This window comes from Muntiacus reevesi, chromosome 5 (genome assembly GCF_963930625.1).
Source record: "Muntiacus reevesi chromosome 5, mMunRee1.1, whole genome shotgun sequence".
NCBI lineage: Eukaryota > Metazoa > Chordata > Mammalia > Artiodactyla > Cervidae > Muntiacus > Muntiacus reevesi.
The window spans coordinates 97144684-97263569 of record NC_089253.1 but is presented as its reverse complement, the minus strand read 5'-3'; the positions used below and the strand labels follow the sequence as shown (position 1 = coordinate 97263569).

Sequence of the window (118886 nt, the reverse complement as noted above, 5' to 3'; positions counted from 1 at the left end):
CCTCCTCAGAGAAGCAACTGGGCCCTGCAGAAAAGGGAGGGTCTCTGCGGGGGCTGTGGCTCTGGTTGCTAGAGGGCAAGGTGAGGCCCCTAGGACTGGCCCTTTCTGAGGACCCCCAGATTGCAGCTCAACTCCTAGATTAGAGGAGGGTTTGAGCCATCGCTGGACCCCAGGGCAAGGTGCGGAGTGGAGAACTGGGCAGTTCTGGACCTTCTGCCACTACTCACTTTAAAGACCTGAACAGTCAGGTCTGTACCAGGTTGGCACCACCCCAATTCTGGTAAAAGCCCAAGAAAAAAATGATATATCTCCTAAAATGATGCTTGTCCAACCAGGTCCTCTCTATTGGCCCTTCTGGAAGCTGACCAGCACGCAGGCACCAGGGGGCAGCTGTCTGTGCAAAGGGAACTGCCACCTGCAGCAGCAGGAAACCAGAGGGAGGGTCGTGTGTGACAAGAGGCAAGAGTGACATCGGGGGTGGGGACCTGCGTCGCCTCCTGGTCCCCAAGGCTCCGGAAGGCTCCTCCTACGCGGCCGCAAACTGCGGAGTTTCTGTGACCTGGCACTGCGGGGGAGATCTCTATCTGCCAGCTGTATTTTCCAATACTTTTTGAGCAGCTCATCACATTTTTCATCACTTGTCTCAGCTCACACAAGTGATGCTCACTCAAGGGGCAGAGGGTCCCACATGGGGTCCAGGTGTTAATCAGGAGGGCTGAGGGGGGGGATGGGGAGCCAGGTAGGGGCCCTGGAGCAGGGAGGGCCCAGTGTGGGCATATCAGGGGGGTGTGTCTGTGGGCCCAGGGGGTAGCTCAGCAGGGTTTAGGAGGCTTGGCAGCAGAGACAGGAGTGGAGAGTGTGCTTAGCGGCAGCATCAAAGCAAACTAAAAGTGATCAACCTCCGTCCGTCCATCTGTCAGCTGTTCAGAGGTGGAGCTGCCAGGCAAGGGGTCAGGTGGGGGGCTTATGGCTGAGGGAGCAGCTGGGAGGTTTGGGGAGGAAGCCCTTTCCCATGACCTTCGACTTTCCAGGCCCTAAGACTCTGGGCTCTCCCCTAGACCCCTCTGGCTTGTTCCGTAGCCTCTCTGCACAGCCTCTGCGCTCCCCAGGGACCACAGGCCCCTGACCGGTGGTGCCAATTTGTTGCCCATTCCAAGGGCACAGGGTGTGTGTGTTCACTGCTGCATCCTGAGAGCCTTCCAAGAACACATGATGGTCTCATTGTCCCTTTCCCCAGGAGGCCACCAGGGGTCAGAGGTTTGAGGAGAGATGGATGGGCCTCCGGGGCAGCTCTGGGGAGAAAGCCAACCCAAGAAACTAGGGGTAGAGGGCAGGACGGCAGCCTGACACATGTGGCAGGAGGATCTTCAACTGCTATAGGGCCCTCTTGGTGCAGCGATGCCTGGGTCCTGGCCACCCGGCAGAGAAAGGTGTGACAGCAAGCCAGGCGCTCATTTTCCAAGTGCACCAGGTGAGGCCTAGGGCTCTTGCCCAGATTTTCTCTGCTCCTCCACCCCCCCAACAGCAGCTAAGTAGTCTTTTATTTCGGTTCATGGTAGCTCTGCAATCTGTCTGAACACCCGGGGTGCAAATGTCTATGGGCTGTGGAGAGTTTCCACACTGACCTGGGATCCCTGAGCTGTTTAACCTGCACACCTCAAGTGAGCACTTGGCCACTCGCCCCAAGTCCACACCTCTGCCCAAGCCAGGGCCGTCCCCAGTGCTGACCAGCAGGACTGTCTGACCATGCAGGTTTTACAGCCCATTCTGCTGTCCATGGACACCGGGAACCTTTTCACATAATGGTGCCTGTTCTGTTCCCACCCAGGGTGGATGAAGGATCAGCCCTGTCAGAAGACTCCAGTTTCCCCAAGGGCATGGAGCTGGTCTCAGGGGGACTCAGGGGCCCTGCAGGCATCATGGGGATTGTAGGATCACCATACACTTGGGTCTAGCAGGGCATGGGGTTTGAGAAGAAACAGACACTTGTGCCCTCTCCTGAGAGGAGCCCAGCAACCCGAGGGGTGGCCCTAGATGACCTTTGGGGCCAGGGCCTCGAGGTTCCCATCAGTACTCAGCCCCTGCCAGCCCCTCCCAAGTGGCGCAGGGAAGGTCACCGGGTTAGGGTCTCACGTGGCTGACAGATGCAGCACTGACTCCCCAGGGCAGTTATTTTGGCTCCCCCACCCCCTACAGGTGCTGGGATGTGCCCAGGGAACAGGACAGCGGCCCTGGGATCTGGGAGGGATCCAGGGGAGCACCTGCCCACCCCCCAGCCCCAGGCAGCCCAGTCAGAGGCCCACATCTGCCAACGTCGTTTATTGGGGGCCCACCCTGGGCGGGGAGTATGCACAGCATACGTAGCAGAGCCCAGGGCCAGCCCAGGAGCACCTAAAACGGCACAGGGCAGGGGTCAGGGCGCCACGTGCAGGGGTGACACGGGGGGCAGCCTGCACCTGGGGGCCCCCACTGCCCCTCTGGGGCCCCAGCCTAGGGAGGGGTCACCGGCTCCCACCCCAGCAAACATTGCTCAGATCTTGGCCAGGCTGGAGTTGGCATCAGTGTGCTCCTCTTGGATAGGGGTCCGGAAGCTGTTTCCCCCTAGGGAAGAGGTACGGGCAAGAGGTGGGAGGTGGGCAGGGGTCCCGCACCTTGGGAGACTGTCTGGTCTGGGGCCCACCACAAGCACTTACCTGGGGGCTTGGGGGTGTTGGTCAGCAGCCTCCAGGCCCTGTGGTGGAGGAGCAGGGCCAGTGTGGCAGCCACAGGGGCAAGGAGGCCCAGGCCCAAGCCGAGGCCCAGGACAGCAGACAGCTCAGGGGCTGCAAGGAGGCAGGGCCTGCTGGGTGGGGTCCGCCAGGGGAAGGGACCCACCATAGGGAGGGCCCCACCAAGCCCAGAGGGAGTCTCTACTCCCATCCTCCCCACCCATCCCATTCCCCTTTTGGGTTGCGGGGAGGGCCCTGCTGGGGCAAGACCAGGTCCCCTTACCCTTGGGGGTCTCTGTGTGGGGCATGGATGGCCCCTGTGAGGCCTTAGACCAGGAGGTGGTGGGCTTGGCAGTAGTGGACTGGACTGGGGGGCCCTGGGTCTCCCACGGTGGTGTGGCCGGGGGGCTCCTGTCCTCACAGATGGCGTCCGAGCTGCTATTGGCCGCCCGCAGTGTTCGCTTTCCTAACAGGGTGCAACTGAGGGGGCCAAGGGTGTTGATCAGGCCAGAGTCCCCCTCCTCCTCCCCCGTCAGTGGGATGGGCCCAGAACTGGGGCAGTACCAGGGAGATGTGGGAAGCAATAGCGGTCCACACTGGTCACTCAGGCAGCATTAGAGTCCAGGCCAAAGGCGGCAAGGAGAGGGGCCATGGACTCTGCTGGGGCCTCCTGCGCTTACCCTGCTCCCACCTGCACCTTCCTCTCCCAAACCCCTGCCTACTCTTCCTGCTTGCACCAGCTCAGCCCAACCAGGACAGGAACCTCTCCAATGTGAGTGAGTGAGGCTCTCACACTCCCAGGGCCTGGGCTGGGGTCTCACAGGCTCCCTACTCTGACCCAGCAGGAAGGCCAGTGGGAGGCTGGGCCAGGGCTGAGCAGGGGTTGTGGTGGGGGCAGGGACATCACAGGGTGGGGCGGGGCAAGGGCCACGGGGAGTCAGGCCCAAGAGCTCCCAGCCAGCAGCTTCCTACTCCCAGACCTGACCCAGCTCCCAGACCCCAGGCCACCCAAGCCCTCTGACCACAGGGACACTCACTTGGTCCAGGGCTGGCAGGCCTGGTCATTGCCCGGGGAGAAGTGTCCTGGTGGGCACGGAGCACAGTCTGCAACAGAGTCAGCAGGCTCTGCCCATCTGCCACCCCTGGGATGCCCAGAGGCTCACTCCCCAGGGTCTCCGAGAGCCCCTCCCCACCTGCATGCCACCCGTGGGTCCTGACCTCGAAGACCCCCACCCCCATCTTGGTGTGATCTGCTGGGGAAGAGGCATTCAGCTGAGGCTGGGGTGGGGGCTCTGGGAGGAGCAGTGACAGCGTGTGAGGGACATGCTCCTTCCACATGGCTCCCAAGGCCCCCCTCACCAACTCCACGCTTGTAGCCGTAGCTGTCCTGGGGCTGGCTGCCTGGCCTGCAGCCACAGACCGTGTCTCTGGTTGGTGTGCATCTCTGCTTGGGTTCACTCCCGCTTCCTGGGGGTTGGGTGGGGTGGGTCCAGTCAGTGGGGAGGCCAGAGCTGCAGAGCAGGCTGAGGATGGGGCCAAGGGTCCACAGCCACCTTCCTGACCAGCAGCCCCTCACGGCTGGGCAGCTTCTGGTTCTCTCTCACCGCGCACGTCACATCCCTCCTGGTCACACGGTCCCAGGGGTCACCCGCGGCAGCTCTGACCACCCTTCCAACACCCCTCCAGTCTGCTCAGGACCCTCCGCAGCCCTTGACTCTGGGTCTCACCCCACCCCCACTCAGAGCCACGTGGCCCTGGTCCCCTAGGAAGGGGAGGTGCCCTGTGGGTTGTTTCAGCTGGCTGTGGGGCCCCGGGGGCAGGGCAGGCCCCAGCCATGGTCGAGTCTTGACGTGGGTGCTGGGCACCCGTGGTGCTCACTCTGGCTGCACTGGGTGCAGGGCTTGCAGGGCTCGTAGTTGATGGCCTCGTTGTAGTAGCCGGGCTTACACGGGCGGCACACTGTGTCCCGGTCATGGGTACAGCGGCTTTCCATCCCAAAACCTGCTGAGGGAGGCCGGGGTCAGAGCCCTGCACGGCCCAGCGATCCCCCAGGAGCCCCACCCGGCTTCTGGCTGGCCCGTCATCCCAGGTGCGGCTCCAGATCACCCACTAACCCAACTACACTTGCCTCACGACACCTGCAGCGCGTGACCCCATCTGCAGGTTCCCGCCACCCCATCCGTGTCCTCCGATCCTGTCTCCTGGTCCTAGGTCCTGGTAGGCACCTCTCCCCCACTCCATGTTCAGGCCACTCACCTGGCTGGCACTCTTTGCAGCACCTGTTGCCACTGGGGTAGGTGTCCCCAGGACAGCGGGGCTGGGCCGCAGCACCCAGCATGAGCCCGAGGAGCAGGAGGGCTGAACCCGGCGCCCTGGGCGGCTGGGTCCCCACGCACATTCTCGTCTCCTCTCAGCTCCTCTCAGCTCCGAGGCTCTGGGAGTCTGGGGTTTTTCCTTGCAGGAAGTGGCTATAAGGGCTGCGGGGGAGGGGTGGGGAGGGCGAGGAGGGGACTAGGAGGGCCCCAGGAAGCGCTGGAAGGCAGCTAGTCTGGGAAGCCCACTCCCAGCCTTCTTTTCTGGCCCTGGGGCCCAGGGGCCCCGACCCCGCAACAATACCCACAGGCCTCAGCTCAGCCCAGCCAGCAGCTGTGGTGTGTAGACCCAGGCCCCGAGGGGGACCTGCTGCTCCCCCAGCCCTGCCAGGGCCAGGCCAGTTCTCCAGTCCAGCTGGTCTGCACCCACCACAGGACACTCTCACTCCTGTCTCACGGTAAAGTGGAGCCGGAGCCCTTTCGGCCAGGCATCTTGGCTGCCCCCCTGCCCTGCCTGGCCTAGCCAAGCTGCCCGGACCAGAATGGTCTTGGGATGCCTTCACCTGGCTTGCTGCTTCTAGACTCCCACTCTCTCTGCAGGGCCGAAACCTCAGGAGAAATGGGGGTGTGGGGGCGCGCAGCCGCACTGATGCCAATCCTCACCCTCCGCTTCGCCAAAGGGTGCCCAGAGTCCGTGGGTGAGCCAGGGCAGCACATGGGGTCAGGCATCAACTATGGGGGAGGGGAGGTGGTACTGGGGGCTCTGGAGCATGGTCACTGGCCCAAGGGTCCAAAAGTAGCCCAAACCAATGCCAGCAGTTCTGATGGACCGGGCCCCTCCTGACCAGTACCCACAGTGAGCGCCAACATGGGCATGGGTGTGCAGGCGTGTGCAGGTGTGAGAGAGCAGCTGCATGTCCCTGAGCACAGCAGGCGTCAGGGGCTGAATTCACAGGCCACAACCCGCACGTGGAAGCCCGACCCTCATGAGGCTTATACTGGAAGAAGGGGTCTCTTGGGGGGCAAGGATGGCGTGGTGGGGTCACAGGTGGGCCTGATCCGGTGTGGCTTGTGTCCATGTAAGAGGAGATCAGAGCACAGACATGCACAAAGGACGACCACATGAGGACACAGAGAACACAGCTGGCTACACGGCAACACCGGCCATGCCCACACCTGGGTCTCCGACGTCCAGCCTCCAGGACTGGAAGAGGATAAGCCGCCCACGCAGACCCAACACATGCTGCTGGTCAAGCACTGCCGGGTGTCCTGGGCGTGATGTGTGCCTGGGAGTGTGTGTCAATCACATGTGTGGCACGCACGTGTGATGCTAGCCCCACGTGCCCGAACGTGTGTGTGCTGCCCCCGTGAGCCCCTGGGCTTGTGTCTGGAAGGGGTGGCCCATGAGGACAGACCCTCTGCTCTGCCCCCTGGCTGGACAAGTGCTGCCTCTCCCAACACTCTGGAGGCCATGCCAGGCTCTCCCTGACCCCACAGCCACCCGGGTTCGGGGGGGCCAGGAAAGACAAGCCCTGGGGCCCTCGGGACAGCAGGACGGCCAGTATGCCGTCACTGTGGGGCGTGAGCGGAGATGAGCACAGACACGCATGCACACATGTGCACATGCTTCCTCCCACACAGAGCTCTCATCCTGGCGCCCCATGGTAGAGGCCGTTCTTGTCTTCGGTGCCTTTATAATGTGAACCAAGAGACAGGATTCTCTGCTTAATGGTTAACCTGAAGCTTCAGGCGGGGAGCCTCCCGCAGGGGCTGGAAATCCCCCTCCTCCTGGTGGTGACGGGCACAGGTAAGAAGTTCCCTCCCCACCTGCAGGAAATTCCACCAGCCGGCTCTGCCCGCAGGGGCCACCGCAGGTCGCTGGCCCAGCCTCCAGAGAGGGAGGGTCCACAGGGGAGGGGCAGAGCACCCAGGCAGCCTGCTATACACGCGTGTGCGTGCAAGTATTGTACCCCTCTCCCACTGAAGGTGAGAAAAACATTTTTAAGACAAACTATAGCTTCTGAGATGGCAATAACTCAGGGCCTGGCAGCACCCTACTCCTTACAGGACCACCCTGCCCTCTGCCCAAGGTCCTGACACCTGCCGCACACGGGGTCCACATGTGGCCGCCCGTGGACCTAGCTGATTGACATCTCTGTCCCAGCTAAGTTACACCTGCTGGCGGCTGCCCGCCTACACGCTCAGCCCCAGCCACCGCCACGGGCCCCGCACTCTGTCTCAGTTCTGAAAACATTCTTTCCTCTTGTTTGTCTGGAAACCAGCTCTGCCGCCGCGCCCTGCTCCTCTGGGGCAGCCCCTCCCCACACTGCTCGGAAGCAGGTCACATGGGCAGCTCAGGCTGGCCCAAATGCCCACCTGGCTGGAGCCCCCACCCCAGCCGAGGCCCACGCACACCATCTGGCCAGGTGAGCCATCCACTGAGGCCCCATGGGCTCAGGCCTCCGACGGTGCCCGGCAGGGGCCAGCTGGGAGCTTGGTGGTTGACCCTCCCTCAGTCATCTGACCCCCAGTGTGTCATCTCCTCCACCCCACACGGCAGCCACGCACCAGGCATGGCAGAACCTGGGAAGGAGCCAGTAGAGGACCTGTTGCCTCATCTCCCCCACTGCAGGCTCCCAACTCCCCAGCCTCACCACAGCCCCCTGAGCTGTTCCTCCCCATCCCCCGCAGTAAGCCCCAGGCCAGGACTCCTGTGCTTTCCAAACTCTGTGAGTGCCCCTAGTTCTCCACCCCCATCCCTGGGAGCTCTCATCCTCAGAGCCCCCCTCCATCCTGAAGTCCCATTTCCTCCTGGTCCCTCCCAGGTGGCCTCGCCCAGGCCTGGACTCTTGCTCCTGACTTTAAATTGGCAGCTGAGGCCCCACCAGATCACAGGTGAACGTCAACGCTAGGAAGCCCCGGGTTTTAACCAAACCGCCCACCGCAAAGCTTCAAGGGGAAGCCGCCTGGCCACAAACGTCCGAAGTAATCATCTACGTGGTTTTTTTTCCCATCAAAAAAATGAAGCTGAGAGAAAAAGGCAACTATATTTTGAAGTAAATTAATGTGATTCCTGTCACCAATATTCATGCTCCTCAGAGACTGAAGGCCATGGGCGGGCGGCTCTCACAGCTCTACCCAGCACCCCGCCCCACCCTGGCCACTGGCTGCCGGTTTCCAGCAAAGCTTCACCTTTCAGTTTTCGAGGGAACAGCAGGAGCTTCGTCGTTTCCCACGGTGGGGGAGCCCGCCGCCCTGATGTGGTCAGTGCCTCCGGCAGCAGGGCTCTGAGTTCTCAGAAGCGAGATGCAGCGATTACACTGGAATCAGAGTGCGGGCAGCCCGCGAGGTGCTGCGGGGGGTGGGGAGGGGGGCAGGGGATGCGGCGGTGGCTCAGAACTCCTCGTGCACGCTGCGGGCGTAGTCCACCAGCTTGCTGCCCGTGAAGAACTCACTGTACTTCAGCACCTCCTCGGGCTCCAGGTAGTGATTCTGGTTCTCGTCAGCGATAGCGATCATCTGCTTGGCCTCATTGAGGGCGCTGAACTCGTTCATGGGGTCCATGTAGTCCTGCAAGGGCAGCAGCTCAGCCCTGATGCACTCCGAACCCTCCCCGGGCCAGGGGCATCTCCTTATGTTCAGGCTGCACCCAGCTCCGCAGCCAAGACCCCCCTGAGGACACCCTGCACTCATGGGGCACCTGCGCCTCGGCTACAGCAGGCAGAGCCTGGCCTGAAACACCCATCGGCTGGTAGGACAGAAGCTGTGGAGCAAGGAGGTGGGCCTGTTCTGGAAGGCGGGCACCAGGCTGGAAGAGGCTCAGGGCCAGGCAGCCTCCACCTGTGTGGGCACCTCCCTGCCCATATCAGGGTGTCCAGCCACAGAAAGGCAGGGGGAAGGGAGGCCCTGGAGTGGGGCACATGCACACCAACTGCCAGGATGGCAGTGCTGACAGGCAGGGGTTCCCAAACCAGACATCCTGCCAGCTATGAGCAGGGGTCAGGGGATTCTGGAATAAAATGCAATGACTCATCCAGCCATGGGAGCAAACAAGCCCATGCAGCACCTACACACGACATCAGGGAAGACACTGACGGGCAGGCAATGGATCCAGCCTGTGCACAGCTCTCCTGCACCAGAGCCTGGCCAGACTGCCCACGGGGGACAGCACACCCGGGCCCAAGAAGGGAAGCCCGTGACATCAGCTGCATAGCCCAGCTCAGAGGCTCCAGTTCCCCTGAACAGCGCCCAGCTGCAGCCAGACCAACTCTGCCTCCCAGCACAAGATGGCCCCGCACCCACCTCCAACTCCGCCATGGTCACGATCCCATCGTGGTTGGCGTCGATCAGCTCCTCAAACTCTCTCTTCCTATCCCGCACCCAGCCGTCGTCAACATCCTGGCCCTGCTGGTTCTCCACGGTGCCCACAGGCAGAGAGATGAACTCAGACAGCGAGAGCTTCTTGTCACCGTCCTGGTCTGCGGGACAGGAGGGCAGATGTCAGACTCCAGTGGGCACAGGACCACCAAGGCCACTCAGGAGAAACTCAACTAATGGGGCTTTGCCACCAGGTTTTCAGTTTGTGTGGTTTCAGTGTGACCGAGAACAGCGACCACACAGTCCCCCAGGCCACCCAGTTTAGGACCGGCCCAGGCTGACCTCCGCGGCCAGGCCTCACCCAGGTCCCGGATAATCTCCTTGACCATGAACTGCAGCATGCCACGGCTGTGCTCGGGGTGCAGGAACGATAGGAACTCGCTCTCTGTCAGCAGCAGGTCCGGGGGCGGGTTGTCCGCCTGATACCAGCGGTCTTTGAGGTTCTCCAGGACTTCCTGTGCTGAGAGAGGTGTGTCCGTAAGGACCCAGGCACACAGGACCACTGTGGACATCTGCAAAGTTCTGAGATGCACAGCCCAAGAGAAGGGACCTGGCCCTCAGTGGGGAACTCAGCCCCCAGAGAACAGATGCCCAGGCCCCCAAGACACAGACACAAACTCTCAACTAAACAGGCCCCCCAACCCAGACATAGACCCCTTCAGACACAGACCCCACCCCCCCAATGCAGCCCCACCCCTACTCGCTCCTAGGCAATGGAAAAAGTGCAGCCGGCAGGGCGCCAGCTCTACAGGAACAAAGGCACAGCATGATTCCCTTCCGTTTCCTCCCGTTCACTGGGTAGTGCTCTGAAGGATAACCCAGTCTCCAGAGATAAGTCATGTGTCCCCCAAGCGACACTCACTCCCCCTGCCATGAGAAGGCCCAATGCAGGGAGTGGGGACCCTGGGGGCCAGTGGTCGGCAATGACCTACGTGTCCAGCGGGGGAGAGGAAAAGCAAGCGCAGCACACCCAAAGCCTGCAAACGAGACCTGATTTGAAAAGAAGGTCTTTGCCGATATAATTGGTGAAAGGTCTTAAGGTGAGACCACTGGGCTTCAGGTGGGCCCTCAGCTCAGGTGTCCTCGTGCAGGAGGAGAGACTGGAGAGCAGTGGCCACGAGCAGGGACCTGGCAGCACCAGCTGGAGGCCTGGAAGGAGCCCGTCTGGGTGCACTGGGTGCCCATCTGGGACAGTGGCCTTGGGGACCCACAGGGGCTCACCACTCAGCCCTCCCCCAATGCATTCTAGGGCCTCCGGGTACCCCGACACTGCTCTTCACTTCTGATCCCCAGATCTGCGCACCCCCAGCCCAGACGCACGAGCACAGGGGAGTCAGTTGAGGGCTGTACAGACAGAGACTCCACAACCTCTAGATCCAGGAAGGACACATCCCGACCCACACACACCTCAGGGAAAGGGTGTTGAGGACAACCAGGCAGAGATAACTGCCAGCTGCCCGAGAAACCAGCGCCAAATCTCCAATGCTAGCAGGAGGACCAGGCCCCCAGCCACCTCTAAATGACACCTTCAGGGGACTGTCTGAACCACAAGACAAACAATGAAAACACAAAATGGAGACATATAAAAATGGCCAATAGCCATTTTAGGAGGAAAATAAGGTTTAAAAACAACAGCAGAACCAAAATCCTGGGTGACATCACCTGCACAGGAAGGGGGCATCTATTCCACCCAGGAACAGATTGAAACGCTCTCAACTTGTACTCTGTTAAGTTAAACGGGTGTCATCCATATGAGCAGGAAAAAGTGAAGCTATAAGATACAAACCCCTGCCCACAACAAGCAGCCCTCATGGGCACACCTGCAAAGCCGGGCACCCCCTTCACACCTGTCAGGCAGCCATGTGGGGTCATGTGACTGCTGAGAAAAGGAAAGTGGGGCATCTAAACCCCACATCAGCAGAGGGAAAGATGAAAGGGAAAAAAAAAAAAAACAGTAATGAGCTTATCTCATGGATTACAAAGACAGACTGGCTCACAAAATAAAGCTAAACTTCATGTAGCCCACGAAAAAAGGAAATGCTTTGGAAAGACCAAGCCTCAAGGGCAGTTCACAGGTGAATTCTACACAACATGTGAGGAGGAGGCCACATCAATCTCCACAACCTCTTCCAAAAGAGAGCACAGGGAACACTTCTTGACTCACTCTATGAGGTCCTAACAGCAAACATAGAAAGCACACAACAAGAAAAGAGATCTGCAGACCAGTGCCTCACATGAATACAAATGCAAAACACTCAACAAAATATTAGCAAATCCAACCCAACAACGTACACAAAGATTACAGTCCAAGTCGGATTTATCCCAGAAAGGCAAGGTTGGTTCAACATCTGAAACTCAACTGATATTCACATCAACATACTAATGAAGAAAAATCACATGATCCTACCAATAGATGCCAGCAAATTTGGAAAACTCACAGTGCCCACAGGACTGGAAAAGGTCAGTTTTCATTCCAATCCCAATGAAGGGCAATGCCAAAGAATGTTCAAACTACCGCACAATTACACTCATTTCACAGGCTAGCAAGGTAATGCTCGAAATCCTTCAAGCTAGGCTTCAACAGTATGTGAACCAAGAACTTCCAGGTGTACAAGCTAAATTTTAAAAAGGCAGAAGAACCAGAGATCAAATTGCCAATAGCCACTGGATCATAGAAAAAGCAAAAGAATTCCAGAGAAATATCTACGTCTGCTTCATTGACTACACCAAAGCCTTTGACTATGTGGATCACAATAAACTGGAAAATTCTTATAAAGATGGAAATACCAGACCACCTTACCTGACTGTTGAGAAAACTGGACACATGTCAAGAAGCAACAGTTAGAACCAGACATGGAACAACAGACTGGTTCCAAATTGGGAAAGGAGTACATCAAGGCTGTATATTGTCACCCTGTCACCCTGTTTATTTAACTATGCAAGATACATCATGAGAAATGCTGGGCTGGATGAATCAAAAGCTGGAATCAAGATTGCCAAAAGAAATATCAACAACCTCCAATATGCAGATGATACCACTCTAAGGGCAGAAAGTAAAAAGGAACTGAAGAGCCTCTTGATGAGAGTGAAAGAGGAGAGTGAAAAAGCTGGCTTAAAACTCAACATTCAAAAAACTAAGATCCTGGCATCCAGTCCCATCACTTCATGACAAATAGCTGGGGAAAAAGTGGAAACAGCGGCAGATTTTGTTTTCCTGGACTTCAAAATCATTGTGGACAGTGACTGTAGCCACAAAATTAAAAGACGCTTGCTCCTTGGAAAAAACTATGACAAACCTAGACAGCATATTAAAAAGCAGAAACATTACTTTGCCAACAAAGGTCCATCTAATCAAAGCTAGTCATGTATGGATGTGAGAGTTGGACCATGAAGAAGGCTGACCGCCAAAGAATTGATGCTTTTGAATTATGATGTTGGAGAAGACTCTGGACAGTCCCTTGGACAGCAAGCAGATCAAACCAGTTAATCCTAAAGGAAATCAACCCTAAAAATTCATTGGAAGGACTGATGCTGAAACTCCAATACTTTGACCACTTGATGCAAAGAGCTGAAACATTGGGAAAGACCCTGATGCTGGGAAAGACTGAGGGCAAGAGAAGGAGGGTGACAGAGGATGAGTTGGTTGGATGGCATCATGGGCTCTATGGACATGAGTTTAAGCCAGCTCTGGGAGATAGTGAAGCACAGGGAAGCCTGGTGTGCACCAATCTATGGGGTCGCAAAGAGTCAGCCATGACTTAGCAACTGAACAACAATGACAATGCAAAAAGCATCTGACAAAATCCATTCATGAACACTCTCAGTAGACTAGGAACAGAGAGGACTCATCACCTTCATAAAGAACATCCACAAAAAATCTACAGCTAACATCATACTAATAATTAATGGTGAGAAACTCAAAGCTTTCCCACTAAAATCAGATTTAAGGTAAGGATGCTCCTTTTCACCACTGCTTTTCAACATTGTATTGGAAGTCCTGATGCATTAGGACAAGAAAAGGAATAAAAGGGACAATGATTGGCAAAGAGGAAATACCCCATCTTTGTTCAACAATGTCACAACTGCCTGTGTAGAAAACCCAAAAGAATAGACAAGAAACTCCTGGAACCACTGAGCAAGTGCAGCAAGGCTGCCGGATGGAAGGCAGACATACAAAAGCCAGTCACCTTCCTGCACACCAACAAGAATAAGTGAAACTGGGAATTAGAAACTAAAGAGGAACTTCTCTGGTTCAGTGGCTACGGCTCTGTGCTCCCAATGCAGGGGGCCTGGGATTGATCTCTGGTGGGATCAAATCCCAGATGCTACAACAAAAGACCTTGCAAGTCACAGCAAAGATCAAACATCCCCATGTGCTGCAACCAATACCTGGCACAGCCAAATAAGTATTTTAAAATATTAACAATAAACCTAAAAAAAAAAAAACAAGTGCAAACAGAAAGAAGGCATGGATCGCACACTCAGTGGCAAAGAAGGGAGTCCAGTCCTAGAAACACCAACCCTGACAAAGAACAGTGGTGCCCACAGTGCATCTACAAGTACACAACACAGCAGCAGCGACCCTCACAAAGCAGAGGCAGGCAGGGCCACAGACACCGCAGGAGGCCATGATACACTCAACCCCGATGGCCAGGTGGATGCAAGACAAACAGGGAGCATCACAGGTATGGGGACACGCAGAGAAAGTCCATCAAGAGAAGACAACACACTGGATGACAACGGCGGCGATGACATGCCGAGCAAAAGACTGAACAGAGACCACAGGTGGCATGCTGCGCTCTGACAGTGCCCATCGAGACGAACCCGACACCTGGCTGCGAACAAACCCCCAGGGAGGGATGGGAGGGCGCAGAGCTGAAGATAGTAACCACTAATTGTGGTAAGAATTTTTCAGTGATGCTTTAGAACTCAGCTAGCAAGTATCAAATTTTGTATCAGTGAGACAGGTTTTTAGAGGAACTTCTCTCAAAAGCTAAGGGGAGAGTTACATCTGTCGCCACACTCGGTACCACAGTCACCAGGCACTGTGGGCAAGCACCCCCACAACCTCACTGACTCTCAGGGTCAGACCTCGTCCAGGGTTGAGGACCAGTCCCGGCCGAGACCTGCTTCCCAGTGCCCTGGTACCTTCTGCCACCTCCTCCCCAGAGCTCAAGCCACTAGGGACTGCCGTCTGCCCCTGGGCCTCCCCCGCACCATGGCTGAGGGTCCTGGAGGCTCTGCCTAAAGATCCTGCAGGAACACGGGCTGTGGCCATGTCTCACCCACGCCCCTCCCGGCACCTGCACCCTCTCGGCGCCACACTGGCCATGGGAGCCAAGCACTCACTCTCCTCATCGATGTTCAGGTCCCACTTATTCTTTATCTTTTCAGCAACTTCTCTCTCATTGTGGCCTTTGGTCGCCAAAAACTTCACTTTGTACTCATCCCAAGATACGTGGCCTGAAAGAGCAGACCAAACTGTTAGGAACTTTAACAAGGAACCTTTTTTAAAAAGAGAATTTTAGTTATTTTAAGCCATCAGTCAAAAATCGTTGTGCCACGGGCAGCTACAGAGGCAGAAGCAGCAAAGCACCAGCTTCAAGTTTCATCCCTGAGCCCAGCCACAGGGTCTGTCTGAGCCCAGCCGTGGGGTCCTCATCTGCACAGCCAGTGGGCCCCCCTCCTCTCCCTCCCTTGTCCTAGAGCCCCACTCCTGCCCATGAGCTGTCCTCTGCTGGCAGCCTCAGGCCCCTCAGGGTCAGGCTGTGGGCTGGCCATACCGTCACCATCGGGGTCCACGGCTCGGAAGTGCGCCCTGCTCTCGGCAACAGCCTCCTGGAAGTGCTCAGCCGTCTTCTGCATGATCCAATTCTGCATCTCCTTGGCGCTGATCCTCCTGTCGGTGTTCAAATCCACCCTGCGGGCCCATAGGCTGTATCAGACAAGGCCTCCAGGACCCCAATAGACAGACAGAACGACGGCCAGAGGGGCTCCACAGGAAGTATGAAACCACCACAAACGGTAAAACACTCCAACCAACAGGGACATAGGAAAAGTTGAGTAGATATGGGGGAATCAGGGAGCACACTGGGCAGTGTGCCTGATCCTACACCATCAGTCTTGGGACCACCTTGCTACAGGATGGGGAGAATCATCAACCCAGTTCTTTGGACCACACACTTGGGATGCAAGCCCGATGAGCCCCAGTAACAGGACTGGATTTCAGACACCAGAGGAAAGTCAACTTGACACACAGATACAGCCAGCGAGACAAAGAAACAGCTGTAGATGCAGGTGTGTCGAAAGGTGTGCAGATGTGAGTGTGTACATGGCTAGTGCACACCCATGGACACGGGTCAGAACGCACAAGCATGTGTGAGTTGGTGCACACAATGTACACACAGGTAAGTATGCACAGATATGTTATCAAGTCCATGGAGAGGACTGCAAGCAATGACACCCCAGCAGCAATGCCCACACCCACTGCCTGGTTCCTTATCTCTAAATCCCACTCTCCAATGAAATAAACTAGCACTCCTTGGAGAACTGTGGCAGGAACATTACATAAGAAAGTGAAGCTGGAGTGCCTGACAGTGCAAGAAAGGGAGAAAGTGCTCAAAACAAGGAGCTGGGGGTTGATGATCTCCTGATGGCCAAGGCTGGAACGGATGAGCAGCGAAGGCTGGAACAGGGGAGTAGCAAGACAAACAGCACGGAGCTGGGTCCCCTCTAGGGTGCAGAAACACACCCACAAGTCCGTCGTCCTCACGGAATTCCAGACTACACGGTGGGTCTTCCCTGAGCTTAGCTCCCACCCCCAGCAGGGTGGGCTGCCTCTCCCTGAGTGGCTGCCAAAGAGATCAGAGAACAGGACAAGGAGCAACCCTCCTTGGCAGATACCATCTGAGCCAGGTGAGCAGGCCTACAGCCCCCGTGATGTCGTGCAAACGTCACGTGCCCTGATGTGATGTGACAAGAGGGCCACCTCACTTCTGGGGTCTTCTTTCCACAACCCCTGTCCAACCAGGAGAAAACACAGCAGACAAACCCCTAACAGGGACATGCTACAAACACCTGAGGAGTCCTCCTCATAGCTGTCAAGGCCACGAAAAGGTAGGATCCTGAATGGGATCCAGGGCAGAAAGAGGACCCTGGGGCAGCATGTGACCTGAAGTCTGGAGTGCCGGGAACAGCAACAGAACGCTGTCGTGTTTTAATTTCCACAAATGTGCCTCGGTTTGCAACTTTTCTGTAAATCTAAAACTGCTCCCAAAATAAAAACCTTGCGTAAGAAGTGCTGTGGCAACGTTACTTCTGCTTGCTCAAAACTAGGTCCTGAGGCTTCTTGTTTGCTCTGGTCCGGGCGGGGACAGGCAAGGAGACAGCAGTTGGCATGTGGCAAAAACACGGGGCCCCACGTGGGAGAGACGGGTGTGTGGGGAGTCTGAACAAGAAGGTAAATGCAGGCTATACACCCCCAGCCCCACGACAACCCCACCAGACACAGGATGTATAACAAAAATGTACAGTGTGGACAGACAGGGCTAGAGCACATCTGGTCAGCCCCAGGATGCCCGGTCCTTTGGAGGCCAGTTTCTGCATTTCCCCGCGACTTGGGGGGGGTTCCCCATGACCTGAACCCCTTGCCCTTGGGTGGGCACAGGGCACAGCTCAGGGCTGCACATCCATGGTTCAAATGCTGCCAACTTCCCAAGAGCACGTGTCAAGGCTCCACCTCCACAACACGACACCAAGCAGGGACTCGGTACAAAACCAGGGCGGGACCGACAGAGGGGCTGAGGCCAGCCACTCCCATGCCCCCCGCAGCCCCCACTGACACCTACTTGGAGAAGATGACCATCAGCTTCCTCCGGCTCTTCCGAGGCTCTGCGTCCTCCTCAAAGTCATCCATGTCCTTGCCCAGGAAGACCTCCTGGTGGAAATCTTTGTTGAGGTGCCCATCCATCTCCAGCTTCACCCCGTTCAGGTGGTCCGGGGGCAGGATCTCATTTTCCTCCCTATTACCTGCTCTCTCTCGAGCAGACGAGTGGTTGGCAGGCCGGGCAGATGCATCCATCAGAAGAACAATGCCCAGGAGCCAGAGGCAGCAAGGAGCCAGGCCACAGAGGGGAGCCTGCCTGGAGGCCATGGCCGCCGGGGTCTGCGCTGCAGGACAGGCTGCAAGTGTGGCCAGGAGCTGTGGAGAGAGAGGGGAGTGGGTAAAGAAGCGGGGAGATGGCGACCACAGCCACCCACCACATCAAGGACTGCAGAAGGCCTTGCGGCTCATCCAATACAGCTGCCCGCGGCCAACAGCTTGAGGCAGCCAGGCCCTGACTAGCCCTTAAAAGTTTACAAGAGGATCCAAAGCCATCAGCCGATGGAGCCCCAGCAAATGCTTAGCTAAAGAGATGCTTACTTGGTAACACGAAATACAAGTCCTCAGTTTCCAGGGCCCGTGCTGGACGTCCTGTTTTCGTTTTCTCCAGTTCTTACTCCCTCCCCAAGGTACACCCTGCATCGCTAGCCCTCTCCCCCTTCAGGCCCACAGCCCAGTGCCCAGCATAGTCAGTCTCAACTTGCTGGCAAAGAAGCTGACCCCAGAGTCACAACTCACACTCCAGATGCCAGCTCAGCACTCAAGCCCTGGGACCAGAACTAAGGCACCAGAGCTCCTCAGCCTCAGGCTCCTGCCCAAAGGCTCTGTGACACCTGGGGCCAACAGAGCCCAAACCACCAAGTAGGGAGCCACCCCTCCCACTCGCCATCTCCATGACTCTTGTGTACACACATGTTCACACGTAAACACAGCATGTGCATGCACGTGAGGCGTGCACATGTGCACTTTGTGCACATATACACGTGCACACATATACGTACCTACACACATAAACCCACATGTGCTCACGTGCACACATAATACACTTGCTCCAGGGTCCCTCCCACCACAGGACTCCTCAGGACCTTCGTGCGCCTCAACGTGTTCCTCTTGGAGCCTGTCCACCAAGCAAACACCTCCTGACCCTTCCAGGTGCCTCAGAGGCCCCCTCCAGCAGGCTTGAGAGGGAGCAGTAGAGGGAAGCTCCTCAAGCCAGGGTGCCGTTGGCAGCCAAGCTGAGGCACAAAGGGTTCCTGAACCACGGTGCCCATCACCAGACCAAGGAGACCCCTGTACTGGCCGCAGCATGACGGAGGCCAGGGCCATGGACTCTCCCTGGCCGGCAGACACTTGCTTCTCTGATGCCTCTTTTCTGTTCTACATGCTCCTGGCTGACATCTCCCCTGGCAGGGGGACACCTCTGCACGTCACTCTGACAAGGACAGAGAGTAAAGAAACAAAGCAAGTAATTAAATAGTTAACCCCACTAAGGTATCATAAGTAAAGGAAAAAGTATGGGAGACCCCTGTAAGTTAATGATCACTTAAGAGAACAGGTCTGCCTAACCACAAAACCAAGCAGTCTCGCTTAGCAACAAAACCATGCAACAGAAGCACAAGACATGCCCCAAAGCAATAAAACAATGGTGGAAAAAGACCTACATCCTGCTTGCAAAGTCAGGAAGTTAATGATTCCTAGGACAAGCTCCTCCTCTGGGCTCACTAAAAACAAAAATATAAGGAAAAGGTCACATTATACTGAAACCTGAGATGATTTACCATACTTAAGTTACCACCTTTTTACTCAGTCCCACTGCACCAGGACAGCCCCAGTATGACCACATGGGGACAAGGCAACATGACCACAAGGGACAGGGCAGCTTGACCACGAGGGGATAGGACAGTTTGATCACGCGGGGACAGGACAGCGTAACCACACAGGGACAAGACAGTTTGACCAGGTAGGAACAAGAAGGTCCCCGCCCAACATGGAGGAGGAGTTGATGATGGAGGAGAGGCGTCTACTCAAGAACGAGGAAGAAGATGGTCTTCTCTCCCTCCCCACTGTCCTTTGGCTATAAAAACGTAGTAGCTTAATTCTCAGGGCAGAGTCACCTTGCCTACCTGCTTGTATCTCTCATAAACGTCTTATACTATAAACTCTTTCCTCACCTGTCACCCTGGGGATCACTGAATTCTTTCTGCGCCAGACAAAAGAACTTCCACTTACTAAAGACGCATCTGTCGGTTTCATGTTCTCTGGGCCCAGATACTACCTGGACCCCTGGACGAGATCCTGCTCTCCTGGCTCAGCTAGCTCATTCCTTAGAGGGGAAACTGTCTCATGGATGGGCAGCCTTACGGCATCTTTCCATGTTTGAGAGCACCTGTACCCTCCTCACCGGAACCCACCTGCTGTCACTCTGTGCTGCCACCGTCCCCCCCTCAACCACGCCTGCTGGAACTCCAGTTTGTCCCCCTCTGAGAGCACTGTCCACGCAGCAGGCCTTTCCACTCCACCACCATGTGTACGTTTCCGGAGTTCCGAGCAAAGCAAGACAACTTCCTCCTGACCTAAACACCACCCTCGTGACTCATGGCCATAAACACACAGGTGTACTGAACTTCACTTCTGGAAAGAACGGTCAATGCCAGACTCTGCTTGTCTTGATGGTCGTACAGGGGGTGTTATTTACTTGATATTGTGCACAGAGTAAATGACCAGGTAGGTATCAGATTAGGTAGACTTCCTCTCCTTGGGTCACAACACCTTGTTTCTGCACCTTGTTGAGCACAGGAGTCAGTCACTCACTTCTCTCCCGTCCCAGGTGAAGGGATTTCAGAGCAGGGGCTGCCCTACAGACTGGTGGACCCTCCCTGGGCTCCTGAACACCCCTGGGGGCCCACTCTGTGAAACAGATAAGGCCACCGTCGTTAAAAAGCAAACGGTTTTTCAATTGATCAGTCCCCGGCTTCAGGAGTCGCACACGGCGTTGGCAACGACAGGCCCATGCCGAGCCGGGTGTCCCGGGCCTCACGCGGATCGCATGCTCCCCACCCCCAGCACGGCGGGGCCGCGACCCCTGACCCCGCTCCACCGACCCCCGACCCAGGCATCCGAGGGGCCCGGTCGGCGGTAGTTGCGGGCCGTCCGAGGCCCAGTCGGCTTGCGTGCCCCCTTCCCGCCGCCCCGGGGCCGGGCGGGAGCTGTCACGTCCCGCGGCCCTCACTCACCGGCCTCCCTCCCCTCACCCAGGATCCGCGAGCGCGGCCTGAGCGCCCGCTACGGCTCCAAAGGGCCTCTGCTTAGGCCGCAGCCATCTTTCTTCCGGGAAGAGGCGGGTCGGGTGGGGGGCGGTGCGAGCGGCGCGACTTCCCCACGCCGACGCCGGCGCAGCCATCTTTTCCCCGGGCGGAAGCGGCCTTACAGCTCTCCGGAGTGGCCAATGAGAACAGCGCGGGGATCCACGTAGCCCGGCGGCGCGGCGCGGCCCCGGCCCTTCCCACGCGCGACCTCGGTCCGCGGCGCTCCCCGCGCAATGAAGCTGCTGCGGCGCGCGTGGCGGCACCGGACGGCGCTGGGCCTGGGCGGCCTGGCACTGGGCGGTGTCGCACTGCTCTACCTGGCGCGGTGCGCCGCGCCTCCAGACCCCGCGCTCGCCGGCCCCGCCGCACCGGCGCCCGTCGGCCCGGCGCGCGCCGCCGCCTTCCTGGCCGTGCTGGTGGCCAGCGCGCCGCGGGCGGCCGAGCGGCGCAGCGTGGTCCGCAGCACGTGGCTGGCGGCGCGGCGCGGCGGCCCCGGGGACGTGTGGGCGCGTTTCGCCGTGGGCACCAGCGGGCTGGGCGACGAGGAACGGCGCGCCCTGGAGCGGGAGCAGGCTCAGCATGGCGACCTGCTGCTGCTGCCCGGGGTGCGTGACGCGTACGAGAACCTAACGGCCAAGGTGCTGGCCATGCTGGCCTGGCTAGACGAGCACGTGGCCTTCGAATTCGTGCTCAAGGCGGACGACGACTCGTTCGCGCGCCTGGACGCAGTACTGGCCGAACTGCGCGCCCGCGACCCTGCCCGCCGCCGCCGCCTCTACTGGGGCTTCTTCTCGGGCCGTGGCCGTGTCCGGCCCGGGGGCCGCTGGCGTGAGGCCGCCTGGCAGCTGTGTGACTACTACCTACCCTACGCGCTTGGCGGCGGCTACGTGCTCTCTGCCGACCTGGTGCGCTACCTGCGCCTCAGCCGCGAGTACCTGCGTGCCTGGCACAGCGAGGACGTGTCGTTGGGCGCCTGGCTGGCGCCAGTGGACGTGCAGCGAGAGCACGACCCGCGCTTTGACACCGAGTACAAGTCCCGCGGCTGCAATAACCAGTACCTGGTGACGCACAAGCAGAGCCTGGAGGACATGCTGGAGAAACACCGGACGCTGACGCACGAGGGCCGCCTGTGCAAGCGCGAGGTGCAGCTGCGGCTGTCCTACGTCTATGACTGGTCGGCACCGCCCTCGCAGTGCTGTCAGAGGAAAGAGGGCATCCCCTGACGGCCGAGCTGGCCCACGCGCCCACAGGATGCCAGGGTCTCGACCCCGCGAGAGGCGGTGCTGGAAGGCCTCCCATCGGCCTTCCGCTGGCAAAGCTGACAGCTTCTGCATGGTCCTTAGCATGAGGCTGGCTCTCGAGAGGACCCGGTTTACCTGGTGACAGCAGGCTCCGAGAAGATGCCTAGCAGCGGTGGATAACTCCTAAGCCCAGGAACCAGTCCATGCCTACCCGAGGGCATCTTGTTCTGTGTCTGGAACCAGCATCGTGTCCAGGCAGCCCCATGGGGCATGGGGCCTGTTCAGTTACCTTCCTCTCCCAGGCTGGTGCCAAGGAGCCAGAGGGTGGAGCTGGCAGGACTTGCAGCACCTGACTCCAAAGAAAAATTCCCAACCCCATCGGGGCTGTGGACAGTGTTATGTCCTGCAGCCACTGTACTGACCGTGCACCTACACCAAGGGCCATGACCGCATAAACTGGGCCCTGGCACTTGGAGACTAGAGGTGTGATGCAACCCAACAGTTTTTATCGAAGTTACTTCACCTTGTGCAGTTAGGTCATCGCTTGCATCTCCTACTGGTATCGTTTGTCACGTGTCATCTAGTATTTAAGTCCGTTGCGTGTGAATCAGCTTTCATGGTATTTTGGTCTGTGTCTGGAGTGAATTCGTGGTACATGTAATTCAGAGCTTGCCTGTAATTTATTTATAAGTTTTGTAACTTTTGAATAGTTTTAAGTTGGGAGTGTATGGGTGTCTGTATGTTTTAAGTTATTTAAGAGAAGACTTTTCTATCAAAACTTGGAATTTATGGATTAATCTATTTTTCCAGCTTGTGTTGTAGACCCATTGCTGCTTGAGTGTTGAAACATGGAAGAATTCAAAAGTATCTATCTCTCTTCCATTTTCATGGAAGGTGACCCCACTTCCTCTCTCTAAAAACACTTCCCTTTCAGCCTTCCTCATGGCCACACAGGGCAGGTGTTTCTGGAAGCACTGACAAGCTTTCCCAAAGTCTGTCTTGACACAGCCCTGCTGGGCTACATCCCCTTGGGGGCAGCGGATGTTCACAGCACTTTTGCACATACCCGAAGGTTGTTTTCCAGTTGATCAGTTGTATCTAACTTTGTGACCCCATGGACTGCTGCACACCAGGCTTCCATGTACGTCACCAACTCCCAAAGCTTGCTCAAACTCATGTCCATCAAGTCAGCGATACCATCCAACCATCTCATCCTCTGTCATCCCCCTCTCCCGCCTTCAGTCTTTCCCAGCATCAGGGTCTTTTCCAATGAGTCAGCTCTGTTCCTTGTTAAACATGGAGAATGAGCTCTATAGTCATGGCTGAAGTCAAATAAAGTGGCAACGGAGGCCCCTCCCCAGCTGGCTGGATTCTGCATTTTCTGTCTGTTAACCGGGCCCTGCTGCCCCCTGCCTGCAGCCTGCTCTGGGGCACTGGGAACCGGACGGAGGGAACACGCCTTTGACCCGCCCCTTGGCTGCCATTCTCAGGCTGTGGATTTTAAGAACGGGTGTCTTGGCCCAGGCAACTCACACAGTGGGTGGCTGTCTCATGGCTCTGAAGGCTGGGGTTCTGCAATCGGGTGCCGGCATGGTCGGGTTCTGGTGACGCTTTCTTGCTGCTGTGCAGATGGCCACTTTTCCACTGCACTGTGGTGGAGGAGCCAGAGTGAGCTCTCTACTATCACCCCATCTCGGGGCCCTGCCTCACCCTGAGCCAGGGGGTCGGGGCCTGCATCTGGTCTGGGGGCACAGTCAGCCTTTAGCAGCAGGTTTGGTTATTCTCATCTAAAGGTAGAAGAGTATCCAAAACTCAGGGTCTCGGGCCAGAAGGAAGGGTGGTCTGCTGGTTGGTGACCTGAATGCGCTTCTCCTGCCTTCAAGACCCCAGGGGCCCCACTCGCTGACCCGGCTCTGGTTTCCAGGTGTGGGCTTTGCTCCAGAACTGACCATGTGGCTAGACAAAGATTCAGGAGAAGATCTAGGTTTTGGGGACACCAGGGTGAGCAGGATGGGGCCCTGCCCCCTGCCAGGTGGGCGCTGGGGGATACTGACCACAGCAGGATGCCGTTCCTACTGACCGTATGGGATGATGGTCCTGGGATGTCTTGTCTCCACCTCAGGATCATTGGAGGAGTTGGGGGACACACATATCTTTTTCTCAGGACAGGAGGACTCATGGAAGCCCACATGGCCAGCTCAGAGCCTCTGAACTCTCAGATCCCTGCCCAGCACCAATGTTTAAGTGCATGCATGCTCAGTTGTATCCAACTCTTTGCGACTCCATGGACTAGCCCACCAGGCTCCTTTGTCCATCAGATTCTCCAGGCAAGAATACTGGAGTGAGTAGCCATTTCCTCCTCCAGAAGATCTTCCCGACCCAGGGATCAAACGTGTCTCCCGAATCTCCTGCATTGCAGGCAGAGTCTTTGCCGCTTGAACAAGACTGCTTAGTAAAAAGTCTACAACTCCTGGCACCTGTGTTGGGGGCAGGGCACTTGTGAGCTTTAATATTTAGTTGAACCTCGTGAAAGTACCAGTATGTAGCCAGTTTGACCTTCAAAAGTACAAACTTTGTATTCATCCTAGAACATTAAATTTCAGAACACACTCTGGGCTGATGGTGATTCTCCACACTGTGGCTGATGAGATGTCAGCATGTTGGAGCTGAAGGCCAGGACCCCTTCCTGGACCCCATGGACAGGCTACATGTGAACATCACAGAGCCCAGCCTGTCACAGACCTGGAGGAGTCTCCTGTCCTCTGCCTCTCCGCTCCTGTCCGCTGTCTGATCTGCAGATTCTCCCGGCTAAAGGAGCCAAGCCCTCACCCTCTGTACCCTTGCCTGTGGACTGACCACAGTGCCCCTCCCAGGCAGTCCTCCTGGTCTGCACCTCCCACCTGCTGAGGCACTTGCCATGAAGTCCATGCTGTCTAGGCGTGTGTGCTCTGTGGACCTGGGGCCAGGCCAGGTTCAGAAGACAGCAGACCTTCAGGGAGTGAGAAGTCAGACCACCAAACTGGTTTCTACAGGGGAATTTAGGATACAGAACACCTCAAGTGGTGCACAGCACACAGAGCCAAAACTCAAAGCTTAATTTAAAAATATATACAATGTCACTAATTAATAAAATAGAGTAACATGGGACCTGAGAGTCTGGAGGAGGCCATGTGCCCCAGGATGGTCCAGATCCAGTGAGTAGTCCTGGGGCACCCAACTGCTGGGTCACCACACAGCCTTGACTGGAACCCTCCATCCACCTCACCCCTCTAGATGCCCCCAAAGCCTGAGTTCACCTGATGTGACTGAGCAAGACCAGGGATATAGTGGGCCAGGAGTTCACCCAGGACACAGCTGCCAGGAGAGACCCTATGGCAGAAAGGGGGTGAGGCTCCCCTCAAGTGAGGCTGGAGGTGTGCCCACCCTCCGCATTTGCCTTCCCAGCTTCCAGGCCCTGCAGTGCAGGCCCGTATGCAGCTTAGAGCTGGAGGAGCCGGCCACCCAGCTGCCCTCTTGTCCCTGTGCGCTTGGCCAGCCCCTGACTCATCCCAGTGTTGCTGGATATACCAGGAGTAGACAGTAAGTTCTGGCCTTGGGAACGTCCCCCAGCCTCATGTGCACATGATGAAAATAGATTCAAAGATCCCTGGTGTTTCAAGAGCTGCAACCCTGGAAGTCTGTGCCCCCTTGCTGGAAGCCTGGAAGGGAGATGTGGGGAGGGGGTGATACAGCTGACCCCAAGATGCTGACATCGTCATGTGGAGTGGGGGTCCTTCCCTGACTTCACCACCTTCAACCAGCCACTGAGCTGTGGGGCTGCTGGGGACCTGTCCGGGATGTGGGACCAGCCAAGCCAGCACTTGGAGTAGTAGGAGCCAGCGCTGGGACTTCCCTGGTAGTCCAGTGTTTTAAGACCACTTCCACTGCAGGGGGCACGGTTTCCATCACCTTAAGTAGGGAAACTTAAGATCCTGCATGCTGTGCTGTGCACCCAAGTGGAAAAAAAATTTTGTAATAGGAGAAGCCAGCAGGGCAGCTGGGGACCCACAGCCGCTGCCCCGCAGCCTGAGCTGGCACATTATGGGCTGTGTTTAGCCCTGCTGCCTGTCCCTTGGCAACCCCACACTCAGGCCCCTTTCCTGGGCTCCTGGCTGCAGCCTCCTCCGTCCTCCACACCAGGCTCACTCCTGCCCCAGACCCCCACCAGCCCTGGTTTACTTGAAGGTCACTTCCTCATCCTCGTTTGGGGTTGGGGTGGGGATTGCTGTCCAGATCACCCACAACTGCTCTCACTGGTCTCAAGCCTTCCTCGGCCATCCTGGGAGTGAGCTGTCCTGGGAGTGAGCCATCCTGGGAACCTGGAGCTCTTCACCTGCTGCCTGCTGGGCCCTACTGTTCAAAAGACACCAGTAGAGAGGCAGAGCTGGTGCTGCTGGGCACGCTGGGTCCTTGGGAGGGGCCTGGGCGGCTGCCCTGGCCTCCCCAGTGGTCTTCCTAGGATGTGTCCTACCCCCTCAGACCTTCTCCACCCATCCGCTTCAGTGTGTGGTGGGCCACGGGGGCTGGGGGGGGGGGGGGTGCGATCCCACGCTTGGCTGCGCTGCATCCACAGAAGATGGGTTCAAGTCCCAGCCCAAGGACCTGGGAGTGGCCTGAGTGGGAAGTAGGGTCTTTGCAGGTGTAACCAAGGTGAGGACGGCAGGGGGCCTACTGCAGAATGACTGTCCTCATAGGAAGAGGAAGCAGAGGCTAGGGAGGAGAAGGCAGAGTCCAAGAAGGCTGCCAGGAGCTCCACCCCCAGTCTGCTGAGCCGTGGATTTCATCAGTGCACTCCAGGGCAGACACCTCAGACCGCTCAGCTGCTGGCCGGGCCCAATCTCACCACCTCTCAGGGCTCAGCACAGACCCAGCTGTCTGGGGGCAGGCTTCCAATGTCCAGGCTTCAGGGTGGGAGCACGTGGCCTACGGCGACCACACTGGGGTCCCCACGGACTATGCCTCCTCTGCCTGGTCCCACGTTCCCTGCATCCCTTGGCCCCCCGCCCAGTATCTGCAGGTCTCACAGGGGCAGCCAACCCTCGTCTCAGGCCCCTGCCCCCAGCACACATTCACGTCGTGAGACCACTGACTCTTGCCCATCCAGGGCCCAGGGAGCCCTCCGCAGCTGCTGAGAACAGGCCTAAAGCACGGCAGGTGCCCAGTCCCCCACGGGCCGTCCAGCATCAGAGAACCCAGAGTCAAGATCGCGTCCAGCTGCTGCCTGATGCTTGCACTCTGGTCCAGGGTCATGGCGAGGGGTGTGGGCTGGTTTCCCTCCCTAGAAACACACTCTGGGCTGAGCTGACATTTCTCTCCCACTCTGAGTCTAGGAAGCAGGTGAAAAGCCACCATCCACCCAGCCTCCTAGGCCTGGGTCTCCCCTGGGGTTCACTATCCCCATAGCCCTGGGACCTGGAAGACCGATCACCTATCACCTGGCCTCTGTGGGCACCCACCAAGGCCAGCCCGGGCCCCCGAGACCGCACCCTTTGTTCTGCTCCCACAGAAAGTGTGCATCAACCTCCCTCCACGCCCCCCCAGCTCTCCCTGTCCCCTCCCCACACTGGCCCCCAGCACCCTCCTCCATCTGTGGATGGCAGTACTGGCTCCCAGCCCTCCACTCCCCACCGGCCCAGACCTTCCCACCCTTCCAGAGCTGTACCCCCAGCAGGGGAGGCACTACTCACCACTGCCACACTGCAGCCAGGAGACCCCTCCTCAGCCCTGACACTGGCCACCTCCCCAGGGTCCCCAGGTTCCCTCCTCTGCCGGGGTTCCCTGGAACCTTCCCCACCCTTCCTGATGACCCTGAGCCTCCCCAGTCATGCAGCCCACCAGAAGGGTGATGGGAAGAGAACAGGAGGCGAGGGGGAGACTGCCAGCCTCAGGCCCCTGCTCAGGCCACGGTGACTAGTGAGACCCTCCTCGTGGCCTTGTGGCCATCCTGTGAATCGTGGCTGCGGCACCGGCTCTGCCCAGCGCCCAGTTCTGGCAGGAATCAGCCAACATCTGAATCTTCACTGATGCCCCTCCCAGCTGCTGGGGCACCCGAACAGGACTCAGGGAATGAGTGAAATCAGGAAAGGTAAGCAGTTCCTGTGAGGCTGGGGCAAGGACCCCAAGGACCCTCCAACCTGGGCTAGGACCCGATCCCCCTCTGGATGTCAGCCTTAGTCACCCAGGTCGGAAGACTGCACACAGGTACACCCCCCCCAGTCCAAGCACTGGCAGGCATGCCCGGGTCCACTGAGCCCCACCTGACTGACGACATCTGCCCTCGCTGCCCCCAGGAGAGCCAGCCTTGGCTGGGGGGAGGGGAGGGACCCTCCTCACCACACCGTGCCCTGGGCTCACAGCTGGTGCCCCATCGCCCCTGACCCCAGGTCCCGGCACTTCCCCTGCCCACAGCCCCTGGGGCCGGCAGTGTCCACCAGACAGGGCTCTGCTGGCCGCGGTGCTGGGCAATGCTCAAGGCTGGGGAAGAACCCGGAGCCATGGCGGCCGTGGGGGCCTAGACGGGGGTGACTCTGTCCCTTAAACACTGAACCTCCATGGCCCTGCCCACAGGACGGGCTCCAGGGCAGGTCTCGGTCCAGCGCCCACCTCCCACTGACCCCGGGTCTGACCCGGTCTGGTGACCCGAGAAGAAAGAAACCTGAGCTCTGCCCCTCCCTCCAGTGGCGCCTGAGGGTCTCAGCAGCCCAGTCCCCAAGGGGCTCCTGCACCCCTGCCTCCATTGCCCATGTGGTGCCTGCAGAGTCCCAGGCAGATCCCAGTCTGCCCCTCTGGCCCCAGAGGAGGGACAGGGCAGCCTCCAGAGTGAAGGCCAGGCTGATTCCGCTGCAGGGCCTGGAGCAGGGCGGCTTCACTTCAGGTAACACCCCTTCCTGTTCAGTTCTGATCTCACACACCCAGGCCGCTGGAAGGGTGTGGGCACAGGTGGCCATCTAGGCTGGCCTGGCCACCACCCCAGGTGTGTGTGACACGCCGGCTGTTGCAACACCAATGTTATCACACCAGAGGAGTCTGTGAGTCACTGCCCTAGAGCAGGTTGCATCCAAATCCTCCAGAACAAAGGTCTTTTGTCCCTGTGCCCCCACCCTCCCATCCCCCTACACACCGTGGGCGCCGTCAGACGTACCCTCAGATGCCCCCGTTCTCCCAACCGCCCCACCCTGTGGCACCATCTGACCCACCCTCAGATGCCCCCAGCCCCCAGCCCCCTGACACCATGGGCGCTATCCGACACACCCTCAGATGCACCGAGGGGCGGGCATGCTGATAGAGGTAGTGGTCATAGACATGGACACGGGTCAAGGGGGAGGGTGTGCCCAGTAGCCAGCCAGGTGGGTTCCCCAGCCTGACTTGACCCAGCTCCAGGGGCTGAACTGGGGGAGATCCCAGGCTGCTGGAGGCCTCAGCTCCTGTATCAGCTCCTGGATCAGTCAGGTCGAGATTGAGCACCTCCAGGACCTGGGGCAGGGTTGGGCGGCCTGAACGTGGAGCCCAGAGGGCACGTGGCCAAGCCTAGTCAGTGAACACAGCCCCCCAGCACCACTGAGTGAGAGCCCCTGGGCACAGCCAGGTCCCAGGTCAGACCACCGAGTGCCAGCTGGGGGCCTCAGACAAGATAAGGCTCCCTGTGGCCCCTGAGGAGCTTCTGCCCCAGGTTGGGGGTCTGGAACCCTTCTCCCTTCACCCAGAATCCCTGTTCGTCAGGGAGTCCAGGTTCCAGGGAACTGATCCCTCCCCACCAGGATCAGTGATGGTGTGGTCACCAGCCCAAGTGTCCAGAGCAACAGCCGCCAGAGCTGGACAATGCCAGTAGTTCTCCCAGTGCCAGGGACCCCAACTGCACTGACCTGAGCCCAGGGACTGCCTGGCCATGGGCGCAGGCCACTGGCGCCTGGACACCAACTCTGCATTCACCCCTGGGGGCCCAGTGATTCCAGCTCAGGAAAGCCTAAGCCCCAGGGCAGAGATGGAGGACACACAGAGGCCCCCAGACACACCACATAGACACCGGGGACTTTGGTGGGGTTCCACCTGGACCACAGAGTCACCATCACGATCAGCACTGGGACATTTGGGGTCCACCTGGGAGGACGAGGAACACACAGGCCAGGAGGAGGTTCAGGGCCCCCCAGAGGACACATCCACCCAGGCCCCAAGAAACCCCCCCACACCCCACACCCCCACACCCTCAGGGCACTCTGGATCCTTGGCTGGGGTCACAGGAGTCAGCAGTCTAGTCTGGCTGAGGATGGGAGCCCTGGTAGGGAGAGGCAGTCCAAGAGGCCCTTGGAACAGGCCCCCCTCCCAGCCCAGGCCCAAACTGAGGGGAGGATGTCATACCCAAGGTGGGCCCTGACCACAAAGAGCCCCTAAGGACCGTGTGTCCTGGCTGTACCCTAAGGGCCACACCCTCCCTGGAGCCCCTGCCCCCTGCCCAGGCAGTTGGGCAGCTCTTAGACAGGCCTCACCCCTACCCTGGCCCATCTGTAGCCCCCAGAGGGGACCATGAGGGTGGGGCCTGCCCACTCCTGTCCTCCCCATTTCCTGCCACAGCTATTCCCAGGTCCCAAGAGAACTTGCCACTTTCCTAAGCCAGAGGCCCATTTCCTGTCTGCACTCCAACCAGATAACAGCAGAGGGTGCTGGGAGCAGGTTCTGACCCAACTGGGAGACACGCCGGCCCCAGAACCTCAGGGACAGGCTCAGCCTCAGGGCCAGGAGGGATGGTCAAGGGAAGCTGGCTACAGCCCCAGGCCCAGGGCTCAGGGAGTGCCCTCCATCCCAGGAGCCCTGCCATGGTCAGTCCCCAGCTCTGGCTGCAGGCAGATCAACGGAGATTGAGGGCAGTGAGCCCTAGAAAAGCCAGGAAGGTCAGCCCAGCACCTACTGTGGCTCCAGAGCAGGGCTCGATCAGGGCTCAAGCTGAGGCTGCCCAGTGCAGTGCTGGCCTTCCCAAAGTCCAGCCTGGAAATCAGAGTCTGGGCCAGAAACAAGCCCTGTCCCCAGACCCCCCCCACCCCAGACCCCAGTGAGCCCCCTACCCTGAGCAGCAACAGCTCCTGCAACCCACCTGAGGAGCCCCTGCTCAGGCCGTGTGGCTGTGACCCAAAGGGCCCAGGGCCCAGGGTCCTGCAAACCCCTTCAAGGCTAGGAGGCTTAGCAAACACCCCAGTTTGGGTCTGGCTCCAGGAGATGGCAGAGCTGAGAGAAGATGATGCAGCTGGGTCCAGGGTGGAGTCTCATGGGGGCTTTACCCTGCACTGGCCCCTTATCTACACTAGGGGGTCAGCCTACGTCCTTAAGGGCCAGTGTGGGCCTGAACCCCCCGCCACCACACTCAGGCGCCTAGACCCGCCTACAACAGCCACTGCTGCCCACATCAGCCCCCATTTATTTGCTCCTGCACCCCCAGCGCCATGCTGGGGGCTCAGTTGGAGACCGCACATTCCGGGGGAATTACAGCTAAATGGTTAATGACCTCCCATTAGGGGCAGAAGCCGGGAGGAAGAGGAGACAGACCAGGAGGCGATGAAGTCGGGCGCCGGCCCTGGCCACCTGCCCAAGGGAGCCCAGGCAGCTGGCTTGTCTATCCTGTCCGTCTCTCTTCTCTTCATCTCCTGTCTCCCACCTGTCACCTCAGCGGGCCCTGTCATCACAACTCCACAACAGGACCAAGTGAGGAGGCAATCCCTGCCCCCTCTCAGGCCAGGTTGGGTGAGGGATCTGAGAGGCCTCCTAAGCCAGAGGCCCATCTTCTGTCTGCACTCCAACCAGATAATAGCAGAGGGTGCAGGCTGTGAGCCGACTGGCAGACACACCGGCCCCAGAACCTTAGGGACATTCTCAGCCTCAGGGTCAGGCGGGATGGTCAAGGGCAGCTTGGTGCCAAAGGACTGTCAGCAGAGCCCTGGGAACAGGGAGGAGTCTGGCTATGCGTCCTGCCAGGCACAGCCTCAGTATACCCCGTACACAGGCAGCAACACTGACCGGTATCTGCAGCCAAGCCGGACTCCAGACGGATGGCAGCCCCAGGAAGCCTGGGCTCTGGGACCCACACAGGCCCTCAGTGATGTGGAGCAGCAGCCCTGGCCTCCCCCGTTCTCCTCCCCCGCCCAGCAGAGAGACCCCAGCTTGGTACTCACACATCCCCCTTGCAGGGGTGGATACACTCCTCTAAGATCATGCCGCCGTGAGGCTGAGAACCACCCCCAGACCCCTGGCTCCTGTTGCCACTGGGTGGGAAGCGGGGGGACGGGTCAGAGGCCAAGCCTGCGGCTGCAGGGACTGGCGCCTGCCCGGCACCAGAGCTTTCCTGCCTCATTACCCAGCGGGCTGCAAGAGAGTTGGGGGAGCAGCTGGTAACCTGCCCGCTATCCCCCCACACCCCACCCCTGCCCCTGAGCCCCTGCTTTTCCCTGAAGCCTTGGAAGTGGGTCTCTGGGCCCCGCTACTGCAGAGCTGAGCGCCCCCTCACCCCCCCTCCAGGCTTATACAGAGGGGTCACGTGGGACCGCCCGCTGGGCGCCCAGGGGCCAAGCAGAGATGGTATCTCAGCAGGTCTGCAGAGGCCTGAACCATGACCCACCACAATTTACATTCTTCAGTCTGAGTTTGCTGGGGCCACGAGGGGTGGGAGCCAGACCTCAGGGTGGCAGCTGCCAAGAAGGTAGTGAGAAGTCAGCTCCCTTAGGGAATGAGGGGATTTGAGGACCCTGGGGTTCATACAGGGGGCTGGCGGCCCTGTTCACCCACAGGCCCAGGCACCCTGGGGCACCCTGCCTCGCCCTGCATGCCCTGACATGTACCATCCTGTACCCCAACCTCGAGTCCTCCACGGCCCTGCGAATGTCTTCAGACTGCTGCCCGTTGAGGTGGGACCGGCCCGAGCTGGCTGAGGGGCAGCCCCAGGTCATGGGCAGGGCCAAGTGGCGGCTTGAATGGACAGCTGTCCTTGTCCTCAGAGTAAACATGGCCCTTAATAGAAGCAGGGGCTGTGGGGGCCACACCCATGCTGCCAGGGTGATTAGCTGGAGCTTCCACCTCCCTGGCCAAACCCATACCCATACCCATGGCCACTCTGCCTCCCCTCCCCTGTCCCTTCCCCGTGATGACCCAGTGACCAGGCGATGGTAGGGGCTGGGGGACCTTTATTTATTGCTATGATCACAGGTCTACCAGCGGGCAGAGGGGTGGGGGAGGCAGGGTGACTTTTTTGAGGACTTGTCCATCCCTCACGGGCCCACGAGCAGGCCAGAGAAGCTGGAGCTGCTCTGCACAGTGAGAGCTGCCCCAGAGCCATTGTCCACGAAGACGGATGTGTACTGTCCAGCCTGCAGACACCCACAGTGGACGTCAGCACCCACGGGGCCCAGCCGCTCTGCAGTCGACACCCAGCCCCACCAGGTGGCCCCTCCCCAGGCCTTGCAGTGCCCAGGCTGAGGCTTAGAGGTCCAGGACCACCCCTGTGGTCCTCTGACCCCCACCCCAGTGGCCCCCCTCACCTGCAACTGCAACAGCCCCTGCACATGCATCGTGAAGACACTGCCACTGTTCTCCAGGCCGGAGATGGCCTCCAGGGACCTAAACGTGGGGTCCGGGGATAAGGGGGCCAGGGCACAGTGGCCGTGGGGGGAACACCCGTCAGTGCCCAGAGACCTGCGTGTTTCCGCCTCAGGGCTCACCACAGTACTCTGTGTTCGGGGCAGCCCCCTTCTGTGGGCAAGGCAGTAGGCGGTCCCCTGCCCCTCAGGACACCCCAGGACCCCCGGGGGGCCCACTCACGTGTGGCGATGGCACAGGGACTCAATGCAGACCAGCACCCGCACTATGTCCCGGGCCCTCGGCCGGACCCTGCCCTGCAACTCCTTGGGATCTGGGGAGACAGGCCGGGTCTGCAGTGCCCGCAGGGAGGACGGAGCAGAGGGGCAGGGGGCTGGGGGCCTTCAGGGCAGACTATGGGCTGGGGAGGGTGGGCATGAGGGCTCTCCAGTCCCCAGTGGGTGCAGGGTTGAGGCAGGAGGTGTCTCTGCAATGGGACTGAGGCCTGAGGTCTGTGACATTGGGGCCCACCTGGAGGGCCAGCCCCACCACCACCACCCACACCCTGGCCAGATCCTCTCACCCACATGCAGGCTGGCGGAAAACTGGAAGATGGCGGTCACCGGGGCTGTGAACCGACCAGAGGCCAGGCTCAGGCCAGACCCCCGCAGGAAGGCACCCTGGGCAGCAGGCTGGAGTGGGACAGCAGGGGGACGCAGCTGCAGTCTGGAGCCTCACCTCCCACACCCAGCCTGGGGCAGGGGGGTGTCTGCAATCAACAGCCCTCAGCTCAAGCAGACCCCAGGTGGGCAGGACAGAAGGGTGACCCATGCATCTGTCCCCACCAAGACTCTGGGCACCAAGAAGCCCCACAAAGGAAGGCATCTCTGTCCCGGCTTCCTTGTACCCTACCCTGAGCCTCGACGCTCTGTGTGGAGGCCCAGGGTTGCCCCAGGGCCGCTGTGGCCTGCTCTCCTGTGGGGCCCGCCCGCCACTCCCACTCACGGCCTGGAAGCCCTGCAGTTCCACCAGTGTCTTCTTGTCCACCAGCAGCGGGCCCCTCAGTCGACAGTGGAAAGCCTCGGCCACCAGCTGCCTGCCTATCCCCTCAGGCAGCACAGGGCCCAGCAGCCTCAAGGACCGATGCTCGGTGGCCTCTGTGGGGACAACGGTGCAGGTGTGGCTCGCATCAGCATGGAGTTCTCTCCCACACCCAGGAGGAGAGGGGGTGGAGGGGGCCTACCCTTTAGCATGTCCTGGAACTCCCGCAGTGCAGACTCCTGGGGGGCCTCCACACCTGGGTGGCCGGGGGGGCCAGAGAGGCCTCGCTGGGGGAGGCAGGAGAAAATGAGGCTCCTGAGGGGGCACTCACAGCCACCCCGACCTGGGCTCGGATCCTGGGGCTCACCGATTTCTTGTCCTGGCCTCGGCACCGCTTCTTTGAGGGCCCATGATCAGGGCGCCGGACAAAGTTCAGCCACGTCACATGGGCATCTGTGAACTCAGGCCCTGAGGCCTCGGGCAGCTGAAGGGTCAGAGGACAAGGCTGTACACTGACCACCAGGCCCTGCTGGGTCCTGCCCCACTACCCCCGGAGAACAACAGAAATCTTAGAGCCCAGGCTGCTGGGGTGGGACTCAGTGCAGACACAGGAAATAGGGCAACAGGGCACCGCAGGGCTCCCCTGGGGCTCAGGCCAGGGACCCGTGTCCAGAAGCCTCTGGTCTGCTGCCGTGTTGGGACCCGCATGGCCCCTCCCGCTGCTTTCTGTTCCCAGGCAGACAGGTACAGCCGTGTGCACATGGAGCCAGCCCTGCCTGTCCCGACAGAGGTAGCCCTGTCCTGTCCTGGCTGAGGCAGGCAATGGTGGACAGGAGTGTTTTCCAGAGTTGTGCAAGGTTGCGGAGAGTGGGCATAGGTCCTGCTCTGTGCTGGGCGCTGGGTGTGCAAGCTGGTGGCCCAGGATCAGACGCTCCAGACATCTCTCATACCACCCCATTTCTGCACCAGGGCAGTCAGAGGGATGGGAGCACACCCAGCCCCAAGGTCAGGGCTGAGTGAGGGGGTGCGAGCTGGGGGTTGGTCCCTCTCTGTATCCAAGTCTCACACGGGAGGTCCACAAAGTGACCAGGAGCGCAGCAGACACTGGCCTGGAGGGAGAGAGCTACTGCCACGAGGCCAGTGGAGCCCCGGCCACTCCTGGAGAGCCAACTGTCCAGGCAGACAGGCCAAGGGGTCCTGACCAGGTCTGGGGGGCTGGGAGGGCCAGGGTTCCTCCCTTCTGAAGTCCGCCTGTTCCTCCAGTCACCACAGACCTGAGCCATGGTGTGGGGTCCGGGGGGCAGGGGGAGCAGGAGCCCACTCTCAGCAGGAAGAGCGGGTGTCTGGACGCCTGCAGAGGGCTATCCTGGGGTAGGGGTGGCATGGTCAGGGACGGCCCTTGTCTGCCCCCAGACTGCCTTGCCATGGCTCTGGAGGGGCAGCCCAGGCAGGTGGGGCCAGGCAGAGCAGGAACTGGCCCCCAGGATCCTCCCCCAAGCAGCTTTCCCAGAGCTTGCTGGCAGCCCACTCCCCTGGCAACAGGGCCAGAGGACTCGTTCTCCTCAGCCTGCCCAGCTGGAATATGGGGCCTCAGGCTCCAATGGGGCGCGTAGGCCGAGAGCAGCTGGGTTGGCCGCCATAGAGACGCCGGTGGGAGGCAAAGGCCAGGATCAAAGGCTCGAGGGCTGGCAGGGGGCCTGGCCCAGCAACCGCTGCTTCACTCCAAATCCAGCAGCCACCAGGCCCTTGCTGACAGGGTCAGCTCCTAGACCCCCTTAGGGAGCCCCAGCCCAAGAGGGTGGAAACCACAGGCTGAAGCAGGTGCGAGGTGCTCTCTTAGAGGGGACGCCAAGGGGGTAGGCTGGAGCTAAGGCCCTCCCAGGACCCGGCCTCCCTTCCCATGCCAGAGGCCATAAGGGGTGCTGGCTACTCAGCAGTGGGTCAGGGCAGGGCTAGCCTTGGCCACCCCGGAAGCCAGAGTTGGAGCACCAGATTCCAGCAGGGGGTCTGAGCCAGCTGCCCAAAGCACCTCCTGTTTGCAGTCTCACCTCAGGGCAGGAGGTTACTCAGGGCATGACAGTCCTTAGGCTTCAGTGGATTCAATGTAGCCCCCACAGAAGCCCCTCCACTCCCCACTCCCTCCCCAGGCCCAGAGAGGGTCCCCTGATCCACACTGTTACGGTTCCTGCCCGAAGTCCCACCCCACTCTGACAGGGGAGGCGGGCTGAAGGATGGCCCACGTGGGCCCGTAACAGATCATGCATACCTTAGCGAAGCCCAGTAGCCCCTCGCTGCCCAGTGTGCTGGCGTTGGGGGCTATGGGGCGCTGGCTGGACTGCCGAGGCCTCTTGGGCTCCCGCCGGGCCCCGTTGCCCCCGAGGAACGTGAGCTGTGGCCAGAGGAGGACTGTGGCGGCCACCCAGGCCCAGCGCATGTTGGCTGCTAGCTGCCGGATCCAGAGCCCGCAGCGGCTCAATGCTGTTGAGTCCAGGCAACCAGAGACACTCAGAGTCTGGGCGTGGGGGCGCAGCCCCGAGGGACGCCTGACCGCCACTGGTGCATGTCTGCACAGGATGAGCTGGGCTAGTGAGGGACGCACCCCCGATCCTGCAGACTCCCTTGTGAGCAGTGCCCTCACCGCCCGCGCTCCCCTCCTCCCCAAGGCTGGCGGGCTCCAAGGGGGCGGGCTCACAAGGGAAGAACCTCAGCCTCCCAGGCTTCGGGGGCCTGCCAGGGGGCGTGGATGGGGGCGGAACCCCACCAACAGACCACCCTCCTCCCACACAGCTGCTGCCCAAGGGGAGAGGTTGTGCACTCCCCACCCCAGTCCCTTCAGGGTGGGGCCCAGCGACCCCAGGCGGGGACACACTCTGTCGGGGTTCATAGCCTCTTCCTATGACCTCACAGCCTGTCCCTCTGGCCCTGCTGCCCCAGGCCATGACCCTGCTCCTGTGAGGGCTCCCAGCTGGTCCCAGCCTAGGTAACCCTGGGGGTTCCTCCACCAGGGGCCAGTGGGGCTAGCAGGGAAGAGGTCAGTTAACCTCTAATCAAAGGCATGGCACACAGCTGCCCCTCCTCTTCTTGTGGTGCAGTCCCAACTCTCACTGAGGGGTTGTCTTCACCCAGCTGTGCCCCTTGGGCCCTCCAGTCCCCAGGCCTGTCCCCCCACAGGAGGTCAGCGGAAAGCTGAGCCCCCAGTGGTCATGCCCTGCCAGATGATCCACTCTGGGCAATGGACAGCAAGTGACAGTGGATAGGTCCCCAGGAAGAGCTGGGGCCTTTCCTTACCTTCCTACAAGCTGCAGGCAGCATGAAGCTGTGGCCAAGTGTGTTGACAGGCCCTGGTGGGGGCCCAACACCTAAGAGAGGACCATCCCCCTTCACCAGCTGCCCCTCGGCTAGTGCTACCTGGGGCTAAGGGTGGTCAGAGCTGTGGCTGACCTGCTGCTTGCAACTCAGATGTGAAAAAGGTGGGGTTCCCTGTCCCAGGGGCAGCACGGAAGACCGCTCCAGACCACCACCCGCCCCGCACTGGCAGAAGTCCAGCACGAACAATGTGGGCAGGAGACAGCCAGCCCTGGGCCATGTGCAGGGTTGGCAGCTTCAGGCAGAAACACCTCAGAGACAAGCTGGGTGGTGACAATGTGAGGAGTGTCCGCCCAAGGACACCTGTTCCACTCCTTATTCAGGTAGATGTGGTCACCTCCCAGGACAACAGCAGCCAGTCTCAGTGAATCCTGAGCTCGCCATTAGAGCCTCAGCTCTCTCAAGTGTCCAGCTGGTGAGCCCGGTCTCAAGGAGGTCACACCACAGAAACCCCTCTGCACCTGCCCAGTTAAAGCCTCCACATGACCCTGGCCAACGCCCAGCAGGAAGGGACTGCCAGACAGACTCCTCCCCTCCAGGCTGAGCACCTGCGTCCTGCTGGCCCAGAACATGTGGACACACCAGCTGTGCCAGCCTCCAGCAGTCCCCACGGGCCCCAGCCCCCCGACTGACTGAGGTCAGAACCAGAGGGAGCCTGCTCTTGAGTTGTCCACGCCTCCTGGCCATAGCCACCAACTGCCCCCTGGAAGAGGCTCACGTCAGCTGACCTTGACCCAACAGTGAACACCCCAACTCCACATGGGAGGACAGGACCTTGGGAGTCCCCATTACAGCCCCCATCAGACTGCCCAAGGGAAGTGTCCCAGCCTCTCAAACCAACGAGAGGACAAAGTCATCGTTTATTTGGGGTCACATCAGACAGCAAGCCGCCATGGGCACCGGGGAGTCTCTGTACAGCATGGACCTGCTCCCACCGCCGGCTGAGAGTTTTTGAAAGTTAAGATTTCACACACGGGAAAAATGCATCTGCTCAATGTTGTGCCTCCTGAGTCCTTCAGGAGGGACACCTGGAAGGGGTAAAGACCTCCACAGAGATGCCCTCGGGCTGGCAGTGGATGGAGGGAGGCCCAGCAGAGCCACACACACCACCGGCTGGGCCCTGCAGCAAGCATAGGCAACAGGTCCACTGTTGGTCACAGGACGCCCAGCTCCTCAGCACACACAGCAGCTCTGGCCCCACAGGCCACCTCAGCACTGGGTGGAGATGGATTTGTGGTTCACAGACACCAAGAGCACAGAATTTAGGAACAAAGACAAAATGATTTTTTTTCACAGGAGTGGGTCAAATACACAGAAGTGGTAAATCAAAGAACAATTTTAAGTTGATCAAAAAACAAAGAACACCGAAGATGCATCAGTGGCCAGCTGCACGCAGTGAAGTCACCACCTGCTGCCCCCAGGCACAGCATCTTCCAAACACTAACTTTGCAGGTGACATCATTAAGCAGAGACATAGAGGAGGAAGATGTTGGTGATTTAGGGAGTCATAGATCCTAAGTCTGAGAGGGTGCTCACCAGCCTTGCCCCTGAACCCAGCCATCCATCCCTCTTTCCCAGGCAGCCAGCCTCTAGGCACCAGACACGGATCTGCTGTGAAAGGAACTTGGGAGCCTGTCTCCAGGGCAAACAAAGTTCTGGACCACAAATGCAGAGCCTGTGGAGCAGGTGGGACCCAGGGACGGGCTGAGGGTCTCCTCCTGCCACCAGCGCAGCACGTGGAAAGCTGCAGGTGTGAAGGGAAGAGGGCAGTGTGACCAGCTGGGCAACACACACAGCTCAGCCTCAGTGAGAAAGCAGATTTTCAACTTCAGCACAACAGCCCGTGTGCTTCCCCAAGAGAAACCTGCTCATTTCTAGTGAACACAAGCATGTCTTAAACACTAAGGCCAGAGAGAGGCCACACCCCCTGACCCACCCTTGGTCACCTGCCAGGCCCCAGCCCTGCCTCCCGGGTCAGAGTTCTGCACTAAGAACGCACGCAGAGTGTTGGATAGGCATCGAGTTTTATATTTTTAAGTGACCAAATCTAATAAAATGAAAAACAGGTTACTAAAACAGGTCCAAAAGACAATACGGGAGATAAGCTATAAAACCAAAGCGTGAGGCCTCCTCGTGGATATGGAGCCCCACAGCCCCTGTTGGATGCCATGGCGAGCATGGGGGCTGGGGATCTCACGTTTCCTCCAAATCCAAACTACACGCTTTGGTTCTTGTTTTCCTTTTAAAGGTTTTTAAAAAGCTAACCCCAGGAGTCAGCCAGGCCCGCCCCGTGCTCAGCGGCACGTCCAGCTAGCCCGCGTCGAGCTCGGGCCCAGCGTCCTGCATGTCCGACCCCTCTGCTGGTCATGGTGGCGGCTCACTCCTGCGCTATGCTCCTCAGCACGTACTTGACCGTGTAGGCGAAGGCTGCAAACCCAACTATAACAAACAAGTTCGCCAGGGCCCCGCCCAGGAGTCCATGGTGCCGGTTGGCCTGCTGGAGCCCCGCCAGGTGCGGCCCGGCCCCCGGCGCGTGCCCATTGAGGAGCGGGAGCCCGTGCTGGCCGTGGTGTGTCTCCCCGTCTGGAACCACGTCCGGTAAGGGGAGGGCCTGGGGTCTGCTACTGAGTTCGTCTTGTGCTTTCTGTTTTTGCTTAATTTCCTAAGAGAAAAACAGCAAGAAACAAGGGTTGGTTTAAACAAGCCAGTTCCTTCAGTGCCTAGGACCAGACTGTGGTATACAACGGAGACCCCACAGGGTCAGTGGTCTCCAGCTGCACCCATTTCATCCTGACAACTGCCCTAGAAGGCTGAGCTGCTGCTAATCCTAACAGACTCAAGGGCCTATGGGAACAGCCAGAATCACCATGCCTGTGCCTCAGGAACTGGGACTGAGCCAGGTCCGAGCTGCTCTGACCCACCAGGGCCCCAGCGTCCATGCAGCCCAGCCTCCCCTGCTCACAGTCACATTCTCTGCTCTGGCACCAAGACCAGGGAGTACGCCCGCCCCTCACTCTTGGCCACCTGTGACCTCAGCAGGCCCACCACCCTTTCCCTGACCTGCCCCTATCTCCGACTCACCCTTCAGCCCCAAGGTGCCCCAAGGAGAGGGGCAGGTCTGCAGCACCTGCCTGCTTGCACCTCAGGTCCCCTCTCCATGTTTGTAGCACAAGAACACACAGGAATACATTCTCTTGGAAAAAATAGAATCAAAGTGTTCCTGACTTGGGAAAGCAAACCCAATGGCAAACTCACTTTCTTACCTCCACAACTTCAGGAAATAATTCACAAAACACTTTGTCTTTTAAATTAAACACTAAACTTTGTGCAGCCAGTTGTCTTTTCTAGGAAGAAAAAGAAGGAAAATGTCAGCCTGATGGCTAATTTCAGTTCCTTCATGTTCCAGAAGCAGACTAAGGGACAGCTGAGCGACTAGTGTCTTCATGTTGTGGAAAGCAGTCCACAGCGTGCTCCTCAAGAGAGACTGACATGGAGTCTCCCAAGGTCATTTTTACCTTTCTGTATCATCAACTGATCTTAGACTTGATGCCAACTAATAACGGAGGAGTCCCTGTTCTAACTGGGCTGAGGAGACCAAGCGTCCTCCCTTACCCCCCCGCCAAGCTCACCGTGAAGTCCGATGTCTCGATGCTGCCCAGGGTGGGGCCCTTCTCCACCATAAAGCTCAGGAGCCCCGTCAGGATGGTGGAGACGGACCAGGCCGGGTTCCATGTGTCTGGGTGGAAATCCGTGATAGAAAGACACAGCCTGAAAAAGGGACCCAGTCAACAGGGCACAGGTTCCTCAGGACCCCAGTCCAGCATCCAAATGCACAGGGACGTCTTACCTTGTATTGCACTTAAATCTTCCATTGGGAGTTATCATATAAATACTAGGAGGTTTAAAAGGAAATTCTCTGGGAAAAATTAGTTTTCCGTGATAATAGCCACCTGCAACAGAAGAGAGAAGCAGCCCTGTCATTGCCACAGCAGAGGCAGCCCTCACAGTCCTCAGTCTCCTGCCCACAGGCCCTGGAACACACATGTCGTGCTGGCCATCTCAATGCGGCTCACGACTACCGACCCAGAGAGGCCTTACCACCCACCTCACCCCAAGCCGACCGCAAGCCCCTCTTCCCCCATTGCACACCTCTCTTCCCGAGAGCAGAACATTACGAGAGAATCTGCACAGGCTCCTCACTGGCCCTACCCCATATTCTGGTCCCCTCATTCCTGCACCTCGTCTCCCATTCTCCACCAAACCACACCCAGCAACAGGTGAAAAGCCATCATTCCCCCCCCCACCACAAAATGAGTAAACAACAAAACGCTGACCCCTCCCCTTCCCTAAGCCCTGTGAGCTGCTCCCTCCCCTGGAGAGCCTCGGGCCCACCCAAGGGCAAGGCAGAAGAACGTCACTTGACAGGACTTTCAGCGACATGCACCTGTCTGTGCAAGTGTGTGCATGCACAATAAGGCTTGAGGGAGCTGCCATCTTCCCACTGGGGCTCCTTGCTGGCCCCCAGCCCCACAGGTCTCTGCCCAACTCTCTGACTGCCTGGGGCACTCTCCCATGTTGAAGGAGTGATGGAGGCAGAAGAGTGATGGTGGTGGAGGGGTGATGAGCAAGTGCCACCTGAGGCCAGGTTTGCATGTAGACAGGCCAGCCAGCGAGGGATTAACTCTAGAGACAACGCTGGAGCACACCCGCACCACGAGCACTGAGAAAAGCCAAACTGGAAAAAGCGCAGATGGAAACAGGCATTCAGCTCAGAGGAGCAGGAGCACCCACGCACATTAGTGGAGACCACTAAGTGGGCGCCTGGGCGCCCCTCCCAACCTGCCTGGCCAATCCAGAGAGGCCATTCAGCAGCACCTGCAGCCGCTGGTCCCCAGCAAGAAGGCCTCCGCACGCAGTTACACACACTGAGGGGCTGGGGCAGAGCCACGAGCAGGGCCTGCAATTCTCCCAGCACCCAGATGCCCACCACAGAGCATCTATCGCAGGCCTGGGAGGTGGTACATCTGAGGGTATGAGAGGCCGGGGCCGGAGGTGGGGGTGGGGGCAGCGGGAGGGAGGCGTCTCTCCTCTGGCTTCATTCTAAGGGTCCTGGCCAAGCCCTAGGACAGACACCACTGACAGTGCCTGGCTCCAGAGGAGAGAGGCCTAGGAGAGGCACACCAGGGGCCACAGCAGTGCTGCCCCTGACCCACTGTCGGGGAGCTGAACCCGCACCTCCCTCCAGGGCCAGCACACCATCCAGTCAACATGATACCACCACGAGTCTCAGAACCAGGCACAGTGACTACTTCCACTTTATGATTTAAAAAAACCATTTTAGCTTCTCTGAGTCCCCCACCTTTCCATGTAAGTTTTAGAACCAATTTTTAGAATAAGCCTGTGTGCGTCTACAGAACACTCTCCTAGGGATTTAAAGGAATAAAACCTCTAAACACAAATCAACACTTGTGTGTCAGGAAGCCCACTTGAACTGTGAGCCTTGCAGGTCTGGAGCAGCACTGACAGAGCTCAGAGCAAAGACGGGGTCAGCGGGCAGCTGACATGGGACCAGTCAGATGTGGACATGGGAGAGGGGCTAAGGAGACTGGGAGGGAAGGGTCAGAACACTCAAAAGTCAGAGGAGCAAACGAGGAGGGAGGCAGAGTCTACACTTCAGAATCCACACAGGCCCAGACACTGAGGCCCGAGAGCCGTCCATCACGTGCGGCAGCTGAGGGTCCCTTGGAGACCCTGATGGAGCACAGTCATTGGAGGATGGCACTGTGGACAGCAGGGCCCTGAGCTGAGGAGGGGGACAGGCACCAGGAGGGACACGACAAGTGCTAAGGGGAAGGGGGAGGGTAGTGGCAAAGTGGGCAGCAGAAAAAGCCCTTGTCTCTGAAGGAACCCTTCCAAGGAGGAAGTGGACTGTCCCAGCCCAAGGACCAGGAACAGCAGGACACACAGGAGAGCAGACCAGACCCAGGAAAGCAGAGTGACGGGGCTGGGCTGGGGAAGAAGAGACTTTTATCGTCAGTCAGAGTGGCTGGGGGATAGGGAGGTTCCTGCAGTCAAGCCCCACACCCTTCTTATGTGGAAAACACTAAATCCACAAAGAATAAAAAACCTTTAAAACCAGGCATAACCCTACTTGCGAAAGAACACTGCTCATTCTTAATGTCTCTTTAAGTTTGTTAAAAACACAGCATGTATTTAATAAGTACGATCCACACAGGCTGTCCTGCAGCCCATCTTCTGCCCTGTGGTCTGGAACCCCACACAAAGCCATCACCAAGCCTGATACCCTGTGGTAAAAACAACATGCCTTCTGCACTGTTTCCTCAGGACAGGGGATTCCTGAGCCAGCAGAGTCCCATGAGGTTAGTGACGTTTCTGCCAGCCTACCCACAAGGCTTGTGAGTGGCTTGGGGGTCACCCCACCCTTCCTCCCAGCAGCACAAGTCCTCTAGGGAAAACACATACAGAACCCCGTGGCAGGAAGAAGCAAGCGGGCTGCTCCAGCCACCAGAAGTCAGGACCCAGGCCTAGAGAGCAGCCTGTCTGGCCACAGCTCTCCCCTGGGCTCCAGCTTCACCGGGAGGCTGGCTCTAGGACTCAACTTGAGCTCTGGAGACTCGCTGACTGACAGCTCCAAGGCCTATTCACAAATACCGGAGGCCACTGGGTGGCAGCATCCAACCTTGCCAAGTCCTGCGGGCCCCCACGTTTTATGCCCCACCAACACAATGTGCCGTTCTGGAGCTCAGAGGACACCGCACAGAGCAAGCACTCGGGAAATGACTTCCTTTCCCTCAACAATGCACACGCTGGTCTTCCTCTTCCCTGTCTGCTCTCCCAGCTCTGACTCCACTGAGGTAGGAGGCTGAGCAAACTTGATACTTGAGCAGTCCCTGAAGAAAAAGAGGTGAAGTGAAGTGAAAGTCGCTCAGTCGTGTCTGACTCTTTGCGACCCCATGGACCATACAGTCCATGGAATTCTCCAGGCCAGAATACTGGAATGGGTAGCCATTCCCTTCTCCAGGGGATCTTCCCAACCCAGGGATTGAAGCTGAAGATGGAGACACATCAGCAAAACCAAACTGTGAGCAAACACCTCTAGGATTTGGAGGAAACCAGAACAAGCTCCATATGTGTGCAGTCTACTTCCTGCACATCCAAACCAGAAAGAGCATTACTGACAAACAGGAGTTTCTCGGGTAAGGTCTCTTTGGAACACAGACGCTGCCTCTTGTTCATCTAACTCAGAGCAAAGACTTACCTTCATAGGGAGTCATCTCAGGGCCTCGGACCACATAGTGCCTGAGGGAGGAGAGAAAATGAGTTGGCTTTGGGGATGGCATCACTCCAAGGTTGGGGTTTTTAGGGCCCACCTGAAACTAATACACTCACAGACATTCAGCAGGTGACTAAACTCAACCAGCTACATAGCTCCCTGCCTCTCCAACAGGATCAGAGAGGCTATGCCCTCCAAATTTTCTACAAAGTGCCTCTGAATCCTCAACACAGTATACAAAAAGCTAACCCTCTCTGACCATTAACATCAACTGACAATTTAAAAATTCACTTCACAGGACTTCCCTGGAGGTCCAGAGATTAAGATTTGGCACTTCCAATGCAGGGGGTGCAGGTTTCAATCCCTGGTTAGGGAACTTAAGATCCCACATGCCATGCAGTGTGGGGGCAAAAAACAAACAAAAAAAACCCCCCAAAATTCACAATTTATAGTTGAGATGTACTTGAAATCTGATGTTTCTCAGTGTGCCCAAATATCATGCAGTAGCTCACCAGGAATAGCTGGAGACATGGAGAGACTGTGCCCCTGGCCCTGCCACCCTGGAAGACTCGGACATGACCTCGAGAGCAGCTATCTTCCAGCAGGAGGGACAGGGACAGTTAGTGATGGTCACCAAAGGCCTCACACAGAGGGACCACAGCCCTATGGACTCTGCTCTCCACACAAATAAACAATACTTCATCTCTATGGCAAGAAGCATTGGAACTGCTCGATTTTTTTTTTTTTTTTTTTGGCTTCTCTATGTGGTTGATGGGATCTTAGTTCCCTGACCAGGGACGGAATCCAGGCCCTTGGCAGTGACAGCTGAGTCCTAACCACTGGACCATCAGGGAAGTCCTGAACTTATGAATTTTCAAAGAAAACAGAAAAGCACAAAGAATAATACAGAACTAACCAGAAACACAAGACCAGACACAACTGCGCACACATTGAGTAACCACCTCTCCAAACACTACTTCCCACCAGGACGCTTTGACAACCCCTGCTCTCTACAGGCTGATAGGTCAGATTCAAAAATTACTGTCATCTTATGTCAGCAGACCAAGAACACACTGGGAAAGGAGGCCTTAAATTGGGGAATGTGGCCTTAATTTGAAACTGTTCCCAATTCCTGTGTCCAATCTGAGGACAACAGGAAGAGCCAGGCAAGCAGTGCTCTAAGAGTGCCTGACACACCCAGGGCAGCAGAGTGAGGAAGGCCTAGAGTGCAGACCTCTCCAGAAGAGTGCTCTCTTCTCCAGTGGTAGGGACAGACACCCCGGCTGGGAAGAGCACACACAGCAGGCCCAACATGGCCATCCTCAGCCAGTGTCTGGAACTGAATGCCAGGGGGTCTCATCACCTTACCGGCACTTCAACCGTTTGGGCAAAAATGTGGTCAGCGCTGAAAGGAAGCCTGCTGTCCTGGAAGTATGGAATACTGGGGGGCTCCAGGCAGAGGTTCCTGTGACCCACTCCCCCTGAAATCTCTGGTGCTCAGTCCCAAAGGGGCTTCCCTGAGGACGACCCGCCAGTATACAGCATACAGTTTGTCACAGCTCATGGCAACGAAGGGAAGCCTGTGTCTGGTCTCCAATGGACTCTGCCTCGCACCTCTCCCTCTGCAGTGGATCTTCCTAGTGAACAGGAGAACCTGGGACTTGACCCCCACTCAGGAGGGTTCCCCACACGACGAGGATATCCCCTAGACTGCCACAGAGCCCATCGTCCATCTGTTAGCTACATCCTGGGGGGGCGAGTTCTGCTGTGACATTGATGTCTCCCACACACACCAAGGCTGGACTCCTTGAGACCCTCTGCCCACCTGCCAGCACTGACCCTTCTCTGCAAGCCAAGGAATGTGGATCCAAAATCCTTGAACACCTGTCCAACCTGGAAAAGACTTTTTATTAACTCAGATCTGTTTCTTCTAGGTCTAAAAATTTTTTTACAGTATTTAAGATCAAAACTTAAAATATTAAATACCCTCCAAACAGAAAAAATGCTCCTTGATGTTTCAGCCCTACACTGTTTCTCACAAAATCACCAGCACACCTGATAAGGGCAGCGCCTCTGTGGCGTGGCAAGTTCCATGAAACGCACGTTCACAGGCACAGAGCGGGGTTCAGGACCCATCCCCCATCACAAACTTGCCAACGTAGGACAGGCCAGCTCACAGCATCAAGAAGCAAAGAGCAGAGAAGGAGAGTCAAGACAAGGAGCTTCTCCAACAGGCGTTGAGTCTGCAGGCCCCAAAGTCACCCCTAGGATGGACCCTCTCTCTGGCTCCAGCGTGCAGAGCTCAAAGACAGCCTGCCACATCCTTGGTTGCGGTCTATTGTGAAGACAACCAGAGAGCATCTGCAGGCCTCATGGTCCACTCACGCCTGATGAGGGTACAGGAACCCCCTTCCCAAGTTGAGAGGGCCCCTCCGGCCCTGAGCCCGTCAGGGAGAAGCCAGGTGGCAAGTGGGGCAGGGAAGGAGGCGGCAGAGCCTTACCACTCAAGGATGTTGGAAGGGAGAGGCTCGGCACAGATGTAAGGCACGGGGTCTTTCTTAATCCGGAGATAGTCCTGTTTCAGGCGCTGGGTCGCTGTCGTCGGTGCTCTCTTACCGCTGTTGCTGCTCATCTGCGGAGACAAGTCTACACTGACACAGGACAGAGCAAGGCAGCCCCCACTGCCCACACCTCTGCCACCCAGAATCAAGGCCCCTGGGCCGCTCCAACTTGCCCGCCCTCTCAGACACCCAGGAGCCTTGCAGAGTCTCCTCCCCACATGTCCCGGCAGGTCCTTCCCCAATGTGACTTTCGTCAGATACAAAGGTTAAGAGAGACCCTGCAAACTCACCTGCGTCCTTGAAGAACCTTGAGAGGGAGAAAGCCCTTGAATTCGACGGTCATGAGTGGAGGCGAGCTAAAGCCAGCCCCAGCCACCTGCCACGTGCGTGTCTCCCCCAGCGCTACGCAGGGTGGTGCCATGTCCCTCCCAGAGCTCCTTGTTAAATGTTTCCCAGGACATTTACCACTGGCCACAGTGGGGTGGGAGGAACAAGGGAATAGAGGAAGAGCCTCTTTCTAGGATTGGAGAGAGAAGGGACCCCGGAGAGACCCAGACACACGTGCAGGACAGAAGAGGAAGCAGGAGCAGCTGGACAGGCATAGGTAAGGAAGTGTGCTGTGACCAGGGCACAGCACCGGGCCACCGCAGGAGCCAAAGCACTGTGAATGGCAGCTGACGAGGCCGACCAGGGACTCGAGGCCAGGCCGTCAGGCGGCACCCCACAAAGTTTTTAGGCCCAAGTCTTAAGGCAAATCAGATCTTCCGTTAGAGAGGGCACTCTGGAGTCCCAACAGAGGATGACTGGGACAGACAAGATGGCACAGGAGGGACAGGACGGCACAGGACAGTACCGAAGGCTGGGATCGGAGGGAGGCAGCAGCCATCATTCAGGGAAGAGATCTGGCCTGGGTCAGGGGACCTGGGACATCTCAGCTCTGCTCCAGAGACAGGAAGGCGGGACAGGGAAGTAGAAGACGGGCTCCCCACTCTCAGGGGCACCAGAACAGCTCCAGCTCCATCTACTTAACAAACTAGAACATCTCAGAGATGGAAATTAGGTGCATAAGCAAAAAAGTTCTACTGCTAAAAATAAAGCAGGAAAGCCACTGGTGTAAAACGCGATGGAGATGGAGGACACACAAGGTGTGCAGCACAGGATGAAAAGAAGAGAGGGGAGGCTGACTAGACAGGGCAGCAAGTGAGGAATCACTCTGCCCAACCCGTGTTTCCAGCCTGTCCCACCACAGCAGGACATCAGCAGCCAAACCTCCATGCAGACCTCCCAGCCAGTACCCACTTTGCACTGCCCCCCGCACCAGGCCGGACCCCCCGCACCTCACTTGCACCTTTCCTCCCATCAGTCTCTGCTCACAGTGCCTCATTAGAGGCTATAGACTCCTGCCCAGTGCCCACGGGATCCACCTCAGAGCACCCACCCCTTCAGATGACAACCAGGGCCTGCTGTCTCACCGTAGCCCCAGGGCGCCGCAGTGGTCCCTCCACATGCCCAGCCCTGCTTCCTGCTCTGGGGTCCCTAGACCTCAGATACCCATATACCCCAACTCTCTCCATCCCACCACACCCCCGATGCAGGGCCCACTACGCTGCCCATCAGTTATCACGAGACGTCCGACCAGCCTCTGGCTTCCAATCTCCCCCCATTTCAGTCCACCCTGTTCACTGAAGTCAACTGACCCTTCTCATCACACAGTTCAGATCACAACCTTCAGGACTCACTCAGAACTGAGCAAATAAATGTCAACACCTCTGCCACCTGCCAAGTCCTCAGCCCCAGGCCACCCTCTATCCCCCAATTCGGACTCCTACAGCCCCCGACACTCCCACAGCCTGAGCCAACCCTGCCTCACCCCAACCACGTGGGCACACCCCAGCCCAGCCTCTACCAGTGGATACCTCGCCAAGGCCCTGCCCAGTCCAATGCCCGACTCCCCTGGTCAAGTGCCTCCACATTCTGCCCTTTGCTGGCCTGCCACCCAGTTGCATACTGCACAGGTGCCACCAGGCCCCAGCAGACACTGCTGGCTGGGTTGCCCACTGCAGGTGGTTAGGGTCTAGCCTTATAGGGGAGCGCTCCCCCAGCACTACCCCCAAGTTCCAGCCAGAGACAGCAAGAGGGCCAGGTGGTTCGCCATGGGCAACATCTAGTAACAAAAACCATGACAAATCAAAAGCAAGACCACCATCCAGGACTTGTTTCCTTTAACTGTTCACCCTAAGTCTGACATTCTGCCACACACAAACCAATTCACTGGATAATTCAAACACACTGTGCTTGAACTCAGCTTCATGAAGGTTAGAGCACAGCCACACAAAACAAATAAAATAGATCCTGCCTGGATCCTCACAAATGAACTTTCCTCTCCCTCTTGCTTTCGAAGTCATAATCTTTAGAAGCCTACTTACAATTCAACTGCTCCGTTTATTAAAGGAAAGGGTTCCCTTGGCCTCGCTCAGAGCAGTGCCCTCAGGCCCCTCCAGGTGACAGGTGAGCCAGTTTCTCCCTCATCCCCGGGCACACAGGGTGCATATCGGGTGCTTCCACAGACCCGGAAGTTCATCTCAAGGCCCCTTTAGGCCAAGTCCCCACAGACAGAGCACAAGTGTTACGGGAGACATTCAAAAATAAAACAAGAAGCACAGTCCACATACAATACTTCAGTGCAGACAGCTTGAAGGCCAGTAGCCTGAACCAACATCCCGCAAGAGTCCCTTCAGTACCACGTGGACACAGACTTGCCCCTCACCCAGCACTGCCCGCCCAGCGACTCTGGCTCCTTTCTCTCCGCCCAGAGACCTTGGTCTGACCGACCAGAGTGCATGTGACACCCCCGTGCCCAAGACTCGCACGGAAGTCTCTCCCATCACCAGTGGGATTGCTTCACAGGCTGGATGGAGGCCCGCTGCTGATGGAGGCCACCGTACCTGTCCCTCCCGCACCTGCAGAGACCGGCTCGGCTAATGTGTAGCAGATGACAGAGAACCAGTTCTAGGCACTGGCATCCAACTGTACCTGCAGAGAGGCTGGGCTTTTCAAGTAAGCAAGGCCCTAAAGTTACACCGTGGGTCCCTCACCTGGAGAGAACAGAGCCCTGATCACTGCCCAGAAAACTCTCAGGCCCTCACTAACTCCCCGGGGGCTGCCCCGGGACCTCTCAACGCATTTCCGGGCCGGGCCCGGCGTGAGTTTGAGAATGGATGTGAACTAAACACAGACCAGCTAAGTGGTGTTAACTGGGAAGGGGCTAGAAGCTTACAGGGCCAGGGGTGGACCGGGACAGGTAGCTGGCAGACGGGGAGAGCAGGCAGGCACAGGTGAGAAGGCGGCCCAGGGCCCTCTCCAGCCACCCAGCATGGAGCTTCCCAGTCTGACCGCCCGAACTTTCTGTTTCCACCATAGACGTTCATTGCTCGGCGGACTTAAGAGGCGGTACGGAGTCCTAACCGATCGAGATGAAGCGGCAGCGGCGGCGGGCTCAACGGCAGTCAACCCACCCCGACACCGATTCCCAAGATACGTTTACAAACCAAGCTCTACGCCGGCTCGTCCTGGCGGCGCCCGCAAGTGTGCCACTAACGGGAGCCTTTCCATTGGACGTCAGCCGTGTGGCCACCCGAATCCCCAAGTTGGCCGGAGGGAGGACGACCCGGCCCGGAGCCCCGGGCGCCCCGCTGTAACCGACCTCGGGTTCCGCGCACAGAAGCTCCGGGCCGGGCTCCGCGAGCGCGGACGCGGGGAGGACGAACCGTGCGGAGGCCCCACGCTCCCCGCTCCGGCCGGCTCCGGGGGGGCGGACGCGCGGAAGAGGCCCCGGTGGAGGCCCGCGGCGCGCGCTCACCTCTCCCCGTCGCCGCGCGTGGGCCGCCGCCGCGCTCAGGCTCGCCGTGGTCGAGGCCGGAGCAGGGAGCGGAGAGTGGGGCCCGCGCCGCAGAGCTGCACCGCGCCGGGAGCGAGCCCACCCGACCGCAGCCGCTACCGCTACCGCCGCCGCCGCCGCTTTTGCTGCCGCCTCAGCTTCCAAGATGGCCGCCCACGGGGCGGGGCAAGCCCCACTTCCAGTTCCGGGGCGCGGCTAGCTGAGGCGGCCGCTCTAGACGGCCCGGCGGAGGTAGCCTACATCTCGCTGTCGCCTTTAGTCCCGGGAGGCAAAAGCAGTCGGCGCATGCGCACTGGTAGCAGCTCCGAGGGACGGAGAACGAGCTCAGAGCAGGTCTGATCCAATCAACCACGGCTGGCCCTCCTGTTGGTCTCTCGGCCACATTGCTGTCAGCGGCCGCAGGGGTCCGGGGCACCCTGCACGTTCCCCTTCTCATGATCCCCTGCCTTCCGCCGGAAAACAGGCTCAGTTAGAGGGTCACCCCCGAGATGCCGGGATGAGCCCCGCCCAAGTTCCCTGGTACCTCGACCCTCCCACTGCCCCCTTCCAAAGGATCGGCCCAGTCCCGCCCGGAGGACCCAGTTCTTGTGCCAACTTAACAGGGAAGCGCTCGAGGCAGTCCGCGTCCCCGGTGACCGAACCACCCGGGTCCCTGAGAATAGAATCCTGGGTGACCTTCTGTGACCGCAGTGATTGTGCAGCCAGGAGCCCCACTGGAACCTGTGCCAGGTGGGGTCCGGCGTAGGAATCCTGCCCAGCCCCTGCCCAGGGGGAGAGCTGTCCTCATAAAAGAGTAGCACTGTTTCCCGACTGAATTTTCCGCCCAGCTCATGAATAGGGTCATTATGCAGCAGTGGACGCTGCACTGAGGCTCACTTTCTGCTCTCACGGTCCCCTCCCAGGCCCTGGGGGAGGGGGAGGCAGAGCAGGAAGGTGGCCTGGCCAGGGAGGTCCCTGTCTCTGGGGCAGCACTGGGGCAACACTTTGGAGCAGGTGAGGATGGCTTACGGGTGGGGGTCTGGATAAGGGAGGGCTGTGCAGTCGGCAGGCCAGCACGCTCCTCACCACCCTTCCTAGTGAGTGGGGGCTGGGGTGTGCCCCCACAGGGCTGTGCCAGGGCAGATGCTGCACTGACTCTGAGACAGGCCTTGGTCATCAGCTGGGACCAATCCAGAGAGGCTGTCGCTAGGTAGATCTGGGGTTCAAACCCCAAAGTCTCACCCTTGACCACAACCCTGACTACCTCTCAGTATACACCACCGGTCAATGTGGTTACTAACCACATGACGATTGACAGTGGACTCCAAGCTCCAATGGGTCCAGCCATGGCCACTGGCAGAGGGCAGGCAGGGGGCCATGATCACCACCACATCTGGCCTACCCAGGGCACCTCAGACAAGATATGAGCAGTCACTGCAGGGCTGGCCCAGGCCCAGGGGCAGAAACAAGTGCCCATCGCCACTCAGGCCACCACCAGGCCAGCCAGCCTGGGGGAAGCAGCCTGCTACCTCCTCCATCTGCAAGTGAGCTTCGCTGGCCCTGGCCTACCTTCCTCATGGGGAGGCTGGCGGTCCCAGGCCCCACCTCCTGCTGCCACACTCAGAAAACATCTCAGGCTTCTTCTCTCCCCTGCCTCCTCTGGGCTCTGCCATCCCCACGCAGGGCGGGCCCAGCTGTTTTTAGCTTAAGGAGAGTTATGTAAGGGAGGCTGCCCTGAGGCACTGGGTGTTTAAAGCGCAGGTGTGAGAGAGACACAAGACCAGACCCTGAGCCCCACATGGGCAACATCACACACTCGGCCCATCTCCATTGGCCAGTACCTCAAGGAGCCCCCTCTGTGGTGGCTGGAACCCCTGCTTGACACTGCAGTCAGCACCTAGGGGACAGGGAGGTGCTGCAATAGCACTGAGGAGGCCTCCTACCTGTCAGTGGGCAGGGACTCCAGATGGTCCAGCCCCCCAGGCTGGGGAGGACGCCCCCAGCCCCCAGAATCTGGGATACATGCAGAGCCCATTGGCTCAGACTTCATGGCTGCTGCACCAGAATCCTTCCAGGGCCAACTCTTAGCTGTCTCTGAGGGTGGAGACACCCATGGGTGTGAAAGTGGAACCCAGGGGTCCCATGAAGTGCTGGGTGCTCACAGTCTGGAAGGAGGCACATTGGTGTCCCTAGGTCCAGCTTCAGGGAAGGCCACTGCTTGAAGGCTCAATGGGGCCATGCTCAGCATGCTGGGGCCAGCCGTCCCTCTGGGGAGAGGGTGGGGGACACAGGGCCCTAAATAATTTCTCTAATTCAATACACAGCTGTCAAGGAGCAGCCACATGAGCCCCTGTTGTGTGAGGAGCTGGAGATGCCCTGTCTGGTCCCAGCCAGCTCCTTCTGCTCCTCAAGGCACTGGAGGAGCCTGGGGAGGCAGGAGAGGGGTCAGGCAGGGAAGGGAGGAGGGCGCTGCTGGCCTCGCTGCCACTGGACACAGTCTCTGTGTCTCTGACCTCCCAAAGGTGGGTTCTAGGGCCTTCTCAGAAGCAGGAAGATGGGGCTCTGACGCTGGCCCCGTGACATCGGTTGGTCTCACCTTTGAGTCTCGAGTTTCAAGAGGAAACTCAGCTCCACTTTGTGCTTGAGGAAACGGGCTCAGAGAGGTTGAGTAATTTGTTCAACGTCACACAGCCGATGACTGAGGAAGCTGTGATTCGCACTCACACCTAGATGAGTCCAGGGCCAGCTCTTCCCTGAGCGTGACTTCCCTCTCCAGAGGTCCCCGACTGCCATCTGCCCCTTCCAAAGGCAGGAGGCTGATGACCTCACCCCTCCTCAGAGCCAAGCCCCCACCAGAAGGGCCTAGCGAGGATGGGGGCTTCCTGCCTCATCTCAGCACCCATTTGGGGTGGTCCGTCAGGAACCCAGAGCCTGTGTGGGAGGGGCAGAGGGCCAAGCGGAGGGTCTGGTCGTTTGGGATGGCGAGGCCCTGGCCTCATGGAGCCCTGTTGAGTTCCCCGTGGGTCCTCCTGGGGGCTCTCCAGCCTTTCACAAACTGTTTGGCCCCAGGCAAGCACTCTGGGGCTGAGGATTTCAGCCGTGGGGTGGTGGACTTGGACCCTGAGTGTGATGTGTGGTTGGTGCAGAATCTCTGGGCCTCCTGGGAGACTGAGCTGTGGGCACCACCTGCCCACCCAGGCCCCAACTCACTCCCACAGTAGGTGCCTGTCCCAGGGGCTGGGCAGCCAGCACCAGGGGACACCTATGTTCTGGGAGTGGAGGCCCCTGCCCAGGGACCCCTGGCCACAAACACCTGTGGTTAGAGCTGGGCAAGTGGAGGTGAGTAATCATTCTCCGAGGCCAGGCAGGAGGAGAGTGGACGGGGAGGGGGCCAGGCACCCCAGGGTCTACCAGTGTGGGGTCCCTCATCACCCTCCAGAGACCTGGAGCCCCTCACCTACTGCCAGGGCCAGGCCCCCAGACCTCACTTCCAGAAATGCAAGCAAGATAGCCTTACTGAGGTGAAGGACCCTCATCCCTGCCCCAAAGGCTTCCCCTTCCGGGACCAGAGCAGATGTGGCTGTCCCTGCCAGGCTCCGCCCCTCCACCTCGCCCCACGCCCAGCCTGTTATAAACAGGAGGCTGCTTGGCCAGCCTTGGGCCACAGCCCGCTTTGTCACCTGCTAGAACTGCCACCAGCACTGCCACAGTCACCGCTGTTGCAGCCGCCAGCACCAGAGGATGGATGCCCATGCACAGGGAGGGTGCAGCCTCGAGGTACCAGGGCGGTCAGGGCGGGCCGTCACCGGGGTCTCCTCGGCTTGAGGTGGAGGGGTCGTGTCCCCCATGTTATCTGGAGCACAGGCACCGGAGGGGTGAGGGCAGAGGCTCCCATCCGCACCTTTGTCATGCACCCCTACTGAGAGAGGGCCTGCTGTGTGAGAGGAGCGCGTGTGTCTGTGAACAGCTGTGTGCGTGTGTGTACTGCGTGAAGGGGTGGCACACCCCCACTCCTGCTGTGGCCGAGGTGTCGGAGACCCCGCCCCCCATCTCAGGAAGCCACCCTCCTCCTGCCTGGCAGCCCCAGCCGGGGTGGGAGGTGGCCAGTCTGGAAACATGGTTACTGGGGTCAGAAAGAACCTTCTAGAGGCCCTTATCCCTTGCCTGTATCACGAAACTGAAGGTCCTGCTGCCCTGTGAGGGCTCCATGTGGTCACGGGACACCTGTATAGGCAGCGCTCTGTGCCATAGGGGGCCAATCAGCACCCATGCTGGCACATTCTGGCCTGGCTGCCTCCACAAACCTGAGGCCTGGGCTGACCACCCTCATCTCCTACCTGGGCCCCAGGCAGCTGGTGGGCGCTGGGTGTCCAGGCCAGCATGTGCACCAGGCCCTTCCTTGGCTCAGCCCCCTCCTCAGGTATCAGCCCAGGCCCGGTTGCCTAGAGGGGCCAGAACCCAGGAGGCTACACCCCAAGTGCGAGAGGCCTAATGATTCAGACCAAGATGGGGACACTCTGGAAAGTCCGTAGGAAGCCCGGGCAGTGAGTCAGTGTGTGTCCCGGGCCAGCCAGCCTGACCTGGTCTGGGCCCCACGGTCCTGTGCACTGAGGGACCAAGGTCCCCGGGATGCTGGAGCCTCTGGTGGGAGTAGGGCCAAGCAGGCCTCAGGTCAACTTCCCTGGGGCCCTCAGGTCCCCACCATGTCTGGCCAGACTGCTGCCTACTTTTCTGGAAGCCTGAGGCCCACAGACAGAGCATCCCCGGACTCAGCTCTGTGGACAACACCCCCACTCAGGCCCACAGTGCCCAACAGGCTACAGACCTGACCCTTGGCCCCTATGTGGCCAGACCTGTGTGGCCCCATCGGCCCCAATCCAGCATGGCCATGCTGGCCACTGAGGGTTGTTGGAGGCTGTTGGGGCCCAGGGTTCAGTCAACCCCCAATGCTGGGCCCCAGGCCCACTCAGAGCAGGTCACCTGGTTGCCCCTCACCAGAGCCCCCTCCCCCACTTGGCAGATGGCAGCAGAGACCCACTCAAGCCTCCAGCCTCGAGCCACCTGCAGACAAGGCCTGGTGCAGCCTGGCGTCTACGTCCCCTGCTGACCCTGCCCCACCACCCAGGCTCGGCTCTGGCCATGATAAGACATGCCTGTGGAGGCTGCCTGGTGCCCCTCTTGTCGCCATGGGAGTGGGGGCAACAGAGTTGGTCCCTCGTTATGGACCAGCTTCCGATGGGGTTTTTATCAAGCGTCAGCAAGCCAGGCTAGGCCACTGGTGGCTGAGGGATGTGACAATTCCGGGAGTTCCCAGGCAGGGAGAATGGAAGGCTGATGGCCCGGGTGGGGAGACCTGAGTGGGGTCAGGCCAAGTGGCAGGCTGGAGCATCGCTGAGTCTCACTTCTCAGATGCAGGCTGAAGGCACGGGCCAAACAGTGGGTGGGGGGCCAGGAACCTGGACGTGTTCCCAGGCACCCCCACCGACACTGCCCGAGGAAGAACGTGGAGAGAGGCTGGTAGAGCTGCACGCCTCCTTCAGGGAGCTGGTCACCTTCTTCTGCACCAACTCCACTATCCACGGCACCATCCGCCTTGTCTGCTCCAGCCAGAACCGCCTCAAGACGGCTTCCTGGGGGCTACTGCTGGCAGGAGCCCTGGGCGTGCTCTACTGGCAGTTCGCGCTCCTCTTCGAGCAGTACTGGCGTTACCCGGTCATCATGACAGTGTCCGTGCACTCGGAGCGCAAGCTCTTCCCATCAGTCACTCTGTGTGACATGAACCCACACCGGTGAGGGCTGGTCCAGCCTGGGGGCCCCTCCCCTGGTGCAGTCACAGCAGGACAACCCACCTCTTCCTGCTCTGTGCCTCAGGGGCAGGGCTAAAGGACAAGAAGAATAAGCTGAGTGTTACTGTGATCAGTGCCAGGCTGAAGGGACCTTCAGGAGTTAGGCAGCCCTGGAGGGGGAGGGGAGGAGAGCCAGGGGCTTTCCAGAAGAGCAGGTGCCAAGGAGAGGGGAGCAGGGTAACACTGCAGTGTAGAGTCAGCAGAGCAAAGACAGGGAAGGGCTGTGAATGAGCCAGAGGAGGATGGGGTCCCAGGGGTGGAAGGCAGGCCAGGCCGGGGGGTCTGACTTCCCTCTGAAGCCCCGGCTCCGTATTCAGAACCGCCTTCTAGGCTTCTGAGGATGGCAGGGGTTGGGGGGCTCCTGTCCTGTCTGTGATTGCAGGGTCAGTGCCTGGGGGCAAGCTTGGCTCTCTCCAAAGTGCTTGGCTCTCCACTGTGCTAAGGGGGCCTGGCTCTGACTCTGCCTCCCGCCCACCCTGCCCCCAGGCCACACTTAGCCCGCCACCATCTGCGGGTTCTGGATGACTTTGCCCGGGAGAACATCTACTCCCTGTATCAGTTCAACTTTAGCGACAGCAGGGACGCCCTGGGGGCCGAGGTCCCAGGTCCAGAGCCCGCCTTCCAGCTGGACCGTAGGATCCGCCTGCAGAGGCTGAGACCCTTGGACGGCCAGAACAGAGTGGGCTTCAAACTGGTGAGTGTCCAGCCCGGGGGGTCTGCATGGGACTCGGGCAGGCCAGTCGCGCCCACACTGACCCCATGCCCCACAGTGTAACAGCACTGGAGGCGACTGTGTTCAGCGAGCCTACTCCTCCGGCATGGTAGCCGCCCAGGAGTGGTACCGCTTCCACTACATAAACATCCTGGCCCTGCTGCCAACTGCCCATGAGGACAGCCACGGCAGCCACTTTGTCTTCTCCTGCCGCTACGACGACCGGGACTGCCATGCCCAGTGAGTACAGACCGGTGTTCGCTCCCCCCACCCCATCCAGTGGTCTGCCGGCCCCGTGGCTCCCTCCAGAGACAAGGCAGCTGTGCTCCCCTCCCCACAATCCCAGGCCACACACACAGCAGGGTGATGGGTGGAGAGCGTGTGCTTGTCTGAACATGGCCTCTGGTTCCAGGCACTTCCAGACATCCCACCACCCCATCTATGGCAGCTGCTACACCTTCAACAGTGTCTGGGCCACACAACGGCCGGGCATCACCCACAGTGAGTGCCAGCCGGGACTAGGTGCGGGCGGGGTGTCCGGGACGACCTGGCCTCACCCCTGGCCTCCCCCAGGGATCAGCCTGGTCCTCGGGGCTGAGCAGCAGGACCACCTCCCTCTGCTGTCCACGAAGGCCGGCATCAAGGTCATGATCCATCCGCAAGACCACACACCCTTCCTGGAGCATCAGGGCTTCAGCATCCGGCCAGGGACGGAGACCACCATCGACATCCGTGAGGTGGGTCGCCCCTGCCTCCAGACTCTCGGCCTCTATTTCCAAACCTGGGTGGGGCGCAGGACCTCCAGCTCAAGGCAGCAGGACTGAGTAGCCCCCCTTCCCCCAGGATGAGGTGCACCGGCTCGGGAGCCCCTATGGGCAGTGCATGGACAGCACAGGCAGCGTGGACGTGCAGCTACTGTACAACACCTCCTACACCAGGCAGGTGAGTCTGGGCATGAGGGGCAGAAAGGCGAGACAGGGACCCAGGGAGGGGGCTGGGAAGTGGGTGGGGGAGGCTAAGGCAAGGAGACCCTAAGGGACGCTGGCAGTGGGTGAGGGAACAGGCCAGTGGGAAGGAGGGGAGGCAGGCGGGCCGGGGAGAAAGGCAGCTGCCCCAGACCCCCAGCTTCAGCCCCCATTGTCCCCCTAGGCCTGCCTGGTCTCCTGCTTTCAGCAGCTGATGGTGCAGACCTGCTCCTGCGGCTACTTCTTCTACCCTCTGCCGGCGGGGGCCGAGTACTGCAGCTACATGCGGCACCCAGCCTGGGGTGAGCTCCCCGCCCCGTCCCTACCAGCCTGTTTGGTCAACAGCAGACCTCCCCACCGCCCCTGGGTCGCTTCTCATAGGTTCACCCGTGACTGTCTCCCCAGGTCACTGCTTCTACCACCTCTACCAGAAACTGAAGACCCACCAGCTTCCCTGCACCACCCGATGCCCGCAGCCTTGCAGGTGAGGGGGCATGCTGGGCTCCGTTTGGTCTGCCCGGGGCCAGCACACAGGGATGTGATGGGGCTGTCTCTCCCAGGGAGTCGTCGTACAAGCTCTCTGCCGGGACCTCCAGATGGCCTTCCTCCACATCAGCTGTGAGTCCCCAAAGCAGGGGTGAGGGATGGACAAGTAGGGAGATCATGGGCAGAGAGCCCTCCCGGGACTGGCCTCTGTCCCTGCAGTCCTGCCCTCACACCACCTTGCAGTGCCCGAGGGCCAGGAGAAGCTGCGGCCACAGCAAGTTTTGTGTGTGCAGGACTGGGTCCTGGCTGTGCTGGGTGAGACAAGCCGACGGAACCCATGGCCACCTTCTGCCTCCATCAAGTCCTGGCCGCTGCCCCTGCCCTCCTCGCCCTCCAGGGCCTGCACAGAAGGCCCCACCAGCAGGTCTGGGGCTCAGCCCCTCTCACCTGTGCCCTGCCGCAGGATCAGCCTGGCCAAGGTGAACATTTTCTATCAGGAGCTCAACTACCGCATGGTGAATGAGACACCGGTCTACTCGGTGAGCTGCCTCCTGGGCCGGGGCTGGGAGGGGGCCGGGGCCAGCGCCCGGGCCTCTGCTCACCACTGCCAACACCCACAGGTGTCACAGCTGCTCTCAGCCATGGGCAGCCTCTGGAGCCTGTGGCTCGGCTCCTCCGTCCTCTCGGTCGTGGAGGTGCTAGAGCTGCTGCTGGACGCCATGGCTCTCACCCTGCTTCTGTGCTGCCGCTGGCTCCGCGGGTCTCAGGGCCAGCCCAGAGCGGCCACGAGGGCGCCCCCTCCAAACCAGAGGCCAGCCAGTGGACCAGTGGCTGCAGGCACAACATCGAATGCCCCAGGACCTGGCTGCCTTCGCCTCCCACGATGCTGCCGGGACTTTAGCAGGAGTCTTGGCTGAGGAGTTCAGAGACCCCTGACACCTGAACCAGTCTGAACCTGGCCTGATCCTGGGAGCAGCGGCAGCAGTGGGCTCTCCTGACTGCCCAGGGCAGGCCAGTCCAGCCCCATGGAGCTTCCTGGGCCAACCAAGCCAAACCCAGGGCCCAGGAAGCAGCAGCACCAGAGCTGGGGGGTGGCTCGCCGCCAGGTACAGAGCACAGAAGGATTTCTTGTTAGCCAAGCCACCCTCCCCTGCCCAGCGGTTGCCTCACAGGTCTCAAGGAGGCCCAAGGCAGGCAGGGAATAAGGGAGTATCCCCACCACTCTGGATTCCCATGTTCTGGTCCTGATGGAGCATCTGCCCATGTGGAGGACTGTGTGCCCGTGTGTGGGGGGCGCTTCACATGGGCGTGTGTCTGTTTGGTGCCAGTGTCATATGTCCACGTGTTTCTGTGTCAGCAGGTCTGTCTGCACCTACATGTAGGTGTGTGCAGGCATCAGGCAGAGCCCCACTCAGTTCAGGGCCAACGGAGGAAGGGCAGGGCCAGGCCCAGGTACTCAGTGACCTGGGGCCACTTTGCAATAAAATGATTTCACCTGGTGGCTAGGGTGTTTTCTGCTGCCCTCCCCGTCCCCTGAGTGAGCTGAAAACCTCCAACCAGATCATACTGTCACATCCTCAGTCACAGATGCTGAGGGGGTTGTGGGGCAGGGGACTCGGGGCAGAGTTTGCCTAGGGGACAAGGCTAGGTCCAGGCCATCCTCACCAGTTGGTGTCCATCCTAGAAAAGGGCGGGGCAGCCAGGGAGTGGAGTATCAAGAACTGATTTTAATCAATGGAGCCCAAGTTTCCATCAGGCAGGCCCCCAGGTTCCAGCTTACTGCAACTTTTGAGGGCACCACTGGTGCTGTCGCACGCAGGGCCACCCCTTGGGGAAGGCAGGTGACCCCCTCCACCCCAGTTGAGACAGAGCAGAGTGAGACGGGAGTGACGAGGCAGCGGGTGCAAGCGGCTGTTTATTAACTGTGATCTGGAGTGGAGGCGGATCCCGCCAGCTGAGGCCCTAGCAAAGGCCCTGGCGCAGGCAGTGGGGCGGGAGGTGGGGGCAGAGCTCAAGCAGGAAGAGAGGAAGGAGTTAATTCTGCTCTCTGGGGGTCACAGCCAGCAGGCGAGGGAGTTGGGGGCCCACCTTGCTGCCTATGGGGCCTCCCTGGGCAGCCTTTGCATAGTGACCAGCCAACTGGTCTTGGACTGGCCGAGGGTTCGAGTTGGGGAGAGGCCCAGCCACTGCCCCAGGGCTCCAGGAAGGGGAATGCAGAAGGCATCAGAGGGCCCTGGGGGTGAGCTGAAGCCCCATGGGCTGAGCCAGGGGCAAGGCTGGTGAGGGGGCAGGGCTGAGCTGCAGAGCGCCCCCAGCAGCGGGCAGAGCTGGGGGTCAAGGTGGTCCTTGAGTCCAGAGAAAAGACGCGAGACAAAGTGAGAACGAGGTCATTGTAGAAAACCCCTCAGTCCGTGACAAAGGACATCAGATGCAGGGGTGGGAAGAGCGACGCACCTGCCACCCGCTCTGGGAAAAGGCAGGAACAGGTGGGGCTGCATGGCCAGCCACACGGCCTCAGGACGTCCGTGCCCAGTCAGGGCTGAGGCCCCAGGCCAGAGCCCCCAAGCACCCAAGAAGCCCAGCCTGGATGCTGGGGTCGCTAAGTGAGGTACACGGGTTGATTCCCTGGATGGGCGGTCCCTTCTGCCCTCACAAGGTGCCGGTGGCCAGCCACCAGCCCCAGGGCCCAGCGGAGAGGCTGGGGGCATGGGAGGGACCCAACTAGCAGGTCAGTGTCCTTGGGCAGTAAAGTGGGGGCACGAGGTGACACAGGCCCTGAGGGCAGAGTGGGGCACCAAGTGGGCCCAGGGATAGAGGGGCAGGAGGTGACACGGGCCTGGGGGAGCAGAGAGGAGCACAGGTGACACGGGGCCTGGAGAGTGGTTTGTGACACGAGCAACCCAGGCCCCCCAGGGAGGGGTCACCCGAAGATACAGGGTCCCTGGAGGGGGGAGTGATGCAACACCTCCTGGGGAAGACTGGAGCTTCAGAAGACTCAGTGCTGGTCCTGCTCTGGCCCGGGGTGGGGGCCGCTGGAGGAGGAGGGCAGAGCCGGCAGCAAGGGCTCCAGGAGCTCCAGAACACCAGCGCTCTCCGGAAACGGGCCTGAGGGGGGGGGGGGGGGGGGTCCCGCCGGGGGGGGTCCCGCCCACCCCGCTGCCCTAGCTCTCGTCCAGGTGAAGGCTGATAAACTCCTGGATGCACCTGCGGTACTGGAGCTCAGTGGGGCTGCTGCCGGCCAGAGGACCCGGCTGGCCAGAAGGCGCCTCAGCCTCACGCATCTCCTCGGCCATGCGCGCCAGACGGAGCCTGGAGGAGGGCGGGCCATATGAAGAGCCTAGCCCGCCCCCAGCCCATTGAGTCCCAGACCTGAGGAGGGCGGGCCTTATGAAGTGCTCCGCCCCGTCCACAGGATTCCCCCACCCACACCGCCCTCCTGCTCACAGCGTGACGATGTCGGCGTTTGCTTCCTGCACCGCAATGCTCAATGGGTCCTGCTGAGCGTGGTCCAAGGCGTGCTGGTCCGCCCCCCTCTTCAAGAACAGGCAGACCTGGCTGAGAGCGGAGGGGGCAAGTCAGGTCAGGCCTTGGGTAGGTACCGGTGGGCGGGCGACCCGGGCCCATGGGGCGGGGGGAAGTGAGCCCACGACTCACCCAGTACGGCCAAGGAGCGTGGCGTGGTGGAGTGGAGCCCGGCCGTGGCTGTCTCTTTGGTTCACGTCCGCTCCGTTTTGCAGGAGAAATTCACAGATGATCAGGGAGCCCTGGGGAAGCCGGCGTGGGGAGGCGGTATGGTTCAGACGCGGGAACGGTTCCTTGCAGGCCCCCTATCTCCCACGCCCCGACGCCTCTTCAAGCGTGCGCACCAAGGCAGAGCCGCTGTGAAGATGCTGCACCTGGGTCCGGGCGCAGCCGGGCGCCTACTCACCCCCAGCACGGCCTGCACCAGCGGTGTCTTTCCCTCGTCCTCCGCGTCAGCCCAGTTGACCTCCGCCCCGTGCGCCAGCGCCGCCGCCAGGGCGGGAAGGTCGCGGGTGCGCGCCGCGCGGTGCGCCAGCAGCCCCGGGTGCAGCTCACGCACGTCTGCCAGGCCCCAGGCCTCCGCCTCTCCGTCCGCCTCGCCGCTGGACTCCTCCGACTCTGCACCCTCTACAAGGACCGGGCAATAAGGGCCGGTAAGCCGGCCCGGAGCGGGGAAGGCGCAGGGCCGGGGATGGGGAGCCGTGCACTCACCTTCCTCAGCGACGCGGTCCACCACAGAGCCCACGCCGAAGGCCAAGACATCTGAGCTGCCGTCGGAGCTGCCCCCTAAGCCGCTGTCGCTGCTCAGACCTGCAAAGTCCACAGCCAGAGGGGATCCTGAAAGCGTCTGGGGGAAGGCTGGAGGGCCGCCCACCCTCCCAGGGATACTCCCTGGAGCAGGATCAGTCCCCACTCTGGGGGCAGAGGAGAGCCCTGCCCAGGATGGGAGGAAAGGAGAGAAAATCAAGTGACAGCTCAATGGAGTCAAGGATTAAGCGCCCCCTAGGAGCACAGTCGTGGATGTGATCCCCCCCTCGCTCAGGTCGGCCCTAGCAGGACGGATGGGCCGAAGCGCCGCCATAATATGCAAGCTGGGAGGTGTCCATCCAGACGCGGCTCCAGGCAGCAGTGAGCGGCACCCAAGAGCAGCCCTCACAAAGAGCCCGGAGCAGCGAGGCAGCGCCCTCTGCTGCCCGAGGGCACCCACTCACCCCAGCAGCCCTGCCAATTCTTGGCCCCCGTCTATACCCTCTGTCCACACTGCCCAGAAAGGCAGCCCAGACGCCCCAGGCCAGTGGGTGCTGATAGACACTTAACAGGCAGGCCCCGGGAGGGGGCGGGGAGGGCCCCAACCTACAGCATGTGCCCCCCACCCCCACTCCAGGAGGAGCTGGAGAAGATGCACACAATTGTCTTTCAGGAGCTGGCACACAGCTGTCCACGAATACACATGCATGTGCACACACCCATGCATATACACACATGTACACATTCACATGTGTGTACCCTTGTGCACAGTCATGCCCCACACACTCTCCTGTGTGCACACCGCACACAGGTCTCCCTGAGGGTCATGGCTCCAGCCTCCAAGTCAGTGGCTGAATTACCCCCAGCCCCTGGAGATACTGTCCCAGCCTTAGCCCTGCTTGGCCCCCAGACTCCCCATACCTATACCAGTCCCTCCTGCAAGGAATGCCCATCCCTCTGGTCCCTGGGTGAGTGGCCACAGCTGTCCCATACTTGTCCACCCTCTGAGTGAGCATGCCTGGTCCCTGCTCTGCTGCCCTGGCTGAGGTAGGGGGTGGGCAGCAGGGGACTTACTGCGTGGGCCGGCTGCAGCAGCCCCTGCATCGAAGTAAGAGAAAAGGGAGTCCAGCTCGTCCGGGCAGAAGAGTGAGTCCCTGCGGAACCTGGGCTCCATGGAGCCTGTAGCAGGGCAGTAACCGGGCCAGGCTGGGAGGTGGGCAGAGCTCGGGGCTCTGCTCCTTCCTCCCCCCACCCCTGGCCTCCCTGGGGTTCATAGTCTGGAGGCTCACCCCCTGCCCAGTGAGCTGGGGCGCACCTGCCGGCCCCCTCCCACCTGAGCACAGGGCAGCCACAGAGGGCAGAACAGGCTCCATCCGGACTTTGCTGCGGCGGGGGGCAGGGGCTCGGGGGGAGCTGTGGTGGCGCTGGCACTTCTGCACCCTCCAGCGCTGTGGGGCCTCCCGGGCTGGTGCCGAGGGTGGCCTCCGCACAAACTTCTTTTCCACATATTTGTCCTTGATCCAGGCCTCCTTGTCCTGTCTGGACCAGGACCAGACATGAGACCGCACTTGTGGGCCAAGGCTCCCCAGGCCCTGCCTAGACTACCCCACACCTCACCTGGGGCTGCTGGCTGTGGGCTTCTTGCTGCCCGGCCCCTCACACTGGGCCTCGTAGATCCGGTTCACAGTGCTGTTTCCAAGCTCACACATCAGCTGGCAGGAGACGGTGAGGCCAGCATCAGCCCAGCCCACAGACCTCCCCTCAAGTGGGCAGACCTGGCTCCTGTCTCCCTCTCCCCACCAGTCTCCTGGCAGCCTGCAATGGCCCCCACACACCTTCAGCAGCTCTGGTTCCCACGAGTCCAGGGTCAGGGACCGCACCTTGGAGCAGTGGACGCCCAGGCTCCTGGATGAAGAGAGAGGAGGAGTTAGGGTGCGGCTCCACCCCCACCCGCTCCGGGCCACCCAGGAGGCCCACCTGTGGATGCCTGAGCACTCGATGCAGAGCAGCACACCCAGGTTGATGCTGGCCCAGCGCGGGTCGGGTTGGCCGCAGTCACCACACTGGCTGTTGCCGGCCACGTTCTGCACCCGCTGCAGCACACTTTCACCCTTGACGCTGCGTTCCCGAGAGTCCGTGGCAGAGTCGATGCTGCTTGTGGACGGGGACGCTGTGCGGTCCAGCCTCTGGGGACCGGGTGAGGGGTCACTCAGCCCTATGGGAGCTCCAGCCCCATTTTCCCCAGTGGAGGCCCCATCTTTCTCCCCAGATACAAGGGCCAACACAGGCCAGGGTCCCTGAGGCACGAGCCTGAACCCCCATGTATACACACACACTCATGTGTGCATACACAGAATGCACATGTGTGCTGGTGTGTGGCCTGCGGGAGCTGTACACGCATGTGCAGGGAGGGCCCACCTCACTGTAGCAGCTGTCAGGGCTCTCCCGATAGGCAGAGGCAATGCTGGCTTGCACCGCCTGAACCCAGGCCTGCCGTAGTTTCTCTGAGTCAGCCTGCAGCATGCAGCTCCTGCAGGAAGGGGCCTGTCAGGCTGGGCAAGCAGAGGCTCCTGCCACATCACACCCTGGGCAGGACCTCCTTACTTGGTGGGCGACACGACCTCAAAGCAGAACCTCCGCTCGACGTCCTCACAGGGCTTCACAGAGCAGAGCCGGAGGTCGTCCACTACCACGGTCAGCACATCCTGCAGGCATGACCACAGTGGTCCTCGCACTCAGCACCCAGCTCTGCCCCACCCTGACCACCCGTTCACTGCTCTACCCAGGACACAGATTGCCTGGGGTTCAAGTGGTCTCTGTCCTTAGCCACTCAGGCTTTGGTGCCCATCCATGTCCTCAGCCCCATGATACCAACCCCCCCAACCACCCACCCCCAGGCCAGGTGAGGAGGCCCAGGAGTCGCTGCCCTGGGCCCAGCGCACCTTGAGCTTCTTCTGGTAGACCAGCTGGCTGTTCTGGATGGAGAACCAGCGCCTGGGTGGGGAATGGGCCCAGAGGGGTCAGGCTGGGTTGGGCACCCCCTCCATCTGTCTGCCCTGTAGTCCCCTGAGAAAGGGCCTCCCTTACCGGTTCCACGTCTTGAAAGCATTGCTGGCCCTCTTGAAGAGGTAGCCTTCCATCACTACCCCACTGGGTGCATCCACGTCAAACTCCACCTTGGGCTCATCGTAGGAGAAGTCCTGGGAGCAGTTGGAGCCCAGCCCTCCATGAGCACCCACCCACTGCTGTGTGGACACGGCTGCCCTCCCAGCCTCCCCACAGCCCAGGTTGAGAGAGTGGGTCTTCACAGCCACTTTCTGACCCAAACCCCATGGGGGCAGATGCCTCCCACCACAGCTGGGGGCCTGGAGCGCTCCGGCCCCAACCCCCAGCTCCCCCCGCCCGGCACAAACAGCAAGCTCTGGGTAGGATCAGGAAGGAAGCCGCCTCCCCTGTCCTCAGTCCCCCATTCATGTTGCCAGCTGGGCTGCTCCAGCCAGCCTGACAGAGCTCCATTCACACGGGCCGGGGAGACACTGAGCGTTGTCCTGTGTGTCCGGCAGTGGGAGAGGAGGCCCAGCCACCTGCTCCCCTGGCTGAGTGGGGGCGGGAAGGGACAGCTGCAGCTGCTCCCGAAGGGGACTCGGTCCCAGCTCAGCAGCCTCCGCTGGTGCTGGGCGAGCCCCGGGAGGTGCTCAGGGTCGGAGCGCTGGGGGCGTGGAGGTGTCCTTGGTGCTGAAACGGGGCGGGGCGGACAGAGGCCCCACCCACCTGTCCCCCCACCCCACCCCCGAGTGGGCGCCCACTCACCTGCAGCAGCGTCTGAGGGCGGGAGCGGGAGGAGCGGGAGGAGGGAGAGAGAGAGCCAGTGAGTGAAGCCCTGCAGCCTCCTCCTGGGAACTAGCAGCTCCCACCAGCAGTCATCTCCGCCCAGGGCAGCGCCATGACAGCCGTCTGGCCAGGAGCAGAGAGGCCCCAGTAGGACCCTCCACCCAGCCCCAGCCCTAGCACCTGTGGGCTGAGGGGGCTGGTCCTGGCCTCTAAGTGACCTCTCACTGTGCTGAGACCCTGAGGGATGAGGACTCCCACCTCTGTCTGCTCTTCCAAGGAGGATCAGAATCAACCTGAGCATGGGCAGGCCTGGGGAGGGACGGGGAGTGTGTCTTTGTGGCGGGCTCCCAGGTCCACACTTGGAGAGGGCTGATGGGCCCCTCCACAGGGAGGCCAGGGCTGCAGGGCCTCACCCGTTGTTGGATGGCAGCATGCTTGCGCTCCATCTCCCGCTTCTCCACTGCCGAGTCGATCACCAACTGGTCCAGCTGTGGGGAGGGGTACAGAGAGGAAAGTGGGCCCCTTCCCCTGATACGCTGGCCCTGGCTTCCCCTCCCCTCAGGCTCACCTCGGCCGCCAGCTTCTTCATGTAGGGGTCCAACTGGTGCAGCAGGCTGTACCCCTGCTGGAAGAAGCTGTACTGGGCATGCATGAAGGACAGCATCTGGGGGGGTAGGTACACAGGTGAGGCCCAGTCACCAGCCACAGTCGCCAGGGCCCTCACTGGGTGCACCCAACCCCAGCACTCACAGAATCCAGAATCTCAAACTTCTTCTTAGCCTGGAGGACGTTGATCTGCCAAGGAAGGAGTGAACAGGTGAAGATATCAGGGCTGAGCTACGCCATGGCCTGGACCTTGCTCATGTCCACTCAGGGTGCTTGTGGCTCCCTGAGACCACCAGCTCATCTGATGCTCCCTACACTGGTACCCATATCTCCTCTCATGGTTTCTCCATGGACAAAGCCATGAACTCTACCCCCTGCTCCAAGCCCTCCTGCAGCCTCCAGCCCTGGCTTGTCCCAAGCACGTCCCCACCTCTGGGTCTTTGCCCGGGGCATTCCCCACTCCAGATTCCTCCCCAAGCATCTGAAGTTTTCTCAGGTCAGAGGGGCCCCTCCAGACACCAGGTCCGTGTTTGCAGCGACACCCAAGGCCCAGCGACTCACCTGGAGCACATAGTCCAGTGCCAGGTGGCGGAAACACTTTCGGGCGAGGATCAGGGCACCCGTAGCCTCCTCTACCTCGTGGGGCCGGTGCCTCGGGGCCTGGGCATTCCTCACCAGTGACAGCTCCATGTCCTCCCGAACTTTGTCAAACTGCTTCTTGGTCTCCTTGAACTTCCGCACATCCCTGGAGGCCGGCGGGTGTCAGGTCAGGGAGCCTGAAGAGGGGTGCACTGGGGTCTCCCCCCTTCAAAAAAGGCCCTCTTTCTGCTCCCGGCCCCTCTGTGCTCCACAACCTCCTTCCCCACCTCCCTGTCCTGGCCTCCCACCCCCCACAGCCAGCACTCCCTGCTGCCTCCTTCTCAGGTCCCTTTCCCAATCCAAGGCCCCCTTTCTCTTCACCACCTCACCCACAGGATTGGTCCAGCTTGGGGTGACCCCTAGCCTTACCCTGGACTCCAGATGCTCCACTTGGGGGATCCCCAACTATACACACAGCATGAGCTGAGACCCCCACCAAGTCCCCACCTCCTGCTCTGTGACCCTGACCCTGACCCTTCCATGGTCCTGCCTTCACCCCCGCCTGAGGGCCCCCTCGCTGCCCTCTGTGGTTCCTGCCCTCCAGCACTGTCTCCTCACCCCAGTCTTGGCCTACAATGAGCCCCCACCCAGAGCCTGCAGGCCTTGTGTCAGGGCCCCAGACTCTCTCAGCTCAAACACCCCAGCATGGGGGAGAGCAGCCAGGCCTCCTTTGGGGCCACTCACTCTTTGACGAAGTTGTGGAGCTGCTGCCGCACAGACCTCTGGGCCTGGTCAAACAGGATCTGGGACCATAGAAAGGTGGAGGTATCAGGGACCTGCCCCCACATGACCCCAGAGGCCAGGCCCCTATCCCCTCAGGTAAGAGCCAGAGAATGCCCTGTCCAGCCCCACTTAGGCCCCAGCTGGTCACCCTCACAGAGCCGGCCTCACAGGGTCCAAGGGACCAGGTGCAGCCCCTAGGCCTGGGTTGGCGCCCAGAGGCAACAGCTGTGACCACCTGCCCATCTGCCCCACTTGGCTCTCAGTCAGATTCGAGGCCCAAGCTGTCCCCCTCCCATGGCCCGGTCAGAGCAGGCACACCCAGGGCCCCTAGTGACAGCCAGTGCCCCGGCCTGGGGAGAAGCCACCTTGAGGATGACCAGCCCTGCAGTTGGAAGGGTCCAGCTACGGCCGAACGAAGCTCCTGAGTGATCTGGCCTGGGGGCAGGGTGAAGTGATTGTTGGGGGCTGGAGGGGCCTCCCCCACAGCACTGACTGAACCCAGAATCAGATCCCCTCAACATGGGGAGAGCCTGGGCCCTAACCAGAAGCAGACAGACACACAGACAGACTGCTGAGGCCGGACAAGCTGTCCAGCACTGGTTTATTTCTGAACTTCCCCTGTGGGGGAGGGGCCCCTTGTTTAGTCTGAAGCTCTGGTTTCCAGGCCACGGTCTGACCACCCACATGGGCTCATTCTGTTCTGTGTGTCCATGCAGGGGGCCCCTGAGAGGCTCAAGGTCAGGCAGACCCATCCCAGGAAGCCATGGGGTCAGCCTGGCCAATGACCCCTGTCTGATGACCCTGGATAACCCTCTAAGGCGACTATGCCAAGCCCCCACCACCCTCAGCCCCAGACGGGCAGGTTTCAGGCACCTCCCTGCTGGCTATCCGGCCCTCACCTGGGACACAGTAGAGTTTCAGCAATGTGGGCGCCCCCCGCCCCTAGACTGCAGGAGCAGAAACGTGGCCTCCCCCACAGCCCGCCCCTGCCAGCTCAGCTCTCCCAGAGCCAGCCCAGAGCCTTCCAGGCTGGGCGGGGCCTGCAGGAAGCCCAAGGGGTGGCTGCCTGGGAAGGGATGACAGTGATGATAAGCAGTGCCCCCCCACTACCCCCATCAGGGCTCACCATGTGGTAGGTGACCATCTCCTGCAGGCTGTCTCCAAACCTCTGCAGACATTCCTGGGGGTGGGTGGGGGAGACCCTTGCTTAAATGGGACTGCCGTGCCCCCAGTGTCAGCACCTCCCACCCACTAGTCACAGAGTAGCCCCTGTGGCCCAGCACAAACGCCCACCTGCTCCCAGGGCAGGGGCACCCTCAAGGGGCTGCCTGCCTGTGCCTGCCCCTGCCTAGAGGTCAGAGGTCAGCTGCCCCCTCACCGATATAACAGTGTCGCCCTGGCACTGCTGGGACAGGTCGCGGACGCCACTCACGAAGAGTCTGTTGGTGGTGACGTAGGCCTTGCCTGCCTCGATCATGCTGCTACATAACTTCACCAGCTGCAGACAGGACAGGACAGATAGGGGACACTCACTCCACCTGTGGCCCCAGCCCTCTCCGCCACCAAGGCCAGACCACACAAGCTGGGGCCCTGCCAGGGCAGCCGGAATTTAGCTCAGGGCCCATCAGTGCCCAGGACACAGCTGGGCAGCCCTAGGTGGAAAAGGAAGGCCACTGCCCGCCGCCTGTCCTTCTGAGCCCACCTGGTGCTGGGCAACAGCTTGGCACTGCCCAGGCTCCAGTGTGGGAGGTGGGAGCAAGAGAGGGAAGCCAGGAGCAGGGACCCCAGGGCCGGGGTGGGCATGCAGTCCTGGCCAAGAAACAGCAGGACCAGCCAGAAGGGGCTCAGGGATGCCACCCCTCCTCCCTTCCTGCCTGTGCCCTGGGCCCCTAACCCAGTTACTCAGAGGCACAGCCTCCCAGCAGCTGCCCCTGCCTCCCCCAAGACTCCCCTCCTTGGCGTGGCGAGAGGAAACCACACAGACACAGGTTTGTGTGCGGCATGTGCACCAGGACAGGTATGAAGGCCAGTGACAGCCAAGCCCATGTGGTATGCATAAACACACACTTGTGCTTGTATTGGTGGCCGCGAGTGAGCTGGACCGAGCCCTCTGTTCCCCCAGGCCCTTCCCTCACCTTGTCCAGTTTGGCCTCGATCTCAACCACGTCCGTTTCCACCTCATCGATAGTTGCCCTGCGACGGGTAGAGGGTGGCTGGAGACCCGCCTGCAGCGAGCCTCCCCCACCGACTTAGCTGGTCTTCATCTCCCCAGGCACCTCCCCAAAGGGTCTGCAGTGGGAAGGGGCTGCTCTGTCAATAGCCACTGGCTCCCGCAGGCCCACCTTCCTCCACGCCGCCCTCGGACAGACTAAGACATGGAGACTGGGGTGGAGGCATGGAAGAGGGAGGAGAGGGGCAGGACTGGGACCATGACTCCAGGGCTGCAGAGCCTCCAGGGCCCACCACCATCCCAAGCAGAGAGAGGCCTAGTCAGCTGTGATGCCCCCAAATGGGGTCTGTGGACAGGGGAGGGGGTGGTCCCTAGCACAGAGGGAGGGGCCAGGGCCCTGTGGAGGGGGACATGCAGGGCCTCGCTGGTCACCGCCCCCCGGCCCAGCCCATACACCTCTCCAAGGCTCAGAGTTGACCCCAGACCCCATCTGGATCCCCCAACCCTTAGCTTCAGCTGTAGCCCACTCTGGCCTGGGGCTGGCAGACCCTGGGGCAGACCTGTGTCAGTAGAGCCTGCAAACCTGAGGCTGCTCCCTAGCACAGTGAGACACCCAGCAGAGGCAAGCCCCTACCTCCCGACTACTCCCCCAACCTCAAATACCAAGCTGGCCCTCTCTGCCTGGAGGGAGCAGTGGGTCAGACCTTGGAGGAGCCCACTCCCACTGGGGCGGCCTGACAATGGGGCTGCCTTGGGGAGGGAAGAGTTAACGATGACATCACCAGAGAAGCCAGTGGACAGAGAATCCCGGAAGGCGAGGCAAGAGGCAGATGGATCAGGCACGTGACTCCCCCCCCTCCAATGCTCTGGGAACAGGAAACAGGGAAAGAGGGCCAAGATCCCAGGGCTCCCCCCAACCCACTCAGCTGGTGAGCTGGGCCCATCTGGCTTCCTGGGGACAAGGGACAACGCAAAATGGAGCTCAGACCAGGGGCTAGAGGCAGCCTCTAGGGCCAGGGCCAGGGTAGAGGAGGCTGTCCAGGTCTAGAGGCCCCTCGCTGCCCCGTGGCTGGTAGAAGAGGGCCATATTCCAGGGTTTCCCAGGCTTGGGGGAGAGGGACTTAGTCCCTCATGTGGGGGCAGCTCGGTACTCCCTCAATTAGGAGCTGTGGGGGAGGGGGGTGCCAGGTTGTCTCGTCAGGGCCTTTGGAAGATCCCCTGTCCTCCTCCGCTCTGAGCAGCCCTTATCCCTGCCCCAGGGCTGAGGGGTCTCTGAATTCCAGAGTGGGAAGGGGTCAGAGGGGATGTCTGCTTGGACAAGTGTTGGCCCATGTCCAGCAGGATGCGCAGCCTGAGACTACAGGATCCTGACCATCAGTGTAGCCTCTCCCCTCCCCCCGACCCAGGGGCCCAGGGCACAGAAGGACAACCCGTCAGGAGAGGATACTACAGAGCAGAGCAGAGACATGGCCTCTGGAGCCCCAGTCACCCCAACTGCCCTGGGCAGATGTGTGGAGGGCCATCACCCCCGAGCCAGGGGGGCGGGGAGGGGGCAGTTGGTCCCTAGAGAACTTGGGGGCACTGTACCAGATGGTGACAATGTGCTCATGGGGGCGAGGTGGGCACTCAGTAGAGAGCACCAATGTGCTCATGGGGGCCCCATGCCCCTCATCTCTCTCCCCCCACTTCCATGGAACAAGGTCTCCTCTCCTGCCATCCCTCCAGGATTTCCTCAGCAGCTAGGATGGTGGGTAGGAGGGTGAGGCTGGTTTCCCCACCAGAGCCATGACTCAGCGCCTGAAGCCCCACCCAGGGGAGGGGGCACCATGAACAAGGGGTGGGCGGTGCCCCGATGAGTCTGAGAGAGCCTGGAGCCCTCCAGCCATAGGCACCCAGGGCTGTGGGGCTCTGCCCAGGCCACGAGCATACAGACAGGGTCCCTCTTCCCCCAGGGCTGGGGTCACTTGGCCCTATATCCTGACCACATTCTCCCACTCAGCTCTACCCTAACCCTGGCCCCCAAGCTGGCCTCCAGGAAGTCCAGGTTACATCCTCAGCAGCATCTGAGGGCACATGGACAAGGGAACCTCAAAAAGGCCTCAAAACCTGGTTAAATCTCAGCCCAACCCCAAAACCCACACAATGCAGCTTCTGTGGCCCAAGGTCAGGGGCATCTCCCTGGCCCCCACCCTGGGGTCTTAGCTATGTACTTTCAAAGAAAACCTGGCAAAGCCCAGGCATCAGCTGCATCCACTGCCCCACTGTGGGTGCCCCCTGGCAAGCAGGCTGGTGTGGGAGGGAGGGCCTGGAGCTGCCCCACTGTGGGTACCCCCAGCCCGGGATCATAGGTACCTGAGTTGCTCACATCCCCCCCTCAACTGTCAGGAACATAAGATCAGAGAGCACAGAGGTGATCATTAGCCCTCTACCCAGGGCCGGGGGCCACTCTCTGGTCCAGCCTCTACCCCTCATCCAGTCTTTTCTGGCCTTCATTGCTGACTCTCTGTGAAGCGGCTGGGCAAGGGGCTGGCTCCAGGAACTCAGAGGTGAGAGCACCGATGCTGAGGCCCACCAGGCACTGCACACAGGCCCTCTTGCTAACACACCCCAAAGACCCAGCACACACACATACACATGCATACGACCCAGCGCAAGTGTGCCAAGGCCTGACAGGCACATGTGCCATCAAACATGTATGCACGCAGAAGTACAACACACACAAAGTGTGTACTCATGGATTTGCTGCATAAACATGAACCCTGTGCTGGGGTACATGGGAACAAACTAAGATATGCCTAGTGCCTTAACTCATCCTTGCACGATAAACACCCACTCTATCTAGCAGCAGTCCAGGGGCGCAGCTCACCCACACATTCATGTCCAAGGTCTGGCACCTCAAGGGAGGGTGCAGAGGGGCAGAATTCACATGAGTGTACCCAAGCACAAGCATGAGCACCTGACACACAGGAGGTGCCCTGTTAAAGCAGATTCGTGCACACCATGAACATGTCCACACGGATAAACCCGCCTGCACTCCCAGGAAGGACTAAAGCACAAACCCACGGCCGAGCACAGCCCAGAACCTCCACCAGTCTCTCGAATCCAGTCTGCTTAGGTAGCCCCCACCCTGCCAAGGCATCTAGGTCACCTCTGCCAAGCAGCTGCCCCAAGTCCTAACTGTGGCTTCAGCTGCCCGCCCCCTTGACTACTCTGGGCACAGGAACCAAGACAGATTCCAGGGGCAGACACCCGACGCACCCAGACGACCCTAGCCAGAGTCAGGCTGCAGGGCCCGGCAAGGTCTCAGCCCTGTGCAGGTGGCCCGCAGAAGGTCTAGACACAAAGCGGGCGGACACTCCCACGGAGAGGTGGCCGCGCCGGAGGCCACCCCGCCCCACGCGCGCACCCTTCGCGCGCGGCGACCAGCACAAGCGGCATCTTTTGTTCCGGGCTCTAGCGCCAGGGTTGCTGCGGGCTTTGTCCAAGGCGAGTCCTCCTGCTCTGGCCTCCAGCCCCGGCGCCGGGTACAAAGACGGCACCGGCTCCCACACCCTCGCCCCATCCCCCGACGGTCCCCGGTGCCCCGAGGGGCTGCGAACCCGCGGATCACAAAGGGCCGCGCCGCGCCCTGGGGGCGCACCTGAAGCGCGGCGAGTCCTTAATGCACTCTTCGAACTCCACCGTCATGGCTGCGGCGGCGCGCGGCGCTCACTGGCACGAGGACCACGGCGGCCCGAGCGGCATCCCCGGCCTGCCTGCCCGCCCGCCCGCCCGCGCCGCGATCGGCGCCCGCCCGCCCCGGAACGAGGCCGCTGCGCCACCGCCCCGCCCCGCCTGTCACCACCGGGGAGCGTCGCCAAAGTCCTCCGTCCGCTCGCGCCGCCCGCTGTCACCGCCGGGGAGCGTCGCCAAACGCTCCGACGTCCCGCCCCCTTAGTCCCGGCAGCGGGTCGGAAGAGTGGATGGGCCCAACAGCAGTCTCAGGAGCCGCCGGGCCGCGCGCGCTCCAGCGGTTCGGCCTTAGGCAACCTGGGGGATTGGCAATATGAGCTCATCCGGAGCGCGGCGGAAGGATTGGGGGGCTGCTAGTGGGGTGGGCGCGGGAGCTTGCGGGTCTGCGTAAAGCTGCGGCGGCGTTTTCCCTGGGTGGGCACTTTGCATCCGCTCCCTAAGTCTAGTCCCGCCTCGGCTCCCCCGCCCTGGGCAGCCTTGCTAGGCTGCCTGGGCGGGGCGAGAGCGCAAGCGCAAGCGCCGGAGCGGCCAGGGGGCGTAGACAGACGGGGTACGCGGGCGCGTAGCCCCACGTGCGGTCCCAATCCGCCTGGCTCTCTGCCTCTCCCGTTCGGTTACTGAGGCTCCACAGCATCCAGTCTGGCTATGGGGGCGGGCTCGGTGCGGGCGCGCTACCTCGTGTACTTCCAGTACTTGGGAACGGACTTTAAGTACGTCCTCTGGGCCTCCTACCCGTGCCCGCGACCCCCTCGTGGATACCGGCGCCGCGGGGAGCACCCAAGCTCGAACCGGAAAGCAGCCGTGGACTGGCGCCCGAGGGGATGGCGGAGGCTGAGTTTAGGGTCCTCACCTCCGACCTCGGGCCCCGGTCGCCCAGGGCTGGAACAGCCACCTTTGACCACAGAGGGCGGGGCGGGCGGGGCCCCCGGGCGAAGCAGCCTCCGCTAACTTCCACCTTCCCTACCTGCAGCGGGGTCGCGGCCGTCAGGGGCGTCCAGCGCGCCATCGGAGTCCAGAACTACCTGGAGGTGAGCTCCGCAGGCCTGTGCCCGGGAGGGAGGAGGGATGGGAGCCCGACCCATCTGTATCTTATACAACCCTAGGAGGCCGCAGAGCGGCTGAACTCGGTGGTACCGGTAAAGTTCACCATTTCCAGCCGCACGGATTCTGGGGTCCACGCTTTAAGCAACGCGGCGCACCTGGACATCCAGCGCCGCTCAGACCGGCCACCCTTCTCCCCTGAGGTCCTGACGGAAGCCCTCAACACCCATCTGAAGCACCCTGCGATCAGGTGAGCACCGCTCTCCTGGGATCGTACACTATGGCAGAGGCGGGAGGTGAGGACAGAACTCCTTGGGGTTGATGGGGGAGATGCCAAGGTGTCACATGGCTGCGGCAGGGGGTCATTTCTGGTCTCGCTCCCACAGGGTACTACAGGCCTTCCGTGTACCCAGCCACTTCCATGCCCGCCATGCAGCCACATCCAGGACCTACCTGTACCGCCTAGCTACCGGCTGCCCCAGGCCTGACAGGCTGCCTGTATTTGAACGAAACCGGTGCTGGGCGCTTCAGGCAGAGTGAGTGGTTTGAGTGAACAGGGGGCTTGCCAGGCCTGCCTGGCCAGCCATTTGCTTCTGACCACTCATTTGGCTCCCTGCAGCTGCTTGGATGTGGCTGCCATGCAGGAAGCCGCCCAGCACCTCCTGGGGACACATGACTTCAGTGCCTTCCAGTCAGCCGGCAGCCCAGCCGCCAGCCCGGTGCGCACCTTGCGCCGGGCCTCTGTGTCCCTCGACCCCACCAGCCCCTTTGTCCTCCCCGAGGAAAGCAGGTGAGAAGAGCAGCCTGCACTCTGGTCTGGAGGCTGCAAAGGCTGGGTTTAGCTCCAGCACCTTCCCTAGTGCTGCACTTGGTGCTCCCTGGGTACCCACCCATCCAGCTTTGGGGGAAAAGAGGGTGCCTGTCAGCCATGGTGTGGGCCTTCTGGACCCATGAGCCTCGGTCCAGAAGGCAGAACACACTGCCTGCCCTGCCCAGAGCTCACCAACTCGTGGACAAATCCTGGTGGTCAAGGACAAGGTTCCCCTGGGGGAGAAACACTAAGCCGGTGGTTCTGGTCTAGGCTGACAAGGGTTGTTTCTACTGCCCCCCACCCCAACCCCCCACTGTCCCAGGGCCTCCAGCCATCCAGCCAGATGGCAGCTACTGGATTCCAAAGCCTTCCCAGTTAGGCCCAGCCTCCAGCTCCTGCTGAAGAACCCGGGGCCGCCTTCCAGTTGCCCCTGAGCCCACACCAGGACCTCAGCCCCGATGGCTCTACAGTCACCTCATGAGCACCAGTCATCTGGCTTTAGCCTCCCTTTCACTGGGCTCAATTACAGTAAAGCGGGGTGGGGTGGGGGGCGTTTGGACCCCAGGGTAGAAAGACATAGGTCCCACTGTGAGGCGTCCGTGTCCCCAGGCGGTTGCAGTTCTGGAGCCTGGAGTTTGAGAGCCAGTCCTTCCTGTACAAACAGGTGGGCTCCGTCCTGGGGTCTTCCCTGGGGGTGGGGCCTGGGGCTCGAGCAGCTGCAGCAGTGTTTGCTCTGGGTCACAGGTGCGGAGGATGACTGCTGTACTTGTAGCCGTGGGGCTGGGGGCTTTGATGCCTGCTCAGGTGAAAGCCATTCTGGACAGCCGGGACCCCCTGGGGAAACACCAGAGCCGTGTGGCCCCTGCCCATGGCTTGTTCCTGAAGTCGGTGCTCTACGAAGGCCTTGGTAAGAGGAAGTGGCCTGAGGAGGTCCCTGCGTGTACCCTGAGTGGCTGACCCTGCCCAAGGCTAAGCCTTCACCAGCAGAAGGGTGCTTGGTGGCAGTGCCATACGCCAGGAAAGCCCAAAGGCAGCCCGGAGTGGGTGCCACAGCCCCTCAGCCAAGTCCCGTCCCGACTGGCCCTGTGAGGATGCAGACGGCAGCACTGGGTGGAGGGACATGAACTCTGGGGCAAAGGCAGGGGCTTGGCAGTTCCATGGAAGGCTCTTGCCCAGCCCCTGCAGAGACCTTCTTGCCCCCAGGATGACCTGGGGTCTGCCCATAGGTCCCACCTCCATGCAGCCTCCTTGCATGCCCCCAGAGACCCAGTACAGAAGTCACAGGTGACTCTCTGCTGCTTCGCTGCTTGACCCTGCCCTGCACCGTGCAGCGACCACAGCAAGCCTGTACCTGCCACAAGTCCCCACCTCCCTGGATGCCTGCCCAGGTGGGTTGCCACAGAGGAGTGGTACAGGAGACAGGCGGAAGAATCAGAAAGGGCAACACCCAGACAGCCTGTGGTGGTTTTTATTGGAGATCAACACTCCAGGAGCCCCCACCCATCTCCTGGGAGGCCAGGAGGAGAAATAAAAGATGAAAAGCCTCCCAGATCCGTTTCTTTGGCCAAAAGCAACTTGAGCAGGTACGTGGCCCTGTGTTTACACAGACGAGCAGTGAGATCTACACCCAAGGACACGGCGAAGATGGGGGCATAGACGGTCCTGGAGCAGAAACCAGGTCCCTCTACTGTCCACGGGGCTTCAGCTGGCCTGGGGCAGGCCCTTCTTGAGCAGAGATGTGAGGTAGCTTCCCAGCTCCTCGTCCTGCAGCCACAGGCAAGAATGGCTGTTGGTCTGTCCCCCTGACCCGCCCGCCCAGGGTGATAATGAGACCCAACCAGTCCTGCCCTCACCTGGTAGGTCCAGGAGACCAGTAGCACCTTGGTGCCTGGGTCCTCAGAGTGGGCAGCAGCCTGGACTAAGATGGACTCCACGGTCACGGAGCCGTCAGGAAGGTGCTGCACGCAGTGGTCCTTGAGGACACTGCAAGGAGTCCCAGTGAGACCTGGCCTAGTGCCCCCACGTGTGCCCTGCACCCATGTCTGGAAGGGCAGCCATGGCATCTACCTCTTCAGGTGGCTGTACACGCGCATGGCCATCTCCTGCTCCTTGCGCGTGTCGTGCAGGTGCACACGGCAGGTGAAGCGCAGCTGGTGCTCGGCCAGGCCCAACTCCTTGAGGGCCTGCTCTGAGGACACGAGCCGGAAGTTCTGTGGGGCAAGAGTGGGTCAGAGCTGGCAGGGACAGCCCCCCAGCCCCACAGTGATTGCAGCACTCACGCTATCCTTCATGATCAGGGTACCGTGCAAGAGCCGAGGCTTCTTGGCATCAGGGAGCAGCCCTGTGGGGACAGGGCACTGGTTGGCACTGTGAATGGGGCCACCTGCCCAGCAGCCGCCCCCCAAACCCCACCCCAGCTGGCCTTGCCGCTCACCCTGTGCCATCTCCCGCTTCAGCAGCCCCAGTGAGATGCCCACAGGAATGCTGGGGCTCGTGGGCAGTGTCACTGTCTCACCGTTGGCTGGCATGTAGCAGTTGACCCCTGGCCGGGAGATGGAGAGAGCCTCAGTCCAGGCTGGAGGGCCCCGCCTGTACCAGACCCCCACGCCCCTACCCTTGCCTGGACTGCCTACGGAATTCCTGCTCAATCTTCTGCTTCAGAAACTCCATCTTCTTGGCCTCGCCATGCACCAGCAGCACATTCTCTGGCTCTGCCTGGCCCACCAGCTGCATGATGCCCTTGGCATCCGCATGGGCACTGAAGGACATGTACTCCACCTGCATCTTGACCTCCAGCTGCAACGTCACAGCATGTGGGCCATCAGCACAGGTGGTGGTTCCGAGGGCCTCCACCCACCCAAGTGGGATCCACAGGGCTGGTGGAGAAAGGTGAGGACTCACCACCTGCCGCCCCTCCATCTCCAGCTTGCGCTGCCCACTGAGGATCTTGTGACCCACGGTGCCCTGGACACAGTAGCCAGGCATGATGACCTGTGGGAGGGAGGGATAGATGAGTGGCTCCCCTGCACCTCCTGCCTCAGGGCTTCCTCCTGGGATATTCCCCCCACCCACCCTTCTGCCCACCTGAACCTGAACCCTTGAAGAAGGGCCCTCCCCTTCCAGGCCCACTGCAGACCCTGGAGAAGCAGGCTCAGTGGTCTCAGCACAAGCCCACCCAGGCCTGACCCCCATGACAGTGCTCAGGAAACCAGGGGCTTTCCTGCCTGGTGTAGATGATCCAAGACACAGTTAGTCAGCCTGGGTCAGACCTCAGGCACCAGGATGCCAAGCCTGTCCCTAATGGCAGCAAGCCCCCAGCCAGGGCAGCTCCTGCACCCAAGGAGCCAGCCCTGGGGCCCAGACCCCTCACCATGTTCTTCTCGTTCCCTGCCCACTTCCGGAAGATCTGTAGTGACTGGCCAGCATGCAGCATCCCTGGGGTGGCAAACACGACCTTCGGGGCAAGTGTGGGGACAGTCAGGGCAGCAGATGCACCCCCGCCCTCAGAGCCTTCTGCCCTCCCATCTTCCTAGCACAGAGGCACGCCGCACCCTGCAAGCGAGCCCAAGCCTGGTGGAACTCCCTGCCCCCCCCACCCCCCACCAGCTGCACCGGGGCACACCATGGGTCCTGGGCTGTCGGCAAATGCCCGGTCAAAGGCCTTGATGTGCTTGAACTCAAACATGTTCCTCTGCACGAAGGTCTTCCGTATCTTCTGGTTGGTCCAGGGGATGAAGAGCTTGTAGTAGTGATTGGCCTTCTCTGTCAGGCCGGTGGAGAAGTAGATGGGGGCTTTCAGGTCCATGCGCTCCCTGCAGCCAGGACAGGGCATGGTGGGGAGACTGTGGGGCAGGGCCGGCCAGCAGCCCCCATGTGCCCTCAGTCTGGGTCAAGTCCAGTGCCAGGAAGGGCATTCCCCCACCCACAGCTAGCAACACAGGGCTTAAAGCAACCATCCTGGGCTGCACCTACCAGAAGGTCTCGAGCAGGATGCAGAGCTCCTGAGCACGGCCCAGCGCAAACACGGGGATCAGCACCTGTGGGGTGGGGCTGTGAGGCCAGCTTGGGCAGGAACCCCTGGCCATGCTGTCCCCCTCCAACTGTGTCAGGCCCAAACCTGCACACAGGTGCAGGCAGTTACTCCCTGTGGCCACATTCTCAGAAGACCAGCCCTGCTGGCAGCTCTGGGGACTGGAGGCCCTGTGACAACTGTGTATAGCTCCTGTTCTGTCCCAGCAAAACTGACCAATGGTCAGCGGACACTCTGACCAGCCCTTCATTGGGATCTGAGGTATGAGGGGTGAATAAGCCCTGGCTGAAGGGTCTTCCCAGCGCTGAGCAAACCTTCCTCCCTCTGTGCCCAGAACATACAACATCCCTGCCCTGATCACATGCCAGAAAGTCAAAAGACCTGTGCAGCATAGCCCGGGGGGGACATGTGGCAAGTCCCACCTGGGGCCCCTGCACCCTCACCAGCTACCTTTCCACCGCGCTCCACAGTCTCGTGGACCTTCTTCAGGAAGTCTCGCTCCCGACAGCGCTTGGAGTCACGGATGGTGGTGGCGTAGGTGGACTCTGTGATGAGTAGGTTGGGGCGGCACTTATCAATCCAGGCGGCTCTAGAACACAGGTGGGCATAGCCAGAGGGAAACAGTCCACACGGTAGCTAGGCTGTATATGGCCACGGCCCTCCTGGACCCTCTGGTGGGCAGCCTGCCTTCTCTGCACAGGCCCAGGCCATCGACTATCACGGCAACACTTGAAGGGAGATATGAAGACACTCGGGGGACAGTGATACAGACCACTCAGGTACCCGACACACCCCCTGAGGGTCACTATACCCTTGCAGGGACTTCCGTGAATGAAACAAATGCATAGGCCTACTTACCCCAAATGCCGATCTGGGGTCATGTTATAGTCCCCCTGGCAAAGAATGTGGTGATGAGGAGGGACCTCCTCCTGCTCCTCAACCAGGCAGCCCTCCCTGTGCCCTGAGTTTCCACTGACCGTGTACACCACAGACTCTGAGCCCACTTTAATCTGGAACATGGCCGCCCCCAGCACATGGCCTGCATAGTAAGCCTTGATTTCCAGCTCATCGTCCACCTGCAGAGAAGAGGGCTGACCTCAGGTCTGTGGGCTGCACCGGTCAGAGGGCAGGGAGTCTAGGGCAGCAGTGGGCATGAGTCGATGACATCATTCGAGCCTTTCACTATGCCTGTTTTTTTTCCATATGCAGCATCCAGTTCTGGTCAGAAGCAACTGGACACTGGAAATGGGACAGTAGGGACGGAAATAGGAGAAACAACAGTCTACAGAAGCAGACTCAGGGCACCTGGAGTTTTCAAGCACAGGCTTTAAAAGAATTGTTTTTAACACATTCAGAGAAAGAAAGAATTAAGAATATTAACAAAAACCTAGAAACTATTAAATACAAGGGAAATCTTAAAACCAGAAACTATAATCCAAATTAAGAATTCAATAGAGCCATACTACAAGGCAATCTACATAGTCAGTGCAATCCCTATCAAAATACTGGGGCTTTCCAGGTGGCTCAGTAGTAAAAAATCTGCCTGCCAATGCAGGAGATGCAAGAGATGCAGGTTTGATCCCTGGGTTGGGAAGATCCCTGGGAGGAGGAAATGGTAACTCACTCCAGTATTCTTGCCTGGAGAATCCTATGGACACAGGAGCCTGGTGGGCTGCAGTCCATAGGATCACACAGAGTCGGATATGACTGAGAAGCTGAGCACACAGCACATCAACGTAACCATTTTTCATAGAACAAGAACAAATTTTTCACAGAACAAGAACAAATAATTTTAAAATTTGTGTGGAAACACAAAAGACCCTAAAAAGCCAAAACAATCTTGACAAAGAACATAGCTGAAGGAATCACTCCCCAATTTTAGACTATACTGAAAAGCTACAGTCATCAAAACTACATGGTAAATGGAGAGAAAAATGGAGAAAAACAGAGCTGGAGTTATCAGGCTCCCTGACTTCAGACTACTACAAAGCTACAGTAATCAAAGCAATCTGGTACTGGCACAAAAACAGAAATATAGATCAATGGAACAGGACAGAAAGTCCAGAAATAAACCCACACACTTATGGTCAATTAATCTATGACAAAGGAGGCAAGACCATACAATGGAGAAGAGAGAGTCTCTTCAATAAATGGTGCTGTAAACACCAGACAGATACATGTAAAACAATGACATTAAAACATTAACACCACATATAAAAATAAACTCAAAACAGATTAAAGGACTAAATGTTAAAGAGCAGACACCATAAAACCCTTAGAAGAAAACATGGACAGGATACTCTCCAGCATAAATAGCAGCAGTATCTTTTTGGGTCCATCTCCTAGAGTAATGGAAATAACAAACAAATGGGACCTAAATTAAACTCAGAAGCTTTTGCATAGCAAAGGAAACCATAAACAAAACAAAAAGACAACCTACAGAATGGGAGAAAATATTTGCTTATGATGAAACTGACAAGGTATTAATCTCTAAAATACACAAACAGCTCACACAGGTCAATTATCAGAAAAATAACTCGGACTTCCCTGGTTATCCAGTGGTTAAGAATCTGCCTGCTATTGCAGGGGACATGAGTTCAATCCCTGGTCCAAGAAGATTCCACACACTGCAAGGCAACTAAGCCCATGCACTACAACTCCTGAGCCTGTGTGCCACAACTACTGAAGCTCTTGTGCCCGAGAGCCCGTGCTTCACAACAAGAAGCCACTGCAATGAGAAGCCAACACATTGCAACCAGAAAGCAGTCCCTGATCACCACAACTAGCGAAAAGTCTATGCACAGCAACAAAGACCAGTGCAGCCAAAACCAAAAATTATTTTAAAAATTAAAAAAAACCTTTCAAAATCCAAAAATGGACAGAAGATCTAAACAGACATTTCTCCAAAGAAGACATACAGCTGGCCAACATGCTCATGAAAAGATACTTATCACTGCTAATTAATATAGAATTGCAAATCTGCAAATCAAGACTAAAATAAGGTACCACTTTACAAAAAAGTCTACAGATAAATGCTACAGAGGGTGTGGAGAAAAGTGAACCCTCCTACACTGTTGGTGGGAATGTAAATTGGTGCAGCCACTATGGAGAATGGTATGGAGGTTCCTTCAAAAAGCCAAAAATAAGAGTCGCCATATGATCCAGCAATCCTACTCCTGGGCATACATCCAGAGAAAACAATAATTCAAAAAGATAACATGCACCCAAATGTTTACTGTTTACTATTTACAATAGCCAGGATATGGAATCAACCTAAATGCCCCTCGACAGATGAATGGATAAAGATGTGATATACACAGACACACAGGACTACTACCCATTTAAAAAATGAAATTTTGCCATTTATAGCAACATGGATGGACTTGGAAGGCATTATGCTAAGTGAGATAAGTCAGACAGACAAATACTGTATTATATCACTTAATATATGAAATATAAAAAATACAACTAGTGAACGTAACAAAAATGAAACAGATTCACAGACAGAGAACAAACTACTAGCAGGGAGAGGGAAGAGAGAAAAGGTGAGAAGCACGGGGGATTAAGAGGTACAGGCTCTTATGCATAAAATAAGCTACAAGGATATGTTGTACAGCACACAGAAGAGCGCCAATATTTTACAATAACTTACATGAAGTACATATATACATATATATATATAAATATATATATATATATATACACCTCATGAGAAGAGATGACTCATTGGAAAAGACACTGATGCTGGGAGGGATTGGGGGCAGGAGGAGAAGGGAACAACAGAGGATGAGATGGCTGGATGGCATCACCAACTTGATGGACGTGAATCTGAGTAAACTCCGGGAGCTGGTGATGGACAGGGAGGCCTGGTGTGCTGCGATTCATGGGGTCGCAAAGAGTTGGACACGACTGAGCGACTGAACTGAACTGAACTGATACATGAAGTATAGCCTTTACTGATTTCCGTCCTAAGTATTCACTGGAAGGACTAATGCTGAAGCTGAAACTCCAATACTTTGGCCAACTGATGGCAAGAACTGCCTCATTGGAAAAGACCCTGATGCTGGGAAAGATTGAAGGCAGCAGAAGGGGATGACAGAGGATGAGATGGTTGGATGGCATCACCGACTCAATGGACATGACTCTGAGCAAGCTCTGGGAGATGGTGATGGACAGGGAAGCCTGGCATGCTGCAGTCTATGGGGTCCCAAAGAGTTGGACATGACTGAGCGACTGAACTGAACTGACTGATACATGAAGTATAGCCTTTACTAACTGTGAGTCACTATACTGCATATATGCAACATATAACATTGTAAGTCAATTATATTTCAACTTTAAAAAGAAAATTCAACAGATGAATTTAACAGCACATTATATACAACCAAGAAGATAATTAATGAACTAAAATAAATAGAAAAGGCTATTCAGCATGAAATATAGACATGAGAACAATGGAGGGTCTGGAGGAGAAAGATCTCCATTCAGCCTGGAGGGAGCTGGGGGCAGCTCCAGGGCCTCACACCTGAGCAGGAAGGTAATAGGTCGAGCCAGCATGGCCACCTGCCAGAGTCTGCAGGAAAGGAAAGAATCCTACAAGCCACCTGAGAGGATTCTCCTACAAATAGCAGACAGAAGATATGAATCCTGGTAGGACCTGCTGCCCTAGAATTCTGAACCTAAGGGAGAAAGTCTTTGGACGATAAAGTTGAAATAAACCCATCTGCAGACAAAGTTGAGAGCATTCATCACCAGCAGATCCATACTGATACTCTTCATTGCAAATACAAAGTAAAGAACAAGGGAAGGAGCAGGGACATAGCTAGGATAATGGAGATGGTACCTGGCAAATGGTGAGGGCCTTGGGGCCTCATAGGCTGACAAAATTAAAATCCTGCTAGGTGGAAATAAGAGCTGGTGAGTAGGAGAGGGGTAAGTGAATTTAAGATGCTCTGAGACGCTTTCATTGTCTAGGAAAGAAGCAAAAGCTCCAAGTACCTTTGAGCTGAGTTGTCATGGATGTGTTTTGTAATCTCTCCCACAAAAAGAATTACAAAAGAACATATAATTACTTAAAAATAAGAGGATAAATGGAGTTTTAAAAACTCAGTCCGGAAAAAGACAATAAAGGAAATAAAACATAGAACAGGATGGACAAACTGGAAGTAAACGGAAAAAGATACACCTAAATCCCAAATTATTACACGTGGAGTACACACCTCTCCTACAGGACAGGCCATCAGGTTGCATTAAACCCAAGCCGTGGAAAAGAGTCACATTTAAAATATGATGCAGAGGGACTTCCCTAGTGGCCCAGTGGTTAAGACTCTGCACTTCCACTGCAAGGGGAGTGGGTTTGATCCTTGGTCAAGAAACTAAGATTCCACATGCTACACAGTGCAGCCAAAAAAAAATAAAATATGCTGCAGAAAGTGTAAAAATACTAAGAGCAAGGATTCAAGGTGTGGGAGGGGTGAGCTTTCACCAGAAAGGCAAACTCGAAGATAAAGCATTATTGAGGATACACAGAATGATTCAACTCGACAAAGGGTTCAACCTGAAAGATAAGATGACCCCAAATGTCAGACTCATGATAACAAGCAAAACCTAGACTCCTTAGAAGAAACAGACAAATCCATGATCCTTGTGATAAATTTTACATTTGATGTCACTCGCCTGCCTCAAGTCTTACCGCTCCAGCCTGAGTCAGTCCACTGCAACGAGCCCACACTCTGGTCTCTGACCCGCTCGGCCTGCGCCTGTGTACTAAGATGGCACAGGGGCCCTCTTTGGCCTCTTCCACACTCTCAGGCAGAGCCAGGGAGTGGCAGGGGTCCTGCTCAGAGCTGGATCTGAGCTGGGCCCCACGCTCACCTTCTGCCTCCAAGGGTCCCTGGGATGGCAGCAGAGTGAGTTGGGGGTGGGGGGGCTGACCTGCACCGTCTGGTGGAGGTGGACGGCCACCACTTTCTTCATGCAGTCCTTGATCATCTGGGACGTGAAGAAGTTGGCCTCGCCCTTCTTATCCACGGCGATCTTGCGGTAGTCTTCCAGCAGGATGGGGCAGATGGCCTGGGTGGGCTGGGTCATGTAGATGGGCCCATCGTAGCCCACCATCTCACTGAAGTAGGGGAGTGCCCCGCAGTGGTCCAGGTGGAAGTGGCTGCAGGCGCAGCACCAGTCAGCTGGATGCCCCCCAACCTCCCACCCAGCAACCCTACCCCCATTCCTCTGCTCACTGAGGGCCCACTATGTGTCAGACATGGCCCTGAACACGGGAGAGGGAGAGGGCAAAAGGGACTCAGGCCCAAGTATCTAGCGACGCCACCAGCAGGCAGTTACTGTGGGATCAGCTTCACATTTCAGAAAGGAAGAAGGGGCTCAGGGCAACATGAATCAGGATGCCACTTGGGTGGGTGGTCGGTCTGGGGGTGGGGAGGGCACCCACCTGATGATCACACAGTCCAGAAAGTCGGTCAGTCGGCCACTGCGGGTGATGTAGGAAAAGTCGGGGAAGCGCCTCTGTGAGGGGAGAAGCGGAAGTGTCAGGATGTCGCCCGCCCAGGGCTCAGGTGACTGTAGGGCAGCCAGGGCTGTGGGGGTGGTCTCTGGGTCAGGGTGCATTTGACAGCCTGACAACCACACCCCGCAGGCCCACGGAGGCCACCAACTGCTCAGAACCCTTGAGCATGTAGGGCAGGGTCAGGCTGCTGAGCCAACACCTGAGAGCTGAGACCCCACAGCCGTGCCCTGGCTCCAGTACAGTCTGGCCCATGCAGGTGCTCCACCTGTCGGGTGACGGTGGGGGTTGCCCTCCTACCAGTGCCCACTTGCCCCCCTGTTCCCCGTCTGTAGTCAGAGCCTGAGACTCCGAGGCCCAGGTCCCTCGGTGATGATGCCAAGAAGCAGGCTGGATGCCAGGCTGCCCACCCTTGAGACTCACGTCGTCGCTGAAGCCCATGTGCATCCCACAGTCCAGCATGACGTTCTTGCCCGCAATGGACACCAAAATGCAGCTTCGGCCCACATCCTGGCCGGCCCCTGCATGGGAGGACCAGTCAGAGGCACAGGCATGCCCCCCTCTCTCCCACTGCCCAGCGAGGATTTGGGGTAAAAGAAGCAGTAAAAAGGACTGTTCAAGAGTGAGTGGTGAGAAAGGTGCCATAGAGGGAAAGAGGCTGGAAGGAGGACCCTGCAGAGGCCCCTGGGGAGGTACCAGGTGCGAGAAGAGCCTGGGGCTGAAGCGGCCAGAGGGGAACCAGAGCCAACAGGTAGGAGAGGCGTGAGGATATCTATGGCGGGGCGGGATGCGTGCTGTGCCCTGGTCGGCCAAGGGCAGGCCACTGCAGCGGGAGGCTGGGTGGGCTATTCTGAGGGTGCACTACAGAAGAGAGCATGTGGCGCTGTGGGGGCAACCCTGCTAGAAGATGCTGCGAATACATGGCCGTGGCAGGTTCCCGAAAAGCCCCCGGCACCTGTGCAGAGACCGTGGCTCCTCCGATACTGAGTGACCTGCTGTACCTCCTTCGCACTGCTGTACGGTTTGGGCCTTTAAACTATGCACTTGTATCTTTCGCAAAAGGCAAGCTGGGGGGCCGGGGAGGGCGGGGCGGGGGACGACGTTTTTGTTTTTAACGCTGCGCGGGTCAAGCAAAACAAGGGCTGACTGACGTAGGGGAAACGGCCCACGGGTAAACGGAGGCTGCAGGAAAGCGGGGATCGAGACATATGGAACAGGTGGATGGCAGCGAGTGCGCGAACGCAGAGGCAGGAGGAAGGTGCACTTAACAGTGGCGCCGGGCGGGGGGCCGCGCGGCGAGGAAGACACGTCCCGGGGTCCCCGGACCTCCGAGCCCCCCACCAGCCTTTCTCGGGCGCTGCTCGCGCCGCCCAGCACTCACCCAAGGGCGTGACCCTGATCTCGGGCATCCTGCCGGGCAAGCCAAGCCAGCGGGCGGGACCCCCGCGGTCCCACGAGACCCCGGCGCCCGAGACCGGGTCCCGGCCACGCGCGCCTGATTCGCGGCTACGCACTGCGCAGGTGCAATCCCAACGGCGCCAGCTTCCGGCGCGCCGGACGGAAACACTGGCCCGCGCAACGGGCTTTCTGATTGGGCGGCCGGCAGCCAGTCCTGGGCGGCGGGGCGGTGGGACTGTGGCCGAGCGCTGGGCTGCCGGTCCCGCGGCTGCTGCGGCGGCACAGGTGAGCGGCGGCGGCGCAGGTGAGTGGAGCGCGACGGGTTCAAGGCGGCGCCAGGGAAACCCAGCCCAACCGAGCTGGGCCCGGGCCTTGCCGAGGGATCGGAGCGGGACCCCCCAGGCGTGGGAGGAGGCGGCCGAGGACCCGGCTCCAACGCGAGCCCGGACCCCGAGCCCCTGTCCCCTCCCTAGGGACTCAGCTGGAACAGGACCCGCGCAGGACAGGGGCCATACCCTACCCGAGTCCCGGGTCCCAGCGTGGCGCCACCTGGAGCCCCCTTCTCAGGCGAGATTTCCAGGACTTCCCCGCTCCCACCCGCTGGGCCTGGGGTGCCGGAGGGCCGCCCTCTTTTCCTGGGGACCTTCAGCTTGCCATCAGCCTCAGGATGAGCCCTGACCTTGGGGACATGGGCTGCCCCTGAGGGAGCCTTGGTGATTCCCTGCATCACCTCCCCAGAGCTGGCAGCCTGCCCGACCCCGCTGCACCGCCACTGCCCTTCCTGTTGTTTCCAAGCTCTGAAAGGCTGCTGGTACTTCCCGTTGGCTGCTGGCTCAGGTTCCGGGCAGGAAAGCCAGGCCCACAGGATGGCTGGTGACCAGGAAGGTAGCCCTGAGGGCCTCAGAGGCCATCTGCTTGGTGGACAGAACACTGAGGCCCTGAGAGAGGGGAGGAGTATTCTGGAAGCCTCCCAGTGTCTTCTTCCTGAGGCCAGGCACGGCTGTCCCCCACACCTGAAGACGGGCTGAGCTCACCGCCGGGCACTCCACCTAGTGCCAGGCATGTGACAAAGGCGTAGGGCCTGCAGGGCCTCAGCACCCACTGGGCCCCATCAGAGGCTCCCAGCAACCTGGGCGGTGGGTAGGGCGAGGTGTGCTGGCCCATTTTCCCTAAAGCTGTGGGACAGGATCTTAGGTCAGTGCATGACTTGCCCATGGTATGGAAGGCACCCACATGTGCTCTCTTGGCTGGGCTCTCACCACAGCTCGAATGGCCTCCTCCCATGCAGGCTCTCACAAGACTTCCAGCACTGAGGGCCGAGGAACCCCTGTGCCCAAAGGGGTGAGAGCTTGTCCTGGACAATGAGATGAGACACAGCCTAGTCCCCAGGGCCCATCAGAGCCACACCACAGTGCAACCCTGGGCACCCAGGGAGGCAGAGGCTGGGGTGTCCAGGGGCACCTGCTAACCTCGGGCACTTGGGTGTTTGTGGCGTGACTATAGAAATGCCGGCAGAATCTAGAGGAGTTCTGTGGCCTGGGGCACTTCTGGAGTCCCTGGGACTGGGGGAGGGCCTGTGTCCAGCCTTCCTTCTGTGTGGAACATGACGTCTCCTTGCCCTCTTCCTACATTCTCACCAGGCTCCGGTTACTGTAGGGGTGGAACATCTGATGTCTGTCCTCTGGCAAACGCTGACCCCCACAGCCTCTGTTCTGGGTTTGGGGATATAGCTTCAAGCATGGAAGGGCATGACGCCCCCCCACCCCATTTCAGCCCACAGTCTGTCTCTCCGTGGTTGTCATCCTTTTACTTGCAGTGTTGGACTTCCTGTCTTTGTTAAAAACCACACACGCACACACCCACCACTAGGATGTCACCCCAGTGGGTTGGGCTGTTGGTTGCACTCACAGTGCACCCAGGTGGCTGCCTGGCTCTGCGTGGGGACTCAGCAAATATTCTCCAGTTAGTAGGAACAGACACACCCTGGAGAGACACAGACTATAAACAAGCAAGAAAACCCAAGCAGAGATGCTTTCCACAAGTGAGATGTATCAGGTTTGACGAGCCTGAGTTATGGGGGGCCATGCCAAAAGCAAAGGGCCCTGCTGTGGCCCAAGCAGAGCAAGGTTGCTTCTGGGGAGGAGGGGCTGACCTGGGGGTGGGAGTCCTCATGGGTTTTCACTGGGGAGCCATGGGATCCCAGCTGTTTCTTTCCAACTGCCTCTACTCCCCCTCCCCAAAATAATGACCCAAAGAGGAGCCTTCTCGCCAGGAGACAACCCACAGCCCAACCCCCTGTGTGTTCCAGCTCCTGTTGAAAATGGATGACTTGGAGTCAGAGTTCAATCTGAAAGTCGTCCTGGTCAGTTTCAAGCAGTGTCTCAATGAGAAGGAGGAGGTGCTGCTGGAATACTACCTCGCTGGCTGGAGGGGGCTGGTCAGGTGCGCGAGAGGCTTCCCCGGCCACACGTCCCACCTATATCCCGTTGGCCCAGTGCAGATCGGCCATCCTTACTTGCGGCCCAGGAGGTGGGAGTGGTCTCGCCCACACCCAGGCTGAGAGTGCCTGCTCTCTTCCTGCAGGTTCCTGAATAGTCTGGGCACCATCTTCTCATTCATCTCCAAGGACGTAGTGACAAAGCTGCAGATCATGGACCAGCTGCGAAGCGGCCCCCAACAGGAGCACTACAGCAGCCTGCAGGCCATGGTTGCCTACGAAGTGGGCAACCAACTGGTGGACCTGGAGCGGCGCTCACGCCACCCCGACTCAGGCTGCCGGACGGTGCTACGGCTACACCGCGCGCTGCGCTGGCTGCAGCTCTTCCTGGAGGGTGTCCGCACAAGCCCTGAGGACGCACGCACTTCCGCGCTCTGCACCGACTCCTACAATGCCTCGCTGGCCACCTACCACCCCTGGATCATCCGCCGGGCTGTCACTGTGGCCTTCTGTGCGCTGCCCACACGCAAGGTCTTCCTGGAGTCCATGAACGTTGGGTCCTCCCAGCAGGCTGTGGAGATGCTAGACGAGGCCCTGCCCTTTATTGAGCGTGTCTACAACATCTCCCAGAAGCTCTATGCAGAGCATGCCCTACTGGACCTGCCATAGGGGCTGGTGGGACCCAGGTTGGGTGGGCTTCCCCTGATCCAGGGGTGGGCAGGGCAGCCAGGACCCATCAGTCCCACCATGGAACTTTCTGGGCTCCCCTGTGAGCTGAGCTTGTCAGGAGCCACTCAGATTGTGCACATGGGCCACAGACGGGCTTCAACAGAGAAGGCAGACGTTGGCCATCTGCTCTGCACCCGGCCTCTCCCTTGCCCAGGCATCTCATCTTTATCCTCTACGAAGTTACACCCATGTATTTAGGCCTCTCCTGGGTGGGTGAAGTGCTGGAGGCGGGGGCAGGCAGGATCAGTGTTCATGGAAAAGCTGCCCCTACTTGGGGGTCAAGTCTATCTATGGGCTGGGGAAGTCACAGGGCCTGGGATGTAGTGTTTGCCCACCTGGACTGCCTTGAGCCTTCTGTACCGGCTAGCTGACCCCAGGACAGGGAGAAAAACCCTGGGCAGGGGTCAGCTCTGCGGGAATTCTCCCTGCCCCTGGCCTCCTCCTTAGCTAGGGGCGCACATGTCCTTGGCTGTGACAGCAGGACCTGAAGCCCCGAAGAAAGGCCTGCTCTGCCTCCACTGCCCTGCACGCACACAGCAACCTCCTGCAGCCTCAAGTCTGCACAGCACAGCCCTGGATGAGAATCCCTGGAGCCCAGGATTCCTCTACCCAGTGCTCACTTCTCCCTCCTCAGTGTCTACACATCCAGATGCTGTGTCCCTTCTTCCTGGCCCCATACTGCTCTGTCCCCATGTAGCTCAGGAGACCTAGAATGACATAACATGGGAGGGAGCCTGGGCCACTTTGCCTCAGTGACAGGCTGACAGGTGACCACACCCAGCCTGGCCATCATCCAGTGATTGGGGGTCTGTTCCCCCCCACATCCTCTTCTCTGTGAGCCCAAGATGTCAGGTGCCGAGGGGACAGTATCCACCAAGAGCAAATGTGTGTAAGTGAGCTTTCAGGGACCCTAGGCACAGTAATACAGGTGATGGCTTTTCCAAAATAAAGAAATTGCACTTATAGAATGAAGTACTGCGCTCCACGACAAGGGTGCTGCCAGGCCATCGGCAGTGTCGACCACGGGGCATGAGGCATGTCCTGGCCACTGTTGGGATCCTTCCCATCTCTGTGCAAGCTTGGTCCCTCAACCACTGCCAAAGTCTGAATTATCTTCATTGGACAGGTGAGAAGACTGAGTCACAGAATCACCTGAGTGGCTGAGTTGGAAGCACAGATCTGAGGTCAGCTACATACCCTGTACAGAGAGGAAAATCTGCCGAGCTGCAGCCAGGCCTGGACAGAAAGAGGACACGTGTCAGGCAGGGTCCTTGCAGGCGCTGCCTGATGGCCAGAGCTGAACAGCAGTGCCCAGCACAAGCCACTTCCTGGTCTGCTGCTGCACCCTGTCCAGCTCTGGCCATATCCGTGGGGGCCAGAGCCTGGAATGTTACTGAGAAAGGCCAGAGAGCAAGGGCTGCACGTGTACCTGTGTGCATACATACATGCCGGTGTAGGCACTGTGTGTGTGTGTGTGGTGTGCATTCTGTGTGTGCCGTGCTTCGTGCGCCCTCCTCAAGGGTGTGTGATGTGTGTGTGTGTGTGTGTGTGTGTGTGTGTGTTTGTGGTGAGTGCTGTCCATGTGTGCCCTCCCCAAGGCCATAGGGCAAAGACCAGGTCCCTAAATCAATTCCATGAACGTCTGCCAGGCCCCACTGCGCCCTCAAGGGCATCTCTAGCCTCCCCCAGCTCCCTTGGGTACCTGTGGCCTGGTGTCAGTGAGGCCTCCAGACCCAGACTCGGGGAGACCAGTCCCCGGGCACCCAGTGGCTAAGCAGGAGCCACCAGCCTGTGGGCCTCAGGTCCATTGCCACACCTGGTGCTGGCATGACTGCTGCAGCCTATTTGGTTACAGCACTTCCTCCCTTGTTTGCATGCCTCCCCACCCAGGCCCAGCTGTGAGCTCTGTTCCTGAAGGAAGGCACCTGCCCTCTGAAGCCTTGGGGCCCCCAAAGGGATCCCTCAAGGTGCACTGTTCCCAGGTAGGCTGAGGCCATGACCCCCACCTCAGGACCCTCCCCACACGGTTATGAGTGAGAGCCATGCTGGTCAGCCAGCCACTGTCCTTTTGGTTGCAGGGCTGCACGATACCCACTTCAGGCTGCCCCTGGGCCTGCAGTCCACCCTGCTCCACCCTGACTATAGACAGTGCCTCCCTGGGCTGGGTGGGGGGTGGTGTCCTGCCCCACTGGCACCTCCATTACTGTCTCACATCAGCTGGAGACTCCAGGCCCCTCTGTCAAGCAGATCCAGGGTGACCCCTCCAGTACAGGTGGGTACCAGGGGTTTGGACACAGGTAGCAATGCCGCAGGCAGCAGCTGCTTAGAGCCTGCCTGCCCAGGTCACCATCACCTAGGGGACTTGTTGGTGCCATCAGGATAAGAAGCCCAACATGAGCACACCTGAGGGGCCCAGGATATGGGGGCAACTCCAGGGCCCCAAGGAGGCAGGTGAGCAGGCAAGCGCTTTGCTAAACAAATCCTGTGCCCCTCCCCACCTGACTCCCCATATCTGGGGCTCCATTCAGTCTGCCCACCTGCTACTGGAAGTGCAAGTGCAAGCAGTCTGTCCTGCTGCTGGAAGGTGCCACCTGCCATGCTGGGCCTGACTTTCCTGGGCCTCGTGGCTGCACTGGGTGTCAGGCTGGGGGCCCCATTGTGCCTGTCCCAGCAGCTCAGCCTACCGGGGGACTACATTCTGGGTGGGCTTTTCCCTCTGGGCTCGGTCGAGGATACCGGGCTAGGTGACAGGATGCAGCCCAATGCCACCATGTGTACCAGGTAGGGAGGCCGGGAATGAGGGCAGGGGAGGTGGGGCTGGGGGAGGTCGGTCAGGGGGAGAGGCATCGGCCACCCGCAGCCCCTGTGGCCCCAGGTTGTCGGCCCCCGGCCTGCTCTGGGCACTAGCCGTGATGATGGCTGTGGAGGAGATCAACAACGCGTCCACCCTGCTCCCTGGACTGCGTCTGGGCTATGACCTCTTCGACACATGCTCGGAGCCTGTGGTCGCCATGAAGCCCAGCCTGGTGTTCATGGCCAAAGCGGGCAGCCGCAGCATCGGCGCCTACTGTGACTACACGCAGTACCAACCCCGCGTGCTGGCTGTCATCGGGCCCCACTCATCCGAGGTTGCCCTGGTCACTGGCAAGTTCTTCAGCTTCTTCCTCATGCCCCAGGTGCGCCCCCTCCCCACGTCCCATCCTCCCGCCCACCTCAGGAGCCCCAGTGTCAGGAGTCACCTTCGCCTGCAGGTCAGCTACGGCGCCACCACCGACCGGCTGAGCAACCGCGAGACATTCCCATCCTTCTTCCGCACAGTGCCCAGCGACCGCGTGCAGGCAACGGCCATGGTAGAGCTGCTGCGGGGGCTACGCTGGAACTGGGTGGCCGCCGTGGGCAGCGACGATGAGTATGGCCGGCAGGGCCTGAGCCTCTTCTCCAGCCTGGCCAATGCCAAGGGCATCTGCATCGCTTATGAGGGCCTGATGCCGCTGCCCCGTGCCGGCGGCCCGCGGCTGGGCTCTGTGCAGAGCCTGTTGCACCAGGTGAACCACAGCAGCGTGCAGGTGGTGGTGGTGTTCTCCTCCGCACACGCCACCTACAGCCTCTTCAGCTATACCATCCACTACAAGCTCTCACCCAAGGTATGGGTGGCCAGCGAGGCCTGGCTGACCTCAAGCCTGGTTATGATGCTACCAGGCATGGAGCGGGTGGGCACGGTGCTTGGCTTCCTGCATCAGGGTGCCGAGATGCCCGAGTTCCGGTCCTATGTGCAGACCCGCCTGGCCCAGGCCGCCGAGCCCGCCTACTGCGCCTCGCTAGAGGCAGGGCCGCTGGGTCTGGAGGAACACGTGGTGGGGCCACGCTGCCCCCAGTGTGACCACGCCTCCCCGGAGAACGTGACTGATGGACTGCTTTACCACCAAACCTTTGCTGCCTATGCAGCCGTGTATAGCGTGGCCCACGCGCTTCACAAAGCGCTGCTCTGCAACTCCTCGGGCTGCCCCACACAGGAACCCGTGCGGCCCTGGCAGGTGAGGTCGCAGAAGCTGTGTCTCTTGGCTCATTCCCCAATCCACTGGCGCCCCTGAGGAGGAGGTGGGGGGCGGGGAGGGGGGTCTGGCCAGTGGTGACTCCCTGCCCTGCCCTACCATCCCCTGATTCCCCCACCGCCCCCTGATCCCCTCACTGCCAGCTCCTGGAGAACATGTACAACATGAGTTTCCGTGCATACAACCGGACCCTGCAGTTCGACACCAGCGGGAACGTGGACTTGGCTTATGACCTGAAGCTGTGGGTGTGGCGGGACCAGAGGCCCACGCTGCGCACTGTGGGCAGCTTCAACGGCAGCCTGGAGCTCCAGTTCTCCAACATGATCTGGCACACCCCGGGAAACCAAGTGAGCACCAGTCCTGTCTGGGGAGCGGGGGCGGCCCCCAGGGCTTGGGCCAGTGCAGCCAGCCATGCAGAGCCTCAGCCCTGCCGCCCGCCAGGAGCCCGTGTCTCAGTGCTCGCGGCAGTGCAGGAAGGGCCAGGTGCGCCGCGTGAAGGGCTTCCACTCCTGCTGCTACGACTGTGTGGACTGCAAGGCAGGCAGCTACCAGCGCCACCCAGGTGAGCCCTTGGGGTCCAGCCCATGCTGAGGCCCAAGTGAGGGCGGGTACCACAGGGTCGGGTCTGGGGCAGAGGCAAGGCCAGGGAAGCCAGTGGCCCCCAGCATCCCCTCTCTCCTCCCTTGCCTCAGACGATGCCCTCTGCAGCAAGTGTGACCAGGACCAGTGGTCCCCAGACCGGAGTACCCGGTGCTTCCCCCGCAAGCCCAGGTTCCTGGCGTGGGGGGAGCCGGCAGTGCTTGGGCTGCTCTCGCTGCTGGGCATCATTCTGGGTCTGGTGCTTGTGGTCCTTGGACTCTTCACCTGGCACCGGGACAGCCCACTAGTTCAGGCCGCAGGGGGGCCCCGAGCCTGCTTTGGCCTGGCCTGCCTGGGCCTGGTCTGCCTCAGTGTCCTCCTGTTCCCTGGCCAGCCCAGCACTGCCAGCTGCGTGGGCCAGCAGCTGCTGCTTCACCTCCCGCTCACCGGCTGCCTGAGCACACTATTCCTGCAGGCAGCCGAGATCTTTGTGGGCTCAGAGCTGCCACCCAGCTGGACAGACTGGCTCCACAGCCGCCTGCGGGGGCCCTGGGCCTGGCTGGTAGTGCTGCTTGCCATGCTGGCAGAGGCGGCGCTCTGCTCCTGGTACCTGGCAGTCTTCCCACCGGTGGTGATAACAAACTGGCATGTGCTGCCCACGGAGGCACTGGTGCACTGCCGCGTGAGCTCCTGGATAAGCTTCGGAGTGGTGCATGCCATCAACGCCATGCTGGCCTTCCTCTGCTTCCTGGGCACCTTCCTGGTACAGAGCCGGCCTGGCCGCTACAACTGCGCCCGCGGCCTGACCTTTGCCATGCTGGCCTACTTCATCACCTGGGTCTCCTACATCCCGCTCTTTGCCAATGTACACGTGGTCTCCCACCCCCCTGTGCAGATGGGGACCATTCTCTTCTGTGTGCTGGGCATCCTGGCCACCTTCCACCTGCCTAAGTGCTACCTGCTGCTGTGGCGGCCAGACCTCAACACCCCCGAGTTCTTCTTGGGAGGGGGTCCCAGTGATGCCAGAAGGCAGAGCAGCAGTGGGGTCGGGGAGGAGACTCAGGGGAAAAACAAGTGACCCTTGAGTAGGTGACATCACCCCAGTGAACTCAGACCTCGTTGAGGCACCCCCAAATCAAGTTTCCATGCAGTAACCTGCAGACTGGGCCTTAACTCCACTGAGACTCACAGCCCTAGATTCTGCTCACCTTGACCCCAGAGTGACCTCCAGAGTGCATAAGTGGCCTCAGCCCAATGGGATCTCATCACCTGGGGCCCCCGAGTTAGGCTCTGTCTTGTCCTGGCCGAGCCCTAGCCTACACAGGTGACCCAGCCCCACTGTTCCAGTCAGAGGCCCATAGAGGGTTCTTGGGGCTCCATGAAGCTACAGAGTGCTCAGGGCAGACCCCAGGGGCCACATGAAGGCAAAGTTGGGTGTCACTTGCCTGCTTGGGCCCAGTGGAGGCCCCCACCCCCATCCTCTCCAAGCATCACAAGAGTGGGATGTTGGGAGGTGGATGGGGCTTTCTCAACCCCTCTGCAGGAGTGTGTACCTGACCTGGGCCCCAGCACAAGGCAGAGGCCTCCTCAGAAGGGAGGGGGCACCCAGCTTCCTTCTCTCTCCCTGGCCAGTGAGCCAGCAGAATGGAGGCCAGTCACCTCCAGCACCACAGACAGAGCGCAGGCAGGTGTGGGGGGGGGGGGGGTCAGCACTATGGCCAGCACCAGCCACAGGGATCCCTACTCCCCACCCCACCCCTGCCCCAGAGCCAGGAGCCAGCACCACGGACAGAAGACTGCCTGCCAGGTCGGCTGTGGGCAGGGCCTTGGTGAGCTGGCACCCAGAGGACAGCACCAAGCCAGTCCTGGGTCAGTTCTCAGCTGGACCCTGGGGAAGTTGACCCAGCCCCTGCAGCCCAACCTCCTAAACTGGGGAAGAGACACAGGTCACACATCATTCCCATAAAATTAAACGCTTTTTAGTGTTTAAAATAGCATTTACACAGAAGCAGCTCTATTAACTATCTGGACGACGCTCCCAACTGGATATAGTATCTACAGTGCAGACATGTGCAGGCCAAAGATGCCGGACGGAAGCGACGTGCATGTGTGCGTGCGTGGGTGGGTGGGAGGCCACCCTAAGATCACAAGGAAGGCTGAGCTGGCCACGCCCTCTGCTCTAAACCCTGCCCCTGCAGCAGCTGTGCGCGTCTGTGGCCCTCACTCCTCAGGGTCCCCCATCCTGCTGCCTCCCCCTCACTGTCCTCCCGCACACCTCCAGACACGACCTGTGTCCCTGCAGGGGGGACACACGAAACTGTTCCGGTGGCTGGGGTAGGGGACAGCTGTCTTGGCTGCCACCCCACAGAGCACACAGGCCAGACAATAAATAAATAAATTAGATCCCTACCTTGGGCAGCCACAGAGGGACCTTGGGGCTATGATTCTAACCCCGAGAGAACCCCCCCAATCCTGGCCTAGGCAAGATGGGTGGGGCCTGTGAACCCGGTGGGGTCCAGGCCTAGTGGCCACCTCAGCTCAGTCTGAGGCCCCGTGCGCAGCTCTGTGGGCAAGCTGGGGTCCCTGAGGCATACGCCAAGAAGGGTGGGTCAGACCTGCCCGAGCACAGGGAGATGCCCCTCCTGCCCAGGGTCTGCACTGACAGCTCCAGCCAGGGGTGGATGAGCCGCCATCCAGATCACGGTGGTCTGGGCTGCCCTCAGCCCTTCCCCTCCAGCCTGCTGCCACTCTGTCCAGGCCCAGACCCCATGGCAGCAAGCACAGGTCTGACCTGCGATGGCTGCTAAGGCAAGCCCACACAAGCTCTAGGAGCAGGGCCCTCCTGCAAGAGCAGGACCCTGGGCCTCCTCACAGCAGGACTGGGCTGAAGGCACTCTCGCCTCGGTCACATGATATCCACAAAGAACTCACAGGGGTTCCCCATGGCCTTCTGGAAGGACTGGCGGCTGCCCGTCAGCTCTGGTGGGACAGCGGCCAGCTCCCGGACAGGTGGCCCCCCAGGTGGCCCACCCACCACCGAGTAGGCCTTTGTCAGGGGGTGCAGCGGGGGGAGCCCTGGGGCAGCAGCTGAGGCCTGGCTGCGTGGACTGCTGCCACGGCTGAGTTGGCTAGGCGGACGCTCCCGCCAACCACTGCCACCCGCCCCGCTTGGTGCCGTGTGGTCTGACTCGCTGCCGCTGCCCCCAGCTCCAGCCGACCGGCTCTCCTTCTCACGGCCCAGGGCCCGACGGCTGCTCCCACCAGCACTCCGGGTGGACCCACTGCTTTTGCTTCCTGAGGTCAAAAACAGGGGAGAGGAATGGTATGGTCAGTACTAGGCCTTCCCTCTTCCAAGACAGAAGGCCATGGCCGGGACCACCAGGGGCAGCACCAATTGTCCTGAGCGGGTGCAGGTAGGGGTGGGCAGCCATGCAGACATGAGGGCCAGACTGGCCCAGCCCAGGGAAGTGGAAGCAGCTGCAGCAGGCAGAGGAGAAGAGATGCGGGGTGGGGCAGGGGCGGGGCAGTAGCAGACAGGCAGGGATGCTCCAGGGCTAGCTCGATTCCCACTCCTCACACCAGTGCCTGGACCGAGGACCTGGTCTTGCAGCTGGGAAACAGAGGCCCAGAGGAGGCCGTGTGCCTGGGGCACTGCCAGCCACCATGGGCTCCCCACCCGAGACCCACCTTTCATCTGCCCCCAGAGCCCTGGCCAGCTACTCAGCTCAGCCCCTCCTGGGCACTCAGGACATGTTGGGAACCTGAAGACGCCCACTGGCTGGGGATGTGCGGAGGGGGACGCCGAGCAGGACCCTGGCTTACCGGCCCCGAGGGTCCGCTCCGCTAGTCCTTCAGTCTAAGGCTTGCTCAGCACAAAGCAAGGGATAGAGGAGTTACACACCAGCAGCCAGGCACCCACACCACCAGCTGGGCCTGTGCAAGGTCCACCGGCGCCCAACACGCTTCCCCTTGGACATTGCTGCCCCTGCTCCACCGTTCTCTCTCCCCATCCCCTCCTGGGTCCATCAAGCCACCCACCAGATCTTTCCCCAGACGCTGGGGGCATGTGCCCACTGGCCTCAGCACCCAACATGCTTCCCCTTAGACACTGCTGCCCCTGATCCACTGTCCTCTCTCCCCGCCCCCTTCTGGTTCCACCGAGTCACCCACCAGACCTCTCCCCTGAGGCTTTTGGGGGCATGTGCCCATGGGCCTTGCTGTCCCCCCCACTCAGCCTCAGGACAGTGTCCCAAAAGATGCTCCTCTGTGACACCCCAACCCTCCTGCTCAGCTGTCCTTCACGTCCCAGCAGCGGGCTGCGGTCATCTGTGGAACTGTCACCTCTGCTCCCTGCTGTGCTGCAGGTGCTGGGGGGAGGGTCTCAGGGCCCCTCTGCTGCTCCCCCACCCTGGGCCATCACATCCCATGCCCCCATTCCCACACCATCTCTCTCTGCCTCTGCCCCATCTGGACCACCAACACACCCACACAACCCCTGAAGACTCTAGGCTCTTCTCCCCGGCCTCTGACCACTCACCCCTTTCAGAAGAAGCCACCCAGGGCCCGAGCACACAGCAGATGGGAGCGCAGGGCAGGGGGCGGGCACGCAGGGCAGAGCCAGGCTGTGGGGGAGGGGGCTGGGCTTGGAGGTAGGGGCCCTCACCTTCACTCTGCTGACTCCCGGCACTGCCGCTGCCGTAGCCGAAGCCAGGGTCCTGATATGCAGGCGGGAAGCAGGGCGGGGGTCCCGGGTACTGGTAGGGGTAGCCCTGACCCAGGGGCCAGGGGGCAGCCGGGTGGGGCAGCGGGGCCAGCGTGTCCTGATCGGAGGCCCCACTGGAGCCGCTGTTGAGGTTCAGGGCGGCAAGATCTGCGAGAGGGGAGGGCAGAGGGAGTGCGGGTGAGGGTGGGGAGGGCGGCCTTCCCTCGGGGACTCCACTCCGCAGCCCCACTCACTGCTGCACAGGTCCCCGAAGACGTAGTAGCACTGCTCTGAGAAGGTGACCTTGTTGACCGTGTGCCGCAGGAAGCCACGCTTCAGCATGCTGCTGGCATACTTGCGCGCCTCCCGCCGCTCACGGAAGCCCTCCAGGTGCGCGTACAGCCAGTCCACCACGTCTGCCCCTGGGTGGCAGCAGGCGGCAGTCAGAGGCAGGAACCCGGTCCCAACCCCCCCCCAACACCCTCCCCAACTCTCCCCCAACCCCCCCCCCCCGCCCACCACTTGCGGAAGTCCTCCAGGTGCACACACAGCCAGTCCACCACATCTGCGCCTGCGTGGCAGCGTGCAACAGTCGGGCAGGGACCCGGCCCCACCCCCACCCCCGGGTGCAGGACCCTCACCGATGACAGCGTTGGCGATGGTGATCTTGAGCCACATGCGGTCCCGGATCTCCAAGCCCGAGTCTGGCAGCTGCATGACCCGGACGACAGCACCCATGTCGCTCTTCACCGTCAGTGGCGCCTCCTCCAGCTCTGCAAGGCACGGCCCCCCTCCTCAGCCCGAGTGGCTGACGGGTGGCACAGGGCCAGAATAGACCCCAGGCCTGGCCTGCTTCCCCATTTCAGAGGCCAGGCTCTGCTGGCCGAGCAACTGTGGGGCTCAGGGCCAGCGCTGAGTGGCCCCGCAGAGTCAGGGAGCAGGCGCTGGGCGGGAGGAGTTTGGACCTTCATCTCCCACCCTGTCCGACCAGGGAAAGACCCCCTGGCCCTGCAGACCAGAGCCCCAGGGGCCGATATCGGGCGTCCTCTACCCTCTCCCCTGCGAGCTGGGGCTGTTAGTCATGTTAGTGGCAGGAAAGCAGGGTGAGTGCCCCACGCAGGCACCTGCCTCTCCCTGCCCCCTCCACGCAGACCCCAGGGCTCGCCGAGCCCCTCCAGGCATCTCCCACTCCCACTGCTGGGACAGAGAGCAGGGAAGAGGGCGGGAGCAGGCACCCCCGCATCCGATCATGAGGACCCGGCAGCACCGTGAACACTCAAGGCTGGCGTGGCAACCGCACCCAGTGAGTGCCTGGCCAGGGCCTCGGTTCCCAACCTTATGAGCTGCCACTTACGCGGAGCGCCAGGCACAGAGCTGGTTAGTGAGGAGGAGCTGGTGCGCGTGACGGCGCTGGAGCAGGGGCTCGTACCGTAGCGGGGCAGGGCTCCCGTCAACGCTGCTGTGTGGGACAGCCAGGCGGCCGGGTCGATGGGCCGAACTGGATCCGCTGGGCAGCCATAGCATGGCAACAGACGGACAGATGGATGGTGTGGGGGGAAGTGGAACACAGGACAGAGAAGAGGCCCTTCAGGCTGGGCTAGGTGCCCGACCCCCACCCCGCCGGCCCCAGGGGGTCACTCACCCCTCGGGATGGTGAAGTAGCTGCGGGGTGTTGGGTCCCAGCACTTGGCCACCGTGAGGCTGATGGGCCTGCGGGGTGGGCGGGTCACAAGGTGACCCAGGCAGCCCCCTCCCCTCCGCTGTCCCACCCCTACACGCCTCACCCCCACACGCCTCACCCCGTCTGGGACACGATCTCCCGCAGGACACGCACAGCATCATCGTTGCTCATGTTCTCGAAGTTGACGTCGTTCACCTGGGGGCAAGAGGTCAGCATGGTGGGTGGAGGTGCTGCTCTTCCCACCCCCCCAGAAGCTCTCCCGGCCCGCACCTGCAGCAGCATGTCGCCCGGCTCGATGCGGCCATCAGCAGCAACAGCCCCACCCTTCATGATGGAGCCGATGTAGATGCCACCGTCGCCCCGGTCATTGCTCTGGCCCACAATGCTGATGCCCAGGAAGTGATGCCTCTCTGAGGGGCAGGGGGGTGGTGAGGAGGTGTGCCCCCACCACCACTGTGCCCTGCCCAGCACCCCACAGAGGCCTCACCCATGTTGAGTGTGACGGTGATGATGTTGAGGGACATGGTAGAGTCCGTGATGCTGCTGAAAGAGGAGGCCTGCAGGGGACGCCAGGTGAGGGGCTGTGAGTGGGACCCATCTGCCTGCCCCAGCCTACACCTGTCCAGTCCACAGCTGCTCAGTCCACACCTGACTGGTTCACACCTGCCAGCCCCCACCTGCAAGATTCACACCTGCCTGGCCCTAACCTGACCAGTCTGGAACTACCTGGTTCACACCTGCCCAGTTCACACCTGCCTGGCGCACACCTGCAATATTCACACCTGCCTGGCCCACACTTGCCTGGTTCACACCTGCCCGGCCCACACCTGCCCAGTCTGCACCTACCCGGTCTGTCTGCCGCAGGCGCTGTTTCCGCCGCCGGCGCTTGTGTTTCCGGATGAGCCTGGAGGAGGTGCTCTGCTCCGTGGAGCTGCTCAGCCTGGGGGGCGCCCAGAGTCAGGGTCTGGCCACCCCCCATATAGTTGAACTCAAAGGGGCAGAGGCAAGGCTGAACCTGGGGAAACCATCCCCACCCTGCAGACAGTGAGCAGCCAGCAGGATCTCCTGCCCAGGTGCACACGCTCATGCATACATATATGTGTGGTCCAGGGCACACATCCTGCCCCACCTTGCACCCTCACCCTCACCCACCGGCTTGTGTTGTCATCTTCATCCGAGTCGATGAAGCTGCTAGACTCAAGTTCACTGCTCAGCACGGTGGACGCACTGTCAGGGGGCAGCCCCAGTTCCCGCCGCCGGTCCCCTCTTGGGTGCCCATTGGTCCGGGCTGCTGTGGGGACAGCAGGGATGGGGGCTGGCCATGGGATCCCCTGGAAGTCATGGGAGGCCCCTGCAACCTCAAGCACTCTTTCACCTGGGAGTTGGCAGGGTGACTGCAGGGCTGCTGAGGGGTCACTAGGGTCTAGGGCATTTGGATCTGGAACTCTGCCAAGGGACCCCCACTGGAAGGGGGGCCAGGAGGGGCTTGGGGTGCCTACGGGGGCCCCAGGGAGGTCAAGGGCATGGCCTCATTACCCTCTTCACGGTTCCGGCGTCGGGCTCGCTCCCGCCGGTGGCTGATCAGTGACTCCGTGCCAGTCTCGTTGTCCATCCCATCGCGGCTGCCGGCCACATTCGGGCTGTGCCGAGGAGGGCTGGGCTGGGGCGGCCAGGCCACTCATGCCTCAAACACCCTCTCAGCTCCTCTCCTCCCAACGTCCAGTAGGACCTCAACTCCAGCAGAGCCCCCATCTACCCACCGGCCCACTCTGGGCCTCTCCACTTGCCCCTCCTCTGCTGACCAGCACCTACTGACCATGGGTCCCTGTTCAGTTGCCCCTCCCCATTTCCAACAGGCTGGCAGGACGCAAGCCCTTCAGCTCCACTGGGCTCAGCAGAGCCCCCCAGAATCCTTACTGGAAGGAGGGAGGCCGGGAGTCCCCGATGCCGCCTGTCCGCTCAAGAGGCGGGGGCAGGTCTGTGTGCCCATCAGTGCCCTGAGACCCTGCATCCGAGTGTGCGCCCTCAGCCAGGACCAGCTGTGGACAAGAGCAGGGCTCAGGAACCAGCGTCCAGACGACCCCAGCAGGGCACTGGGCACGGGCAGTACCTTCTTCCACTCCCACCAGCCCAGGGCCCTCCGCCAGCATCCCATGGACTCACCCAGGAGACCACACGGCCATTGAAGCAGGGTAGCTTGGCATTATCGTCAGAGATCTCCTCCTTTACAACCCTGCAGGCAGACATAGCTGTGAAGCAGCCACACTGGGGCCTGCTCCCACCGCTGGGCTCTGGACTAAGGCCCCCAGCTTGTCCGGGGTGTGGGTCACATGGGGCATCCGGCCACACACCCAGATGCCAGTCTGTGCAGATGCCCTCGCCCAGCACCTCCACTTCTGGGGACTGTCACCATCCTTCCAAGGACCCCACCCAGGGCCCATGGGGCCCAGACACAAATGCAAGTATCCTCCTTGCTCTGTGTGACTCCCCCAGACTTCATATCGCGAGGGCAGGGCCCAGTTCACAGCAGGCTTCAGCACAAGTGGGGTGTGGGCAGACCCCCCGGGAGATGCACAGCACATAGACCCGCAAGCTCACACTCCAGAAGCGAGCCACCACCCTCCTGACCTGTTGGCCCAGCCAAGGAGACAGAAACAGACCCCCACTCACAACACTGGCCCAACTCGAAGGGCGGTCAAGTGCAGGGCCAGCAGGGCCCACGGAGAAGCCTCAGGCCCTGAAAGTCAGCAAGTGTCACCAGCTCTACCACTGCCCAATGGCTAGCCTGGCCTGTCCCTTCATGCTGCCCCCAGCAGGTGGGCCTGGACGGACAGGAGAGGCAGATGGCCAAGGCCCAGGGCAACTCTAACTTGGACGGAAGTCAATGACCCTGGGGTCAGAAACAGGTTGAGGAGGTACAGGAGTCAGGTTCTAAGGGGTGAGAAGGGCAGCAGGGAAGGGCCATGGAGCAGGGCAGACAGTGCTGTGGCCCAGACACATCCCACACTGTGGCCTCCCGGAGGCCCAGGGAGCAGGGTGGGCAGGGCAGGGCCGGCAGCAGGCCCCTGGAGCGCAGCCCTACCCAGCACCGCAGATTTCCACACCTGGGATGAGGGCCCGATGTAGAAACAGGAGCTGCAGACCAGGCAGGAAGTAGCCTCATGGCCTATGGGCCCAGACACCTCAACTCAGCGTGTCCAAGGCAGCAGCAGGGGGCAGAAGGCCCCCGAGAGCAAGGCTCCGGTCCACCCCACCCACCAGGAGAACCCCAAGACCTCAGGGCAGAGTGCACAGAGGAGACAGGGCAGCCTGGAGGGGGCACTCTGCCAGGGTCCTATGGTGACTTCATCAGATGCCTCCCAAGCTAGCCACACAGGCACAGATGAGGTGGACAGAACAATGGACACGAGTCATTTCTCAGGACTCCCTCTCCCCGGTGAGGAACAGACAAAGTGTCCGCAGCCCCCATCACGCACCACAGAGCTGAGCTCTGGGGTGGCCGAGATCCAGCCCGGGAGTCAGTCCGGGAGACCATACAGGAGTCACCACAGGAAGACCTGCAGTGGCCTGGGGACACCTGGGGTTCTGCCGGCTGCAGCCAGGAGACGGGGGGGTTGCAGCAAGTCCTCCAGGGGGCCCAGCGGGCCCCAAGCACCACCTCTGAGTGATTGCAGCAAGAGACCCAGGGGGAGCCTGGTTCTCACTTCACAGCCCAGGTGGCCTGGCCAGCAGCCTCCCCGCCCTCCCTGCACTCATGCCCCCGCCCTTTTGACTCACAGCACAGGGTCCATGGGGCTTCCCAGAGGTGGACACCTCAGGCAGTACCCTGAACCCCCACTGCCTGCACGGCCAGTGCCTCCAGACAATCGGTCACCCAGAGCTGCCTGAGGCCCCCATGCAGCCCACCCACACATGAATGCCCCGCCCCCCCCAGGGCCCAGAGGCCCTGCTTCCCCAGTCCTCCCCAGCCTGAGAGATATACACCTTCTGGCCAAAACTAAAGGGCACCCATCTTTCCCCCTGGGGGTCGGGGCATTGAGGAGCAGTTAGTCAGGATAGCCAGGAGGGAGGGGGAGGGGAAAGGCCTCACCCTCCCCAGGGGCAAGCCCAGCATCAGGGGCACGGTGCTGCCCATCCCTAGTGACGGCCAGGAACAGGGACGAGGTTGGGGGTGGAGTTGGGGGAGGCCTCAACCAAGCCTGGGGAAATGCCCCCCAATCCAGAGCGCCTTCTCTGAGCCTGAGAGTAGACCTCTGGAGCTGTGGTCAGCAAAGACATGAACCCTCAGGGTGGCCACCCAGGGGAACCTCTGTTGGCATGTTGCCCCCAGCTCTGGGATTCCTGGTGAGATCCCTGATAACCTGGAACTTGGGCTGTCCAGCCCCACCCGCCGCCCCCGCAGACGCACCCCAGCGAGGAATCTGCTCAGAGCAGGGCCCGTACAGAGCAGGGCTCCCTGCTCAGAGCCAGGAGCCCAGGGACCCTTGGGCTCCCAGAGACCCAGTGGGATGCCCCACCTATGTCCTCAGAGATACAGGGTTGCCCCAGGAGTCAGGGTCCTCAGTTCCCACAGAGCCTTCATCTGTCCCCCCACTGCCTCCTGACCAGGCTTGGGCTCTGCAGGCTCCAGGGTGAAGGGTCTAGACCCTAGACCCTCCATGCCTGACCACAAGCTCCAGGGGGTGAAGCATCTAGAACCTCCCAACACCAGGGTCACTGACTGCAGATGGCAGAGCTGCAGAGGGCAGAGTGGGAGCTCAGGCCGCCTGGACCAGGTCAAGCGCAGCTCCCACCACAGCCCCCAGGGCCCACAGACAGATGGCCCCACAGACCAGAGCTCCTGGCCCAGAGATGCAGGGCCCAGGGCCACTGCCAAGTCCAGGGAGGCCTGGAGTGCACAAGGCAGCAGAAGCCTGTGAGCACGGCTGCACACCAAGCCCAACGCTGAGCACCTCTGGGTCAGCCCAGCACAGGCTCTGAGAGCCTCCCCAGCTTCACTGGGACACACAGCCATGACCTGCATAGGAAGAGTGGGAGGGAGGCACAGGACTCTCTACCCATTTGCCAAAGATGCTCTACCCACTTGCCAAAGATGCTCATGGAGAGTGAGGCCCGGCCAGAGCAAGTGGCTATGACCACACCTTAGACTTAGGAAGGTTTCCCTTCCTGGCCAGAGAGGCCAAGAACTGAGATGTCAGGAACAGAGGCCTCAGCAGGGTCAGGGACCTCACAGTCCCCAATCTGAGACCACCCCTCTCATAAGGGGGCCACTTCCCCAGCCCAGCCAGGACCTGCCCCCTCTTTCTCCAACCTCCAGCTATATCCATTAGGTAGCCTAGGTGAGACTAACTCTCATTTATACTAAAGTATGAGTGACTAATCAGACACTCCCAGAGGAAATTTATTCCACTGAGTAAATGACTCTACAGAATAAACAGAACCTGGAACTCTGTAGGTAGATCTCAAGAGAGGGAAGGAAGGAGGCAGATCCTCTCCAAGGGTCCCTGAGGCCAACAGGCCACCAATCACAGGTCTGGGGGTGGGGGTGGGGAATCAGATGAGCCTCCCCTGCTCTGTCCGCCCATGCCCACTGCACCTTCCAGAGTCACCCCAATCCCTCCCTCTGTCCCAGCCCAGCCTACCATCCTGGTCTTGTTCCCTCCCCCACATCCCAGTCGTGCTCAGACAACCTGAAGAACTCCTACTCTTGCTTCAAGACCCAGATCTTGCCTGCCCACCATGACCTCCTGGGCCAGGGCACCCATGGGTCCTGAAAATCCTCTAGCAGCCACAGCCTCTGCTGGGAGTGTACCTCGAGTGGGGCAGGGGTCTCTGCAGCTCAGTGGCTATTAGACACAGGAGGAGGGTCAGGCCCCTCAGGCTGCACCCCAGATCATGGTCCAAGGGCAGCAACCAGGGGGGGCTGGGCACACAGTGTGCCACACACTCCTCTCAGTATGTGAAAGAGCATGTGTGATTTCAGTAATTTTTGTTAAAATGATAAACTAAGTTAAAAAACAAAAGCACCCTTTCACATACCTGATGCTCACAGCCAAAGCAGAGCAGGCTCAGAAAAGTGAGACTGTAGGCGACCAACCAGCTGAGGCGGGGTTTGGGCGGGGTGGGGGGGTGGACAGCCAGTGTCAAAGACCAGGCTCCCCAGTCTATGCCCTACCCTGTGAAGCCTGGCCTGGGGGCAGCTCCTAACCTGAGCCCAGCAGGGCTGGGGGCTGTCAAGGCCCCATTCCCCGTTCTCTGCCTCTCCCTGGTATTGAGGGCATAAGACAGTCTAGCTGCCCCCATGTCCCTCAGGCCTCCCTGGGAGCCACAAAGTGGCCTCAGCCTGACCAGACCTGGGAATGCCCAGGATCAGTGCAAACCACAGAATCCAGGAAATGGCCTCAATGTCAAAGTCCCAAGACGCAGCCACAGACAAGGACACGGGCTGCCTAAGGGCGCCCAAGCACACCTGCTCGGCCCAGGCGGCCTCTGGGTGGCCCCCCCAACCAGCACTGCCAAGCGGGGGACTCAGGTTACCCATGGTTGTGCTGGGTCAGGGCTCGAGAGTCCAGCCAGCCTCCAGTTCACCGCTCACCGTTCCAGAGGCCCGGCCCGGCACAAGCAGGAAGTCCCCTCAGCCGGGACAGCCACCACTAAGGGCAGACATGAGAACTCTGACCCAGAGACTGCCAGAGTCAGCAGCTGGCCTGCACTGCTCTCAGGAACCCAAGTGGCATGTGGTTCAGCAGGGACACAGGCCCTGTGGCCAGCAACCCCAAGGCTGGGGTGGGTGGAATAAAGCCCCATGTTGCCCAGTGAACCTTGGCCCCTGCCCTGTCCTGAGGACCCTGGAGAAGGGGGCCAGAAGAATGCTGTTTTAAGCTTCCAGAAACTCCTGCAGACCCCGGCAGATAGGTGTGCCCTTGCCCGGATCACCTCATTTCCCCTGTGCTAACTAGGAGACCCACTGGGTGGCTGGCACCCAATCCCCACCCTAACCCCTTCCCCCCAACGCTTGGAAACTTTTCTGACCCCAAGCCTCATGAATCCCACCCACCCTCCACATAAAGGAGGCAGTGGACTCTGAGTCTGACAGGTGCCAAGATGGGATTTCGGAGGTCCACTTCGACCACAGACCTCCACCGCAAGTCACACACTCAGAACAGGGCCCAGGGTGAATGGAGAAGCCAAGACCGCTCTCCGCCCACCGTCCAGTGCTCTCAGACCCCGGGGCCGGCAGTCAGGGGCCCAGGCGTCTTATGCTCAGAGCACAGACAGGTGGGACACACGCACCAGGGCGCACAGACACCGCCCAGGTCACAGCCCCAGGATCCCCTGCCCTGCCTGGCCGGACAGGTGCCTGCCGCGCGCACCCGCGCACCGGCCCTACAGCCCACTGACCCGAAGTCCTGGTCCATGGACTTGAAGAAGAATTTGTAGGCGTGCACAGGCCGGTTGCTGAGCACGTTCTTGAAGTCGGCCAGCGTGACGCGCTCGGGCGCCACCGGCAGCTTGACCAGGTACGGCGTCTCCTCCTCGTCCATGTGATAGATGATCTTGGTCTCCGCCATGGCGCGGCGCTCAGGCCCGGCTCGGGCCTCGGACGCGGGCGCCTCCCCGCTGCCGGCCCGCGCCCCGCCCGCGCGCCGCTCCCGGCCCGGCCGCGACCAGGCCCCCGCGTCCCCGCCCGGCCGCTCCGGCCCCGCCCGCCCTGCCGGCCTCAGCCCCGGCCCTGGCCCCTGTTCCGACCCCGCCCGAACCCCGGCTGCTGTCCTGCCGCCCGCGGCCGCCCATGCGCCCCCGGCCCGGGACGCAGGCAGGGAGGGCGCGAGGCCCGCCGCGTCCGTGCGCCCCGCCGCCGCCCCCTCGGGCCGCGCGTTAAAGGGACCGCGGATCCAGCTACGAGCGGCCGCTGGGGGCACCCGAGAGCGGCGAGTCTGACGTCACCAGGCGGCCCGCGGCGTGGGGGCGGGGCTGCGCACGCGCGGTTGGGGGGGGCGGGGCGCGCTAGGGGGCGGGGCCTCCTGCAGTGTCCAGGCCCGGAGCCCAGGGCGCGCACGCCCGGCCTTCGCCACGCGCATCGGGGGGCAGTCCGCAGGGTCAGACTCCAGGCCTGTGGGCGGCCGGCGCGCCCGGCGGGGAGAAGGCGGGTGGGGGCCCTCAGGAAGCTCCGAGCCCGGCCTGGAGTCCTCGCGGCCGAGCTCCGGTCTTCCACCTCTTCAGAGTCCGGCAGCGCCTTTGGTCACACCGACGGGCTGCGGCGGCTACGCGGGAAGCTGAGAATTCTTGTGTCCGGACCGGAACCGATGACACTCTGTCACTTTGCCCCCCCACCCTCACCACGCGTCAGCTCCGAGTTGGCGCGCCCTCTGCCAGGTCGCACGGGGGCTCCAAGACACACGGGCCAAGCATATGCGGGTCCCCGTGTGGACGCGACAGTAGGGTCAGCGCGAGCAGCTGTGCGCACACAGGGGCACGGCCCTCCGGCAGCAGGTGTAGAATTTTTTTTTTTTTTTCCCAGCCGCTGTCCATCAAAGCTGCGTGGGGTTCTCCGTGGGGCAAAGGATACGAGGAGCAGCGCCCCCCTGGCTGTGAAGGGTCCAGCCACTGGGGAGAGCAGCTCTCCCTCTCCGACCAGGAGGAAAACTTGAGGCCACTAGAAGGAGGCCCACGCTGGCGAGAGTGAGATGGGAGAGGACCTAGGGTGGAGCCTGAGAGTGACGCGGGTGCTGCCCTCCTTGAAGTTGGCTTGGAGCCTGGACTCTCCCATCTGCCAGGTCTCTCCCATCTGACCATCCTCGCTCAGTGGACCAGCACAAGAAAAGGCCACATTAGTCCATCACTGACTGGAGGAGCCAGTTTTTCCCTAAGTCCCTGAGTCCAGGCCAGGGACCACCCTCAGGTGAGCCTCTGCAGGGGGGTGTTGACATCCATTTTCCTGGGCTCTGAGGGCTCTGTGAGGTTGGCCCACTCAGCAAAGCCTGGGTCTTCCCTTGGGTCTCAGCTTCCCCAGAGGTGATCTGAGGAAGCCAGGAAGGATGGCCTTGAAGGAGGGATCACCATGGCTCTCTGCTGGGTGTTCAGGGAAGGAGGAAGACAGTCCCTACCCTGAGAGCTCACTAGGGACCAGATCCTCCAGGCCAGAAACAAATGGCTGCTGGTCACACTGATGCAAGGTCTCTGGGGCCCCAGCTTGAACCTCTCTCTCCTACCTGATCACCTAACTCTCAGCCCAAGTCACAGGACAGAGGCTGGTAGCCAGAGGCCAGTCCCAAGACCATGCTCATGTGGTTGAGCTGGGGCTCTGCAAGGGACCTGAGTTTATGGCCAGAGCCTAAGCTCTGACAGAAAGGGCCTTGTCCAGTGGCAGTGTGGCCACTGTGAGTCGGGGGTCACTAGGGGGGAGTCACAACTCCCTGCCCCAGCCTCCCTCCCTGCCTTTGCCACTGGGGGGTGTTCTTGAGAGGTGTGAAGAGAAAACAGCTACTTTGAATTGTTGCCCAGGCATTTTACTGCATGACAACCCTGCTCAGTGTACAGAATCTGGACAGTTAGGTAAGGACCCAAGCTCAGGATCCCCAACACAAGTTCTTGCCTTGCTTTTCCCCCAGCACCTTTTACAGTGACCAGAGTCAAGCCCCTGACAGTCAGTGACCACTGCCCCAAGCGCCTTATAAGTTCTAGGTGCTTGCTATCCCGGGCTATCCATCTCCAGCTTGCTGGTGACCTGATGGAGAGCTGCCCTTCCCCTGGCTCACAGAGCATGTCCATCCCCCAACCAGGAACTGTAAGGAACAGATTTTGTGTGTCTCCTTTGTGTGACATCTTGAAACTGTGGCTTCATCAAAATGACCCCAGGGTTTCACCTTCCGCAGGTGAGAGTTCCAATGCTGGGAGAGCCACACGCGGAGTCCGTGTGGGTGGTTGTGCTTCCTCGCTCAGTGGGTCATGATTGGTATGTTTTCAGTCCACCACTCTGGGTTTTCCAACTTAGGCTGGCAGTTGCCCCTCCTGCCCCCCAGGGCCTTGGAAGACAGGGTCAGGGTTGGAGAAACAGGCTTCTTTTTACCTCATACTCCTGTTCCTGTCCCACTCTGAGGGCTCTCCCACTCACTGCTTCCTCCTCCTTTTTCCTCATGCACTGAAGCCCATCCTGGCACCTGCTTCTCTTTTCAGAGGACTGATCTAGTACAGCTCTCTGTCCTCATATCCCACAACATGCTCCCCTCCCCCATGTCCAATAAACCCTCTGAAGAGGACCTTTGGGTGAGGGAGGCACGTCTTTGGGGGGCCAAAGGAAGGGGTGATGACAGTGCAACTTCAGATGAAAGAAAGCACTTTGAGGTCCCCAAGGCGCAGACTCTGCCCCCAGGGAAACGGAGGGGAGCAGCAGAGGCATCCTTGGGCCCAGGTCTAAAATCAATGTGGTCTTTATTGAGACGCTAGCAATTCCCCAGGATGAGCAAGTGTGGGGTGTTGGGAGTGGCAGCACTGGCCACTCTAAGACCATCTTGACACCATCCTCTGGTCCTCGGCCAAAACAGAGTCAATGAGCCTCATCCCTGGACTCCAGCCCAGGGAAGGGCTGAGAGAAGGGGGTCAAGGTCAGAAGTCACGTGGAGCCCAGTGACTGTCAAGGCAGCTTGTTGGAAACAGGGCTGGAGCAGGGTAAGCAGAGAGGTGGCCCCAGGTGGCCAGACGCAGTGCAAAGAGACACTAGCCCCAGGCCTGGAATGCATAGGCTTTGGGTTGCCATGCAGAGCCCGCCACAGTCTGGCGGGGTAACGTGGGGTGCAGTCGAGGGGAGCCAGCAGGCAGCTCTCCTGAGGAAGGTAGGACTGTCAGCCCTGAGGCTGACCCAGACCCCAAGAATCCCCACTGAACCTGTCCTGCCCGCATCCCTGCAGAGGGGGGGCTCCCAGCCCCTGGTGTGCAGAGGCCAGGAGAGTCTGAGGGACTGGTGAACATCAGCAGGGTCTTGGAGCGTGTCGGAAGACTAGGTGGTCCTGAGGGCCTGGAGGCAGCCTCACTCTGCACCAATCCAGGCCAAGTTCCTGGACAGCGGGACCAGCCGCTGGAAGGGGGGCCAAGTGAGCTGCGTGGGGGTCAGGAAGAGTCCTCCGAGGTGGACAGACAAGAGTTGGCAGAGCTGCTGGCCCAGCCAGGAGCCTGGAGTCGCCTTATTTGCAGTACTCCTTCCTGAACTCTGGAAGCCAAAGGGACAGGTGGTGTCTACCCTCTGCCCTGGTGAAATGGGCCGACTTCCATCAGGACCATCCAGGGACTTCTGGAACCCCGAGGGGGAGGGGACTCCTGCTCGCAAGGCTGGCGGGTGTCTTGGGGCTCTGAGTGGATGGAAAGGGGGTACAGCCCAGCTCTGAGATGGGCAGGGGTCTCCTCCCTCCCCTCCACTCACCTTTGTCCAAGTCGATGTTCTTGGCAGGCGGGAGGCTGTGAGCCAGGTCAGCCCTCTCCTTCAGGATGTTGTTTTTGTAATCTGGAGCAGGAAGAGAGCAGGGTGAGGGCCCCCCAAAGACGTGCCTCCCTCATCCCAGGCCTGGGAGCCACAGTCTTGCCCCTTGGGTCTCCTCACCTAGTCGAATGTCCTCACTCCTGTAAAGAGCCGGGTCCCTGGAGGCCACAGCAAACTCTGCCATGTTCATGTCTTTCCTGGAGGCAGGAGGGTGATGGGAGGTCAGAGGGTGGGTGAGTCTGCTGGGTCCCCTGAGAAGCCAGAAGGGACACTCACCCCTTTGACTTGGACTTCTTGTCGGAGTATTCGTAGCCTGGGGAGGGAGACTCGTGTTGGGGACAGCCTTGCCCACTCCCCAGCTCCTCCAGCCCAGAGGAACCCTCTGCTTTGGTCACTGTGCCCTAAGTCCCGCCTCCGGCTGGGAAAGAATTTCTGGCACTGACCCCAGTCAGGCAATCGACTCACCTCCACGGCGGCGCTGCCGGGTGGCCAGAACGACCGTGATGAGCAGCAGGATGAAGAGCAGCAGGGTGGCCAGCACGTAACCCAGCTGCTGGAAGAAGTGGGCCCGGCCCTCGGGGACGATGACGTTGATAACGCTGCGGCCTCGCGTCAGCGTGGGATCTGCCGGGACCGTGCGCGGGACGACGTCAGGAAGCGCACCGTCCGCCCCGCAGCCGACCTCAGCCCGCTGGGGCCTACCCCCAACACTGGAATCCCTGATTTGGGACGGGAGGGGGCCAGGTGAGTTGCTGCCCCGCAGACATACCTCCTGCACCTGGGCCGGGCGCGCCGCTGTGGCTGGAGCCATTGCCCGGGGAGTCCCGCGGGGGCGGGGGCGGCCGGGCGGCTGGTTCAGTGACTCTCAGGTGGAAGACGCGGCGCTCATGCAGGCCGCAGTAGTGGTGGTGCAGGTGGCAGGAGTAAGTGCCCTCGTCTGCCGGCTCCAGCGGGTCGATGAGCAGCGAGAAGTCGCCGCGCGCGAACGCGTCCGCCTCCACCGCCACGCGATCGCGCAGGAAGGACGGCCCGTAGGCGCGGCGCTCGCCGGACGCGTAAAGGTCGAGCAGGCGGTCCGCACGGTCGTGCGGCACCCCAGGCGGCTGGCGGTCCCAGTGCACAACCTGCTGCGCTTCCTCCACGTGTTTGTCGGTCCACACGTGCGCGCGGTTCACGCAGGTCAGCAGCGCAGGCGCACCACGCTCCACAGCCAGCACCTCTTTCTCACCGTCCCAGTGCGCGCCGGTGGCCCGGGCTGGAGAAGCATGGCAGTCAGGGATCCCGAGCCGGGAGGGAGCCGGGACGGGGCGTCCAGGGTGGCAGGGGTGGAAGTGCACGGGCAGGGTGTTGGGGGGGCACACTCACGGTCGTCGGTAACCACGAGGCGCACGGCCAGGCTCTCGTAGAAGTGGCAGTAATGGTGGTGAAGATTACAAGTGTACAGCCCCTCGTCAGTCTCCTCCACCGCTACGCACCGGGGGATGGGGGGGGGGGGGGGAACCCAGCCATAAGCTCCGCGGCCCCGCCAGCGCCCCGGGGCCCCCGCCCCCCGCCGCGGTACCCCGGCCAGTACCTCGGATGAACAGCGAGAAGTTGCCATCTTTGAAGGCGGAGGGAGGCAGCAGGAGGCGGCCGCGGTCGCGCGATTCGTACACGCGCTGCTTGCCCGCAGAGTACATATCCACCAGTCGGCGCGCGCGGCCGCCAGCCTGGCCGCCGCTGAGGTCCCAGTGGACGACGCGCTGGCGGTCGTGCAGCCGGTCTTGGGTCCACACCATGCGCGGGCTCTGGCAGTGCAGCACCGCCCGGGCACCTGCTGCCCAGCTTACTGCGGACTCGGACACCACGGAGCTGTCGGAGATCGCGGGCCCAGATGGCCCTGGTGGGGAGGAGGAGTCACCGGGGAGGGATGAGACTCCAGAGGACAGTACAGGATGGGGCTAGCAAGAAGGCAAGGAGACTGACAGGTTCCTAGGGGAGGGTGGTCACTAACCTGAGGACAGAAGGACGGCAGAACCTGAAATGAGAGGAAGTGAGGGTAAAACTGGAGAGGGGGTGACCTGAGCCTTTACAGGTGGGTCACTCGCCGAAATCGGCCCCCCACTTGGCCCCTGGGTCCCTTATAGAGTCCTAGTTGAAGTGGGTGCTAAGGACACCTTGTTAACAGGTAGGGGTAGGTCCAGAGAAGCCAGGAGGGCACAGTAGGGGGGGTTTCCTATGCCCCTACCTCTCCCAGGCCCCCACTTAATCCTTGTGGCCACCTGCCCAGGCTGCAGGGACAGCACCTGCCTTTCTTGGGGTGACTGGTGGGGCCAGCCCAGCTCTGGATGTGTGCTTGTCTCCAAGGGCCACCTTCAGGAATGATGGCTACCCTAACCATCACTGCAGCAAAGCCACAAGAGCATCAGTGCTGACACCTCGGCTGGTTTGGAGGCTCCTGCACATACATATGCAGTGTGGCACCTGTCCAGAGCCACGCTGCACGAACCCTCCAGGGTCCTCAGGCTGCTGGCACCCCACCGGGAGCCCCTTGGCCTTCAGAAAGGACAAGAAGGCTGGATGTGGGGAGTGACCCCACCATCTGCCACCCCACACGCCAAATTCCTGCTCCAGAGATATGGCCTGGCGCCCGGGCTGGACAGAGGAATGTGCCGGGTCAGCAGGCCACCCCTGGGGAGCAGGTTCGGGGGGCCCGGGAACAGACCCTGTGAATCCCATGCTTCCCGGGTCCCCCCCAATCCTTCATCCATCCCCTCCTGACAACGGAGAAACACAGGCTGGAGGGGCGTCCCAGAGAAGTAGGGGGTGCAAGGGACCCCAGGAGGAAGCCCCATGCTCGGCCTCCCTGCCCTGTTCAGCCCTGTCTCTAGGATCCAGTGAAGGGAAGTTCTGTAGGGATCTAACATCAGACTTCAGCCCTTCCGTATCCTGGGGGCCTTCTCCTGGTGAGCAGTACCCTCTGAGGCCCCCAGACCCATCCACTTCCTGGTGGGGTGTCCCCTCACCCCAGAGTTCAGACAGGCTTAGCCCCAAACACGGACTGGCTCAGACTAGGTGTGACTCCAGCCACCCCACCTCCCATGAACTCACTCTGCAGAAGCACAAGTCTCCAGAGCAGGACCCAGGCCCGCAGCTCCATGGCGCCCGCCTGGCCCGCCGGCGCTTTGTCTCACTTGGTCTCAAACTCTGCAGAAAAACAGCCCGGCCCCCTCCTCCTCCCGCTCCTCAGCACCAGCCATGACATCACGGAGCCCTGGGCTGGCTGACAGTCTGCAGACCGCCCCCTCTGCTTCTGCCCGGCCCCTTGGCCTCCCCCAGTACTTGGCTGGCCTGGTGGGAGGGGTTGGGGCCTTGGCCACTGTGTCCCAGAGGGTGAGGGGAATCACTCTGGCTTGGGTCCTGGAGAAGGGGGCAGCAGCCCAACCCTGGAGGGGCGGGGACCTGAGGGCATGGCCTCAGATACCTTGTGGGTGTCTGTGACAGACAAATCCCCACTGGGGCCACTGCAGGTCTAGGGTTCTGGGGGGAGCATCTCCTCACCTGCACTCTATAGGGGGACCCCAACCAAGACATTCCCCCTACCCCCTACCCCCTGCAGGCCAGCAGAAAGGCCCAGGCTCCCTGGCCACCAGCTCTTCCTACTGGCTATGTGGTGACCCCTGGGTCTCCATTTTTTCAGTTGTGAGGCGGGGACCTGGGGGTGCAGGGGCTCCCTCCTGGCAGCATGATGGGCACCACGGTCTATCAGTCAGCTTCAGCACCCAGAAAGCTGCCAGGGAGATGAGCGGCAGGGACCAGGGTCCCCTGTCTGGGTGCCCCCACCCTATCTGCCCGCCACCCAGACCCAGGTCCACTGCTCCCGGGAGCATCGCCCTCTCCTCCTGGAGGAGAGGGAAGG

At 60.2% G+C, this 118886-nt stretch overlaps 13 protein-coding genes across 25 annotated transcripts; 5 read left to right on the top strand and 8 right to left on the bottom strand.

Annotated features, from left to right (window-relative positions):
- Positions 1 to 2493: 2493 nt before the first annotated feature.
- Positions 2494 to 5106, bottom strand: TNFRSF4 (TNF receptor superfamily member 4). The gene is made up of 7 exons (XM_065937684.1): positions 4965 to 5106; positions 4587 to 4709; positions 4068 to 4175; positions 3746 to 3812; positions 2992 to 3188; positions 2694 to 2822; positions 2494 to 2601 (listed from the first exon to the last, which is right to left on the bottom strand). The coding sequence occupies exons 1-7, from the start codon at positions 5104 to 5106 to the stop codon at positions 2531 to 2533; spliced, it is 837 nt and encodes a 278-aa protein (XP_065793756.1). The 3' UTR covers positions 2494 to 2530.
- A 2942-nt stretch (positions 5107 to 8048) lies between these two features.
- On the bottom strand, positions 8049 to 20638 carry SDF4 (stromal cell derived factor 4). 2 transcript variants are annotated; one of them, XM_065935980.1, is made up of 8 exons: positions 20513 to 20619; positions 18941 to 19000; positions 17245 to 17597; positions 15181 to 15317; positions 14747 to 14860; positions 9699 to 9857; positions 9323 to 9498; positions 8049 to 8590 (listed from the first exon to the last, which is right to left on the bottom strand). In XM_065935980.1, the coding sequence occupies exons 3-8, from the start codon at positions 17547 to 17549 to the stop codon at positions 8414 to 8416; spliced, it is 1068 nt and encodes a 355-aa protein (XP_065792052.1). In that variant the 5' UTR covers positions 17550 to 17597; positions 18941 to 19000; positions 20513 to 20619; the 3' UTR covers positions 8049 to 8413. The 2 variants fall into 2 exon arrangements, with proteins under 2 accessions (XP_065792052.1, XP_065792051.1); XM_065935979.1 differs by lacking the exon at positions 18941 to 19000 and having other exon boundaries at positions 20513 to 20638.
- A 94-nt stretch (positions 20639 to 20732) lies between these two features.
- Positions 20733 to 22603, top strand: B3GALT6 (beta-1,3-galactosyltransferase 6). Its single transcript, XM_065936879.1, has one exon. It carries the CDS (start codon positions 20818 to 20820, stop codon positions 21805 to 21807), a length of 990 nt encoding a protein of 329 aa, XP_065792951.1. The 5' UTR covers positions 20733 to 20817; the 3' UTR covers positions 21808 to 22603.
- A 10417-nt stretch (positions 22604 to 33020) lies between these two features.
- Positions 33021 to 36989, bottom strand: C1QTNF12 (C1q and TNF related 12). The gene is made up of 8 exons (XM_065937231.1): positions 36725 to 36989; positions 34826 to 34942; positions 34661 to 34745; positions 34423 to 34574; positions 34001 to 34109; positions 33661 to 33751; positions 33381 to 33459; positions 33021 to 33209 (listed from the first exon to the last, which is right to left on the bottom strand). The coding sequence occupies exons 1-8, from the start codon at positions 36890 to 36892 to the stop codon at positions 33111 to 33113; spliced, it is 900 nt and encodes a 299-aa protein (XP_065793303.1). The 5' UTR covers positions 36893 to 36989; the 3' UTR covers positions 33021 to 33110.
- Positions 36990 to 39831: 2842 nt separating this feature from the next.
- UBE2J2 (ubiquitin conjugating enzyme E2 J2) lies at positions 39832 to 51741 on the bottom strand. 2 transcript variants are annotated; one of them, XM_065935975.1, is made up of 7 exons: positions 51539 to 51741; positions 47620 to 47750; positions 45104 to 45144; positions 41672 to 41774; positions 41454 to 41592; positions 41088 to 41168; positions 39832 to 40486 (listed from the first exon to the last, which is right to left on the bottom strand). In XM_065935975.1, exons 2-7 carry the CDS (start codon positions 47748 to 47750, stop codon positions 40202 to 40204), a joined length of 780 nt encoding a protein of 259 aa, XP_065792047.1. In that variant the 5' UTR covers positions 51539 to 51741; the 3' UTR covers positions 39832 to 40201. The 2 variants fall into 2 exon arrangements, with proteins under 2 accessions (XP_065792047.1, XP_065792048.1); XM_065935976.1 differs by lacking the exon at positions 51539 to 51741 and adding an exon at positions 47970 to 48968.
- A 3424-nt stretch (positions 51742 to 55165) lies between these two features.
- SCNN1D (sodium channel epithelial 1 subunit delta) lies at positions 55166 to 60993 on the top strand. Of its 3 annotated transcripts, XM_065936877.1 has the most exons (12): positions 55166 to 55333; positions 56966 to 57345; positions 57889 to 58096; positions 58173 to 58354; positions 58527 to 58615; positions 58688 to 58851; positions 58958 to 59056; positions 59264 to 59381; positions 59485 to 59563; positions 59640 to 59697; positions 59859 to 60104; positions 60186 to 60993. In XM_065936877.1, exons 1-12 carry the CDS (start codon positions 55298 to 55300, stop codon positions 60480 to 60482), a joined length of 1956 nt encoding a protein of 651 aa, XP_065792949.1. In that variant the 5' UTR covers positions 55166 to 55297; the 3' UTR covers positions 60483 to 60993. The 3 variants fall into 3 exon arrangements, with proteins under 3 accessions (XP_065792949.1, XP_065792950.1, XP_065792948.1); XM_065936878.1 differs by lacking the exon at positions 56966 to 57345; XM_065936876.1 differs by lacking the exon at positions 55166 to 55333 and having other exon boundaries at positions 56762 to 57345.
- A 341-nt stretch (positions 60994 to 61334) lies between these two features.
- Positions 61335 to 75582, bottom strand: ACAP3 (ArfGAP with coiled-coil, ankyrin repeat and PH domains 3). Its single transcript, XM_065935974.1, has 24 exons — positions 75444 to 75582; positions 71769 to 71826; positions 71012 to 71131; positions 70760 to 70813; positions 69595 to 69653; positions 68833 to 69016; positions 68416 to 68460; positions 68234 to 68329; positions 68079 to 68153; positions 67645 to 67656; positions 66922 to 67034; positions 66777 to 66828; positions 66439 to 66539; positions 66253 to 66364; positions 65812 to 66020; positions 65670 to 65739; positions 65452 to 65546; positions 65168 to 65373; positions 64909 to 65013; positions 63799 to 63897; positions 63494 to 63714; positions 63220 to 63329; positions 63010 to 63120; positions 61335 to 62874 (listed from the first exon to the last, which is right to left on the bottom strand). Exons 1-24 carry the CDS (start codon positions 75488 to 75490, stop codon positions 62727 to 62729), a joined length of 2502 nt encoding a protein of 833 aa, XP_065792046.1. The 5' UTR covers positions 75491 to 75582; the 3' UTR covers positions 61335 to 62726.
- Positions 75583 to 76095: 513 nt separating this feature from the next.
- PUSL1 (pseudouridine synthase like 1) lies at positions 76096 to 78910 on the top strand. Of its 3 annotated transcripts, none has more exons than XM_065935969.1 (8): positions 76096 to 76245; positions 76506 to 76563; positions 76639 to 76826; positions 76963 to 77112; positions 77196 to 77366; positions 77997 to 78051; positions 78132 to 78294; positions 78650 to 78910. In XM_065935969.1, exons 1-8 carry the CDS (start codon positions 76181 to 76183, stop codon positions 78673 to 78675), a joined length of 876 nt encoding a protein of 291 aa, XP_065792041.1. In that variant the 5' UTR covers positions 76096 to 76180; the 3' UTR covers positions 78676 to 78910. The 3 variants fall into 3 exon arrangements, with proteins under 3 accessions (XP_065792041.1, XP_065792040.1, XP_065792042.1); XM_065935968.1 differs by having other exon boundaries at positions 78614 to 78910; XM_065935970.1 differs by having other exon boundaries at positions 78591 to 78910.
- Positions 78822 to 89466, bottom strand: INTS11 (integrator complex subunit 11). The gene is made up of 17 exons (XM_065935967.1): positions 89319 to 89466; positions 88361 to 88458; positions 87866 to 87939; positions 87352 to 87580; positions 82395 to 82493; positions 82276 to 82310; positions 81868 to 82006; positions 81360 to 81424; positions 81010 to 81199; positions 80758 to 80841; positions 80289 to 80378; positions 80021 to 80183; positions 79822 to 79929; positions 79667 to 79728; positions 79455 to 79597; positions 79241 to 79370; positions 78822 to 79151 (listed from the first exon to the last, which is right to left on the bottom strand). Exons 1-17 carry the CDS (start codon positions 89344 to 89346, stop codon positions 79089 to 79091), a joined length of 1800 nt encoding a protein of 599 aa, XP_065792039.1. The 5' UTR covers positions 89347 to 89466; the 3' UTR covers positions 78822 to 79088.
- A 39-nt stretch (positions 89467 to 89505) lies between these two features.
- Positions 89506 to 93469, top strand: CPTP (ceramide-1-phosphate transfer protein). 2 transcript variants are annotated; one of them, XM_065935971.1, is made up of 3 exons: positions 89506 to 89639; positions 91644 to 91777; positions 91919 to 93469. In XM_065935971.1, the coding sequence occupies exons 2-3, from the start codon at positions 91656 to 91658 to the stop codon at positions 92439 to 92441; spliced, it is 645 nt and encodes a 214-aa protein (XP_065792043.1). In that variant the 5' UTR covers positions 89506 to 89639; positions 91644 to 91655; the 3' UTR covers positions 92442 to 93469. The 2 variants fall into 2 exon arrangements, with proteins under 2 accessions (XP_065792043.1, XP_065792045.1); XM_065935973.1 differs by having other exon boundaries at positions 89544 to 89620.
- A 1538-nt stretch (positions 93470 to 95007) lies between these two features.
- On the top strand, positions 95008 to 98210 carry TAS1R3 (taste 1 receptor member 3). Its single transcript, XM_065937932.1, has 6 exons — positions 95008 to 95282; positions 95377 to 95677; positions 95753 to 96535; positions 96697 to 96900; positions 96995 to 97115; positions 97246 to 98210. Exons 1-6 carry the CDS (start codon positions 95098 to 95100, stop codon positions 98208 to 98210), a joined length of 2559 nt encoding a protein of 852 aa, XP_065794004.1. The 5' UTR covers positions 95008 to 95097.
- Positions 98211 to 99095: 885 nt separating this feature from the next.
- On the bottom strand, positions 99096 to 111236 carry DVL1 (dishevelled segment polarity protein 1). Of its 5 annotated transcripts, none has more exons than XM_065935963.1 (15): positions 110917 to 111236; positions 105679 to 105748; positions 105433 to 105554; positions 105052 to 105137; positions 104668 to 104803; positions 104362 to 104455; positions 104003 to 104072; positions 103786 to 103925; positions 103634 to 103710; positions 103477 to 103544; positions 103189 to 103341; positions 102476 to 102607; positions 102089 to 102256; positions 101796 to 102002; positions 99096 to 100426 (listed from the first exon to the last, which is right to left on the bottom strand). In XM_065935963.1, exons 1-15 carry the CDS (start codon positions 111084 to 111086, stop codon positions 100038 to 100040), a joined length of 2082 nt encoding a protein of 693 aa, XP_065792035.1. In that variant the 5' UTR covers positions 111087 to 111236; the 3' UTR covers positions 99096 to 100037. The 5 variants fall into 5 exon arrangements, with proteins under 5 accessions (XP_065792035.1, XP_065792033.1, XP_065792034.1 ...); XM_065935961.1 differs by having other exon boundaries at positions 105052 to 105155; positions 110917 to 111235; XM_065935962.1 differs by having other exon boundaries at positions 104668 to 104806; positions 110917 to 111235.
- A 2693-nt stretch (positions 111237 to 113929) lies between these two features.
- Positions 113930 to 118208, bottom strand: MXRA8 (matrix remodeling associated 8). 2 transcript variants are annotated; one of them, XM_065935965.1, is made up of 10 exons: positions 118079 to 118208; positions 116982 to 117005; positions 116562 to 116867; positions 116354 to 116455; positions 115758 to 116243; positions 115454 to 115612; positions 115265 to 115301; positions 115109 to 115185; positions 114932 to 115012; positions 113930 to 114721 (listed from the first exon to the last, which is right to left on the bottom strand). In XM_065935965.1, the coding sequence occupies exons 1-10, from the start codon at positions 118125 to 118127 to the stop codon at positions 114696 to 114698; spliced, it is 1347 nt and encodes a 448-aa protein (XP_065792037.1). In that variant the 5' UTR covers positions 118128 to 118208; the 3' UTR covers positions 113930 to 114695. The 2 variants fall into 2 exon arrangements, with proteins under 2 accessions (XP_065792037.1, XP_065792038.1); XM_065935966.1 differs by lacking the exon at positions 116354 to 116455.
- Positions 118209 to 118886: the final 678 nt, after the last annotated feature.

What these genes read in the sequence shown, in the direction of transcription:
- ACAP3 (XM_065935974.1), bottom strand. Translation starts at nt 75,490, where the DNA reads ATGACGGTGGAGTTCGAAGAGTGCATTAAGGACTCGCCGCGCTTCAG. An exon ending in GCTTTCAAGACGTGGAACCG is followed by an intron (nt 66,829 to 66,921) that starts GTAAGGGAGGCC and finishes TTCCCCACCCAG; the next exon opens with GCGCTGGTTCTCCATCCAGA. An exon ending in GAGTGCTCAGGCATCCACAG is followed by an intron (nt 65,740 to 65,811) that starts GTGGGCCTCCTG and finishes CTCTTCATCCAG; the next exon opens with GAGCCTGGGCGTCCACTGCT.
- PUSL1 (XM_065935968.1), top strand. Translation starts at nt 76,181, where the DNA reads ATGGGGGCGGGCTCGGTGCGGGCGCGCTACCTCGTGTACTTCCAGTAC. An exon ending in CTGAAGCACCCTGCGATCAG is followed by an intron (nt 76,827 to 76,962) that starts GTGAGCACCGCT and finishes TCGCTCCCACAG; the next exon opens with GGTACTACAGGCCTTCCGTG. An exon ending in TGCTGGGCGCTTCAGGCAGA is followed by an intron (nt 77,113 to 77,195) that starts GTGAGTGGTTTG and finishes GGCTCCCTGCAG; the next exon opens with CTGCTTGGATGTGGCTGCCA.
- INTS11 (XM_065935967.1), bottom strand. Translation starts at nt 89,346, where the DNA reads ATGCCCGAGATCAGGGTCACGCCCTTGG. An exon ending in GAAGCGGGAGATGGCACAGG is followed by an intron (nt 79,729 to 79,821) that starts GTGAGCGGCAAG and finishes CTGTCCCCACAG; the next exon opens with GGCTGCTCCCTGATGCCAAG. An exon ending in CCCTGATCATGAAGGATAGC is followed by an intron (nt 79,598 to 79,666) that starts GTGAGTGCTGCA and finishes CTTGCCCCACAG; the next exon opens with AACTTCCGGCTCGTGTCCTC.
- MXRA8 (XM_065935965.1), bottom strand. Translation starts at nt 118,127, where the DNA reads ATGGAGCTGCGGGCCTGGGTCCTGCTCTGGAGACTTGTGCTTCTGCAG. An exon ending in CTTCTCGCTGTTCATCCGAG is followed by an intron (nt 116,456 to 116,561) that starts GTACTGGCCGGG and finishes CCCGGTGCGTAG; the next exon opens with CGGTGGAGGAGACTGACGAG. An exon ending in GAACATCGACTTGGACAAAG is followed by an intron (nt 114,722 to 114,931) that starts GTGAGTGGAGGG and finishes TTTGGCTTCCAG; the next exon opens with AGTTCAGGAAGGAGTACTGC.
- UBE2J2 (XM_065935975.1), bottom strand. Translation starts at nt 47,750, where the DNA reads ATGAGCAGCAACAGCGGTAAGAGAGCACCGACGACAGCGACCCAGCGC. An exon ending in AGATTTAAGTGCAATACAAG is followed by an intron (nt 41,593 to 41,671) that starts GTAAGACGTCCC and finishes TCCCTTTTTCAG; the next exon opens with GCTGTGTCTTTCTATCACGG. An exon ending in TCGAGACATCGGACTTCACG is followed by an intron (nt 41,169 to 41,453) that starts GTGAGCTTGGCG and finishes TTTTCTTCCTAG; the next exon opens with AAAAGACAACTGGCTGCACA.
- SCNN1D (XM_065936876.1), top strand. Translation starts at nt 56,891, where the DNA reads ATGGCCCGGGTGGGGAGACCTGAGTGGGGTCAGGCCAAGTGGCAGGCT. An exon ending in CGATGCCCGCAGCCTTGCAG is followed by an intron (nt 59,564 to 59,639) that starts GTGAGGGGGCAT and finishes TGTCTCTCCCAG; the next exon opens with GGAGTCGTCGTACAAGCTCT. An exon ending in ATGAGACACCGGTCTACTCG is followed by an intron (nt 60,105 to 60,185) that starts GTGAGCTGCCTC and finishes CAACACCCACAG; the next exon opens with GTGTCACAGCTGCTCTCAGC.
- TAS1R3 (XM_065937932.1), top strand. Translation starts at nt 95,098, where the DNA reads ATGCTGGGCCTGACTTTCCTGGGCCTCGTGGCTGCACTGGGTGTCAGG. An exon ending in GCTTCTTCCTCATGCCCCAG is followed by an intron (nt 95,678 to 95,752) that starts GTGCGCCCCCTC and finishes CTTCGCCTGCAG; the next exon opens with GTCAGCTACGGCGCCACCAC. An exon ending in CAGCTACCAGCGCCACCCAG is followed by an intron (nt 97,116 to 97,245) that starts GTGAGCCCTTGG and finishes CCCTTGCCTCAG; the next exon opens with ACGATGCCCTCTGCAGCAAG.
- DVL1 (XM_065935960.1), bottom strand. Translation starts at nt 111,086, where the DNA reads ATGGCGGAGACCAAGATCATCTATCACATGGACGAGGAGGAGACGCCG. An exon ending in GAGATCGTGTCCCAGACGGG is followed by an intron (nt 103,545 to 103,633) that starts GTGAGGCGTGTG and finishes CCCACCCCGCAG; the next exon opens with GCCCATCAGCCTCACGGTGG. An exon ending in CTACTTCACCATCCCGAGGG is followed by an intron (nt 103,342 to 103,476) that starts GTGAGTGACCCC and finishes ATGGCTGCCCAG; the next exon opens with CGGATCCAGTTCGGCCCATC.
- B3GALT6 (XM_065936879.1), top strand. Translation starts at nt 20,818, where the DNA reads ATGAAGCTGCTGCGGCGCGCGTGGCGGCACCGGACGGCGCTGGGCCTG.
- TNFRSF4 (XM_065937684.1), bottom strand. Translation starts at nt 5,106, where the DNA reads ATGTGCGTGGGGACCCAGCCGCCCAGGGCGCCGGGTTCAGCCCTCCTG. An exon ending in CGGCTACAAGCGTGGAGTTG is followed by an intron (nt 3,813 to 4,067) that starts GTGAGGGGGGCC and finishes ACTCTGTTGCAG; the next exon opens with ACTGTGCTCCGTGCCCACCA. An exon ending in CAACACCCCCAAGCCCCCAG is followed by an intron (nt 2,602 to 2,693) that starts GTAAGTGCTTGT and finishes CCTCTTCCCTAG; the next exon opens with GGGGAAACAGCTTCCGGACC.
- C1QTNF12 (XM_065937231.1), bottom strand. Translation starts at nt 36,892, where the DNA reads ATGCGCTGGGCCTGGGTGGCCGCCACAGTCCTCCTCTGGCCACAGCTC. An exon ending in GGCTACTGGGCTTCGCTAAG is followed by an intron (nt 34,943 to 36,724) that starts GTATGCATGATC and finishes CTGACCCTTCAG; the next exon opens with CTGCCCGAGGCCTCAGGGCC. An exon ending in AACTGCAGGGCTTCCAGGCC is followed by an intron (nt 34,110 to 34,422) that starts GTGAGTGGGAGT and finishes GTCCCACTCCAG; the next exon opens with CCTGCTGCCCAGGGTGCCTT.
- SDF4 (XM_065935979.1), bottom strand. Translation starts at nt 17,549, where the DNA reads ATGGCCTCCAGGCAGGCTCCCCTCTGTGGCCTGGCTCCTTGCTGCCTC. An exon ending in CCTGAACATCGATGAGGAGA is followed by an intron (nt 9,858 to 14,746) that starts GTGAGTGCTTGG and finishes CACCTCTCTCAG; the next exon opens with CACAGGAAGTCCTGGAGAAC. An exon ending in GGAGATTATCCGGGACCTGG is followed by an intron (nt 9,499 to 9,698) that starts GTGAGGCCTGGC and finishes CCTGTCCCGCAG; the next exon opens with ACCAGGACGGTGACAAGAAG.
- CPTP (XM_065935971.1), top strand. Translation starts at nt 91,656, where the DNA reads ATGGATGACTTGGAGTCAGAGTTCAATCTGAAAGTCGTCCTGGTCAGT. An exon ending in GGCTGGAGGGGGCTGGTCAG is followed by an intron (nt 91,778 to 91,918) that starts GTGCGCGAGAGG and finishes CTCTTCCTGCAG; the next exon opens with GTTCCTGAATAGTCTGGGCA.